Source organism: Carassius carassius, chromosome 49, assembly GCF_963082965.1.
Source record: "Carassius carassius chromosome 49, fCarCar2.1, whole genome shotgun sequence".
Lineage (NCBI taxonomy): Eukaryota > Metazoa > Chordata > Actinopteri > Cypriniformes > Cyprinidae > Carassius > Carassius carassius.
In genome coordinates this window covers 4032434-4165791 of record NC_081803.1, presented here as the reverse complement: position 1 = coordinate 4165791, position 133358 = coordinate 4032434, and the positions used below count along the sequence as shown (strand labels likewise).

Here is a 133358-nt window from a genome sequence, read left to right as displayed (position 1 = left end):
AGAGTTCGGTTTAACTTGAAACTGTGACATATATATTAGGATTGTACAGCAGAATGAATCCTACCTCTCAAAGTAGAAGAAGTAGTAGTAATCAAATTAACAAAACTTTATTTTTACAGAAATAATCTAACTATTTTTATTCCATGTTAACATTTTTACAGTAGTCTAAACCTTAAAAGGAACGGTTCCATTTTCATTTGATTACATTTTGATTGCATAAAAGATCAAATTGATAATGTTTTATGTTTGTAATAAATTATAGATACAGAAAAATATAAAACGGCCAACATACGAAGCATTCCAATGCAAAAGCCTCTTAAATTGCATCGAAAATTTTCATCTAAAACTAGCATTTTTTGTCAGGCTTCTATATTTTTATTCAGTTATTTCACTATAATGGCATTGAAAGTTCAGTGTTATTTTCATTTTTTTTTTTTTTTTTGTAGGCTTGATTGTGTTTATGGGGTGCAGTCTAATGTGTTAAGGCTTCATTTACAAAAAAAACTCATTATTTTTCACATAATTGAACCTTTATTGCACACCACTCTGTCTCTTCTCTGAGTAAAGCGCTGATCAGTTTCCTGCTTTTAGGAAGCCCCTCCCTCACAAATAGGTGATGGGCTCTGATTGGTTAGCTAGCCCAGTGTCTTGTGATTGGCTAAACTGCTTCTAGTACGCGCCTAAACGTCCCACCCCTAACCTCAGCAACATGTGCTCCGGTTGTATTGTAAACAATGGCGTTGTTATTATCGCTTATCAGTTTGAGCCAGGGAGAGCGAGAGAGAGAGAGAGAGAGATGCAGAGCAGAGCGATGCGAGCAACAGTATTAAGAACCGCTGCTTTAGAATATTGATTTGGAAACTTGTGAAACCATTAGAATCATTAGAAGACAGAATTGCGATTCATATATGAATAGATTTTTACGTGCACCTCTAGTTTTCTCTTCCTCTGCTCTAAAGCAGTGCAGCATGGCCTCGCCCGCTTTGCTGCCTTTTCCCGAGGGCAGGGTTTATCTGGGTTTGTGATGTCGCGAACCCGGGAAGTAACTCTTTGTAGTCCCTACCAGACGTTTTTGTAGGCATTAAACTGCCAGAATTTTAAAAAACAATATCTCCGTTTGCATTGAACTTTCAGCTTCCGAACTTTGCAGATAATGTTTATGCTCAAACAGCAACATTACACACTAACTAACATTAAAAAAAAAGAAAGAAAGACAATTAAATAAACAATAAAACCGAATTAGAGAAAAAATAAAACAGATTTTTTTAGGGCCCTAAAAATATATTTTTGTTAAACTTGTAATAAGCTTTATGATTTCAAATAATTATGCTTTTTGATTACAATTTAATTTAACAATTAAACAGAGTAAAATTTTTAAACCGGAAGTTCTTGTCATGATCTCTAGCTGGAGTTCCCATGAACTTCGCTAGAAGGCTCTCCATTACAGACTCTTGGGTCTTTTAATGACCACGTTTTTAATAATTCAGTTCAATTCAAGTTGATTTGTATAGAACTTTTGACGATACAAATTGTTGAAAAGCAGCTTTACAGAAAACTAAGTTTCTACAATATATTTAGTAGTAGCTTAAAAAGCAGTTAATTTACATATGGCAGAAATGTAAAAAATAAATTAAAGATGTAATCAAACAGACAATGAACAGTATTAACAGCAATTATTATATGTTGCAATCAAACTTATAGCAAAATTTTGTTTCATCTGAGATCCTCTGATGGGTTGTTATCATCTCTTCTCAGGTGTTCTGGATTAAGACTGAAGCTTGTGTAAGTCCTAGTTAAGCAAAAACAGAGAATTAAATAGAGAAATAATTAGCATAGCTGCTATTCCAAACAAGAAAAATTGATTTGTTTAACCCAAGCTAAAGAATAATAATGTGCATTTGATCAGATATATCTGCAGGACAAGATTATTAGATGCATTATTTGAATGCTTGGCCAAAGATATGTCTTTAATCTAGATTTTAAAGAGAGAGTGTGTCTGAACCCCCGAATGTTATCAGGAAGGCTATTTCAGAGTTTGGGATCCACATGCGAAAAAGCTCTACCTCCTTTAGTGGACTTTGCTATCCTAGGAACTACCAAAAGTCCAGAGTTTTGCGACCTAAGGTAGCATGATTAGACTAGTTAGATACGCAGGAGCTAAACCATTAAGTGCCTTGCAGGTAATAAGTAATATTTTGTAACTGATACGAAACCTATTAGGTAGCCAGTACAGAGACTGTAAAATTGGGATAATATGATCATACTTTCTTAACCTGTTAAGGACTTTAGCCGCTGCATTTCAGACTACCTGTAGCTTGTTTATTGAGGATGTAGGACAACCACCTAGTAGTGCATTACAATAGTCCAGTCTAGAGGTCATGAATGCATGAACTAGCTTTTCTGCATCAGAAACAGGTAACGTTTCGTTGCTTGGCAATGTTTCTAAGATGGAAGAATGCTGTTTGTAACACGGGTATTATGATTTTCAAAAGACAAGTTGCTGTCTAATATAATACCCAGATATTTTACTGTAGAGGAAGTAAAAGTACATCTGTCTAGTGTACACTTTTTCTTTTGGCCCAATAAGTAATATTTCGGTCTTATCTGAATTTAATAGGAGAATATTATTGGTCATCCAATCTTTTACATTAGATAATTTAGAAGTTTCATCTGGTCTTATTGAGATATATAGAGAGATATATATAGTTGAGTATTATCAGCATAACAGTGGAAACTAATCCTGTATTTTCTAATAATAATACCAAGGGGCAACATGTATATTGAAAATAGCAGAGGATATAGGGCAGATCCTTGTGGCACTCCATACTTTACTTGTGATAATTGAGATGACTCCCCATTTAAATAAACAAAGTGGTAGAATTTGGACAGGTAGGATTTAAACCATCTTAAAGCCTGCCCTTTAATACCTGTATAGTTTTGTAATCGATCTATGAGTATTTCATGATCTATAGTCTCCAATTAAAATCAAGATCAAGCCTGCACTTGGATCTACTACTCTGGTGTCACTATTCCATGTTACAGAATACTGAGCCATACCCGGATCCAGCAGCTTTATTTAGTTATCCAGGCCAGCCATGAATCCAACAGTATAAGTTATGTGACTCCATCAAGGTGAGTGGCCCATTGAGGAGTATGTGTCAGACTTTATTGAACTGGCTCACTTAACCTCAATTCTGGAGTCTCAAGGTCAGTCCCAAGGCATCCGAGACTGGCATCCAGTATGGAGGATCCACCACTGATGTCGGTGCGAGCAGTGGGTATCCCAAGGGCCTCAGTATTGGCCTTCACAGAAACTGTTACCTTGGACTCAGTGCTCCCTGTAATGCCGGTGACCATTCTATGTGTTTAGGCCACACACCACCGCAATTTGACCAGAGGTGGGGGCTTGTGCTGCCAGTAGTGCCGTTCCCTGTTCCAATGACTCCAGTTCTCTCGTCAGGGCCAGGAGTGCAGTTCCTATTTCTAATGACTCCAGTTCCCTCATCACGGCCAGGAGTGCCGTTTCCTGTTCCAATGACTCTAGTGAGTCCAGCTTCTCCCGAGGTGGCAGTTTGCACTGCAGAACCTCCTGAAGTGGCGGCGTCCACTCCGGTTCCTCCAGAGGTGACGGCTTCTGCTGCAGAACCTCCAGAGGAAGTGGTGTCCACCTTTGAATTCTCTTCCAGTCCAGCTGTGGCCAAAGAGACCGTCTGTGAACTCTCTGCCTGTCCAACCACGGCCAAGGAGGCCATTGATGAACTCTCTTCCTGTCCTGTCATGGCTATGGATGCCATCTGTGAACTTTCTGCCTGTCCTTTCACAGCTATGGAGGCCACCTGTGAACTCTCTGTCCTGTCATGGTTTTGGAGGCCATCTGTAAACTTTCTGCCTGTCCTGTCATGGCTATGGAGGCTGTCTGTAAACTCTCTACCTGTCCTGTCATGGCTATGGAGGCCATCTGTGAACTCTCTACCTGTCCTGTCACGGCTATGGAGGCCATCTGTGAACTCTCTACATGTCCTGTCACAGCTTTGGAGCCCATCTGTGAATTCTTTGCCTGTCTTGTTATGGCTAAGAAGGCAGTTTCTAAACTTTAGTCTGTCCTGTTCTGGCCAAGGAGGCCGGTTCTAAACTCTATGTTTGTCCTGTAATTACCAAGGAGGTTGTTTCCGAACTCTCTGACAGTCCAGGGTTGATCTCATTCTTTCCTTTGGTCCCATCTCTTCTCTGCTGTGGGGGTCATCTGCTCCATCTTGGCTTCCTGCTCTGCCAGCTCCGCCCTGGCTCCCTGCTCTGCTGGCTTCGCCGGCTCTGCCTCAGTCACCAGGTCTTCAACCATTGCATAGACCTGGCCCTCCATCCCTCCCACTGTTCAGCCTCCAAGTCTGTGGTTGTTTTTCATGTCCGCAGGTCGAAGCGACCCCAGTCCCAATAATGTGATATTTAGGCCCTTAAATGCGAATTTTACCAAGGGAACTCCGCCAAAAAAAACCATGTATTTTATTGCCCGAAACGCGATTGGGCTAGTTTTGAGAAGCAATTGGGCAGGTTTTGTTTTGAAAACCTGGCAACCCTGATCTGAACTTACGTGCTGTATATATACTACTAATCACAGGAGCGCCTTTACTGATGAGATGCGCATAAAATCGCATTCGATTTTTTGCACATCCCTATTACAGACGCTTGCCTCTTTTCCCTGGACTTCATTCCCCATAATCCTTTGCCTGGACTCATTATCACTGATTGCATTCACCTTTGTCTTGTTACCTCATCTGTCTCACCCTATTTAAAGCCTGGTTTCTCTCTTTCACATGGCTCAGTATTGAATGTTTAGCCCGTGTCTAACCCAGAGTTACCTAACAGAGTTTCCGTGTTCCTTGGCTTGTTTTTGACCCTGGACTCTTCCTTTTTTTTCTGATAATTCACGTGTCACATGTTACAGATCCAATGGCATTTAAGAGTACAAACTGTAGTAAGAATATACTGAATCAGTGTTGAATTTGTAAAGGAATTTGTAAAATTTGTAAATTTTAAATGAGAACCCCTGCTAAAATATCTTTGTTGAATATCCAACAAGCATAACAGGTTTTGTGCTAACGTAAGAAGAACATTATTAAAGACCGGAGAATTTTGAATGAATATTCTATTAACATTAATGGAAGAATGTTTGTTCATAACTTTGTAAGAACTTTGCCAGAATGTTAGTAATTGCCCAAGGCTCTGAGAATGGTCCCTGTTAGCTGGGATAGTTCACCTAAAAATTCTAATTCTGTTATGAAAATAACCATTATGAAAATCTTCGACAGCAGTTCGTATATAGAGATCACCAGCTCCAAAAACCAAAATAATTTAAAATGTCCATAAAAAGCAGGCCATGTTTAGAGTGTTCTGGAGTATTTTAACATTTTATAGTGCTTTCTAGTCCTATTTGGAGTGTGACAGGCAGTCTCGATGAACTGTTGTTATAAAGCAAAGTATTCTTCAAAAGTATTAACTTTTGTGTTTCACAGTAATAAAAAAGCATTTCCAAAGTTCCAGATGTTTTTTTTTTTCAAACTGGAGCTGCTGAATTTAAGCAAAAGGAATCATATATTACCTAAGTGTTTCTATCCTGATTTGATTGTGAATACCAAAAGATTGTTTAATGCAAAATAATTGCAAGAAGATGCCTTCATACGGAGTTGTCTTCACAAGCTGCTTGTAAAAGAAAATGCTCAACATGAAGCCAGAATCACACTTGAGTGACTCTTAATGAATCATAGATTCACAAACTTCCAAGCAGGCTAAACCAGTTCAAATGAGTTTGATGAATAATTCACAAACTCACTAAATCGGTTACAGCGACTAATGAATTAACATTTGACTCATTAATAGTTACGGTGATGTACGACTCAAAATGAAGCAATTTATATGTACTTAAGGATTTTGAAAATTACTGATTAGTTATCATTACTGATTTCCATATCACAATGTAGTTAAAATAGGCTATAGTTGTTTTTAAAACATTGAGGATGATCCCCTTTATGAGCAACGCTTTCTAAAATATAAAGACAGCTGTATGTGTTCATTTACGCAGACCCATTTACAATACACTGTGTTACAAAAATACAAAATATTGTAAATAAGACAGTAAGTAAAAAAGTGTGTGTGTGTGTGTGTGTTATATATGAATTTTCTGTGTATTTGCTATAATCGGCAATTGAAAAATATTTAAAAATAAAAATGATAATGTTATGCTGTATATACAGTATATATATATATATATATATATATATATATATATATATATAAGAAAATATATAGAGTATATATAATTAAGAAATTAATTTTTGCAGTTCAATACAAAGTCACCATTTATTTGTAAGGTCTACAGTTTTCTGACACCCTTTTTCTCTCCAGGTATAAACGAAAAAAAGAAAGCGTTCAAAAAAGCATTAAGCGTTCTGTGGCGCAAGCAAAATGTTTGAAGAGAACCGTCTGGAGAGAACTGAGCTGTGTGGGTCATTTCCTGACAGTTCATTGAGTCTCTCTAGTAACCAGTCTGCCGGATCCCCGCTGGGTCTCTCATAGAAGTTCAATACAATCGTGCGAGTCAGTCGATGTCTGCGAGACAGCCACTGGTCAGCTGAGGTTTAGCACACTCTGTGTGCGTCTGATGCCTGGAAATAGAATGAAAAATGTACTCGGGGTGTAATCGAACAACACTGCCACTCTGGACAGCAGTCAAAACAGTCTCTTCTGCCTGTCTCTGTCCACTTTTGATGAAGGCAAACCAGATTGTTTCTGTTGCAGCTCATGCATGCAATATAAAGACCTTTATCTTGGTTTATACACTCAGTCTGTTGTCTTAAGTGTTTATAGAGCATTATTATAAGCAGAGATCCCTGTTGAACAAGTGATTGATGGGCGTGTATGGAAAATCCACGCTTATTAATGTGCTGTTGAATGTTTTTGCCATTGCAGAAATGTTCTCTATTAGCGGTCGTATAAATTTTATTTGAATTTTAACAAACAAATGGAATGCGCAGATCCATGAAAAGATGCGTAAGTTTCCTCAAACTGCTATGTGCTGACAGCAAATCGTAGTCGAATCAGAGAGGGCACCGAATCTGCCGTTAAAAACAATCAGCAATTAAACCCTGGCTTGAGGCTTTGAAACCAGATCACAGAGAGCCGCTATTAGAGACTATCTTTGTTAGTCCCAACATTACTAAGAAGAGGTTTTCTCACTCGCTGATGGAGAAAGTGTCCCAAATGAGCATGCATGCCTCGTAACCCCAGACAGGCCTGTTTTGATGTCCTCGTATTGTAAAGCGGAGAATGTACATTTTGTCCTTACATTTGACCTTTGTGTTGCAATACAATGCAAAATGGCATTCACTAATGGAGGCAATGCAAGCTGCAGCCCTAACTCATTATAATCAGTCATGGGAACATGTTTGTGGAGGTACAGCGGCGATAGGAATTGTACATTTCTCATGTGCATGAAGGAAAAAGCAAGGCAAAAGGGTCATTGCTTTTTAGATGTAAGTGCTTTTGCTTTGAGTAACTATGGCCTAGTAAAGTATGGCCTTCGTAACGTGTTGTGTCAGAGCAGTAGAAATATATTGTCCAAAATACACTTAACTGTTTATTTTAATGTGCTTTATTTGCATGTAGACTTTACTAACAATGTCTTTAAAGATTGTTCTCTCAAAATGAGTTTTTTCACCTGCACTGAGCCAGAAATCTACACTTCAGTAGCACTTGCACATACCGAACTTTACAGTTGGATTCTTATCTATACTTGGAAGGTTTTCAGAGGGGTCTGTTCATGAGAATTGTCTTCTCACAATTCTCAAAAAAAGTCAGAATTGTTTGATATAAACAACGAGTTTATAAATTGAGTTAACATCTCAAAATTCTTTTTTTCTCTCAAATAAAAATATAATTGGTACTTTTTTATGCAATTCTTAGTTTAAACGCTGTCACGTCTTCCATTGAGGAAGCAGAGGCTGAGGGCTCAGATGTGGACTCATCCATCACCCAAGCTGAAGTCACCGAGGTAGTCAAGAAACTCCTCGGTGGCAAGGCACCGGGGGTGGATGAGATCTGCCCTGAGTACCTCAAGTCTCTGGATGTTGTGGGGCTGTCTTGGCTGACACGCCTCTGCAGCATCGCGTGGCAGTCGGGGACGGTGCCTCTGGGATGGCAGACCGGGGTGGTGGTCCCTCTTTTTAAGAAGGGGGACCGGAGGGTGTGTTCCAACTACAGGGGGATCACACTTCTCAGCCTCCCTGGGAAAGTCTATGCCAGGGTACTGGAGAGGAGAATCCGGCCGATAGTAGAACCTCGGATTCAGGAGGAACAGTGTGGTTTTCGTCCAGGCCGTGGAACACTGGACCAGCTCTATACCCTCTACAGGGTGCTGGAGGGTTCATGGGAGTTTGCCCAACCAGTCCACATGTGCTTTGTGGATTTGGAGAAGGCATTCGACTGTGTCCCTCGCGGCGGCCTGTGGAGGGTGCTCCGGGAGTATGGGGTCCGGGGCCCTTTGCTAAGGGCTATCCGGTCCCTGTACGACCGGAGCAGAAGCTTGGTACGTATTGCCAGCAGTAAGTCAGACTTGTTCCCGGTGCGTGTTGAACTCCGGCAGGGCTGCCCTTTGTCGCCGGTTCTGTTCATGATTTTTATGGACAGAATTTCTAGGCGCAGCCAGGGGCCGGAGGGGGTCAGGTTTGGTGACAACACGATTTCGTCTCTGCTCTTTGCGGATGATGTTGTCGTGTTGGCCTCATCAAGCCAGGACCTTCAGCATGCACTGGGACTGTTTGCAGCCGAGTGTGAAGCGGCTGGGATGAGAATCAGCACCTCCAAATCCGAGGCCATGGTCCTCAGTCGGAAAAGGGTGGCTTGCCCACTTCAGGTTGGTGGAGAGTTCCTGCCTCAAGTGGAGGAGTTTAAGTATCTTGGGGTCTTGTTCACGAGTGAGGGAAGGATGGAACAGGAGATTGACAGACGGATCGGTGCAGCTTCTGCAGTAATGTGGTCGATGTACCGGTCTGTCGTGGTGAAGAAAGAGCTGAGCCGCAAGGCGAAGCTCTCGATTTACCGGTCAATCTACGTTCCTACTCTCACCTATGGTCATGAGCTTTGGGTCATGACCGAAAGGACAAGATCCCGGATACAGGCGGCCGAAATGAGCTTTCTCCGCAGGGTGGCGGGGCGATCCCTTAGAGATAGGGTGAGAAGCTCAGTCACCCGGGAGGAGCTCAGAGTAGAGCCGCTGCTCCTCCACATCGAGAGGGGTCAGCTGAGGTGGCTCGGGCATCTGTTCCGGATGCCTCCTGGACGCCTTCCCGGGAAGGTGTTCCGGGCGCGTCCCACTGGGAGGAGACCCCGGGGAAGACCTAGGACACGCTGGAGAGACTATGCCTCCCGGCTGGCCTGGGAACGCCTCGGTGTCCCCCCAGAAGAGCTGGAGGAAGTGTCTAGGGAGAGGGAAGTCTGGGGTTCTCTGCTTAGACTGCTGCCCCCGCGACCCGGCCCCGGATAAGCGGAAGAAGATGGATGGATGGATGGAACTTTGAAATTCTCACTTTTTTCCCTTTGAATTATAAGGGAAATACATCTCGAAATTGTTTTTTTATTCCTTCACAGAATATAGAATTAAAAGGTACAGTAATTATAACTCTGACTTTTTCTGAGTCTATATATTGCAGTTATGGCTATTTTAATCCTTATTGCGAGAAAAAAAAGCCTAAATTGTTCCATAATGCTTCCATAATTCTCAGTGATAAAAAGAGGTCTTTGACTCTTTTATGTCAAGAAAATGAAACAAGAATTACGAACTTGGCTTTATCGGTTTAAATTTCTGTTCAGGAAATATATAAAAAAATAAGTGCTTATTTAAATAAATAGCTTCTCATTTGCATATACAAAACATAACATTTTAGAAAAATTGTTATACAAAATATTTCTGCAATCGTGAATATAATCAACCGACTTGGGAAGATATGGTGATATCTGTTAGTTATACGTTTTTACCCTATTCACCTGGAGTATCTTGTCTTTATCTTGACAACATTTTGGGTGAACTATCCCTTTAAGAGCTGCTAAAGAAACTAATAATACCTAAGTTTAAGAAACTTTTTGAAACTCTCCCATTGCACAGGTGTGATAGAGAGCAGCGACGTTTTAAGAAGATTAACGTAAGGCTGTCAGACAGACTGACACTGGGGAAAAAGAAGAAAATATTGAAAGTTTGTCTGGCAGACAGCTTCGTGAAGTTCTTCAGACATGGTTAAAGTTTAAAGATTAATCCCAAGTGTTCATCTGTCTGCATAATAATATTCGTCTGGGATAGCGTGAGTGAGTCATTTCAAATGGTCTCAGGTTATTTTAAATAATGTCTCTTCGCTAGACACAATACCCATTACCAAAAGATGGATTTTTCATTCAAGTTCATTCTTTGAACAGCTTCATTTGCATTTCATTCTGTCAGAACAGGTTTTGTCAGTCAGATCTGAAAATTAGAGGAATAATTTTCTGTCTGCCCCCAGAAAGCAAAGTCATGGACAATTTTCATGCTGTATTCAGAGATTATTAACTGATCATCAGTGTCTGTGCTGGTTTTTACTTTAGTCGTCCTATGGTCAAGGAGAAATGAGAGCAAGGTTAAACTAAGGTGCCTAATTATATTTCTGGATGTCTGCTGTCACCTGAAACTAGAAGAAAGTTTCTGTAAAGTCATAGTATAAGAATGGCCTATAGTGACTGTGGTCCAGGTTGCCTGAAGCTAGGAACTTTTTCATTTAATTCTGTTTTTGTCCCCACTCGGTTTTGTTTTTAAATCCCCAGCATCTATAAATGTGTCATTTGACATTTAGCTAGATATGTTTTTTTTAAGCCCCTGTATGGGCATGGATACATTACGTTTATTGGATACATGGATATATTAACTTAAGAGTTTGATTTATGGGAATCCCTACAAGCCAATGAAAATAAACTGCCTCCATCTTATAGTTTTGTGGGTTATGAGGACAACTGGAAATGACTGTAGATGACTAATCCAGACAGAGAAACACTCTTGTGCAGATGACCCACAGAGATGCTGACGTTCCTTACGCTTTATTCAGTAGCGAGCTCAAAGTCATCCAGATGACCAAACCAAAGAGAAATATCAAAGAAGGCAACTAGATTCATTGGTAAATGGGTCAGTGAAATTACGCTAATTTATCTGGACCTGAATTTCAGAACTTATTTTTATAATTTTGGGAACATGAAGTCAGAAATAAAAGGATGGCAGCTTGATGAAAAAGAAAATAAGTGAGTGAAAAGAAATAGTTCATCGAAACATTTAAAGTTTGCTTAAAATGTTCTCACCCTCCGGCCATCCAATGTGTAGTTGAGTGTTTCTTCATTCAGAACAAATTTTGCTAAATGTAGCATTACGTCTCTTGCTCACCAAAATTTTCATTTTTGGTTGAACTATTCATTTAACTATTTTCCCATAATCTTTTATTCATATTTCTTTTTTTTTCTTTTTTTTTAAAGGCAAAAGATGTTAATATATTAAAGATGTTTGCAAAAAAACAAAAAAAAAACAACAACAACAAAATAACACAGGAAGTGATGGTGTCAAGGTGTAGATAATTTGTTCTCATCCATTATTCATGAATCAAAAAATTTGAACTTATGGAAGCCCGTTTGTTGCGAGTTTATTTCCCGTAATTCGGACTTTATAACTTGCAATTCTGACTTTATGGGCCCTATTTTCAAGATCTAAACTCAAAGTGTAAAACGCATGGCACAGGTGCACTTAAGGCGTGTGCAAATCCACTTTTGCTATTTTAACGACGGAAAAATGGTTGGCGCGCCCGGGCGCATGGTCTAAACGGGTTTTCCCTATTTTATTAATGAGTAATGGGTGTTTTTTGGGCGTAACGTGGAATAAACCAATAAGAGTCTCATCTTCCATTCTCTTTAAGAGCCAGTTGCGCTTGTGCCATGACGGATTTGCTATTTACACGCTGGAATTTGGCAAGCGCAAAGACAGAACGAGTCTCCAAGATGACGCAAATAGCCTAATTCTGATACATGTGATGACTATCTATTATGACATTTAGGCATAATAGATAGTCACACACACATATATATATAAGTGTGTGTGTGTGTGTGTTTGTGTGTATTTAGCCTACAAAAAAAATCTTATGCATCACAATCCTTTAATTTTTAATATTTAGGCATGTTTGTGTGCTGCTGAGCATCCCTGTGTTTAATAAGCAGCGTGTACGGTCTTTAAATAACAAAGAAAAAAAGTCTGAATTGCGAGTTTATATCACACAATCCTGAGAAAAAGTCAGAATTGTGAGATAAAGTCACAATTACCTAGTTTTATTTTTTATTCAGGGGCGGAAACAGGCTTCCATAGAGACATGATATCATCCTATGAGTAAATGATGAAAGACAACACATTTGTCCTTCTTCAGCCTTTATTTTCCATGTTGCTCAGTGGAAATTATGCATAAATACACATAAACACTGTCAAACATGTGAATGACTTGATGCCACCTTGGTTAACGGCTAAAGGTCCACCTAGACATTTATCTTCCAGTACAAAGACTGGCACATGTCTTTCCAGAGACTCTTCTGTAACAAATGTACAAATATTTGAATTACAAAAAGGCAGCTGAACAGGTTTTGAGGGTATAAAATTGTAGTAGATTTAAATAAGACCCAAGATGTTGTCCGAGTCTGATGACGATTATGCAGTCAATGTGTTTGTCAAATGATTCTTGTTTTTGGAAGTGTGGCTGATGTGGCACATGAATGATTTGGTTAACACCAGACTGGGCTCATGCATTAATTTCCTACTCCATTCGTGCATCTAGAAACTCATCTAAATGGGAAAAACAAGTAGACTAGAGGAGGTGTGGTTATGCAAAGAGAATGTGTTACATTCATGGCCAACAGAAATAAAAAAACAATTCAAAAACAAATACCATGACATCCAAACGAGCACATAGCAAATACATCATGCATAAAAAAATCAAAGGCTGTGTCATGGTTCACCTAGAGGGCTGATTGTGGTTTTAATGCCTTTCAGTGTTATATTTTTCAGAAGGGCTTTGTCAGCCATTACCATCCAAGATAAAGAGACAGAGGAGCAAAATCCTGGATATGATCAGCTGAGAAATAATACTAGACCAAGTTATGAAAACATTGGTGTCCTCAATGATCCCAAATTTAAAAAATGTGCCTTTATAGGTCACTCTAAAGCTCCAATAGTACATCAAGTGCGGCTCCATGCAGTGTAGAGATATTACATTTTATTTAATTTTTTTTACGACTGAGGAATCACACATTATTCCACTTCTTTTCACTTCACAGCCACAAATATTTAAGACGGCCTATTTGAATTACATCTAAAGACTTTCGTTTGTGAAAACACAATGATACATTTGTTTTAAAAATACATTAGTACTCACTTTAAGGCTTTTAAGTACAAACTGGCATCTCTCGCTCTCTCTCGCTAACAATCATTCACGCAATCACTCACAAGCTGTGCTAAGAAAACACACTATAGACTACCCTACGTGACCAAGCATATGATTACATCATCTGTTTAGTAGCAATGTGCGACTGGGACTGTATTAAAAAGGACATATACAACCATTTTACTGAGAATGGTAATCGTGTGGCTAACGCTTGTTCTGGGTTTATACATATGGTTTAAGAGAAGATATCAAACTTAAGAGCTGAGCTACCTTCTTTTTCTGCAGATATGCATCCTTACATGAGGATTCACCATAGTCCATTTTTTCCCCCATGGCTCACATTGTTTCACCACAGTAACAAGGTAGTCTACACAACGGCCAGGCTGAACTGGAATGTGTTGGCCTGTGGTGAGTTGGTTGATCGGTAGTGTCTGAGGGATGCTGGGATGTCGTTCCCTGGTCATATCCTGCCTATCTCCTGGTCCTTCTCTTCGAGCAGATGAATGAGCTGACTGAAGCTCTCCTTCACCATGTCCATGCTGTCCACCGTGCTGCCCTCCAGAATCCAGCTCTTACCTCGTGCCAGAGGTTCCAGCTCAAAGTATTTCTTTATCTGTGATAAAGAAATAAAGCTTAGTTTGGCAGAGACAGCTTACACTATGTAGAAATTAAAATTGTCAATATTGCTGGTTCAAGAAGGTTTATAGTATTTGAAAACTAAAAAGAAAATGTTTCCTATAATTTATGGTTTTGGATCACCACGTGATGTCCAATGTAAAATCTTTTATCCTTAACTGCTGCTGTAATTGAACTCATACACAAATGAGATGTGAATCAAATCTGCAAAGCATTAGCTTGCATGCCGACTAACCCTGGAGTTTAACAACACTGCTAGCATGTGCTGACTTAAAATCTTTATCTGGGTAACAATCTAACTAAAATAACAGCTTTGTACTGAAATCCATCCTGAGATCAGACTGTGGATTTAAAAAAGCGTTTTCAACAAACATTTGGCTGGGGTGGTCATTTTGGACCAAGTTTCCCCTATTGACCAATAACAGCACAGGATAAAATGTATCTGTAAATATTCAGCCTGTAAACGATTTCCAAAATGAAACATCTAGATCATTACTCTACTGAAGTTAGAACATATGAGGTATCAGCCAAGAAATTCCAATGTATTAGCCAGGGGAATATGAGGACAAACTTGTAGTACTAGCGCCAGTCCTTTTCAACGGGGCAGAAATGGGAGAGGAGAAAGGAATGCACGGACTCCACTGATCAGTGTTTGCTACGGTAGATGATGTGGAGGAAAACTTCAAAAAATATTTTTTATTCAGCCCTATGATTAGCAAACATGACTAACATGACTTGAAGGACATTAATATCACAGGATCGATCGCAGCATTACATGAGATAAAGGAAGATGCTCTGTGATTTCAGAATTTCCAAGGCAACAAAAGAAAGCAACAAACACAAACATTTCAATAAGAGCTATTCACATGCTTGACGCACTTCAGGAAAGATCTACAACCATCTTATTAATTAAAACAGCCAGATGTGCCAATGGAAAGTGATCCTAAAAGAAAAATTAGGAAATTTTGGATACAAGAACACTTGATATGTCAGAATGTCATTGCATTCGATTCTCAACACTTTTTGAGCTATTTTTGTATAACCACGTAAGGTTTAGTTCTCCACTTTTAACTATTTACATGTCCTATCAATTATCCAAATACTCAAAATATTGAAAATCAATTTAGTTTAGCTAATTTTTCTGCAAAATAAAAATAAATAGGTTCTGATATATATAGCAAAGAAATCTATTACTCTGGCTTAAATTTGGGATCATTGTATGTAGGGGAAAACAAGATCTGGGCCCGATTTTTTTACCTTAACATTTATCAAATGTTTTGTGTGCACAGAGGAAAGAAAGCCATGCAAGTTTAAAATGTCTTGAGTAAACGATGACAGAATTATCATTTAAGGTTGAACTACAGTAGCATGATGCCAGAAAAACCTTGACCTTCGCATGAACAACTACAGCACAAACAACACATCCAAAAATGTCCCTGTCAAAGTGATTTTTCCCCTCCAGCTCCTAAGTTATTCTTCTACCCAAATCGTTGATCTCTGACCTCGGGGGACTTAAAGAAGCCCAGAATAAATACAGAGTAAGCCACTAGCACAGGTGTGAAAAGTGAAGGCTGAGAGGCTAAATCATTTCTAATGCTGCACTCACATTATTCCTGACACAAAAGAAACACACTATTTTCCTCTTGTGTTGGCAATGTTTCTGGAAGCCGGCCTGTCTCGTCATCTGACTGCGGAGAGAGACCCCTCCACCAGGAGCACTTTGTCAAGTCTGGCCTCTGATTCCACGTTTAAACTCACTCACAATGCTGAAATATATGGCATCAGTGTCACATCTAGGAAAACTGAGCTTAACTGACAGCCAGCGGGAAGGGGCCAAAAAAAGCTGGTGGAATTTTTTAATCCCTTTGAGGGTGCAATGAGTGGAATTTTTTTTATTTTAAATAATCAAATAAAACTTCCTTTGAGCCAAAGCTGTCCTATAATGCCAAGAATGTTGATTAAGATTTCCCTGTCTCGAACTTCACTGCTACAAAATTACACAATCCTGCTGCTACGAAGAGCAAGAACAAACTTGGAATGCAAAGCCATATTTGTCCATTGTTTCACAGTGAAACCTATCCAGACTTAAAAAAGCAAATGTAACATTTGCAGAAGACAGGAGGTTTAGGACGGTCTGCCAGTGACGTTCATGAGAAGTACTTAAAAAAGATGATACAGATTGATACAGAGTGCTGGTATGTCTGACGACAGCTGATGCGGCAGAATGTGTATCATCTCTAGATTGCACAATGGCTAAAAAGACAAGGCAGGAGAGATGGGTCAGAATGAACAAGTCTGGCCAGTGCTGATACCTTGTTCACACGTACATGAAATTTTCTGAAAAAGCATATTTCGTCTAACGTTTCATGAAAAAAACTGTCCACACCAACAGCATCCATGCAACAACACAAAACCACCATCACTCTAGCATGCAAGGCCAGTAGTTGGCGATATTGTGCTATAAAGATTTTATGTAAAAAAAAAAGAAAAAGAAAAAAAGAACACACTTAACGGTGGGGGAACACCTAAAGGTTCACATCCTAATAGCAATCACTAAGTTAAGTGATCGAGTTAACTTAATCACTTAACTTAGCTTCTGGTCTGCCTGTGAGCGTTCATGTGTTTGGGAGGGGGCGTGGCTTTGGACAGTGATTATGCAGGGAGGGTGGGATCTTGCTTTCAAAGCATGCTTGCTATTCATGGTTTTCATGTGACATAACACCCTTAAAGGAGCACCGCATGGAGGGAAAAACAAGGCTTTACTCCACTGACCGCCAGTTATTTTTAGATGTTTTTTTTTTTTTTTTTTTTAAGTCACCAGGCATTCCAGCATCTTTGATCATTTTCAGAAAAATTGCATATAAATATCTGAACAAGCAATATGTCAAAAGAAAGAAGAGCTTCTGCTTTTAAACAAACAAACAAACAAAAAGTACTTTAATTCTAGTTTCATACATTCGTGCTCATTCGTGGGTGGGTTTCATATAAAAAAAGCAACATTTTAAACAAAAAGCTGAGAAAATCAGGTTCAGAATGATTATCAAAACAAAGTAGGAGTAGATCACTTTCATAAACACCCCCAAAGCTTGCACAGTCCTTTACCACTTCCTGGACCAACATTTCATTTGGTAATGTTAGGCAGTTTTGATTTATATGCGGTTTAATGTTTTTATTATAAATGCATTGGCTTACATACATGATAGTTTGTTTCTGCTTCTTCACCATGTTCTGATTGAAGGATTTAAAGGGGTCATATGCTGCTTTTTTAAAGATCATTATTTTGTGTATTTGGTATAACAGAATATGTTGACATGCTTTAAAGTCCACATGAAATCAAAATTGACTATATTTACTTTGTGTGCCTAAATTGATCGTTTTGTGCTGAACAATTCATCCATGCGAGTCAATCCACACAAAAAAATGTTTTGGCTTCATAATCTTTCATCAAAATCTGAAAATGCCCCTCCCCTCTGCATTGGAGGACCTTTACTGATGACGTAGGCTTGAGGATTTTGGTGTCTGCTTAATCCGTAACCACGCCCCTCCAACTGACAGTAGACAGGCTGCCTGTGTGTTTGCGAGCATTGACAGCGCGTGAAAGGAGAGATGGCAAGGAGGTGCATTTTTGTTGTGGAACTCACGGAACACTTTTCCCTTTCCCTAAAATTCCCTCGTTACGGTCCAGATGGCTCGATTTTTTACATTTCGAGGAAGGAGGGATAACAGAGTGGTCACGGATGTGCTTGAAGCACTTCACGTGCGAATGCTTCAAAAACATGAACTCTCCGCATGTAACGGCTCAAACATGTAAGGTCTGATTCCCGTGACGAAATGATCCTCCGTGTGTTCCTGTTCTTCATCTTCCTCCTCCTCCTGCTGCAAACTAAATTGCAGTGATTCAGGTGGCAAGTAATCCTCAACAACCGATTGTAAACTTGCGTTTAGATCTGTCTCCATTTTTTGAATTAAACACCTACTTATCTAGATCCAATCAGGTGCTAGTTGGAAAATAAGCCACGCCCACTATTTTCCTCGTTTATTATTCCGTTTCTCTCGGAAATACGTCACAACACTGGAGAAAACTCGTTTGCAACTTCCGTTTCACGGGGACTTTAATGTTAAAAAAAACACATTATTTTTCAAATACTGTACATTATTGTAGGTCCTCTTTGCCCCCCCTCTCTCAAACATGTCATTTTCTACAAAGCCCCTCATTCGGACAAGCGCAGTCTTCTCTGATTGGCCAACTGACCCAGTGCATTGTGATTGGCCGAAAACCATAAGCACTCATCAGAAATGTAACACCCCTTTCCATAATCACGAGCTTCATATTTCAAAATAAATATAAAGACAGTTAATAATGTCCTTAGATTTGCCATCAGTTCAAGCCATTCGCGACGGGAATTCACATTTGAAAATGCAATAGCAAATACTTAAACTAAAAACACGGTCTATATTTTTATTTTCAAGTTTCAATGAAAAAAAAAAAACTATTTTGGTGATGGTGATGACGTAGGTATGAATTTAAACAAATTAGCATATCGTGACGTCACTGACTGGGTCTTCAACCCGTGCCTTCAGGCGCATCACTGCAAACTTCATTTTGATGCAGGCTATATAGACCACAAACAAATTAAAATCTTTGTCAAAAACATGTTTATTGCATGAATTTCAGGTGAGAAGAAAAAAAATGAGGTACTGTTATACTGTTTTACTTGCATCCACCACTAGGTGTCAATGCAACCTACAAATGAGAGACCGTTTACTTTGCTTTCTTGGGTTGTCACTTTTGTGAAAAAAATCCTGTTTGATTGGAGTGACGAGTGTTCATTGAATCGATTGTAAAATCGATTATGCATGTCTAAAGTTTTATACGGCAAATAACACCAAATATAGGTAAATCCACGGACAACAGGCAGGACGAATGTAAAGACCCATATTTCTGATGATTTATTGGCGTGAAGTTACGTGCACAATGACAAACAGGAGTGCAACATTTTCGAAAAACAATAAGCAGAGTGGACTGCCATAATGCAAAACATTTACTGCAGGCTTCAACATGGCCATTAAAGGAAGCTGCCTTATGAGCCCCAGTACTAGTCTGTGTTCCATTCCATCTTGCCGAGCGCACAGCCGTGTCTACACAACTTTCAAAGGCGGACGAGCTCGACACGCAGTAGCTGCTGTCTCATCTTTCACCTCGTGTACACTCACCATCCGCACGGCCTCAAAAAATGCGGATGATGAAAAGGACATAATGCAGACAGTGTGCGGACGGCCGAAGTATACTTGATCTTTATCAGTGGCGCACGAGATGCGAGGACGATGTATGTGGCATTGCATTATAAGGTTATGTTAGCATATCCAGTTGAAGCCACTACAAAAAAAAAAAAAAAGAGAACATCAATGTGGAGAAGATCTTGTTTACATCAAAACTGAAACCAAGCCGTTCACACAGAATGAATATTTCACACATTTTCTAGAAGGACACCGTTGGACTCGCGTCTCGCACAAGAGAGCAGCATGTTTAGAAAGACATGTAAAATTAATGTATTTAATTTAATTTTCTAAAAATATCTCGAGACTTTATGTTGGGTTTTTTTCCCCATCCCACTGCATCTCATGTTTTTAAATGAAAAAAAAGTATTCTGTGTGACTGGTTTTCGGCCCTTTTTATTTAACAATGCATGCATACATGACGCTGTTTTGTTTATAGTTCTTTAAGCAACTTAATTAATAATAATTGGTTCATAAAAATTATTTTAAATATTATGTTGTTTTTTTACAGTCATGTATTATAATGCTTTGAATAAACGTGCATTAATATTTTGCTCGATGCGCTATCTTGAGGCATCAGAAGAGAAGCAAAAAAGCTTTTCTTCACCCTAACTGAAATTATGCATTTTGAATTCGAATACAATTCGAATTTTGATCATATTTAAGTAAAAAAATTGAATTTAGGTTTTCAGCTATTTTGACAGCCCTAGGCGATTCTAGCCTGAATCTGTATCTGTATGCATGAGACTGTCTGAATACCATCCGAATTCACATTTCAGTTGTAAAAAGAGAAACATTGTACAGAAGTATTTATTTGCTGTTATGCGTGTGTGTCCGAAGCTGCAGTTGCTGTGTGACGCGTGTTCCAAAAAAAAAAAAAAAAACTGGATACGCTCCAAAAAAAAAAAAAAAAAAACCTGGACGCGCTCCGAGAGAAGGTCGTTAAAATCAATTTCCTATTTTCATTTTCTAAACTTGCAGGTTTTTTTTTTAAATAAGGAAGATAGCCTTCGTTTGTATGTAGGCCTAGGAAATTTATATATCTACAATACTTAAACATAATTAATATTATTTTATTGCTTTTATATTAGTTGTTTGAATAGCCGTTGAATAGTTGGTCGGTCTTAACGCAAATTTACAATCGGACTAAAAGCAAAAAAATAAAAAATTGTGTCGGTCCTAAATTGACAGGGTCGGTCGGGTTACGGCAAACAAGAATATTTTTTTAAGATTGTTGTAGCAAAGTCAGAATTACCTCCTCTCCTAGGTTCATGAAACGGTCGTCCATAAAATGCGTTGCTGTTCTGTTATGTGTAATCTTATAGATTCATAAATGCATCTACTTTCAGAAGGCTAAATAAAGTGCTTTTGCTTTCGTGTTTGAATGAGCCGTTTTAGGGGGGCGTGGCAGAGTCTTAACTTTGATAAAGAACACCTCTTTCGATTTGAGACTTTAGTCTTTGCAACTTTACAGATCTTCTTCATGCACCAATAGCTTGTAACACTCCAAAGAGAAAGGAAAAATTTAAAATCGCATCATATGACCCCTTTAATACTCTTTCAGAAGATGTGTAATAGCACCTCCTACCGTATAACAGTGGAAACAGAGAAAGCTGGAAAATTCCATCAGTGGTGGAGAAAGAGTTAAGAATGTTTGGGAAACTGATGTATAAACTGATGTATCATATGCATGGCTCCTCCATATAGCAGTATGATCATTAAACAATTGTAGGCTGGCTTGTAAATATCATCGCTGACAGCGGACCACAAAAAACTAATCAGCACTCTGCTATTGTGGTCAGAATCCTCCCTGTCCAATTCCAACACATTTTTCTAAACCACTGTTGCCATGCACAAATAGTGCTCATGGTATATTCCAAAATCTGTTTCACCTGTTCATGCATCTCAAGGAAACGTAATTTTGAATAGTGTTTTCAAAAACCTGATTTCAGTGAAATAAAAGGTTGTTTACATGTGGATTGGAGGCCACAACTCAACGCTGCTAGAAAAATCAATGTGTTTTGAATGTGCTGTTAGCTCAGCCATTTAAAAAGCCGTTTAAAAGCAAAGGCAATTATGTCCTGCCAATCAAAGGCTGGTGAAAAAAACACAAATGATAAGGTAAGGAAATGGTAAGGATCCCTAATGTAGCTCAGGTGAAAACAAAATTTTTATTTGCATAATGAAAAACAACAGTAAAATTCTGAATGATATAAATAAAACAATTGACGCAAAGTTGACATTAAAAGTAAAAGGCAGATCTGTGGTATCTGTGGATGTTCTAAGAAACCAGATATCATATCAGCACACAAATATTAGCATAGGTCCCTACTGAGAAACCTTGGGAAAGCCCAAGATGAAGTTAACCTCAGGACATGTGCAAGGCTCTCATGGCGCCAACTAAATCTGCACACTTTTCAAGCCAGATTGGCTTTTACACCTGGTTTACTGCAGATCTTTCTCTTTATGACAAGTTTGGATGAAGCCTTTCCGGAGTCAGGGGGATAAACCCTTACTGGAGACAAGACGTGACTAAATCACTTTGCCAGAGACCTGACTACCGATGCCCCTGCACAAAGTCAGAAGCTCATAGATTCCAGGTCAGGGGCCGTGAACAAGTCTCTTGTCCTATGCGCTTTCATAGTGTGTTTGCCTGGTCATAGGGCAGATTTACAGTAACTCAATTTGTGTCAAGCTTGACGGTTCACATCTGGATTTGCAACATGATAAAAAGGAACTGGGATTGAGCTAATTAACTGCAGCATTGCAAGACCACAAGGTCTCTTATTGGTCAAACTATCCAACCACCAATCAGTTGCCTCTTGCTCCGTGCGTTTTTGTGGACTGACCTTCACTTGAGGAACTCATCCACAAAGAAAGAACATACGCACACAGGCGCACTGCCTAAGGCACTGACAGGTGACCTGCTGGCAAGCCCGCATCAACAAACCCACTCAAACTATGATTAACAAATCCATCTGATATCCATCAGACTCTGAACTTCATAGACTTAACCACACACACAGAACCACCTGCAGCCCTGCTGCCTAAAAAGGGAGAAATTTGCCAATGGAAGTACTAAATTCTTCAGCATACTGCAAATGTTACCATTGGGAGAGTTGTTTCAAGGATCATGCCACAATGAGTTTCCAAAGATAGAAATGCATAAGCATTGTGATATTCATCATTTTCAAACATGAAGAGGTTTTTGGTCCAAAGATGGAGTTGAAGCAGACTGCTATAGAGAAACAGTGGCGTGAACACCTCCTCCCCCAAATACTGAGACTCTGTCCAGTTGTTTTGCAAAGCTCTAGTTTCTGTTATTCATGTGTTAAATCAGGCTCATTCCACAGCAAACCACAGCAGTTTCATGGGCCCCCTCTATTCACATACTGGAGGCTGCACTGCCTTTCTGAAGAGATTTCCTCATATTAATAAATGGAACAGTATTTCATGCAGGGCAATGAAGGCCCTGTCGCTGGGGATTCCTCCGTGAAGAAACATTCCTGACAAAGTAGCTCAGAACAAGGGCTTCAGCCAAAATCGTGTTCAAGTTTCAAAACAAAAAGTGCTGGCCAAGCAACATGGGTATACATGTGCATGTATTAGAGGTGTATACATGTGCTTTATGTATTGCTCAATCTCGCCTGACAGCAACGTCTTTGCAAATCTAGAACATGAATAAAGAGACAAAGCTGCAACAGACAGACAGTTTATGCTGTCAGATGTGGAACAGAACAAAATGTATTGCAATCACTGGATTTCTGCACCTGAGACGAAAATGAACCATCGCTCCGATGCCATGACCGCCCCCAACCCCCTGCCCCCCAAATAATAACTTCCTGTCATCATGATTAGTGTTGGTCGGCTCTTATGTAAGCATGTGTTTGAGTTACGGTGATGACTGAAGTGAAGTTCAGAGTTCTCAAAACTCACTGAGTCTGGCTCCAGAACATTAGGAACATATTAAAAGGAGCTGAACCTGCCCCCCTGGATATCTTCAACAACACTTTACCTAAACATAATCCCAGCTGGGAGCCCCAGGCCATATCAGTGGTGATTCATGGACAAACATTCAATCCTTGATACTACCCCTGCAGACAGTCATCAATATGTTATTTCACTTTCCTTTACACACATTCACACCCTTCTAGCGTGACCTGCTCAAACTCACATATTATGCAAGGCTTTCCATTCAGACTTCCAAGATTGCAAATCAAATTGGTTAAAAATACCTAATTGTAACTGTTGCTCATGATAGAAGTGATTCAGTGAGAGTGGTTGTTGCTGGCCAAATGGGGTCTTCAGAAGCAAAAATAGTCCATTACAAGATGAGCAATCTGGTGCAGCCTTTCCACATATTGGACCGATGCCCATTCCTGAATCCTAAAATCTACCCAGCCTAGAACCAAAGGCCTACTATGTCAAGGAACAGGGTACGTAAAAATGTGTAGTCACCAGGTTGATCACCAAGTTTTCTGAACATCAACATTAAAATCTGCAGTAAGGAGTAGTTCTGAACTCTACAACAACAAAAACTCTACAAGAACTTCAGCTCATGGAACTCTCTAGCAAGCTGATAATCTGAATCATGCGTGTTAAATAAGAGAGACATACAAAATCTGCAGTGCTGTGTTCCCAGGACCAGGATTGAAAACCAACGTTGTACGAGGGCTATCCAGAAAGTATCCAACCATGTAATATGAAAAATTGAGATTTTATCGTAAAAGATACAAGAAACATTATACATAGGACAATGACGCCTCAGTCCCTTTCAAAGGTGATTTTAATTTTGGGAAAAGCTAGAAGGGTGCCAAATATGGGCTGTAGGAGGGCTGAGTCACCTGGGTGATTTGATGTTTCAACAAAATACTCTGCACGAGATGTTATGCATAGGCAGGTGCATTGTCGTTATGAAGCTGCCAATCACCAGTTGCAGTTATTGTTTTTTTTTCATTCATAGACAACAAGACGGCGGTGCGTCCACACGTAGCGGCTTCTCTCTCTCCCGTCAGAACAGTGTTTTTGTGTTTTTTGTCCTGTGGAGGGGAGGTGTCACAAGCGGCATGAGAGGAAGCTGAAGAAGGGTAAGCATGGAGGTATCTGGGCTAGGCTAACAGCTAACCCACATAAGCCAGCTATCCCCACCATCATACTGGCTAATGTACGCTCTTTGGACAATAAACTGGACTATATCCGTTTACTACGTTCAACTCAGAGGACTGTAAGAGACTGTTGTGTTTTTGTGTTCACAGAAACATGGCTCAGCAACAGCGTTCCAGACTGCGCTATTCAGCTCGATCAGCTGAAATGCTATCGAGTAGACAGAATCTTCTGGGTTTGTGTTTACATCGGTAGCCGTGTTACCACCGTCGGGCCAGTGCGAGTCAGTGCTTTAAACGTCACAACGTCATACAACCCCATCATTTCACCAACAAAGAGAAGTTATCAGAAAACTAATAAGAAATAAGTCACTGGAAATAGCGTGATCACAAAACGAACACAATAGAAGCGGCCATTTGTTTGCATAATTTGTAAAATATTTAAATCCAAAAGCATTGATGTTTTACTATAATAAGTGATACTTTGATCATGATGAATTAATTTATCATAATTGAAAATGTCACACAGAAAAGGTTTATCCTGTTTATTCAGTTGAGTCTGTTTCTGTTTATTTGAAGTCACAATAGCCTATATGCATCACATTTAAAAATAATTATAATTTCCATATTTTTAGAAATGCTCCCGAACAAAAAAAAAAAAAACATTATTACAATTTTATGATAGGCTATGAGGAGCTAAGCTCTTGAGACAAGACTTATGAGAGATAAAATGTGTTACTAAATAAATACATGATTGTGATAGAGAATAAGAACCTGACGTCTGATTTCTTCAAGCAGTCGTATTTACCATGTTTACTATGGTAATGTTGACACCTAGCGTGCAGTCTTTTGCACTGCTTATAAATATTTCTGCCTTGTAATTCACATCAGATCAAGTTATTTCAAACATTTGCTGATGACTGAAAGCTGAGTTTTGAGCTCAACTTATTTTAAAAGTCTTTAATTCTGGTGTTATAGCTGTTAGCTTTCTGAAATGATTCGCAGCGCAGATGCTCTCCAGACTTGGAGAAACTCCGCCTTTGTTCATAACCACTCCTTTAACCCCAACTGGCTCGCTTTGGACCAAGGTTTTTGTCGGGCCAAAAAACCCGGGCCTTTGGCCCGAGGAAGCACCGACGAGGCACGATCAAGCACCGGAAGTGACAGTGTAAACGCAACTGGCCCTGGCACGCACTAGCACACCCGCTTTTGGCCCAACAGTGGAAACGCGGCTAACGATGCGTGGTGCCGCGATCCTGTTGTGATCTGCAAACACTGCTCACCCCCTGGGGAAGTTTATGATTATTAAGTGCCGGCCATTCTTTCTACTGTGGGAATATTAAGCCATACTGCTCGTTGCTGTATACATCCCTCCCAGCTCCAACAACAACAACAACAGGAGTGAGGCACTAAATGAACTGTACCAGCACATCAGTGAGCAGCAGACAGCCCACCCTGATGCTTTTCTCATTATAGCTGGGGATTTCAACCATGCAGACTTAAAGAGTGTGTCCTCAAAAACACACCAACACATTAGCTTTCCAACACGAGGTAAAAAAAAAATTTAAACTTTAAAAAAAATGTTTTAACATTGTTTACACCACACAGAGAGGAGCTTACAAAGCCCTCACTCTCTCCCACCTTGGTGCCTCAGACCACATCACTGTCATGCTAATGCCTGCATCATTCAGGGAAGTCTTGGCCTAATGGTTAGAGAGTCGGACTCCCAATCGAAAGGTTGTGAGTTTGAGTCCCGGGCCGGCAGGAATTGTGGGTGGGGGGAGTGCATGTACAGTTCTCTCTCCACCTTCAATACCACGACTTAGGTGCCCTTGAGCAAGGCATTGAACCCCCAACTGCTCCCCGGGCGCCGCAGCATAAATGGCTGCCCACTGCTCCGGGTGTGTGCTCACAGTGTGTGTGTGTGTGTGTGTTCACTGCTCTGTGTGTGTGCACTTCGGATGGGTTAAATGCAGAGCACAAATTCTGAGTATGGGTCACCATACTTGGCTGAATGTCACGTCACTTTCACTTTCACAGACCACTCGTTAAAGCTGCCAAACCAGTTCACAAACAAATACAAGTGTTGCCGGAAGGATCGTCAGAGGCTCTTCAAGACTGTTTTGACACCACTGACTGGAATATGTTTAAGCAGGCTGCCACATACAATAATACCACAGACCTCCAATAATAATAGAAGACTGTCACTGCCTACATCAACAAGTGTATTGATGATATAACAGTCACAAAGGCCATCAATGTCCGGGCCAACCTGAAGCTGTGGATGACTCAACATCTCGCTTAGGCTGTTGTTATCACATGCTTCATAGCTACCACCTTTCATTCCAGTCCCGAAGAAGCCATCTCCATCCTGTTTCAATGACTACCGTCCAGTTGCACTTAATAACCCCTATTCTCATGAAGTGCTTTGAATGGCTAGTCATGCACCACATCAAGTCTGCCCTCCCCCACTCCCTGGACCCCTTCGAGTTTGCATATCAGCCCAACTGCTCGACCGATGATGCCATCGCTACTACCCTCCAAAAAAGTCTCATACAACAGAATGCTGTTCATAGACTTGAGTTCAGCACTCAACACAATCATTCCTCAACAGCTCATTTACAAACTGGTCCAGCTGTGGCTCAACACTTCACTCTGCAACTGGTTGTTGGACTTTCTGACTGGTAGACCTCAGGCAGTATGGGTTGGCAGCAACACATCCAGCACCATCACACTGAACACTGGAGCCCCCCAAGGATGTGTGCTGAGCCCCCTCCTCTTCACCCTGCTGATCCACGACTGCACACTGTCACACAACTCTAAACTCTTTATTAAGTTTGTGGATGACACGACTGTGGTGGGTCTCATTAGTAACAGAGATGAGACAAACTATGGGAGCGAGATGAACTGCCTGGCCGGGTGGTGCAGGGACAACAATCTCTCTCTGAACGTGGAGAAAATGAAGGAGATTTTTGTTCACTTTAGGAGAATGCACACTCAACATGTTGCTTTGACCATCAACAGTGTGACTGTAGAGAGAGTGAGCAGCACCAAGTTCCTGGGTGTGCACATCACAGAGGACCTCTCCTGGATCGACAACATGGCAAAGAATGCACAGCAGCGTCTCAACTTCCTCCACAAACTGAGAAGAGCCAGAGCCCCGGCCCCCATCATGTGCACCTTCTACAGAGGCACCACCGAGAGCATCCTGACTAACTGCATCACTGTGTGGTATGGCACCTGCAACGCGTCCTGCCAGAAGAGCATTCAATGCATAGTGAGAGCAGCTGAGAAGATCGTTGGTGTCTCCCTCCCCTCCCTCCAGGACATTTACAGAACCCATCTCACCCGTAAAGCCCACTGCATCGCAGGTGATCCCAGCCATCCATCACACAGCTTCTTCAGTCTGTTGCCATCAGGGAGGAGACTGCGGAGTCTCCAGGCCAGGACCAGCAGACTGAAGGACAGCTTCATTCATCAGGCTGTCAGGAAGCTGAACCCCACCCCACCCCCCCTTCCCTCTTTTTCCCCATGCACCACTGAACTCTGAACCTCAGTCATTTAAAAGGGACTAATGAGATGTTCATGAGGAGATCCAGCTGAAAGCTAAACCTTCAATCAGACATCAGAATACAGTGCTCACAGTCTCTGAGGTAAAGCAATGTGGGTTTATTATGGGGCACTGTGTTCTGCTAAAAAGATAGCTTGTGATGCTCACACACATGGTGGGGTCTACACGTCCCCTGAATCTCATCTGTCTTGCTTGTACAGTCTGTTCTATACAGAAGGTGGGCATTATCTCTGCCGGACTGTAAATTACATCTCTGTTCAAAGAACAGAGGAAAGGACAATAATTGCCATCATGAAACTATAATATTTTCCAGCACATGATGTTTCCTTGTGAAATGCTTTTTACACAATAAATGATTTACTGTGATCTCGATGACAACTTGTTCTCTGGTTTGAGTGCTGTAATCTCGATACAGCACATTGTCCAAAAACACAATTGGACTGCAAGAATTTGGATACTTCAACTGCATAGTCTATCCAGGATTCATGACCATATGGTCTTCAAGCAGACGCTGCTGGTTGTTCAGACACTGGGCACTGACCACCAGACAAAGTACTCCATGTGGCAGCACTAGTGGCCTCTCTCAGCAGAATGACCTGAATCAGGCACACAAGATGGCCTTTGTCTTCACGTCTCAAACACATCTTTCAGGACGTGGAAAAATTCCTCCCCCCAGAAAAACATTCAATTGATGGCGCCTGATGGCAATGAGGATTTCTCTAAGATTTCTATCCTCACCAATGTATTTCAGAGACAACAAACCACTCAGCACCACTTTACGTATGTTGTGCCTTAAGGTATGTTATACATCTTATTGCTGAATGTTGGTCAACACATTGAAATTCAATTCCATTGTAAAGCAAAATGAATTTGGCGAGAAAGCAATCTCCAGGAATGAGAGTATCATTGAGCAAGCAGGTTGTGTGAGTATCGAAAATGAGAAAAGCAAATCAAGAGGGTCAGTGAGGACATGAGAGGAGCAGATAAACCAAACACCAAATATGTTTGCTTTCCAGCTCTCTCTCTGTACGGAAAGCAATGTCAAATGGTATCTGCATGCATTAGTGGATAGGACCCAAAGACATCTGTCATCTGAAACAGGTCCAGTTCTGGAGATTGGGGTCTGTGTAGAGTCTGTGTAGGTCTCCCACTCATGTTGGTTCTGTGTGCATCCATCTCTATCAGTCATAACTTTATTAGAGCCAGATGTTATGGGTGCCCTGTCTACTTCCAGAGCCGTGGTAATTTTATTATTACTCTAAATCACAACCCAGTGAGATCAGCCACAGGAGAAGGGGACGGGGACTGGGTCATGCAGGGGAAAACCGGGCAGTTCTTTTAAAGGTAAGACATTGACCCCTTCCATTACCACATGGGGGGAGCTGCTTCCAAAGTGCAGAGGGGGAGACAGGGGCAGTAAATTACACCAGTGACTGTGACTCTGCTGGGTAGAGTTTCAACTGCCAAGCCCTTACATTTAAGGACCATAGAGCTCCAGGGTTACTATATATCAAAGATACAAGAGTCTCTTTTAAGCATGGGGAAAGGATTTAAAAAGTACACACACCTGTAATGGTCAAAACTAGAGAGCTGGTTTGAAAGAAAGTCAGCATTTCCTTAGAATTGTCATACTGGCTTAGAAAAGCATTTTAGCTTTATCTAAATCAATTTTTCAGGTGACGGAAGCAAAATTAAGTCAAATTAGACATATGCCAATATGGACAAGGTATGCAATATCCAAATGAGCAAAACTATGCAAAGAAACCAGAAAATATCAAACATACACTTGCCTTGCCATTTGCTCAGTCTACTGTTGACACAAAAAGCTGAGGCTTTAAGTCATCGATATGAATGGTTGGCTACTTTTTTTCTTCACAATGTTGCCAAACAAAACAGAACTTAAAATATAATTATTATTTTTTTTTTTTAACGAGTGGAGGGAGTCTGTTCCTGCTCAAATTATACAGACAAGTTAGTTGAGTTGTATTTGGTAATATAAAAAATTATCATTAATAAATATATGAATACATTTCAATGTTTTACATTTTTGTTTACTTTTGCACAAACTATTTCAGTACTGTGCTAGATTGCCATTTCATGACCAATGTCAGTGTCTAAATCATGGGGTTCATTAGGCTCCAGTATCTTCACATAATCAAAATTAGAACGAAGATAGAGAGAGGGAAGGAGCAAAAATGAACAGCACAAATCTTTCCCACAGCAAGTAACATGAGAGACTGAGGAAGGGGTGTAAAGCCAGACAGACACCCAGACAGAGGAATGAGTGAGTGAGTAAGTGAGTGTGTGTGTGTGTGTGTGTATGTATGCATGTCGTATGAGGGAGAATTGTGTTTCTCCTGCTGATCAGACACCAGCCTTGGCACCCAGGGCTGAAAACTATGCCAAAGTCGGCTGAGCAAATTCCGAGCAAAAAAATTAACGGGTCTGTTGTTCGGACCCAGATTGCTGTGTAACCACAAAAGACACAGATTCCATGTCTGTACTGACTGAACGGAGCCGGTCTCTCGCATCACTTCTTGGATCTAGTCTTGTGTTAACGTGCTAACTAAATAGTACTAACTTGTTTTCTCTTCTAAATCTTCATAAATGTTGTGTTGTCACAGCTTTTCTCTGTCCATTTGGCTCTGGACTTTCAACAGTCGAATGATATGATAACAGATTTCCAGATCTGCAAGAAAATAAACTCCCCATTTCCCTTTCAAATCTCAATCATCAAAATATGATTTGAATAGCTACATTTGTCCCCTTAAGCAACTTTAATTGCAGCCTCTGGTCAACTTGGCACAATTTCGCACACAAGGAGGAGATAATTATACAATATTTTTCATGTGGTTGTTGAAACAGTTGTGCATTGGTTTATTCAATTTCACTACAATAGGTCCCCACTAGCACATTTTTAATCACTTGTATTATTCTCACGCTCAAACATCTCAACAGGTCCTAAATTTCTTCACAGAAATCTTCACAAAGTACAGAGGAAAACAAATGGGTTCTCTTGAAATTCAGACATACAAATCACAACCTTCTCCTGCTTCATATATCGTAGGCAAAACAGAACTGACCAATTTCAATCCAAACACATTTGGGCAAAAAGACAGATCTGAGTGCTCTTAACCATGCATGTCGTTGAAAAATATTTTCAAATTTCACTAGTAATTGGGTTGTCTGAATCAATTAGTCAACTAGTTCCATCTAGTGCAACATGGCTAAGAATGATTAAAGATAAACATTTAAATCCTGATAAACTGGACAACTTCAATAATCAACTATATGGTTTTAAGACGACTAGTTAGTCATCCTGCTCAACCCTGATCCAACAAAAAACTATGCTCAGTCATCTGGCTGAATGTGCACCCTTCATTTGGACTTAATCTCATAACAGTAACCTACAGTAAATCAAAGTATTTATGTGCAGATGTCCACAGACAAACTGCAGTAAAAATCAAGCAAGGCTCAAAATCCCAATAAAGAACAAGACAAAGCTGTCTTATGTCCTGTCATCAGTCTGTAGCCTCCTTATATAGAGCCAGAGGACTCTGAAAAAAGGTTGTGCATACTACATGGGATCCAGAAGCAGAAAATCAATTGATTCAACCAGTCATAGGGAAACCTGCAGAAATCAGTCACACTAGATCTCTTGAGCTGGGCTTCAGGGACTTACAGGGGCTTGCAAGGGGCGGTTAGGTGGTCTGTGGAATATCTGAGATAAAATAAATTAAATGTTTCTTACCAGCAAGAAAAATAAAACAAACTGGATGTACTAGGATTTAGTACAAATAGAAATTAAACATTTATGCAAACAACAGGCCATCATTATAATAACACATTTACAATTTTTTAGAGTATAATGAGTCAGCAAATATGAAAATACACAGCTGCCTGCAGCTGAGAAGGGGGATCATCATATTTGGAGTTCCCTGGTAATAAAATAATTGAAAACTCTTAACATAGGTAGATTACTTTGTAACCTTAGTAGTACATAAATGTTTACTGGAATCAAACACATAATGAAATGCTCATCCAGAGCAAGAGATAGATGATCCATCACAGTTCACACCCTGCAATAGAAAACAAAACAGGCTGATTTTGGCGTACAGGCCTCTTCCATATAAAACAGAATGCAACACAGACCTTCATTTGTTACGTAATTTATATTTGGCAAAAATTATATATAAAAATGTATATATACAAATTTATATATATATAAAATATTATATAAATATTATATTATATGGAATTAAACATTTAATACAAAACACACAGCCCTCAGACCTGTACATCATTATATATTTTATACAGTTGACTGTTGACAAACATGATGCAGGGCAACAACTCACTCCGTGATCTAGCCTACAAAATGCAATTATATGCCCTTAAAATTTACGATACTGGGGCAAAAAATGCCTCTGTATGAGTTTTTGTCTCATATTTTCTCAGCAGTTTGAACAAATTGAATGAATGAATGAATAAATGAATGAATGACTCTTACTCAAAGACATTTACCACCACCTACTGGCAGTTTTGGTTTCTTATTTAGAATATCACTGCATTAAAAAAAAATCAATCGATCAATCAAATCAAGTGATAGTTAACCCAAAGAGTAAAATTCTGTCATAATTTACTCACCCTCGTGTTGTTTAAAACCTGTATGACTTAAAATAATGAAGAATGTTGGCAACCAAGCAGATTTGGTTACCAATGACTTTCATTGTACAAACAAAAACTACTGAAATGTTTCTCATGAAATATCGATCTTCTTTTATGCTTCTTAGTTTATGTTTATGTTAGGCTGTTGTTGACTAAATGTTTATGTGTAATACATTTTTTGTTAAACCAAATGAAACATTTCCTTCTAAAGCTACTTTTTTTTTTAACACAACAATGGCTTTAAATTATATTTTCAGGGTATTTTCTCAGCCAAATTTAATTTGTGATTCATTTGCTTAATCACCACATCATGTAATTAATTAGATAAAAAAACGTATTGCCTATCATCCCTGATTTATTTATTTATTCAAAGCCTCCTCAAAACATATTTAAATAATGAAGCTGAAAATCAGATTGACGTTTTTCATAACGTAATTTAATTTTACAGATGGGTTTTTTTATTTCTTTTTTTATAAATGCTGGCAGTAACTTTATCCCTTATAATGGCCAAAAAATATTGGACCAGTTCCCTTTCTGTTTTCTGCACAGTGGATCTTTTCTTCTTTCAAAAAATACCCATAGGAGGACCAGGAGATCTGATCCAGTTTGAAATCGATTGAGAGCAATTTGATGGAAAACAAGCTGGTCAGGTCTGATCTTGTGTAACACAAGTTGCATCTCCAGCATGGACAGCGAGTGTCACTGCCAACTGAAAAGCCGCATTTTGACACACATCAGTGAACTGGGATGTATTATTCTCTAAAGGCAGATATTTACTGCTCATTTAGGACTACTTCTCAGCCAGTTAAATAGCACTCTGTGCATTGGGTGATATCCTGCAGCCCGTGGACCGATTTCTCCACTCGGAGCAGATGTGCATGCATGCACGCTCACACAGACACACATTTTCAACATGCATGGTATTAGGCAAAAAACACACACAGACACCAAATCATTCAGAAAAAAAGACGCACAGGCTGAGTAATTCAATCCTCCAAACATAAAAGTGACAAGGGGACCATTAAAATAGAAATGTGACGGCAGAGACATGCCACACATTCCAACTGTTTGCTATTACTAACAGCAGTTAGCAATTTATCTTAATTTTGATGCCACTTGCTTTTGAAATGATGTTTGAAAGAATCTAAAATAGAGTAAATGGTAAAATGAATACGCTCTTATGAGATGGGACAACAGCTGTAGAGATTCCCCACACCACCAGTATTTTGGGCTCCCAACAATACAAAGACTTATTGTCAGGAAAGCCTGAGAAAGTGGGTAAGCTGGGTGCTGCAGAACTGTGGGAGAGTGTCTTGTGGCCTGTGAGTGTTTGCAAATAACAATCAAATCCTCTGAAACAGACACTGTGTTGCCTAATGTTGTTATTATTTAAAGGGTTAGTTCATCCCAAAATGAAAATTCTGGCATTATTTACTCAACCTCATGTTGTTCCAAACCCATCAGATGTTTTTTCATCCTCTGAACACAAATGGAGATATTTTTAATTGTCACATCTGAGAGATTTCTGCCCCTCCACTGAAAGTCTTCTGCAAGAACCAATGAGTTTTGTTCTTGTGTACAGGGGTTAAAGCAAAAAAAGATCCTGAGCCTGAACTTTTTTTCCGGGGGGCGGAAAAAACAATGACTGTGGAAACTTTAACATTTGAAAGTATACTATGGCAAAGTTATTGCTTTAATTATTCAAACTGATTTTCTTTTTCATGAATATATGATTGACCTGAAAAATGAAAGCTGTATCATACTTGGAAAATTATGAGCTATACCATCACTTATCGACACTAGGGGTGTGACAATACACTTAGCTAATGAGATGAGACAAAGTACAGATACTTGGTTCACTAGAATGTGACAATATTTTAATACTGTTTTCAAGAAGTTTTCAATAAAATGTTTGTCTTTTTATTACAAAAAGTAAAACAATGCAGTAGTATTTAGAAATATTTTAACTAATCTAGGGCTGTAACTAATGATTATTTTGGGTAACACAAACAGACTTAAGTGAAAACCAGGCTTTAGTATGACTCTTTATATATAAACTAACAATGAAGCAATAATAATTGGCTCAAATAAAACATCAAAACCAAGAAATTACAAGATTGTACTGAACAACACTGTTAAATACATAATGTAATATGCCTATATATATATAACATGAACATAACTTAAGTACAATATGTATTAAAACAATTACCTGCAGAGGGCGCCAACGGCCTGGTGACGTTTCACTTTACTGCTTGATTAAACAATGTTTTAATCCATTAAATTTTAATATTTGGCCACGTGCAGAAACATTTATTTTGAAATCGCGATGTACAATACAATGGCATATTTAGACATAGGTTGATATATCTGCTGTGTTGGCAATTCAAATTCAGAGCGTATACAGAGGAAGAGTTTAGCCCTTTCACACATTCTTTAATGGTTAATTACTGGTAAAGTTACCATTAATAGATCATGTGTGAACAGGACCTTTTCAGAAATCCCGGTAAATATGTTTTGACAATCATATCATTCTTATAGAGATGACATGATTACTCTGAGCTGTTTACAAAGCTCCAATGCTTTATAATGAGCTTTTCTATGTAAATACGCGCTAGATGGATATATTTGATCATTTTGCCTCACAGCTTTTTGTCACGCTTCTCCATTAATCAGGGCTGTGACTCTGCAGTTGAATACTATTATGCGCATCTCGTGTTTATAAAAGCAAAACATTCTGACTGGCTACTAATGTTAGTTACTGTTAGTTAATGTCATACCATTGGTGGGCAAACGCATGGGCTCAAAAGTGATATCAATCAACAAGATTTTTTTTATTTTTTATGCAGAATTAAACGCTGCACGCCTGAAATCCGGCATGGTGCCGGAGAACTTTAAGCCCTGTGTGTATCAAGCAAGTGTGGCTGAGCTTTTGTTTATGTTCATGAATGTGTGAATAAAAAATACATTAAATCTGTTCATCATATAACCCGGCCGTGTCTCTTCAGAAGACTTGGATTAAACTGCTCAATGAAAAAGTTTATTTTTATTTTTTTTACCTCTTTACAAAGTGTGCTGAAATTTAGATAAAGAGCCTACAACATATAAATGATAAAAACAATAATGGGGAAAATCATTACACTCAACTATGGTGGCTAAGGTCCCACCTTGCAGTTTTCATAGAGACATATGAATTTTCATTAGAATATGCATTTACACGACTAGCCTTGACTTGACAGTTTATGTGTGATTTGAGCTAAAGATCAAAGAAACAATCTGTTGTTTTAATGTAACACTGACAAACTCAGGAAATTCTGCTCTATCACAATTTCAAGTAAACAGAGCGTTTGTACCTATGCCACATTTTGGTCAGTTACCCGGATGCACGGCCATATTGGAGATACTCAGATGTAAACAACAACATATTAAAAAAAAAAAAAAAAAAGTGGAAGCTGCTAAATTCTTGTCAAGATTCTTGCCCTGGAAATCCTGGTTCAGTTTGGCGAACGCCTTCTTTCCTCAGACAGTTTTTGCACTCTTCTCTGTGATTTGTTTTAACTTTTGGCAGTCTATAGTACTCCAAATGCTTTTCCTGGCCCCACTGATTAGTACAGCCCAAAACATGACAATAACTGACCATTTTCGGTTTCACTGGTATTGATATAATGCTATATAAATGCCTAATTTCTTCATTCATTGTTTACATTCAGTGGCACCAATATGGCAGACTTGCGGATTGATGACATGTCGTGAAAACACTCTATAGGAGCTGTACTTGCATGACTGGAAATATCTGGCCAAAGTGCCGAGCGACATCTTGCCTTAAGGGTAGGGACACACAAAACCTATGCCAAAGATCTAGCGCTGAGGGAAGGGGACTGTGACGTTGCTTCATGTTGCCTACGTCGGGGCAAAAAATGTTGCACTACAATACACCAGACAGACTACTGCTAATGGCCAACTAGCATGTAGTTGGGTTCTTGCGTCAGAGAACATAACTCTCCCAAACCAGCAGGTGGCAGTAGCCTGTATTTGGCATTGAAACAGGGAAACTGGAAGACCTAGGGGCTGTGGATATACAAAGCCAGCAGAACTTGCTTTTACCATTGTTTACACCAGCCACGCTCATTACTGACTGTTTGTGTAGCTTTCTTTCAATCGTGTGTGCTAAGTTGCAAATGGCACTGGCATCGTCAGCCCTTGGTCTTCTTCTAGTGGATAAAGAAAGAAACAAACAAATATTATGACAACAAGTGTCTGTGCATTCCCTCTTTACTCCTCAAATCTCATCAGTTCCTTTTTTTCTTGTGTGCTCATTCTCTAAGCTGAACTGCAATTGGAGCTCTGTTTCTCGCCAACTAGCTCTGCCGCTGATTCAACATGCAGAACCGGCTGAAAAACCACTGATGGCATCCAACTAAAGCCAATGGTTCAGAACACACCAAAAAAACTAAAGCTGACTGCTGAAAAACCACCTGACATTGCCCAACTCAATGTCAATGTAAGCCATTCAGGTTTGGAATGACATGAGGGTGTGTAAATATAACAGAATTCTTATTTCTGGGAGAACGATCACTTGAAGTGACCTCTTGAATGGAGTGTATGATCAGTATATGATGATGATGGGAGGTATAAAGCATTAGGGTCATTTTTGTATGAAGGGGGCGGCAGGCTTGTCCCATTGGTTGGCCGGTATAATGATGGGAAGTATTAGGCGAGTATTAAGCGAGTGTAAAGTTACGGCTTGTACAGAGCGGGTGGCAGGTTTGTTCTGGCTGTTAGCCAGGGTGAGGAAGGGAAGTGTTAAGCGAGTATTAGATTACCTCTTGTACAGAGCGGGCAGCAGGTTTGTCCTGGTGGTTGGCCAGAATGAGGAAGGGAAGTGTGCAGAGCTGCGGATGCTGCAGGGCAGAGTGGAGCTCTGTACGCGCCATCTCCAGGTCCTCCTCCGACGAAGCACTGTCCAAAACAAACACCACCCCTTGAGAGCCCTGGTAGTACCGGCTCCAGTACTTTTTAATTGAGTCCGCTCCTGCACCACAAAACACATAAATTCACACCGTCACGATCGCAGCAAGGAAGTCATAGCATTTAATACACACATTAACCCCTTTGCAGAAAAAAAGGTGTTTTTCCCGACAGATGTAAATCAGATCCTGAAACCAAGGCAAAGCTCAAAACAAAAAGCACAATGAGAAACTTTTTGGTAACCGAGTGGGAAATGGACTACAGCATTTGGACACAGCAGCAGTTCAAACATAGCTGGAACACATTTTGTGAGGACCCTTTCAAAAATCACTGCGGATATTGCATTATGTATTTTTATGACTTCAAGAACGCATGCCAACTCGCACTCTCGCTCGGGGAGGCCTGTGGGAAAAGCCGTGTCCAAATGAAGAGCGCTCAACGCAACAGTGTTTCTTTAAAGTCGACCCTGAGAGCATATTAAAATGGTTTCTTCTGATGGCCAGTCTACAGCACAGTTCAAATGGGCCCACTTTTACAGTGAACATATGGTTTCTCTTGTGCTGAGCAATTTGGGGGTACAAAAATGTGGCCACCAAGACACACAAGCGCAGCATGGCTTTGGTTAAAGTGAGTCACTGCGGGGCCTGTACCCTAACCGTGAAAAAACAGAGCAGTTTGTCAATACCTCTTGTCCTCATGATTTTCCTGAATGGAATGCGCAGTATTAATTACTAGCATGCCTCACGCGCATCATATCCTATGGCCATGAGTCCTAAAAAGTAGCTTTATTTCTCTGTTTTCATCTCTAGGCATGAAATAATAAACAATGCTATTTGAAAAGGTGGCGTCTTAAATCAATGGCAGACAGTAATCGACAGCTTTATTAAAAGCTCTTGAAGTTCACCAAAACAAATAAGCTGTTTGCTTGACACTAGGCAGCTGTGCAATACTTTTTTCCCCTCGCTAAACACACTGGACATGAGTTTAATGGTTCACACCACAAATTGAGCTCTTAGTCATGCCTTGCCAAATTATAAGCACTAAAACTATTCTAGACGTTTCGGTTCACGTTTGGAACAGACTCCACCAAGCAGATTGAGTTTCAGAGCTCGACTCCCCAATATCATCACTGTGTATGATGCACAATGTAATACTTCCAGTTCTCATTAGGTATTATTATTCGGCAACAGCTTTTCCAACCGCTGACATGCAAGCCTGAAAGGACTTTTACGACAGCTGGCCAAAGAAATAATAATGCTTTTTTGAAGATGTTTAGACAATTTGTGACTCACAATAAATATTTGGAGTCCTCACAGACAGAGAATGTCGGAAGCTGACTCATCTAATTAACAGGCGTTTGATCTGCTTTTGCCATTTTACCAAGCGCTATTAAATATTAACGCATAATCGCTCAGCCTGATATTTATTTCCTATATGGCCTGGCTTTCCAAAACACAACATCTCATCAGTCTTAAATGTGCATCAACACTTTGTGGCCTGACTTTTGTGTAATTTTGCTCAAAGTCTCCATCTACTGGCTGTGAAAAGAAAATCAAAACACCGGGAGGTCTTAGGCTTTGAAAAGCAGCGGTTTACTTTCATTTCAAACGCATAAACATGTGCATTAGGACGAAAACAATGTGACGAAACAAAACAGCATTTATCAGCAACGGGCCGGTGCATTACAATCTCATGTGATAATGCAACTAAAGCACATTTTCGCAGAAATCATTATATCATGGCTGTGGTAAAAGAGGAACTAAGAGAGAGTCTGCTAAGTGCTTTCAGATGGTCGCTGCGAGATGGTGAAAGTGAGCATGTAGGGTTCCCTTCTTTGGTGCGCCTGTCTGCCTCGCAGATTGCACAGGGTGTCATCGTGACATTGATTGGAAATGCACACAGACAGCGCAGAGCTTTGAACGTCTCCCGGCTTCCTGAAATCACTAATGCAGACCCAAAACACGGGCCAGACGGGCAGACCAAGCAATAACACAGCAGAACGGTAAACCGTCTCAATGGCCGCAGCGGAAACGCTGGGAGAGCCAGCGTGTCAAGCCAGCACACAACCTCTATCAATAAAGTGTGACATGAGCCTTCCGCGTCAGGTTCAAGGTTAATGTCCCAGCCGTAACCCTACACTATTGTTTTTGGGGGAAAAGAGGTCGCGCTCCCCAGGCCCCTGACACTGAGCTGAACTTGTTGGAGGTCCGGAGGAAAAGTCTCCAAAGTGCTTAAGAGAAAAACAGGATATAATTATACCAGTTTTCAAGGAGAATTCAGAGGTTCATCAATTTCAAGATGATCTCCCATTGTGGGCTTTTTTCTCACAAAAACCTGTCCTATAATAATTCACTTTTTAAAGATTAGTTCACCAAGAAATGAACATTTGTCATTATTTACTTTCTTCTGAGGAACACAAAAGGAGAAGTTTGATCCTCAATACTAGTTTCACAATATGATACTCTGACAATACTGTAAACAAAGCCAAAATTTTGTTAAATTTCTATTTGTATAATAATAAATAGTTAACAGAATGCATTGTTCAGTAATCAGAAAGGTATTTTCATAATTCCCACCTAGCTAAAAATAAGAATTATATGAGAGACATTCTGTCCCTGACAACATATATTTAAAAAGTGTTAAGTATTGTATTTTATGAACAATTGTATTTTATTTTTAAATTATTAATAATAAATCAAAAATGAAAGCTCAAATGTGCTTCCATATTTGATGTGTGTTTTGCACTGATTATTGTTTAAACGTGAATAAAAAAAACTATATTAAATCGGTCTAAACTTAATTTTTTGAGTAAATTATACATGATACATACACTCTAAAAAATGCTGGGTCAAATATGGACTAACCCAATTTTTGGGTTAAAAATGTACATTTTAAAATTTAAACCAATGGTTGGGTTAGTCCATATTTAAGTGTAAAATCAGTCATGTAAAAGTCTGTGTAAAAATGTTGGATTTTTGTATCATGGTATATTGTGACAATACATTGTTACACCATTAATGGGGTCTGAAGCCTTTAAAAAAGACAATTTGAAGAAAAGAATTATAAATGTGCTCCAAGCTTTGTGTCAGGAACAGGTCGAAATTTAAAGTGATAGCATACTGATGCGGACGTTGCTCTTAAATATGAATGCACACCTGCTGTCAATTATAAGCAAGGGGCAGGGTTTAAGCAAACTAAATGATTAAAGATATCTGGCATAAGTCATGAGGGAGATGTCTGTTGTCTTGACATTTTGATTAAAAAAATTAAACATGCATGAATCATTCACAATAAAATCTATAACATGCATTTGCAAAATAGATTGGATGAATGTCATTTCATCTCTACTTTAATCTTGACATACAACCTGGCTTTCTAACTGCATTAAAAACACACAACCAGCACATTTCTCAAAAATCCTATAGTGTTCAACTGTAGTAGTATGTAGACGTATGTACAGATGTACAGGAGGTTCTCTTCGCCTATCTAGCCCTCCCTTCCCCTCGGGTTCCCTGCATCCTCAACACCCTTTTATTCTTGTCATCACTCACTAATTTTAAAAACAGATTCAAAGCCAAGATAGCTCTGGGTTCATTGAGTGAGGGACATCTGAAACATTTCCTTTGCGTGCCGCATCCAAGCACTGGTGCTTTCTGGGGTTCAATTTACCTTGAAGAGAAAACTATTAGTCATCAAAGAAATGAGTTTATATCCTTTCTGGTCAGGTCCTCATGCAACATCTGTGTCAAATAACATTCATATTCCCTGTGCTGTGTCAGACGATGTGTTGCTGAAATTTAGTTTTCAAAAGATCAGATGTGAAATAATGGTGAAATAATGGCTTGAAATGTTGTTACAGGTGTGTCTGCAGATTTTTGCTAATGGGTCTGTGACATCAATCAATTAATTTTAATTAATTGGATCAATTAATTTATCCATACATTCAATGACTTGACTGCACTTCTTACATTACTATTCAAAAGTGTGGGTTAGGTAAGATTTTTATTCAGCTAGGAGACATTAAAATGGTCAAAAGTGAGAGTTAAGACATTCATAATCTCACAAAATATTTATTTTTCACATGAATGTTGTTCTTTTAAATTTTCTATTAATCAAATAATCCTTAAAAATGCATCAGGTTACCATAAAAATGTAAAAAAAAAAAAACTGTTTCCAATATTTATAATAACAAGAAATGTTTCTTGAGCATCAAATCAGCATATTAGAATGATTTCTGTAGGATGGTGTGATACTGAAGACTGGAGTAATGATGCTGAAAATTCAGCTTTAAAATCAGATTTAAAAATACATTCAAATAGAAGTCAGTTACGCTGAATTGTAACAGTATTTCAAAACATTTTTGTTTTTACTGTATTCTTGATCAAATAAATACAGCCTTGGTGAGCATAAAACCACATGTGTTTTTGATAGAAATGTTTATGACCAAATATTTTAGGAAAAAAACTTTTTAGTGCAAATCAAGGTTTGTACATGTTGTACAATGTCACGTAGAGTGACAAAAACAAAAGGTTTACGAAATAATAATTCATGAAACATGCTCGATTAAAAAAAAAATTACTATTAAATTGTGCACACTCACATTATTCTTCAAAGGAAAATATGTTATTACCTCTAATTTGACGGTCATAACACATGACATTACAATTAATTATAAGATACATTTTCTAAAAACGTGACATCTGCGTTTTAAGCATTTTGAAAATAATTTCCTTCTCTTTATTGTGGACAATCTTATTTGTCATTGACCAATCAATCGATCAATCAATCATTGAATAAAAGTAATATTCTCTTTAACAACAGAGAGTATTTACCTCCGAGTTCCTTGACATTTAAAATGGCATTCTGGAACGGGACAGCCTTAATGCTAAAACCTGCAAATAAAAGTTAAACAACATTAGCAACTGCAGCTATGAGGAATTCATAAAAGGAAGTCATAAAACACCTTCATTGCTACACTGACCGAGATGTAATCAAGTACTCTGTTAAAGATAATCACAAGGCAAAATCTGAAGGAAAGGTGTATTCAAAAGCAAAGAGGATATGCAAAGATCTGTGTTTGTGTTTGCAGGACAGGCCTGGTTTTGGGCTGACCTGTGGTAGGGACGATGTTGTCTGTTGCCTCACTGCAAAGTCTGGAGAGCAGGCTGGTCTTCCCAGAACCCGTCAGACCGATACAAACCACGTCATATTCTGGTCTGGGAGGAGGAGGTCCTTTACAGCACAATGTCCTGAAACACTGAAGACAGGTTAGGAAGAAAGTTAGAAAAAGATCACAACAATTACGACAAAAACTTCCCACTCATGTTTGTGTGATTTTTTTCGACTTGCGATTCTCTGCGAGAAAGGCTGTGGGTGTATGCGTGTGTCACTCTAGAAACCGAAACACTTCTCAAACACATCTGACATCTGTTGACACCATCTGGTTGAGGAAAAGTTACTGCAAAAGAAAAAACAAGTCTGCCGCACAGTGCCTCCATTGAAATCATATGGGCCCAAAGTCACCGCAGTGTTCTGGGATAAGTAAGCACCACTATATATTTCCGCCAAAAACAGCCCTGCGTTCTGTAAGCCACTGTCAGAACCCTTGGTTTGACGTCATGACATTGAGTGATAATGCAAATAAAACAATTGCCCAATAAATTTCAACAGAGCAGAGTAGAACTAACCACCAAAACACACACACAAATAAAGAAACCCCATAATACTGTTTAAACCCATCACATCACATCAGATCAAATGCTTCCTGCTATAAGGACTATGCCATGGAAATCAACACATGCTTGACGTGCACATTGTGAAATGAGGAAGCATTGTACGGTTGTACGGGCAATATGGTCAGAAAAACAAACCGATATTTTGTATTATATTTTCTAGTTTTTTGTTAGTTTTTTTTTTTTAGTTACAAAGTTCATTTCACATCTGAAGGTCTTTATCTGGTTGCCTGCGTATAGCCTATAGCTGTATCTCTGAAAAGAGACTCATAATAACTTTCTCCTGCCTACGTAGCATACTGACCCAGACAGGCCGTCAAAAGTGACTAATATTGGAATGCTCTACATGGACAGCTAAAAAAAAATAGAGTCTAATGAGCATAGAAATTATCACAGCACAAATATTAGAAAAAAAGTAATCCTTTTAATGTTATGGGGGGGGGGTTCAAACATTTCTTTAACATGTTTTACTGCACTGCATTCTGAGATGAAGTGAAGGAAAAATTTCTACCTTTTGAAACAGCTTCTTTTTTTTATTTGTGCACCTAAAATGTCTTAAATTGCTGTGCAGTTATGCAATTAGGTTTTTAAAATGAGTCCCTTTTAACAGCTGGTTTTCAGAAAATAAATTTCAAGCAATTGGAAAGGTGGCAATACATACTTTCAAATGTCTGCATCAATATTCAAAAGGGTGGTTATAAAGTTCAACTGTCAGACTCTGTTCCATGTTATGTGTGTGATCCTGTCCCCATTGTGTTCTTTCCAGATGTTCCCCCGTTTGCATTCATTTGAAGACGTGTGTCTCGTCTTCCCATTGTCTTGTCTGGGATTTGGGATGAATGGGATTTTAACTTCCGGAGCTTGACAGTTGCATTCTAAGTAGGGCTGGACGATTAATCGAAAAATAATCAAAACCGAAATTCATAACCTCTAACCGACGTAATTTTCCCATGTCGGTTATTTCGGTTTTTTAATCCTGTTAACACTTCCCCCTTAAAAGCATACTAGCGCGTGTGTAGCCACATGACTCTGCTCTCCAGTCAGTGGCATAAAAGCAAAGCGGTCTGAGCGGTGAGCTTTGCGTCTTCACTAAACTTTGTCAGTTGTATTTGTTTTATGGTTTGGACATTCAAGCGATTAGATGAACGGATGTGTATTCTTATTTCGAGCTACCATGTTCGCGCAGCTGCACTGTGGCACGAACACTCATATAAACAGTAACGTTAGCTATGAAGATCGCGCGCACAGAGGAACACAGAAACTAGTTGTCAGCGCTGTCCTGTGATTTATCACTAAAGTAGCTTAGAATCTCAAAACTTATTATAGCATGTTTGTGTGCAGCGCACATGAAGCACAAGCGAGTGCACAGAGAGCAGCGGTCGGCGGTCGCGCTGCGGGTTCCCGGTTTGTGTCCATTCTTGGACTGTTCTGTGTATTTTAACTGTAGAAAAGGTTGTTCCGAGTCGAAACTACGATACAGAAAACTACATCAGTATATCATCATAAACGCAGCCGTTTTTGTCTTACGTGAACGTAAACAGATGAGAAAGAAAACACACATGTACAGTATTTTTGCTTAAAGAGACAACAGCCTAATAAACGCGCTGCCTGTCATTAATGTTAATCAAAGAACAAAAGAAAATCATTTACTGATCTTGACTGAATATATTTAATAACTTTACTTGATTCATCTTTTTTTATTTATAAAAAGAAAACAATGCAGTGTTTTTAAAGTTTTAATTACAGTTTCTGTATACCTGAAATTTAGTTTAGTTGTATTTAATTATGATATTGCTAACTGATTTGTTTGTTCCTTTCTTATTACTGACCTATCTTTTTACTTGTCTTTAACATTTTAATATTTGAAATTTATATAAATCTAGTTTATGTAAATCTAGTTATTTTTGCTCATGTTATTCAGCTGCAACAGAATGCTTTGTAAAAATAATTAATTTTTTTTATATTGGATTTTTTTATCTCATTGGAATCGAAACTAGGAATCGATAAGAATCGGAATCGATAAAATTCAAACGATACCCAACCCTAGTAAGAAATGTTACGGACATAGATAAAATAACTGCTGATAGTCAATCATATTTACAGTACAAACCTTGTCAGTGAACTATGAGGGCAAAGACAACAAAACCAAAAACCAAATAATCGTTCAATAATCGTAATCGAGGCAAAATGTTCAATTAATCGAGGTTTTGATTTTAGGCCATAATCGTCCAGCCCTAATTCTAAGATACTGACAGTTCATCTTACTTCAACTAACTTGCCTTGTGATAAAGCGGACAATGAAATCTATAAATCTATACTACCCTGTTATAAGTTGTGCATTCGATCATCACAGAGAATATGTGTGCATTATAGTGTCATGTGACATTCAGTCAGCTGAGCCAAGCAAACGCTGGCACTGATGCAGAAGAGGGTAAACCGTGACCAGTACAGCACGAAATCAAGACACTTGTGCATTAGTTCCTTCATTTATCCATCATTACATTTAAACATGTGACTGCAAGGAATATGTTAGGGAGTGTTGTGGGTTTTCACTCTAAATTGAATACAGAATGAGTTTAGATGCATGGTTAGTAACTGCTGCCCTCTAGTGGACACACTGAGCTTTACACTGAGTGGTTTTTAAATGTTTCTAAATGCAGAAACTACAAATTCCTGTGGTCAACAGGCACCTGCCTCCCCTGATGAACACTCAAAAGTAGCCGTTTATACTGATAAAAATGTTTTTGCAAGCATTCCAAATATGTTACGATATTTATAGATGCACCAGTGGCCGTTGTTTTCGGAAGGCTCTGAAAGATGTGAAATGAGATGCATGTGGACTTTGTGCCCATAAGCCACATTTTTACTCAAGATTCCTATAATTTTGTTTATGAAAAGCAACATGAAATCTCAAGTGATCCTATTTACTTTCTTAATAAATATTCTTGTACATATTTTTTGTTCTTGTTTTCTATGCCTATTGAGCTTCATCGTTTAACATTATTGCAAAGAACAAAAAAACATTTTGAACATTTGTTTTGTTTTCACAACCAGCTGATGTATAGAGACCACTATTCCCAATCCAATCAATTCCCAATGGATAAAATCAAGTCTCGCCCTGCATTGTTTTTTTCCCAGTGAATATCCTGCTATTCTCGGAAACACTTCTCTGCCACACATACATAAACCAACTCCAGGCAAACAGGGAAAATACTATCTGATTTGTACATGTTTTGAAGGAAAAGTGAGCCTTAGTTCTCTATTAAAAATAAACCAACATGATCCTGGTGTGTTTTGGGCACTGCTTTCTAGACTAATGTCATGGTCTAAGAAATGTCAATTTAAGAAAACTTAAGACATTTTAATTTAAAGTAAACAAAGATGATTGGTGTACGTTTTACAACAAAAAAAATATTATTATAAATACTGAATTTAACATTCAATGTTTTTTGCTGTTCTTGTTCATGAAATTTACTAGTATTTTCTACACATTTTTTTCCATCTTTTTCATTTAAAAATGTAATAAAAAAAAAAAGTTTCCAGGCACATGATCTAGGACAGGGGTTTTCAAACTGTGGGTCGCGACCCACTTGTGGGTCACAGAATGGAACAAGGTGGGTCGCACAAAGTCACTTGGCTGCAGCTAAATTTGCGTTTCAATGACACACACACACACAGTTCAGTCTAGGGCTGCACGAAAGTGACGAGTGGGAACGGTGCGAGGCCGGTGGAGTGATTGGAATTGAGCGACACCTGCTCGACTCACCAGTCTCGAGAACCACGGAGGAGATCGGAAGGATACAAAAGAGGAGCGTCCGTCTCCCCGGCAACTCACTCCAGCCCACCGCCTCGAGCATCCTCCTTCGCCCTACTCGATGGCACTGCGGATTCACCTCAGTGCCGAGGGATCTTCGGCAGCGCGTCCCTCCTTCCTCCCAGGCTTCGGCACCAGTCTAACACATTAAAAACTTCTCAATCACGGGAAGGAGGAGGCGGGAACCGGGAACCCACTCGTCACAATGATATAGCCCACCAACATTAATAAGGACTGCAATATCCTTAGTGTGATTTTCGAATTGCAATTAAGTCCGCGTGCTTTGCGTGTTTTGAAGCGCGGGCGCGCACGAGTTGTAATAACAGTGAAGGTCTCAGAGCAATGTCATTAAAAGGTTCAATCGGTCCGCATTATTAAAAGAGAAAAACTTGCTCACTTCAATACACTATATTCCGCATGAGATTGCATACACCAGAAAACAAATGTTACGAAAACGGTTTCAGGTAGGCCATGTTCATTCATTTCTATCGTCCGTTTGAGCTCTGTGCACTTTTTTCGTTCGGGAAACGGTTTGTAAAAAGCATTTCACATGTACAGGGTGAGCAGTGCACAAACGCAGGGTTAATTGTAACACTACAAGATTTAAACATTTCCACATAACAAAATGCACAAAAAAATAATGCAATACTCCTTGACGTATCATCTCTTTTTAGAGAAAAATTTGCCAAAGTTCAGAAATCTTTTGAAGATATTGCTGAACATTAATTTAACCATTGCTAAAATAAATTTCTGCCTGAACTTAATGTCATCCAGTTTTTTTTTTTTTGTTTATTTAAAACGAGACACATGTTTATTATTATTTTTTACCTATTTCACAATTATTTTAATCTCCAAACAGTTTTAGATAGTTCTGCTTTGCTTCTTATGCTTTTTCTAAAAAAAGTGTTGGATTGTGCTCCGTTCTCACCGACACACACGGAAGGATCGTGAATGCATTTTCTGCAACAAAACACAGCAGCGCAGATTACAGTTCACTGGAGTGAGCCTGTTTAACGTTTTTATGGACACTACATATTCTAAAGTCTGTAAACAAAAATTAAAACTTAAATATTAATAGTGATTTTTTTCAGGTGTAGGCCTACTCTAAAATAAAAAGTTTTTTTTTCTTAAATACTTCATTTCTGTCATCAAACTTTTAAGTAAGATTAGGCTTAAAGTAATATCAACCTTTTTTTTCCTCAAATATTGTGGTGGGTCATGAAATAGATTACACTTGTCTAGGTGGGTCGTGGAATGGAAAAGTTTGGGAACCACTGATCTAGGATCCATAGTTTTAGGTGTACTATTGCTTTAATACTACCCATTATTTATCACCCAAGTCCAACAAATGCTGGCACACTTTCTCTCAAAAGGAGACAAAAACAAAAGAGCCTGCAGCAGTCCAAGAAAACAACCTCAAAACTGATATGCTTTTGGAACAGGAAACTCCTGATGGAGTAAATGCTTGAAGCATTTCAACAGACACAAGATGGCAGCACAAACAATGTTCCCGTCTAGTTCAAATTGATGATCTTCAGTCTGCTGATAGTGTATCAATAGATAACAATATTCAAAGACAATTCAGTCAAGACTACAGATGAAATAACCTTCGTAGGACTGCAGAAGGGCTCTATCATAACAAACCATCCTCTTAGGAAGGAAAAAGAATCAGAATTTTGATGTAAAACAGGTTGGACCTGTAAATGGTGATCTAGGACAGTGGTTCCCAAACTTTTCCATTCCACGACCCACCTAGACAAGTGTAATCTATTTCATGACCCACCACAATATTTGAGGAAAAAAAAGGTTGATATTACTTTAAGCCTAATCTTACTTAAAAGTTTGATGACAGAAATGAAGTATTTAAGAAAAAAAAACTTTTTATTTTAGAGTAGGCCTACACCTGAAAAAAATCACTATTAATATTTAAGTTTTAATTTTTGTTTACAGACTTTAGAATATGTAGTGTCCATAAAAACGTTAAACAGGCTCACTCCAGTGAACTGTAATCTGCGCTGCTGTGTTTTGTTGCAGAAAATGCATTCACGATCCTTCCGTGTGTGTCGGTGAGAACGGAGCACAATCCAACACTTTTTTTAGAAAAAGCATAAGAAGCAAAGCAGAACTATCTAAAACTGTTTGGAGATTAAAATAATTGTGAAATAGGTAAAAAATAATAATAAACATGTGTCTCGTTTTAAATAAACAAAAAAAAAAAAAACTGGATGACATTAAGTTCAGGCAGAAATTTATTTTAGCAATGGTTAAATTAATGTTCAGCAATATCTTCAAAAGATTTCTGAACTTTGGCAAATTTTTCTCTAAAAAGAGATGATACGTCAAGGAGTATTGCATTATTTTTTTGTGCATTTTGTTATGTGGAAATGTTTAAATCTTGTAGTGTTACAATTAACCCTGCGTTTGTGCACTGCTCACCCTGTACATGTGAAATGCTTTTTACAAACCGTTTCCCGAACGAAAAAAGTGCACAGAGCTCAAACGGACGATAGAAATGAATGAACATGGCCTACCTGAAACCGTTTTCGTAACATTTGTTTTCTGGTGTATGCAATCTCATGCGGAATATAGTGTATTGAAGTGAGCAAGTTTTTCTCTTTTAATAATGCGGACCGATTGAACCTTTTAATGACATTGCTCTGAGACCTTCACTGTTATTACAACTCGTGCGCGCCCGCGCTTCAAAACACGCAAAGCACGCGGACTTAATTGCAATTCGAAAATCACACTAAGGATATTGCAGTCCTTATTAATGTTGGTGGGCTATATCATTGTGACGAGTGGGTTCCCGGTTCCCGCCTCCTCCTTCCCGTGATTGAGAAGTTTTTAATGTGTTAGACTGGTGCCGAAGCCTGGGAGGAAGGAGGGACGCGCTGCCGAAGATCCCTCGGCACTGAGGTGAATCCGCAGTGCCATCGAGTAGGGCGAAGGAGGATGCTCGAGGCGGTGGGCTGGAGTGAGTTGCCGGGGAGACGGACGCTCCTCTTTTGTATCCTTCCGATCTCCTCCGTGGTTCTCGAGACTGGTGAGTCGAGCAGGTGTCGCTCAATTCCAATCACTCCACCGGCCTCGCACCGTTCCCACTCGTCACTTTCGTGCAGCCCTAGACTGAACTGTGTGTGTGTGTGTCATTGAAACGCAAATTTAGCTGCAGCCAAGTGACTTTGTGCGACCCACCTTGTTCCATTCTGTGACCCACAAGTGGGTCGCGACCCACAGTTTGAAAACCCCTGATCTAGGACAGAGGCAGGAGGTCATACAGTGGTGTGTTGTGAAGATTTTTTTCTAAGAAGGGAAAGCTGATTCATGTACAAGCTTTTCAGCATGGATAAGGATAAGCACAGCACAGGTCCTTTAATTATAGTTTGGAAATAAATGATTAAACTGGTGAAGTCTAAACTTACAAGGGTCAACGGCAAATGAGTGTTCCAGATCAAGAAAAGGAAAAACCTTAAAAAAAAATCAGATTTAAAACATTCATCTGGTTCTGAAAACATTTTACATCATTTTTGACAAGTTTACCTATAAACTATTACTATTAATATTGTATATTACTTTATTATACAATGGAATGTTATTATTAGTATATACATATATATAAAAACACAACCAAAATAATTTTTAAATAAATAATACATAATTACAATATTATGCCAGACTACTAATAGGCATCATTTACATGATTTTTTTCCATCGACGAAGAAGTTCAGTTGTACCATCCTGACTTGAAGCTATTTAATTAAGAAATTTACATTTGAAAGAGTGACAGATCTTTTCTTCCATATTGTGACTTAAACCCGAGTAAAAGAGTTTATCGAAAAGGAAAAACTGTAAGACTTGGTTTTATCAGTTGATTGTTAATGATGGAGTCGGAGCTGAATGCGAGCTTGCAGTGGATTGTAAGCAAGGGCCGGAGTTTAAGTAGATAAAATGATTGGAGAAATCTGGTATACATCACCAAAGAGAACTCGGGTGTTTCACAGGAAGATCCAGTTATGAAATTACTATTCAAAATAATGAAGTAAAAAGTTGGAATATTGTTCAGTGGCATGTGAGTATCAAGTATAAACGCATCCCCTTTACCCTGTTAATCATGCACAGAGTAAATGACACCATTATTACAACATCAACATCAATGGGCTAATCTTTACAGCAGTAGTGCAGGACATCATTGATAATCAACATCATATAGCCTCCAACAACAGTACAAAGGGCTAAATCTGGAAGCCTAATTTTGGAGCTAAAGTCACAATGGACTGGTGGTGGTTTCATAAGCAAGGACCCAGAGGCATTGTCATAGAATGGGAAATGGCCCCAATGGCACTAACGCCCATCTTACTCTACATTACTTCCAGGTTAATACAGGCTAGGCCCACTGCCAGCTGGAAAGGCCAACAACAGGAAACAGGAAGGGTCCGAACTATGATTGATGCCACAATCAGAGTATTGGGAGGAAGAGGTAGTCCCATGCCTGTAATGGACCAGAGCAATGCTGGCGCACAATAAAAGCAAACAGCGTCTGTTTGTTCTACAGTAAAGGTAGGGGGAAATGGGAAAATCCTATCACAGATGCAAGGTCTTAAAGAAACAAGCATCTTTAAGTTCCAAACCTGCTTGGCAACTGTTTAATTGTTTAATATCTGGAACTCAAAAGAGATTAAAGGGGGATAAATGTTGGCAGGAATCACTGTGGAAATGCACTGTGGAGGTTAGGATCAATTGTGCAAAGATAAACTACTGTTTAACAGTCTGGGGTTGAGAGATTTTTTTTAATGTTTTCGAAAAAAGTATCTTAGGCTCACCAAGGCTGCATTTATTTGATAAAAGAAATACAGTAAAAACTAGAGCCCGACCGATATATCGGCCGGCCGATATTATCGGCCGATATAAGCTAATTGCATTTAAATCGGCATCGGCATTTATAACGGCCGATGAAACATGAGAAACAGAGTCTCATGCTTCACTCATGTTATGAGTGTTGCACAGTGTGCCCACCAGAGGGAGCTCTGCAGCTCCAGAGTTAACAACAGCGCCAGAAGTCCACTACAGAAGAAAGCGATCAACTGTTTTGACGGTGAGTCTGTCGTTCGTCATGTGAAATGATTGTAGATTTAGTTCATACCCTGTATATAAAAACTGTGTGGTAGTTCTAGCTAACGGTCCTATCATTATCACTTCTAAATATTCTGTAACATCACTTACAGCCGCTAATGCATTGCTATATTAGATTAGCCACAAAGCTAATACCATGTTTATCAGTGGAAGAGCGCGAACGTTAATAGGAGGTCAAACTATAACGTTAGCGTTTAACTTATTCTTATTCTATTGCGGTGTGTTTCCCACATAATGACCGCGTAATTGGGCCTTTCACACAGTACGCGGTATGCACGGCGCTTGCCGCTGGGCTCAGCGTTGCCCTTCAGATACAACGCGATTTGCGCTGCGCTATGGCATAGGCGGAGTTTTAAAAACGTTTAGCGGGAGCTCTTTCATAGTCTGTTCCTCCTCCTTTCGGTCAGCAGCAAACATGTATCTGTCCCGTTGTAAGAAGCGAGCGATAGCGCTAGTCCTGCTGATGAGAATTAAGAGAGAAGCAAGGAAGAAGAGTCTACCCTCAGGTCCAGAGAACAATTTGGTGAATTCAGGCTGGTTACGTTACTCTAACGCTAATAGCTTCCTTTTTAGCAGGCCCCTTAAATGCTTGCTATTAACTTGTTTGAAGGTGGTTCTTCTCAAAATTGACAGCGGTGTGTTCATGACACTAACGTTAACCATTCAACTTCGAATTGATTCCGTAATCTTCCGGTAATAGTAGGCAAGACGATGTTTTGATTCAGACTGCACAAAGAGAAGAGGAGAAGATATACGGGTCTGTTGTGAATGTGTCTGTGAGAGCAAATATAGTGTAGTTACAGTAACTACAGTAGGTGCGTCAGAAATGATTAAACCAGAGGGGACATGTAAATAAATGTGAGCTGAACAAGCGCTTTTTTTTTTTTTTTTACATATTGTTTCAAAGCAGCTTTACAGACATAACAGGAAAATGTTGAAATAATATTGTTAAATATAAGTAGGTAATACCTATTGCTTGACAACTAAAAAAAATATATTTATATTTCTCATTTTTGCCTATGTAGGAGATCCCAGTTTATTATTATTATAATTCTAATGATGACATGAGTATGGTGATATTATTAATACACATGCTTATTCTTTCTCCGTCTCTCTTTCTGCCTACAGATGGCTGAAAAAGGTGAATGCTGTAGCAGCAAAGTGTGGGACTACTTCTGCAAATACTTTAACTTTAGTATTATAATTTATTTACAGTAAACACACAGACTGTTAAAACCAGCTTCAACTGGAAGAAAGTAAAAGTGTTAAATGTTTAAAACCAGACTGTTTTTTGATCATTAAAAAATATATACTTTTGATGTGCAATTGTTTAGTCATTGAGACTGTAATCTAAGGCTTTTTTTTAACATAGTCCATTCTGGAAAATGGTCTATACAGCCCACATACATATAACAGGCAGATATTTTGCTATTGAATGTTGTGTAAATGCAGTTTATAGGAAATGGGTCTAATATCCAGATTATTTTTAAAATCAAAATATCGGCTTATAAATCGGCTCTTTTCAAGTTAATATCGGCATCGGCCCCCAAAAATCCATATCGGTCGGGCTCTAGTAAAAACATCAATATTGTGAAATAATATTACAATTTCAAATAAGCATGTTCTATTTGAATATAAAATATCATTTATTCCTGTGATGATAAACCTGATTACTCCAGTCTTAAGTGTCACATGAAATCGAAATCTTATAATATGCTCAGTTTCTCAAAATATATAAAAATCAAGAAGGGTAGCTTAAAATTTTATAAAAGCATTAACATACATTTTTTTCTGTTGATTTGAGTATAATTCGATCTGTAAAGCTCTATAAAGTCATTTTACTGCATTTCAGTAAGTGAAATAGGGCCGTGCAATTAATCACATTCAACTGTAATGCGCATCTTGTCAATAAAGCCGTCCTCATGATTAGTGGTAAATCATCATCACCTGCTTTCAGATTGAGCAGTATTCACTACACAGAGCCGTAGTGACAGTGAATCTTGGACAAGAACCTCCTTCCCTCAGCCAGAACACTGAAGATGGGTCATGGATGGGTCTTGCAGCATGACAATGACCCAAAACATACTGACAAGGCAACAAGTGGCTCAAGAAGCAGCACATTAAGGTCATGTGGCCTAGCCAGTCTCCAGACCTCAATCCTATAGACTAGGGGTGTGCACGGATAGTCGATTATTCTAATATTCGTTCTGCTCTAATTATTCGATAAATAAAAATGATATTCGAATTTCGCAAAAAAAAAAAAAAAACTAATTTGGTCACTTTCTGTGATTCTCCACGGCATATTTGAAGATGTATGCAAGCAAAAAATAATGAATGAATGAATAAGGGGCCGTTCACATGTCGCGCCTAAAAACGCATGGAAAATGCTAGGCGCGCCGCTTTCTCCTTCTTTCAAAAGCGCTCGGGCAGAAGCGCTCCTGATGCGTCTGCCATTGCTAAGCAACAATGACGAGCTCTCTCCATGAAGACGCGAAAATTTCAGCAAAGGATAAATGGATTTGCAGCACTAAAAAGCGCTTTCAGTAGCTCTGCTTTTCCTTCATCTTGGCTGAGCTTTCAACATTGTTACGGGAAAGGATGAAACTTTTTTGAACATTATCAGAACATTTTCCTTGATGCGAGTGGAGCGGATGCAGCCGCCGCCAACAACGATGAAGAGGATGCAATGCCCATTCGTCGGAAAAGGCTGAGCCAGTTCTCCAGCGATGATTACAGAGAGTCCAGCCGAGACGAGTGGGAACAGTTCTTGCTGGAGCCATGTATTCCACCAGATGAGGATCCCATTCAGTGGTGAAACGAAAACACGAAGCGCTTCATAAAACTTATTCGCTTAGCACACCGTTATTTGTGAGTCCCGCCAACGTCTGTGCCGTCAGAGCGTGTTTTCTCCGCGGCCGGCCTTATTGTTAACAGACTAAGGAGCCGACTTTCCCCCAATCATGTTTACATGCCCGTGTTTCTTAACAACAACATGTAAAACATTAGAAAAAAAGAAAAAAAGATTTGCTGACAGTTTAAAAGTTTCAAAGTTAAGTGTAGGCTACGTTCTACAATAGCCTAATTGCTGCAGGCTGCTTTACGTTTTTTCTTTGTTCACTTTTTTTTTTTTTTTTGCTTTTAATCTGTACTTTTATTTGTTTGCACGCATTGTTAAAGGTTTTCAGCTACAAAACACAACGTGTAATGTTCAAGCTTATTGTGTGTAAGCTTGTTCAAAATGACGGAAACAATAAATGTTGCTGAAAAATAATGTCTGTCTCATTAAACTTAATTTAAATAAACAAATATTTGAATATTCGTTTTTTGTGAGCTCAAATATTCGAATGTGATATTTGCGGAAAATGCCCATCCCTACTATAGACTAGTGGTCACCAACGTGGTGCCCGTGGACACCTGGTGGCCCGTATGGAGTCTCATTGAGTCACCTACCAAGCACGTTCTATAAATAGCCTAAATTAGCGCCAAGCGATAAATTATATCATATTGAGATTATGATCAAATTGATAACAATTAAGAGCGTATTATACGCTCTGGACATTTGTACTCAAAAAATGGAACGCAGCTGGAGGAAAACAAAACTAGAGGTATTTCGTATTGCTTGGCGGTAAAGTAACCTATCCTACAGAAAAGCATTAAAAAAGCATTTCATTACTGAAACATAGAACATAGAATTCATAAGAAATCAAATGGAAAACATAGAATTTAGGGGAAAATAAAATGCATTTCACAGGGCCCTAAATTAAAACATAGCTCCTCTGTTGAATTTAATTATGAACAAAGTTATGTTTACCTTCATTCTCAAGGTCTAACAAATGTGGAAAGCACTTCCTTGCCCATTAATGGAAAAATTTATATCATGATAAATATCAATATTGTATGATAGCCTATTTTTATAAATTTATCATTAATAGTTTCCTATATTGGTAAAAAAAAAAAAAAAAAAAAATCAGAAGAGCCGAGGGCAAAAGAGAGAATGATGAGTTGTTTTTCCTTATTAGAATTGTGAGATATAATCTCAGAACTGCAAGAATAAAGTCAGAATTTTTAAATATAAAATCAAATTCACCTTCTTTTTTTTATTCCATTGCTCCATAGACTTCCACTTGAAAACAGTCATTTTCTGCCACCAGATAGGTTCCGTCCACAAAAAAACCTCATACTGTTTGGGATCTGTAAGACTATCCCACTATCTAACATCAATTTCATTGAATAACAGTGCTTATCGCTGGGTGACAAGCTCTTGTAATAGGCAGAGAATATTTTAAAAATGACATCTAATCAATATAATCAGTAATCTTTTTAAACCTAACTATTTTGTACCATATCCGTTTAACTCTCTCTCCGTAAAGGCCATCTCTCCTGGGTTTTCAGCAACCATGATGCGCGAGCATCCTGATTGTTTACAAACCTATAATTGGTCTATAGAAAATCTGTGGAGGGAGCTGAAGCTTTGAGCTGCCAAATGACAGCCAAGAAACCTTCAGGATTTAGAAAGGATCTGTAAAAAGGAGTGAACCAAAATCCCTCCTGCAATGTGTGCAAACCTGGTGACCCCTGTACTTGCCAACAAGGGTTTCTGCACCAAGTCATGTTTTGCTTGAGGATGAAATACTTATTGACTCACTGAAATGCAAATCAATTCTAACCTTTATATAATGTGTTTTTTCTGGATTTTTTTGATTGGCATTCTGTCTCTATCCACTTAAATAAAATTAAATTACAAAATTAAATAAAAATTACAGAACATTATTGTTTTTGTAAGTGGGCAAACATAAAAATTCAGCAGGGGATCAAATAAATATGTTCCCCACTGTGTGTGTGTGTGTGTGTGTGTGTGTGTATATATATATATATATATATATATATAAAGTTGAACATTTCTGCGTTTAAACCCTCTATCAAAGCTGTGGCTCAACAGTAAACTTAGAATATTCTCTCCTCTCATGCTGATTCGTCGAGGTGACTGGATACACTGTGAATATCTCATATATCACTGTATTGGAGTTTTGAGTCAATAGAGTGCATGGGGATTTGCACAGTATTAAAACTTCAGCAGAATAGGAAGGGTCTCAACAATGTTCAACAAAGCTCCCCCTGCTGCTCCTGCACTGTTGGCATTAGGCTATAAATCTCCATCACTAGCCCTCCTTCAGCATTTAAACACGGAATAACAAGCTCTAATTTCCAAACATCAAATAGAACACTTCAGATAACAATGCTATTCTCAACCATTAGAAACCATCACACAATTACATCATCCATTAGGATAAGCCGTTAATGGCCAGGGTAGCCTTCAAACCCAGTGGACTGGGAGCTCATACAGGAAGTTTCTTTTTGTTTTCCTATTCCATGATGATTTACACCCAGTTCCCACCTTTGATGGGCTGTATTTGGAGTGGTATCCTGTTTGGTCTGACGAAGTTTCTAATTCCCAGCAGCTCCTGGGTCCCACTACCCATAGTGTACAGTGGGATATTCTCCGCTAGAGAGGAACTCTGCGACCTGACTGCCACATCCTGGCTTATCAAAGCACGGAAGTGCGGAGAATACATGGATGGAGTCTCTGTTTCAACACCAGCCAGTCTCCAATGCGGGCCGCTGTCTGCCAGAGATGTGGTCCACCCTCGTACTGTACTGCAATGAGATAGGCTTTAAAATCACGACTAGTCTAGTACTGAATAAAACAGAGAACATAGTGCTGGATGATTTCTTACAGTATTCTCGGTAGGAACATGTCAGGATGGTTAAATAGTCATCCAACAACTGATTAGTTGGCTGACTAGTTGATGTTTTAGCATATTTTTTAATTAGCATGATGTTAAGACCTTCTGTTTTTGAGCACAACAATGCATGTTATATAAATACTCTACAGTGTCTCACAAAAGTGAGTAAACCCCTCACATTTCAGCAACCATATTAGTATATCTTCTCAAGGGACAATACTATAGAAATGAAACTTGGATATATTTTAGAATAGTCAATGTGCTGTTTGTATAGCAGTATAGATTTACTATCCTCTGAAAATAACTTAACATACAGCCATTATTGTCAATATATCTGGCAACAAATGTGGGTACACCCTAAGTGAACAAGTCAAAAGTGTGTCCAAAGTGACAATATTTTGTGTGAGCACCATTGTTATCCATTGTCATTGCACTTAAAGTGGAAGTGATGCAGTCAGTTAATTAAAATTATTTAGTCAAGTGATTTCCACTTTGATTAAAAAAATATATAAAAAACATAATAATAAAAAAAAAAAAAAAGATGTTTTGTTATAGCTTTTGGAGCAAGGGGCACCGCCATCTTGCCGTACAACCGCATTACAATCTGAACAATCGGATCAGTGCTGCTTCCCCATTCTCACGTGTTTTAAGTTGTGTCATTTAAATATTAAAGTGTTTTAAGCCATTCAAGTGTGAAACAGCACGGAATAGAATTCAGTGCGGTACACACACACTGTAGACTTTTCTGAAAGAGATTTAAATGCGGTACTCTCGCGTTGTGAATGTGATAGATCATTTCTGTTTTCACCGGCGGCGGCACTGCACACACAGACACAAAACAAAGTTTTAGCTCAGACAGCACGCGAGTAGGCTGCCAAATTGAGCTTTCTTTCCTGCCTTCATCAGCAAATGCACACAAAGCGCTTCGGAATGACAGTTTAAGTATTTTTTTCGACCCGCACTTTACCACAAACCAGCAGTTTCACGACTTCTTTAACCCCTAATAGTTCCTACTGCTCGGTCCCAACGCCGTATAAACTCTACTGCATAGACAATTGCACTTATTATGGAATTAACAGTGCTTTCAAGGTCATCTTCATTCATTTCAAAACAAGAATGTGTTCAAAGTGTACAAATTACTGCACTTGCCATCAGATCGAATCAACCCTGTGACGTCACATGTGGTGGTACTGAAAAAATGGCGGTACCCTTGCTCTAAAAGCTATAACAAAACAACCTTTTTTCTTTAAAATGGTTACATTAATCATGTTTGTTATCTATCTATCTATCTATATATATATATATATATATATATATATTATTATGTTATTTTCCTAAATAGTGCAAACTTGACTGACTGCTTCATTTCCACTTTAAAGAGTAACTAAACCCTAAACCAACTTTTTTTAGTTAATGATCTATAAGAATGGGGCTTTATTAGTGCTGTTCATTGATTCGAGTAACTTTTTTGACATTTGAGTATAAAGTGTTTTAATTCTACAATATATGGTGTAAAAACGTCTGAGTGCTGCCCTCTTCAGGTTGAACGGTGGCTACTGCAGTTGATTTTTCCTATTGGATGTTGCGGTGGCAAGTGACGTAAGCGGTGGCAGGTGACGTAAGCAGTTTCCAGCTCACCACACCCCTTGGTACGAGCTACCACGCCCTTGGCAGTATAAAACCATCTTGTTCCATCAAAATCACTGTAGTGAGTCAGGAGTTGGAATTGCGAGTATTGAAAACGATCAGGATAGACTATTATAGCATCTATTTAGCACATCAATTATAGAGTTATTTAGATCTTCAAGTTAGCATAGATTTATCTGTATTTAGTACAGTGGTCAGGATGGTACGTAGGTGTGTTGCATGCAGTGACAGCACTGCTGGACTGCATAGTTTTCCCAGCAGACTTTAAAATTAGGCGCCAGTGGTTGCATGCACTTGGCCTGGAAGACCGCGAGTTCCCGCCTAGAGCTGAAGTGTGCAAACTGCATTCTACACGCGCTTGCTTCTCCAACGCAATGGAGGTGGAAATGGGCTTCTCCACAGAGCTCGCACTGAAAAGTGGCGCGATGCGGGAGTTAAGACCGCAGTTTGAGCCAGTTGCTCAAATTGATATGAACAGACACCTCGACATCCTCCACATCAGGTGAAGGTGGGGGAGAAACTCTACTTCAAATGATCGCTCTGTTGCAAAGCTACTTGCGTCATTACAGTCACTCTCCATTTTAGCGTCTCTGACAGCAGCTGTCAATCAATCCGTCACTGCGGGTCTCAGGTTCACGCCGCACTCGCTCAGCCCCGCCCTAGGTTCGTCCCCTCTATCTCTGCTGTGATCTGCCCACTTTTCAGCATTTTTCAAATATTGTCAGTGGGTGGAGTCAGGCTCTGACCAGTGGTTTAGTTACCCTTTAATATCCTCCTGGGCATGGAGTTCACCAGAGCTGCACAGGTTGTTGCTGGGATCCTCTTCCACTCGTCAATAATGACATCACAGAGCCGCTGGATGTTTGACACATGGTGCTTCTCCAACTTTCTGCTTAATAGGGTTCAGGTCTGGAGACATACTTGGCCATGCCAACACTTTCAGCTTCAGCTTTTGGGGGGTTTTCTACTGGGTACAGTATCTGGTACCTGGTACTTTTTTCAGTACTACTTCGGTTGAAGTGAACTGATTGTCTGGAGAGAATCGTCACTACCTGTATCACTAAACTTGTGACAGAAACACAACAGAACCGCTAGATTTAAATCAGCACAGTCAGTGAAGGATCGAACGTAACTGTTTTGAATGAGCACACCTTTTTTTAACAGCCAAAGAATGGCTGTTTCATTGTCTGTTGAGAAAGTACAGATGTACCATACTGAGCCATGCCGAGGCAAGTCATACCACGCAGTGGAAAAGTGCAATAAGCTTCAGTTGAACAAGTAACCTGCTTAACCATGTTTGCATGTTTTGGGTTGCATGTATGCTTTTGGATACAAACCACTTTAACCTAGCCAATGAACTAGGTCATTTAGTGTTCAAAAGTGACACTAAAAACACCACCAACTGGTTTTACACAGTAAACCACAGGTAAACAAAGATAACTCTAGCCTAAGGGTGGGTTCTTTACAAGGCTGCTTATATTTGCATGCTTACATTCACTATCTTAGCAACATCAACTCAAAAAAACTAATTACCAGCAATTTATAAATTATTTGAACATTTTTCACCTTGGAGCAACCTGGGCTTAGTGTCTTGTTCAAGGGCCCGGTGATGATGGTGTGTGGGGTTTGAAGCTAAGCTCTTTTCTTTTCTAGCCCAAATCATGAAGAACTTGACAATACAAAACTTCTCATGAATGAGTATCTTTCAAGTAGGGGTGCACCGAAATTTTGGCCGCCGAAAATTTTCGGCCGAAATAAAAAAAACAGCCGAAAACGTAAACCGAAAATGAATGTCAGCCACCGCTCCCATCCGTGCGCAAGCGCTTAGGTTTCACTCACGGTCGAGCTGTTATCACGCGTCTGCCTATCAAATATTAAGCATGTCAAAGGGCTGTCACAATCAAAAAAAGCTTGTCACAAAAGCTGCACAATTGATCGGACCAACCAACACAAGTTTCGAAAACGAAAACAGGGAATCGATTTTAACGGCCTTCTCTCGGAGCGCGTCCAGCTCGTCACTATACGCTCGCAGCGAACGCGCGTCACACAGCAACTGCAGGTTCTGACACACACACACACACACACACAGAGCCTATTAGTGCATAATATCAATGTAGCCTTCAGTAATGTTTTTCATTGATGTTATGGCAGTCCACATTGCTGACTTGTGCGCGTCTGAAGCACCCTCTTTACGTTCGCCCTAATGCCTGTTTAGTTGTCGGTGGATTTGCCTATATTTGGCGTTGAAAAACGGATCAACGCCAAATATAGGCAATTTACTAACGATTCATTGAACACTTTGCCTATGTCTCAAAAATCGAACAGGATTTTTTTTTTCACAAAAGTGACAGCCCTATACGAGAGGACAACAAAGTTGCAATATGTAACATTTGTTCTGCAAAAATCTCCAAAATTGTGATAAAAATATTTTATTTGATGGAACATAAAACTTGAAGAATAATTATTATTTATATTTATTGTAAAAAATATTTTATGTTTTATGTAACTGTTAATAAAAGTTTGATTATTATATTCAGATTTTTCAATTCAGATCCATTAAATCCAAGCAATATATACGTTTTTAAAAGAAGCCATTTTCGGCTTCAGTTTCGGTTTTCGGCAAAGTGCATCCTAAATTTTCGGTTTCGGCGCAGAATTTTCATTTCGGTGCATCACTACTTTCAAGGATTTGATGCCACTGTATTTACCCAGTACCTTGTAAGCAAGACTTTGATTCAAAACTGACTGATTGCCCTTTCACCTGGATGCTGCATAAAGCAAGTCGGACAGACTTGAACTATCGCTGGCAACTTGTATGTGCAATATGCATCAGAGGATCAGTGAATGAGGTGTGGGTGATCTGTGGTTGTGCCTTCAGCGGCTGAGACAGAAGAACAGGTGCATAGCCTGTGGGCTTCTGTGGTTCAACTAAATGCTCAGCTTTTTTCACTCAAGCAGTGAAGCTTGTCTTGGCCTTCAAATCAAATCGGGCTTGAGCCTGATGAATAAACATGAGAGTCACCGTGACTAGTGACCTCAGAGCATCCATTTGGAGATCAGCCTGATAAACCAACTATTTAACACACCATTAGCACTGAAAGTAGACCACAGAGACATTATATGAGCCTAAAGACCTTGTTTAGGTCCATGTCTTTGTGTTTTGAGGCCATGTAAAAGATGACAAAATTCACTTTTAGCAGATATTCACATTTAAGATCATTACCATAACTAACCATATAAAAGCCACATAAACACTTTAAAATATTAATATAAAATAATTAAAATATGAAAATTTAAAGATAGAAAATAAATAATTATACAAGTCCTGACTAAACAAAGAGACGTTCTTCATGTTGACTTTATCAGTGGGAGATATGAGGTCAAATCTTTGCAGGTCACCTCCTGACAAAACATAAAAGACAAAATTCATTAGCACTTTTTTTTCTAAGACACAATCCACTAATGCTTTCTCCAGACTTAAGGTTTTCTCCAAACTACAGGTTTGACTTAAGGATGTGGAGCCGAGATGGAGTTACGGAATCCTGACACCAAGGAGTACCTCCTACTGCAGGAAGACCCAAGAGGAACTCAAACTTAAGGGTAGGACCCTAGATATGTAACATGATGTAGCATGTCATGAAGTTTCCAAACCCAGCTAGGAAATCCAAAGACGCCTGGAGAAAATGACACTTGTGTTCCACTGCCCCAATGACATACTGTGAGCAAAAGCCACCAGGCAAATAATCGATCAGGACGAATCCCGGTCTTCACCACCCAGGGGCTTCTGTGTCAAACCTCTCAATTTTATCCAAGCTGTGATACTTTGAAAATACACCCGGGAGAGGGCTACTCTAATTTTAGAGTGCCTGAGAGTTTTGGAAATCTAATATGCTTGAGCTAATTATAAAGTGTTTAGGAAGAGCAGAAATTGGTCTCTGGTGTTACAGATTTGGAGTTAAATCGTAAACACTGGCGCTGCAGATGAGTGCAATGCTAAGATGGTCTCCAATGGTTTTAAGCAATCGAGACAGATGCAGAGATGATTGTTTAATCGCATCAGTGCAAAACCACAGGGAAACAAGTTCAGGTGTACGTTTGAGATTAAAATACAGAGAAGATACTTCAAATCTTTAAATCTTCAAATCAGCCCTGCTAAAAAGACAAGTTAAGAACCATCTTGAGGACATTAGCACAGCATACGCTGGCCTGTTTTATCGCTATTAAAGGATTCAATCACAGCAAATCAAATACATTTTAGTGCTTGCAGCAGCCAATAAAGTGTCTTTATAATAGTAAATCACTTGATCTTTACCTCTAGTCATTGACTTCCTCGTTGCATTACCTGACTTGCTCTCTCACTCAAACAGACAGCCGAGCTCAACTACTGCTGTTGCTTTTGCCAGTTAAACTCAAACCAAGGATTAAATGCTCACCAGGGTGAAAGTTAAACAAACAATTCAAACACAGTTTTCATGTTCCAGGACACATATTTTCCATGACCCAATATGATTTTTCAAAAAAAAAAATACAACCATCAGCAATGAAACATAAAAACATAATAATTCTGACTTTTGTAGCTTAATGGCTTTAACACGCTAAAATAGTCCATGAGAACAGTGAACAGTCATTGCTTTCTGTCATTAAATGCAATAGTGCAGCACTAACCATTAACATGAAATCCATTTGCCGTAGATCCAGTTTCAATCACAACATCTATGTCCACAAGCTATGCTAATAAAAGTCTATTAAGGAAAACCAGAAGCTGCATTACTCTTCAGGATAAAGAGATTTCACATGCCTGGTAGAGATTAGAGCTGCAACTAATGAGATCAAATATACACGACTGCTCAAAATTTAAAAGGAGACTCTTCTGCACCCCAAAGCTGCATTTATCAGTAAAAAAGTAGTATTGTGAAATATATTTTTACAATTTAAAAAAAACTGTTTTCTATTTTAATATATTGTCCTGACCTGTCTCCAGTGTCACATGATCCTCCAGAAATTATTTTAATATACTGATTTGCAGTTCAAGAAAAATGTATTATTCTTATCAGTGTTGAAAACATTTGTGCTGCTTAATATTTTTTAACACTGTAATACACTTTTTCAGTATTCTTTGATTGAACCAAAAGTTCAATAAAACAGCATTTACTTGCAATTTAAAAATCTTTTGAAACAATGTAATTGTGATAAGTGATAATATTGTCATTTTAAAGACCATTTTATGACACTTAATATATTATCATAATGTAACAGCATAAGAATGCAAGAAGGCCTACACACTTCCAAATGACAACAAACCAACAAAAAGTGCAAAATAGAAAAAAGAAAAATTCACAAATAACTTTAATGGAGATTTTTCCATCTACAGATTTTACCCTGACCTTCTTTTCTCTGTAAACTACAGCGGTCAGATGTCCATATGCACAAAGACACAGATCCCTAAACAAGACCATATCTGCAGATAAGACTGTGTGTGAAAAGTGCTTATAACTGCACAAAATCTAACCTGGCATACTCTCTGTTGATGTCTGACCTCAGTTCCTCAGTCAACCATTACATAAAGTTTCCGGTTTGGCTGTAAATGATCTCAGGTGCCTCAATAACATTTGAAAGGATTAAAATATAGCAGCTGTATGTGATCCAGCTTGATTTAATAAGAAGGCCACCAAATGCACAAAATACATTGAGATTCCTCTCACAAATTAACCATATACAGAGTCAGGGAACAAAAAAAAAATTACGATAGGATCAGTTGCACCCATTCACCCAAGAATCCACTGTGTCCTTTAATAACGGAAAACCATGGGGACACCCAGAAGAATGAACTCAAACCTGAAGAGTTAGAACTCAGAACAAACATTACAGCATTGGCCACAGACACCTAGCACATAAAAAGCACTGCTCTGGAAAAACATACTAGAAGCGTAGCTACAATGATGTGGTTTCCATGACAACTACAAAGGCCCAGATTTAAGCCCCACCCCTTTCGATGAGAGGGGAGGCAACTATGCATGGCATGAATCCCAAGAGCGACAATGATAAAGCTTTTACTGAGCACGGTAAAACCTTTTTTTTCTAAGCCCACTGTTGATGAAAAGGACATAAAGTCTGTTTAGAGTTGTGTACAGTACAACCTGTACAAACATACACTCGTACTGGTGTGCACACGTGGTTTGGAACAGTCCAACCAAGTTTTGAACATTCTAGTGAAAAAAAAAGTAGGTCTGACACACAAGAAGTACAAACACCCTTCGATTTTATGATCCATCAACTGAAGGAAAACCTCAACCTAGTGAGAAAAGGGGTCTGACTTCCTCTTGTCCTTACTGGCCCAAAGTCAAAAGTGAGATTTGTCCGGACAAAAATACTTACATAATCGAGCATGCTCCTAATCCACACACTGCCAGCACTTCCAGTCTCTTTTCAGTTCTGCTTCTTGAGGAAATGGTTCTATTCTGAGAATCCTGACCGGAACGTCCCAAAGGAAACAGCCCTGCGACCTCGCTGCATACAGTATGTCCAAGTCAAGTATCAAAGCGGCAAATGTGCGAGAAGTTTACTGGCACCTGATTTCAATGCTGTCACATTGTGGAACGGCACCAACATGACAGTACAGCATTCCCGAAAAACTGTTATTATCACTGAGTATTGTTAGCAAGTTATATAACACCAATGGGGCAAAAAAGGACTTTGAAAGAGTTCACGCTGAGGACTATTAAGCTGATAATAAACAATGATCAGATGTGATCTGTGACCACATACATCATCATCCCAGATGAATTCATTAATGTTCTGATAACCACAAGACAAGTGGCTGTTCATGTCGCTGTGATATCTAGATGAAAATACATTTTATAAAATGTAATAAACTGAAGCGAGAGTAAATATTGTAATACATGTTTTTAAAAAGTTGTAGCAAGGTCACTTTAAAGGGTGTCAGTTTTGTTAAAAACAAATTACAAGATCCAAATGATAAGCTCCAAAAAAAGATATTTAAGTCATTTACTCGCCCTCATGTCTTCTGAAACCTGTATGACTTTATTGCTTTAGTGGAACAAAGAAGGAGACGTCCAGCAGAGTGTCCAAGCTGCTCTTTTCCATGAAATTATAGTGAAAGGGGACTGGTGTTGTCATGATATAAACTCGTAATTCTAAAGGGGGAAAAGTCTGAATTTACACTGTGAGATGATATAAACTCACAATATGCACAAAAAGAGAAAGGGCAGGGGGGGGCAATAAAATTTTGCAATTGCCTTTTTTTGTTTTATTCTGTGGCGGAAACAAAGAGACTTTTGAAAAAAAGTTACTTAGAATTGAGATGTAAAAAAAAACCTGAGTTCTGTGTTTATATCTCATAATTCTAAGAGCTGCGAGAAACAATGTCTGAATTGTAATATCTTTTTATTATTTTTTTTCCCATAAACAAGCTTCCATGGCAAGCCATTCACTTTCACTGTATAAAGAAGAGCAACTTAGACGTTGTGTTAAAAAATAGCTGTTTTTGTGTTCAGAAGAATAAAGGAAGTCATATGGGATTTGAAGGACATGAGTAAACAATAACAGAATTCTCACTCTTACCTGATTTTTGATAAGTGCAGCTAACGAAATTAGATTTGAAGACTAAATAAATTATCTTATCTTACAGCAAACTGCATCTAATATGAAAAATGTATACTGATCTAACTGCAAACATGTTTACATTTTTTCATAAAGGCAGAAGAAAAATAAAAAGCATAAAAGATAAAAAGATAAAAGATGCCTAAAAATTGTTGACCCTTCCTTTAGTAGAGTTCAGAGTTGCTATGTTTTCTGGACACCCATCTCTATTGGCTTATGTTTGTTTGCAAGCAAAACAAACAAGAAACTGTAAGTGACTTCACCCAAACAGTGAGTACATTTGTAATTAGCTGCAAACAAAACATAAGAACTGCTCAAAAACAATCCCCAGCAAGGCTGATAAATTGTGGGGGCAGCAATGAAAATAATCCTACAGGCTCTGGCCATCTGCAAACAATAAATAAATGAGAAGAAGACTCTACCAGATAATCCATGTAATTCCTCGATAGCTTCTGGCTGTTGTCTGCGGAAACCTGAAGTCCTGAGAAAAGGCGACTATGAAATGAAACGCTGGTGTTAATTGAATGCATCCAAAAGTCTCGATTTTTTTGACTGCTTTGGCTTTGGATCCCCCGCCTCTCAGATGTGGAAAATAATTTATGAATAAAGCGGCTAGCAGCGTTAGCTGTGCACTCCTCTTTCTCCGTACATCCCGCGCACAATTATGTGAATAATACAAGTCGTGGTAAAAAAAAGATCCAGGTTTGTTGATACATTCAAAAACATTACTATACGTGTATTTTAAGTTGTAATAATTCAGACTCAGGTGTATATATGGCGAATGCACTACAGTTTAATGGTGAGGGCAGAGAGAGGCGCTGTTTGTTGTGTGTTCGCGAGCCACAGAGGCTCGAGCATCACGACTTCAACGTGACGTCACTGCCACGCTGAACTTGACGTTCATTCATCCAACGCGGAATTAAATTCTTCATTGTTCTTTTTTTAAACCGATAGCTTGTATAAGTGGTTACTCTTTCGACGCGTTGAACATTATGATTGTCTTTGTGCAATACTGATAACGCGGTGTACTTGCTAGATATGCGAACTACGTCTAAGGGATCACGTGATCGTAGATCTTCCTGGGGGTTCTTTAACATCAGGTGACAAGGAACTAAAGGTGCCAGATATTTGTTTGACGGTGGCCTCTACTGGTTAAAGTAATGTATTATTCTTCAAGAAGATTGACAGGATGCCTACAGTAGTGTGTTGTGTAATCTGAGAGCATACGTCCATAGAAACGTGTCCTGCTCGTATTCTTAGTTTCTTTCATAATGCATAACTTTTTTCCGTTTACCTTTCTTAGACAGCACACGTACGCCTGTCTGTTGAAGACTGCTTCATCTGGAAAGCATATGCTGTGTACAAACTTCTGATAGACAGTTTTACATACATTCTAAATCATAAACATCCTAAAGACATTTTATAAACGTCTATTTGATATCTGATACGTCCAATAGATGTATTGTAGATTAGCAAAAATTAAAAAAAAAAAAGATGTAAATACAGATGTAAATGTAGACTTCAAAAAGACGTGATGCACATGTGCTATCATCAGGGTTAAGTATAAGATACACATATTTAAGTACAGAATAGGCTACATTAAAGTAGATTGGACGATGTGCTCAAAATAAAAAGAAAGTAAAAATACAAATACAAATTTTGTTCATGCTAAACACTTAATTTTAAAACAAAATGTTTGTCAGTTTAAAATATCTAAAGATGAGGGGTTCTTATAATGTTTTAACATAATGCATCATGTTTATTTATACATGAAACGTTTTGAAACAACTTTTGACCAGTGGCCTAATACTCATTTGTGCGAACAGGCCATAATTGACATGCAATAAAATTACAGTTTAGGCACAAATAAAGTTCAAAGGTTAATTTGCTACCTAGTATAAACACTGACTCTGACTGCACAGTTCTGTGAAAGGGAATAAAATGCTCTGTATGAATTGCACACTTTTAGATGACATGCATGTTAGACAACCCAGCGGGCACCTTGATATCATTTTGACTTTAAATAATAGTCAAGCCTTGACCAAGATACTGTACCAACATTTTAAATTCAATTTGGACAGCAATTTCTTCCAGTGGTAATTGGGTTAAAACAGTAAGGAAATCCCAGTCTAAAATTGTTTTAATGTGTATTCCAATATGTTTGACATTCAATTTACATCAAATCAACATCATGTCAAGTTTTGTCAGCTTGATTTGCATATTTGACGTTCATTCTGATGTCAGTTTGATGCCTTTTCAACCCAGCCCACTAGAAATTTTACATTTTATGTGTCTATTTAAGATTAGATTATTTTCGGCACAGTGATTTGTATGACAGTTTAGGTCTTTAGCAACTTATACATTTTCAGGCAATCATGTTAGTAATCTTTTTAATCAACACATGCTAAATCATTTAATCTTCTTAACACCCAATCCAGGCTAAGTAAACTATGAAATACTTTTTTTTTAACAGAGCATAAAAGAAAAATAGACTACACTTTAGTTAAGAGTCATTTTTACATTATATGTTTAAAATTGTTTAAGAAATATTAATGAGCATGATACTGAACACTATAGTAGCTATGATTAATAACAAAGTTATTATAAAATGCGTTATTAATAACAACATATAATGACTTAAAAGATAACAGTAGATGAGACTGTGCTGGTTACAGTCAGTGATGTTGCTCTGTGCAGGGGCAGAAGGGTTTATTCGTGACCCCGGGGTGATTATTCTGATTGGCTCCACCCTCGATTATTCTGCCCCGGCCCGCAGCGCATTCAGCGAGGAGAGGCAGGCGCACACAAACCCCACCTTTTCAATACTCTTCTGAGAGGATTTCCCAACTGTTTTTACAGGGCAATGTCTTCAGACGTGTTTTGGTAGAAAACAAAGAGCCTAAATTCCTGAAGAGGTTGATTTAACGGGACGGCGCGGAGGAGAGTTTGTTGAAACTTTGCAAACTGAGTTTACAAAGCGTTTCCACACAACTATGGCGCTCAGAGCGAGAGCATTATACGACTTTATCTCTGAAAACCCCGGCGAGATCTCTGTGACAGAGAGTGAGCTTCTAACGTTGAGTAGTGAAGAGGTCGTCGATGGTTGGTTGGAGGGCACGAACAGCAGAGGTGAGACGGGGCTCTTCCCCGCATCATACGTGGAGATTATAAAGACTGACACATCACTACACGGTAACGGGACATCCGCCAGTCAGCACTATAACCGACAAACTAGTCCTCAGAGGAGGGACACCTCAAATGAATCGACTCCCACTCATTCTGCTGTTTACCAGGGACATCTTCAGCAACAGCGACACAGTTTTCAGACGAGCCAGGGAAGTGATGAGGATTGGGACGATGACTGGGATGACAGCGGAACGGCGGATGAACACGGAGGAACACCTGAAAATCGCGGGAGTGCTCAAACGGGATATCCCATGACAAGCACCCCAGCTTCTCGACGTGGTAGTGCGCAGCAGTCCAAAAGCACAGGAACAGTTGGGAAAAATCTCAATAGGTTTTCCACCTTTGTAAAGTCGGGCGGTGAGGCATTCGTTTTGGGGGAAGCTTCAGGTTTGGTTAGAGATGGAGACAAAATATTTGTGGCTATGGGCCAGTACGGTCCTGAATGGCAAGAGAACCCGTATCCATTCACTTGCTCTATCGATGATCCTACAAAACAGACCAAATTTAAAGGCATGAAGAGCTATATGTCCTACGGACTCACGCCTAGTCATACTCAAATCCAGGTGAATAGAAGATACAAGCACTTTGACTGGCTTTATGCACGGCTTGTAGAAAAATTCCCTGTCATCTCGGTTCCTCACTTGCCTGAGAAACAAGCCACGGGTCGATTCGAAGAGGATTTCATTTCAAAGAGGAGAAAAGGTTTAATATGGTGGATGAATCACATGACAAGTCATCCTATTTTATCCACGTGCGACGTTTTCCAGCATTTTCTCACCTGCAGCACCAATAACGAAAAAGCTTGGAAGCAAGGCAAGCGAAAAGCTGAGAAGGACTACCTAGTCGGTGCTAACTTCTTCCTCACTATCTGTCCTCCAGCTTTACCGCTTGACCTACAAGAGGTGGAATCCAACATAGATGGTTTCAAGGCGTTCACCAAAAAAATAGACGAAAACATCATACAGCTCAATGTCACTCTTAATGAATTTGCCAGAAAGCAGATGACTGGTTTTAAAAAGGAATATCAGAGGGTTGGACAGGCTTTCAGACTTCTAAGTCAGGCTTTTGAATTCGACCAGCAAGCATATTCAGCTCCATTAAACAAGGCCATGGTACACACTGGAGAAGTCTACGAGACCATTGGGGATTACTTTGCAGAGCAGCCCCGTAAGGATTTGGAGCCAATTTGCGATCTTTTAGCGATTTACCAGGGCCACCTTGCAAACTTTCCAGACATTATCCATGTTCAGAAAGGTTTGGGATTTTTCTCTCGTGTTTGCTCGAATACTGCTTGTCAGAATGGCATGCCATAAAATATGGATTTAGGTCAGTAAGTCAGTAGTTTATGTACATGCCATCAGCTTAAAGAAGTGATGCCACCATATGTCAAGTTAATATTTAAGTGTAAACCTAAATCAGAATCATAAACTGCTATTTCTTGAAACAAAAGAAGCATCTTATTCATACTGAAATAGATGGGTGGCTTTCTAGAAAATGCAAGCTGCTGATGTAAAATGGATTTGCTTTTTCTTAACTTTTTGTACCGTATAGCAATAGGTTCTCGGCAGTATGTCAAATGACATGTCCTGATTTCTTCCTGGTGTGAGAGAGAGGGAGCATATGAGGCCTGCTGGCTCTCGCAGCTTGAAATGTTAGTATGGTGGATTGATGCCAGCCCTGTTGTAATTCCCACATTCCTTTGGTCTAATCTATTTTTACTTTACTGTGACATAAAATAGACTTATGTCATCCTTTTCTGTAGAATCATATCTCTGGGTTTATATGACGCAAATAGCTAATGCAATTTTGAAAGAGAAATCGCCAGTCTGCATAAAACATCTGATGCTGGGAAAGCTTTTGTTTTGAAGGCTCTAATCCTAAGGTTAGGGCCCCAGCAAAGGGAAGCTGTGAATGCTTACACCACATTTTAACACAGAGACATAGTTATCCTGATGCCTTGAATGTAGAAACAAATTTTTTAGCTGAACATTTGATTTACTGTATGTGACTGTCTTCTTAAAGTCACTGTGAAACTACATTCAGAACTTATTCTATTTCCGTAATCAGAAATATCGCAGAGTGAAATGTGATATTTGGAGAGAGAAAAATGTAGACCAGGATTTTTTTCCATCGGGAATTGATTGGTAGGTGTTACATATCAGAATGGAGCCCGGTTGGAGGGGAGGGGTTGAAAAACAAAAGTTATTTGTCATATGAAGACAGGAAAATATTTTCGGTGGCAGAGCAAGTTATTACATTTTGATACAAGAATCCAATGCCATACTTTTTGGAATACTAATGAACTGAGTCATGTGCATTAAGACCAGGAACATGCAATTAGAAAGTAAGTATGTAAGTGCACAGGGAATATTGATTTCTCCTTGAGAAATTCCAAAGAGAGCTGTAAGCCATAAATCAGAAGCCTGACTGGTTGGAGCTTGCTTTTTAAAGGTATAGTTCACCCAAAAATGAAAGTTCTATCATTAATTACTCACGCTCAAGTCGTTCCAAACCCATAAGACCTTCATTCATCTTCAGAACACAAATTAAGATATTTTTGATGCATTCTGAGAGCTCTTTGGCCCTCCCATAGACAGTAAGGGTCAAAGAGCTCTCGGAATGCATAAAAAATATCTTAATTTGTGTTATGAAGATAAACGAAGGTCTTATGGCTTTTGGAACGACTTGAGGGTGAGTAGTTAATGACAGAATTTAAATTTTTGGGTGAACTATCCCTTAAATGTGTTAAAAATGAAAATGCTCTCAAAGAGTGTATATGTGTGTGTGTGTGTGTGTGTGTGTGTGTGTGTTTGCACATGTGATTCCATGTAATAGACTTTAATACTTTAGCTTAACCACTGTTTTTCTTGTTTTTCCCCTTTGTGTTCACTTCTGTCTTTCACCAGGAGCCCTCACTAAGGCCAAGGAGAGCCAGAAACACGGCGAGGAAAAAGATGTCAATGCCAGCGGAGGCATTCACGACCGCTGCAACATCATCTCCTGCGCTACGCTAGCTGAGATCCAGCACTTTCATCACATTCGTGTGCGTGACTTCAGAGCACAGATGCAGCATTTCTTACGGGAGCAGATCAGCTTCTTTCAGAAGATCACAGGCAAGTTGGAGGAGGCCTTTGACATGTATGATCAGGCTTAGGAGCTAACGTTCCCGCACTTTTGTCAGATAACTGAAATAAAATAAATAAGCAGCCCTTTTTATTATAGATACATGAAAATACACTTATTGTCTTGTAGGAGTGATTGGGGTGACTTTGCGAACAAAAACGTGCCAGAAATTGATAATTGTCCTGAAAATGTAGACTTCATTATTATTTAGTAAAATACTATATAATATGAATACACATAAGTCATAACTGATTTGAGTTTAAACCCTTGAAACATAACCACAATTTTAAGTTTACATTTTAATCGGCTTAGAAGTAGTCGATATAAACTACATAGATTACCGTACTCACTTATAATTGTGTGCCTGTACTGATATGCTCTTTATCAGTGGACTCATTGCATGGACTTGGACCTGGGGTGATGTTAAATAAGAAAAGATTCGAAGGCATTTGTGTCTTTTGAACTTTCCTCTGATTCCAGTGAATTTTAATACAGATATAAAAATACATTATGCATTTGAATGTCTTATTGTGTCGGTCTGTTAAGTATGGTTCTTTATGATCCTTATCTGCTCTGTGGGAGAGGCCTGTGTCTGTTTTACATTAAGAGTTTGCAAGAGAAAGACGAGACACATTTTCTCATCCCTGGAGGAGAAGTGCAAAGGAACAATGACCTAGAAAACATAGGCTGAATCCTCTTTATCTAGAGGACATTCCAGACGAGGCAGAGGGGATCACTCACGGTACTACTTTACTAGCATTTTTCTTCCATGTTACAGCATAAGTATTTTTGTTAGTTTTACTACAGCAAATGAGAGCTCAGTGGATTTATTTTAAGAGCTCAAGAAGACCAATACCAGCTGTTTGAGGAAGAAAAATTGAAGTGAAACCTTAAAAATGGAACTGTGGTTCTCAAACTCTGGACCACTGGTGGTTCGTGAAAGATTCCCAGTGATCTGCAGTTGTTATTGGCTGGTTTAACAAAACAGACCTAAATTTAAATATGTATTTAACAAAAAGAAGAAACATTTAAATAATCAACGCTTAACAATTAATTATGAGTAATACAACAATCAACTGTTTGTGTTAAGATAGATTTTGACAAACTGTCTCACTTCTATAATGTAACTCAATGTAACACGTCAATGTAAGCTAAAGTTCATTCCAGATTTTTTCGCTTGCAAATAATTTGGCTTGTGTAAATTCAGCAAAAGCAGTCATCTAGTTAATTTCAAAGAAGAAAAAAAGCAAATGGTGACCAATGAGAGCCGCACCTCAGATTTGGGTTGTTAGGGGTTCTGCAATTTTTGTTTTACTCGTTAAGAGGTCCATCACCTAAAAACCATTTGAAAAAGAATAAAAGTGGAAAAATAATCAACTATCAATGAAGAGTAGCATGCTCAGCCCTCAGAGCTCCAATCAAATGACCTCTTGAAGGAGACTGTGCTTTTTATTAGTTTTATTAGTTTCTGTGCTTACTAGGACAAAAAAAACAGAGCTGTCTGGAGCAGTCAATCTCTCACTGCGTTTGAATTATTCATCAGAGCTAAAGTTAGGCTTCTCTTTCCACACATTCAGGTCCTTAATCATGAAGAATTTATTTGCACACCCTGATCACTAACAAGCCCACGCTTATTGCGCAAAAAAACAAAGCTAAGAAAAGAAGGACTTTACTGTTCATTTGTGTTTTTATGAACCAGTCAATAGTTGGTGCTATATTAATTGTCAGTAATGTAATGCAATGCATAACTACACTAATATGTTGTATACTGTGTGAATCATAAATAATCATTTTTGTTATATTTCAAAAGGATTATCGAAAAAGCAATAATTTTCAGATTTATACATGTAGTGACAATAATTTTGACATTAACATATCTAAACTCAGAGATAACAGTTATCTGTCACACAGACATAAATACACACATACATGTAAACATTCATAAATCTGTAGCCCATGGTAAATTACAAGATAACAAATACAGATTGTCATATTTCACTTTCACATTATAAAATTATTAAAAAGAGATGGGTCTGAAGCATATTCATCATTTAAGATTTTACAGAGTGTTTGAATTATTCATCTTCTTTAAATAGCAACACATATCTGTTGCATATACTGCTGATGCAACCTTGCAAGGAATGTAAAAATTGTGGTGCAATATTTTTGAGGTAAGATTTGTTTTTGTGGTCAGCATAATATTTTTACATTTAGACACTTCTTTAAAAAGCACCTTTGAGTAGTTTCAGTTTAATTTCATTACATTCTGACAGACTTCAGAATGTCTACAGCAAATGTTAATAAACATAAGGCATTAGGTTAAAGCATAAATCTATAGTGTTTTTTTATCATTTAAAGAGGAAATTTGGAAGAAAAATTCCTTTTTGTTATTTTTAGAAGTACCTTTATACAATTACAAATAAACTGAATAATAAAACTTTACCTTCTCTAATTCTACTTACCTGTAGGCTTAAATGTAATAACAATGCTTTATTATTTAAGCAATCCTATAGTCATTAAAAAAATTATGTATTGTTACTACATGAAGGCTTAAGTAGAATAATGAATAATGATCAGAATTTTATAAAACCAAGAACATTTGATGTAAACACTTGAAGATATATATTATATATATACATGCGCGTAATTTGCAGGGGGGTTACGGGGGTCATGACCCCCCCAAAAATCAGATCCAACTAACATAACCCCCTCAATATCATCACATCATTCAGATTAAAATAATATGAAATATTCAGAATGAATACTTTTGTTCGTTTTCTTTATTAATTTCATTTGGCAGCAAGAAAAATAGTATCATATTTTAAATAATCTGTAATGTACCCCCCGCCCACCGCACCGACTACTTGGTATTACCCAACCGGCTTTCTCTACCAAGTTTGTTCACTATTTTGCGCAGTCGCTGGGATGAATAGTTGGAGAAAGCTGACGGCAAGATGAGAAGGACACTGAAAGGCAGCCAGACAACGATTTTTTTTTTCATCTACTTTTGAGTCCTATTTCATGCAAAGTGATAATATAATTGCACTTACAATTTCTCTGTATGAAAGTTTTTAATGCTGTTATTTGATGTTAAGTTTTTAAAATGTGATGTTAATAAGATACATTTTAACAGTTAATCTTAAAGCCTAGTTTATTAACATTTTGTTGGGGTGATTGGGGACAGGTTGGGCTCGGAACCCTTTCCTACCTCCGAAGTGGGGAATGGCAGAAAAAGTTTGAAAAAGTGAGAAACACTGAGTTAGCTGATGATTTGTTTTAGTTGACTGGAGTTGGCTGGCTAGATGTTTGTTTGCCAGTGTCCTATGAGGTAAAGCCAGAGGGTGCCAGGGACTGTGTAGAACCAATGTCACTGAATTGTAACTTAAGTTGCTGTTTGCTCCAATACAGTCACCCGTTTTGGGGGGGATTGCATAATTAAATTATGCAAATTAGCATGTTACCTTTTACACAAGAAAATTATTCAATAAATAAATAAATTAATAAATATGCAGCGAGTTTAACCCCCCCAATGGTAGACCCAAAGTTACGCCCTTGTATATATATATATATATATATATGGTGTTTGCTCTCTATTTGTAGCCCATTATGAGAGAAATATGCAAAAACCCATTGTTTGTCACTGGGGTAGTCCCCTCATCTTCCCATAAATGGAGTATATTATTGCTAATGTATAATGGAAAATGTCACTGCAAAATATTCTGACCTTTTAATAAGATTTTGTGGCTATCTGTGTTTTGTAAGAAACAAAACAAAACTAAAACTATCAAAACCACAAAAACATCTGAGCTGTGGCAGGACAAAACTAAAACAATAGGAACAACATAAAAAATGAATGTTAAAATTATAGTTACTTGGCGATCTTTACCTTGATACTAAGCCAAGAGACTTTTAAAAACCAAATTCCAGCAATAGTATGATTAGATATTTAAGTTTTCAGTGTATCGTATGAAACTTACTTTCTTCTGCCATTAATGCTTAGATTTGGCTCAGATGATGGTCATGCACAGTGATAGTTCACAAAATTGGTTCAAGCAACATCTGGATGTGATAAAAAGAGTTGAGTCAACCCCAGTGTAGGTTTCGTTAAAGGGATGGTATTGCTGGTAAAATTGTTCTGTTCAAAGGTGGCAACTTGGTCGGCTCTGAAAGTAAATGCTTACCTTTAATGGGGTCATAAGGTAATACTAGGTAAACAAATTCGCTCCTGGCAGGCTGGACATTGGTTTGTCAAATTGAGATTGGGAAAACAAATGAGTCATTAAGTGGATGGACTGCTGTGACATTGCAGCTGTTGTATTGTCATAAATGTCATGGAAGTTGATGTTTTCCTCAATAGCCACTCTGCCTTGTTCCACATCCCTGAACGAGAAGGACTCCACTGAGTGAGAGGCTCCACCAAGGCAAAATGTGACTTTGACTAGCTTGCCATGTTTTGGCGGCTCGGGGATTTCAAAGATGGGATCGCTAGCACTAAGGAAGGCCAATTCTGTTGCATCCAAGACGTCCTTTCTTAGCTTCACTGGGATGCCATCTGGGATCCTGACGTGCTCTCCTAGGTGGATCTGTGGCTTGACTGTGATGTTGACCACCTGAGTGGATGACAGGTCAGTCATGTTAAAAAATATTCTGCCAGAGTACAGGTCCTCTCGGTCAAAGTGTGTGACTGGTTCTTTCATAACCATGACACTCCCATGATGACTTGGTGGGCTTGTAACTGAATATGTTCTCAAATGTCAGAGTCACTGTGGTCTGGCCTTGTTGTTGACCACACTGATGGTGATATTCTCTACCTCTACACTGAAGAGCTTGTAGAGTGGTTTGTGGAATCCATCAGTGATGCTGAAGTAGATGACCCCGATTAGAGTTCCCTTTTTTGTACAAAGTGCAACCTTTCATGATTTACATCAGCCTGGGTGAAGGTGCTGACAGACTTATTGAGCTGACCATCCAAAGTCAAGGAAGCCATTTCTGGGCTGGCTGATTACAGTATAAAAAAGCTCCTCAGGTGGAGTGTCTTGGTCCTCCACATAAAGATTCTCAGGATCCTAGGACACGTGCAAAGAACTAAATATATAAAATTTGTGCAGGGTTTAGCTGTGCTGTTGTTGTCTGCCACAGTAACAGCATTGATCTTAAGGAATTCCTAAGGAAGAAATCTTAAGGAAGTACTTGTTTTGCACAAAAGCAATTCTGTCCGTGTCTGCCTTGCATTTTATGATATATGCTGGCATAAAAAAACATTAGCATGTCTTGTAGTGCCCACGTTAAAATACTGTGTGTAAAATAATAAAATAATGTGTGCTCTTATCATTTTTTGTACAAAATCCCATGAACTTCACCCCGATCGGGAGCTGAATGTAGGATATGTGCGCTCATGTGTTTTCAGTGCAGCTAACCTCAGACCATTTCATGTCATCTACCCACTTATTTAACTATGACAGTTGAGTTATTGCAAAAAGATTGCCATTGTGACACTGTAAAGTCATGAAACTATGGCACCATGTGCCTTTTAAAACCATTTCCATAGGTTTAACGTTATATTATCAGCTCGGAAAATATATTAATTTGACTAGAAACTTCCACGTTCAGGAAAAAGGTGGATAACTGCTATTTAATATCACATTTTAAAAATAAACCAGCTTAAAGAACAAGTCAGAAGGAGATGGGGAAGTGTAAGCACTATGTTCTAACATTTCCTTTGTATAGTTGGCTAAGATAACATGCAAGAGGGTGAAGTTTACATCAAAATTTCTTACTGCCAAACAAAAATTGTGATGCCAAAAAATACATAAATTTGGGCTACAGATATGGGCTGGTGATGACGTCATGACAATGACATGCAGAAGGTATGTGCAAACTTGTTGCTGTTGGCCCTACAGATATACCACAGTACATATTGTGAACAACTTTAGGTTATGCTCAAATAATGTTTCATGAAACTGAATTGTTTTGACAAGGAAAAAGCAACCTTGAAATAATATATATCTTCAAAACGTCTATGCTGGATGACATCTGTGGGAGAACATTTTTGTTTGTTTTAGCAATGCACCTATCCCGCACCAATTCTTCTCTGGAATTAAATAACATATCCAAGTGAACATACTTTTGAAAAGAAGAACACATTTTAACATCGGCCAACTAAACGCAGATGCAGATTTCATAAATACCATGTTTTGGGTGAAGGATGAGATTTCTTCTGTGGAATCTTCATCTTGTTTCCACATCAGGCTGCCAAATCTTGGAGGTGAGGTCACATTATACGTGATAGTGTGATTCCCATAAATATCATCAAAGTCATTTGTGGTTATCAGCAGCTCATCCTCTGTAATTAACTTTGAAGAACCTGTAGAAGGATACAGGAAATACATCACAGAAATGTGTACCATTACTGTTTTAATATTTAGGCTAGTCTGATCTTTACTTCTTACAATTCAGTCCAGCTGCTTCAGTCTGCTACAATATCTTGTTCTTTTGCTACCCTATCGCTTCATGTATAAGTCACCCTTACTAACGCCTTTTAACTAAAAAGTGTATAATTTTTAATATAAACAGCACTACATTTGTACTAGTACAAAATAGCACTTGAGTTTTACTTGAAGAAAGCAACAACAAAAAGTCCTGGGAAAACTTTGAGCTCTTGATTTTTGATGAACACCAGAGATTTGGCTGCATCATTGTGTTGAATCGTCACCCCATCGTTGACTGGAAAGTGATATCGTCCTGACAGGGCACCTGTTAAAAAATAAACACCACAAACCTACTGAAAGTATCACGAAAAGTCGATTATCAAATCTTATTGGCACTTTATAATATAAACTAACCTTTATGTACAAACACCAGCTGGCCATGATGGATATGCTCTTGGGTGAAGTTCATAACAGGCCTGGAGGGGGCGCTCTTCAGGGCTAGATGCCCATTACCTGGTTTAGTGATGATGAATTCTAGGCTCTCAGGAGGAGAATCTGGATCCTCAGAACTGAGGTCTACAGTGGTTATCTCTGTCACAGAACCTTCCCACACCTAATGAAAGAACCGTGATGATGTCAGTTTTGTATATATATATATATATATATATATATTACAGCAGCATCCATTTCAATATGTGTTTACTGAGCCTCTTGCTGGTGAAAGGGGGTATTGAAAGTCTAGGCCTACACAGTTTAAGCTGGTTTAACCAGTGTTTTGTTTGTTTTTCCCCATGATGTAAATAGAAAAAGAATATGCACCAAATTTCCTTAACTTGTATTAGTTGAATGTACCACTATTTTAGTAATAGTGCACAAATTTGTTGGCTCTGTGGGAAGAAGATAAAATCTGTCATTTGATAAACACGGGTTGCAGTCGTGTTTTATGTTTGTTTTATATAACTTAAAATTGAATTTCACATATGATATATGATAGGATATATTTCAATACTATACATATGAGTAGAATACATATTAATTTAAAGGAAAAACCTCACCTTGAGAATCCTGTTGACAGTTACAATTGGAGGGTCATCAATTATGGCTGTTATTTTGACATAAACCACAAACGGCAAGCTTTGCTTCCGGATATCTGTAATATTGGTCACGACCGTAAAATGATCAGCCACGGTCTCACTTCCATCATGGACATAGAATATGTACCCCTGTTCAGCCTGTGGCAAAAGAAAGTATACAATTCTTTTTTATTATAAAAACTACTAGTGAACACATTACTAGTGAATATTATCCTTTCATAACGATGATATATACGTATTTAATTTACTTAAATAAAGAGTGATAAATGTATTGCCTTGTTTTAACCTTTGTTGTGTGGGAGTAAAGAGAAACAAAGTAAACAAGTGAAGAACAGAAACTCACTTTAGCCCTTGTGAAAGATGGAATTGGGACACCAGGGATCCTTGAGTGTTCAATTCGTCCATGATGAGACCCCTCGGTTACACCTTCAGATATGAAGAGAACAAATCGTCCATAACTTACCCCTCTGTGAATGAACAGCACTCTCTTCTAAGTCTTTCTGATGGAATTGATAAAGCTTGTGTGTGCTGTTATTTACCAAGACCAGCTCACCCATAGTGATCTTTTGTCTGGTATAAAGCAGATCTTTGTCATCAAAGTCTTAGTCAGCATCATGGTAGCACAAATCTTACAGAGTAAGCAACCTCTGGCTGTCATGCACCACATGGAAAAATGTATCCACAAGACGGATGGGTTTCTGATCATTAACCAACTGGATGGAAATATTAAATATGCCCTCCGTACCTCGGGTCTTATTTTTCAGAGAGCCGATAGAGGCCAGGAATGTAAATGCATCATGGGTGGTTCCTATATCATCATGGACATACAAGATGTGTTCCTCTAAAAATAAACATGGCAAATTTCGAGAATACTTGAAAGTGAAACATGTGCCTTGTATCATCGTGTGGCCTTTCTAAGAGCTCATATTGCAACTTGTGATAAGTAATGTCATCTTGACTGAAAGTAGAGTTCTTTTTTAAAATCATATCATTGAGAAGGTGTCTATGTGGCTTTCTGTTCACCATCTAGCTCCACCTTATCTCGGGTGATTTAATGAATCCAGTGTACTCTAATCATAAACAACAACTCGTCCATAATGACTGAGCCTTGACTGCTTACCTTGTCCCCATCACTCAAACTAATAGCCATTCTGGAGTTCATGAAACCTTTGTGGACATAACTCACTTTACTCTGCTCTAGATCATTTAGGGAAGATGAGATAACTGTTTTTCCCGGGTGTTCCTCTATCTCTGGAAAGCCTGAACCAGCATTCAGGTTTCCAAGGACTGAGAACATCAGGTTTGTGTAGTTACTGTCAGGGTTGATGACCCTGAGGACATCTGTGCTCATACAATGCCTAGAACACTCTAGAAGAATGAAGAGACTGCCCTCAGGAAGGCTATGTTCAGGAGCATCATTGACAGATGTGATACTGATGTTAAATCTGTGCAGACAGTTCCCTTTGAGATAGCTAGGCACTTTGTTTTTGACATTGGTGAACACAAAAAAGTTAAGTAGGTCCTCAGATCCTCCATGGACATACATAATCCTTCCAAGCCAGAGATCCAGCATACTCAAAAGTGTTCTCACCCAGATCAGGGTCAACATCCAGTCAGAGTTGCCCATGGACCGGCTTATCTTCAACCTGAAACTGAAACTAATCTGCGACTGACGGATTCCAAGCTTCCAGAACTCTAGGTTAATCTTAATGTGTTTAGACTTAAGTGCTGCCAGTCTGCCTTCAAGAACCTCCAAATCCTTGAATAAAAGGACATTTCTCTTGTCCATCCCAGGTAGGACCTCTATGATATTTTCAGTATCTATGGTAATAACTTATTGACTTGTGGTACTGGGTCCAAGCTGTTTTTCTGGTTCACAACCAACAGAAATATCCTTGATGACCAATGCTTTCAGAAGGCCCATCCTTTGGTAATTGACTCTGATATTCCTAAAACAGCTTTTAAATGACCTTCTTCCCATACGCTTCCCTACCATAGAGAGCAATCCATACTTGCGGACTTCTCGACCCCACCTAGGAACAAAGATCAAGTAAACTGTAACACACTGGCATTTATCCCAAAGCTAGAATTGTGCATCTCCAAACCCAAAGTAAAGTGAAGATTCAAATGAGATAAATAGAGCCACAAAATGTGCCATGCCCCATTATTGACGACCATCAAGGAACGCAATGCTGTCTTCATTACACCTATTTTAAAGATAGCAACAAGCATGCAAAGCTATGTAAAAGGATCCCCTCTGGATGTACTGTATGCACACTCAAATATACCCTCTTGGGGTACGTCCCATGTTGATAGGGACATGTATGTTTTGGAACTGAAAAAACTTATTGAATCATTGACCGTGGCTAAAAACTGTGGGCTGCAAGTGACACTTCATGAATCATTTTGTATCCAGAGTAAGGCCTAAGAGAGGAAAGGAGGCTATGCTCATTGAACAGAACCTCATCCAAACATCCTCGAAAGCCAAAAGGAATTTCATTTGCTGAGAGGTAGGATTTTTACAGATCCCCAACACCACCAACAAAAAGTCCATCCTGGACATCCAGTTTAAAGTCAGGTCCTGGCATCTTAACAGAAGTTATAGAGTTTTTGTCCACAGTCAGCGTGATGTTGTCATGTGTGTGTTGAAGTTCTACTGTATGCCAGGTCAGATCATTTAAGGGGATACCCTTCTCAGACCAAACAGTCCGTTCCCTAGATCCAAGCTGAATCTGCACCTGTATCACTAAGAAAATCATACTACATAAACTGCAGGCAGAGTTACACCATGTCAGTATTCCTCAGCATGAAAAGACTTGTCAGTACAGTGATGCATGTGGAGGTTTAGACTATGAACAGAACTTTCCTGTCTGGAAGCAACATGAAATCACTTGCCTTTTGTTTTTGCCTTTGGGGAAAAGTGCGTAACTTATAAGTCAGATAAATGTAACTGCCATAAATGGGTATAAGTTTAGGCTCAGTAAGAAGAACACTCATTTTAAAAAAAATCCAACATACTGTAGTTTAGCAAATTCATCTAAACTGATCAACATATGCAACATTTCAAATCTCAGCCTCTTACAGCAGTTGCAAAACTGCAATGATCTCAGACAATGATTGTACTATATTCGTACGCTAAAACATTGTTTATGTTTTTGACTCATCACTGAAATATACATTCTAGAAAACGCATAAGAGAAACTAATGAATAATATGCAATTAAGTTACAAAACATCTAATTACACATTACAAGTGTAAGTCTATACCTACATATATTGGTGTTTATGAAGACCTCTTTTTAATACAATAATTTAAATGCAATGTATTTAATTAATCACCTGTACTCTACCAGAATGCAGCCCAACCCAGAGGAAGTCGTTTCCCCAGCTGCCAACAACAGCAGGCCGCTGGGTCTGGAGCTTCGAAACCGTACATGGAAGACGTCTGACTTGACAACTCAACTGCTTTCAAATGCACAAACCCATCTTCGTAGAAATAAGCTGCAAAGTAATTTGTATTAGGATTTGTTCGTTTTTTTTCTTTCATAAAACCCTAAAACCCTTTCATCCCCAAGCTTTTGTCTCTCCTCATAAGTGCATGAACTATTCTTACATACTGTATGTATCGGTTAAGTTAGATGCTGCTATTGTCCCCCATTAATTAAGAGTTTTATTGGCCTGAACAGCTCTGTGACAGCTGCTCTGTGCCTAGTTCAGTCTAGACTAAGTGCTGTTATGCCTGCAGCCCTCTAATGCTGTATCAGAATTCAATGAATGCATTATAATGTACTGAACGCCTTTTAAGAGAACAATAGTAGAGCTTAATTTCTAGTGCACTGTGTCAGAGGAGTCAATAGGGGTAAGCACAGTGAATGGGGATGAACATGCTTTTCAAAATGCAAACCATACTGAGTTAGTAGAGTGGGGAATATTTAGTAATTCAATTGCTCAAATGTGATTATTCAAACTGAGACAAACTGTAAACTAGCCATGCACTACAATCTATCACATCCATCCTAATGCATTTTTTACACTGGGATAAAGAAACATCTCATGAAAGTTTCATAATTAAAATAATTTTTAGCCAACTAAAATATTTATAGCTTAAATACAGAAGAATTACACTCATTAAAGTATTTAAGTCATGAACACTGGGCATCATATTTGTAAATGCTTAAATCAACATTATCTAATTTTTCTAGAAATTTTTACTCAAATTTCACTGCTGGTTATATATTCGCTAGCCTAATCGTGTATGTGACGAACAAAAATCTTGAAGTTGTTTATAAAAAATGCATTTAATTGCTAATTACAGTCTCTATCTTATTTAGGACTGGGGAAGGTCGCTTCAATTAATGCTGCAAGTAAACCAAATGAACCTGGACAGATCGGATTATATCTTATGTCAGTCATGTGCAGAAGAAACTTTTTTACAGCGAGGCATAATTACGTCATACATGTCACTATATCCAGTTATATCCTGTTTAGAAATGATTGTTTATATTTTATGTGGTTTGCATAAATAATCGTTACATTTAAGCAAAATACTTTAAACCAAACTGAAATTCTACCGAGACGAAACTAGAGATATACTGTATGAACTAATGAAAATAAAACTATCTGTAGTTTTAGTGTCAAATTAAAAATATAAACTGATCATTATATTATATTATATTATATTATATTATATTATATTATATTATATTATATTATTACTAATTTCGTTGGTCTACTCACCTCCGAAAGCTTTTCCACCGGTCAAAGAGAGCAGCACAAACACGCACCACAAAAACTTTTGCTCAAAGAAATGTGAATCCATGTTTCACAGCATTTCAGATCAATTCAAATGTAATGCCTTATTGATTTAATTTTCCCCAAAGTATGTCCATTGTGTGACCTTAAATCATTGTTAACTTTAAATCACTGTATCTGAATCTAAACCCATCATCTAGACAACTTCACGGGAGTGTGACAGGTTTCCCCGCCCCTTCATGAATATTCATAGCGCTCCACAGTCTCGAAAATGTCCCAGCCTCTTCATTCATATTATTCAGTATGCTTATACTTCATACAGTAACAGTAATGAAAGGTGGTGAAATCTTAAAGCTGCAGACTAATATATATTTTCATTTTTAGCCTATTTTTTATATGTTGTCTATTTTAGTAAACATTTTAGTAAACGCAGATGTTGAATTGATAAAGTCGTCATTGTAAAAATAAATGGACTGTTTTGATTTCTGCAAACAAGATTACCAAGTGCTGTTTGGTCATCTTTTGCAGAAATCAAAACAGTCCATTTATTCTTACAAGGACCACTAGAGGGAGCAAACATACTATATAAACGTCAATTAACCTTAAAACTGTATTCATATATGTTAACATGTTTCATAATGAGTGTTAAAACTAATAAGATCGCTTCCTTTGTCTTTTTCGAAATAACAATTAAGTATTAAGTTACTTAATCCCCTTGAAATTACACCTTTGCACACAGATCACAACAAAGGTCACAGGTTAGAATCTCTGCCTCACAGGATTATATCATGTATATTATATATTTTATTCTCAGGCCAGTGTGAGTAAATAACTTCTTTATTTAAGGCAAATGTATTTGCCCAACAATAAGTAATTGACAATGTTAATTTAGTATTTTCGTTTTTCTTTTTAATCATATAAAAACACAATGTTATTAAGTTTCTGTGACTAAAATGTTTTTAAAAAGTGCTTGTATGATGTAGCTGTACAAGCAGGAATGGTATTCCTTCAAGTAGGCTATTTCAGAGTAATTCCACAGTAAATAAATATTGTATCCCTCAGTAGTACCATGGTATATCAAGTACCATGGTATTACCTGATACCATCACAGTTTTGTTTTGGTAAGGGAACTCAAACAGTGAATGCAGACTGTCTATCTGACAGATACAGTTCACTTTGGTGTCTGCAGAAGCAATAAGTCCAAAATGAACCCAATCATAAGTAGATATGCCAAGAATAGCAAATGTTAGGTAACACACACGCACACACACAAAATACTTTTCAATGAGAATTTTCTCCCACTTTTGAACTATCTGGGGCAAAATTCTCCACTTCTGACTCACATCCAACTGCTGCAAATAATGACTCCCTATTGTATGGTTAAACTCTGTACCCCACTGTCTTTTAATATGAGGGGGTCCCATCTGCCTTGTTCTTTAACATGTAAAAACATAAAAGTTCAGTTATTTCAGCTGCACTACTGAATCATCTTAACACTCTTATAAATAGCGTTCAGGGAAAACATGTTTGTTATTGCCAAAGCTTTAAAAACCTGTTGTTTTTGAGCGCCAGTCAAGTGGCCGGGATCCAAATGAAGGGGAAGAGAACACAGTCAGCACTGGGGCAGTTTGGAGAAACTGTTGACTGATTCACTTAATTCTGAATGTCCGTAATTGTTCCAAACGAACACAAGCCAGTCCTGTATCCTGTGATATAGAGAGCAGCGTGTTCTGGGCCATGTGTTTACTGCCATTAATTTGGCTGTGGTGGGTGGAGATCAACTGCTACATCAGGAAAGACTTATGGATCATTTTGACAAATGTAAATATGTCTTCAATGAAACATGTTCTTAAAGGAATAGTTCACCCAAATTTTTTAATTAGCTGACAATTTACTCATCCTTCAGCCATCAAATGCAGATGAGTTTGTTTCTTCATGGGAACAGATTTGGTGAAATTTAACATTATTTGGATCCTCTGCAGTGAATGGGTGCCATCAGAATGAGAGTCTAAACAGCTGATAAAAACATCACAATAAAACACACCACTCCAGTCCATCAAGAAACATTGTGAAGTGAAAAGCTGCATGTTTTTAATTAAACAAATTCATAATTAAGACCTTTTTAACTTTAAACTCTTGCTTCCAGCTAAAATACAGTCTATAATACATAATGTTGCTTCCTCCAGTGAGAAAGTTGTCTCATCTGAAACAGGAAAGAAATATGCACAGATCAAATATAAGCAACAAGTCCAAAGCATTTCTAAACAAATATGTTGGTGGATTTTTATCTGAGAGGACAACAGGGTATTTTTCCTGGAGGAAGTGTTATTATGAATTATGGACTCATATTTTGGCCATAAGTGACTGTTTAAAGGTAACAAATCATAATGATGGATTTGTTTCTTACAGAAATGCAGTTTTTCACTTCATGAGACATTAACTGATGGACAGGATTCATGTTCATTGTGATTTTTTTTCAACTGTTTGGACTCTCATTCTGACGGCACCCATTCACTGCAGAGGATCCACTTTAGTAAGTGATGTACATTTCTTCAATTCTGTTCAGATGAAGAAACAAACTCATCTACATCTTGGAGGGCCTGAGGGTGTCAATTTTATTTTCATTTTTTGGTGAACTATTCCTTTAAATGAACAAGTTTTACATTTAACAAACCATATGATCAGTTAATGTAAAGGGACCTAAATATTATAACTAAGAAATGCTAAGAAAAGTTTTAAGAGCAAATATGGTTGTTTCAAACACATTGCTGACCCTGAAATGGTTGCATAATGAAAAGGAAAGGTGATTTCTTTCACCCCAAATGGCCTAATTTTTCGGAGATTACCAAATAAGCAATGTCCCTGAGACTGCTCCAAAATCCACAAGTTTGACAGATCAGTGTCGGCTTCCATATACTCTTAATTATTTCAATATGCAGTGGATGGAAAAAGCCTGCTCTGGACCGAGTAACTGCATGAGTAATGCTACATGCATTCTTTATTCGTGGATCATGGTGTAGGCTGACACCAGATTGCATAACAATCCACTTTTTTGGATCTCTGACTGCCATAAGACAGGCCGTATCCGGAGTGTAGGCCTCTGGAATAAATCTGGGATGTGCAAGAGCAAAACAATTGAAACCAGACAGCAAATGCTCCTGCTAATTCTGATATGTTCTCTTCGATGCACATTTACAGAGGAATTTAAACCATTAATAAACACAAAGTTATCGATTAGCATTTGGTTGGCCTAAAGCTGTGGTGTCCTTAAAATTAAACAATAAATTCCTTGATATCACCAAAAATTGCATATACCTAGCAATATGCAAAATTATTAGTATGACATAGCCTACTTTTATATTACAAATGTGATTTTAGGGACAGAAAGGTTTTTTTTTACTTTTATTCAGCATCAATGCGTTAAATTGATTAAAATTTACAGTAAATACTTACTTAAGACTTAAAGAAAAATGTAATAAATTAACTTTCTATTTAAATTCAGAAAGAATGTATCATGGTTTTCACAACTGTTTTCAACATTGATTAAAAAAAAATTATTGAGCAGCAAATCAGAATGTTAGAATGATTTCTGAAGGATCACTGAAGATTGGAGAAATGATGCTGAAAATACAGCTTTGCATAATATTATATATTAAAATTCAAATAAAAAACAATTATTTAAAGGGGTCATATGATGTGATTTAAATTTTTCCTTTCTCTTTGGAGTGTTACAAGCTCTTGGTGCATGAAGAAGAGCTGTAAAGTTATGCTATTGAATATTGACTGTTCAAATGCGTTTTGTGTCATGTATGTGTATGCGTGTGTGTGTGTGTGTGAGAGAGAGAGAGAGAGAGAGAGAGAGAGACAGGGTCACACGGTGGAGTCAGCTGTCTTAACCGTCCGTGGCTTGTGTACTGAAACACATACGAGCTTCATCACTGTGTCAGTCACACGACTCTGTTCCTCTTTTAGACTTGAACTGATGGTAAAACTAAGGACATTATTAACTGTCTTTACATTTATTTTGATAGATGAAGCTCTGGATTATGGAAAGGGGCGTTACATTTCCGATGAGTGCTTGCGGTGTTCGGCCAATCACAATGCACTGGTTCAGTTGGCCAATCAGAGCAGACTGCGCTTGTCAGAAGGAGGGACTTTGTAGAAAACAATGCGTTTGAGAGAGACGGTGCATAGAGGACCTACAATAATGTACAGTTTTTGAAAAATAATGTGTTTTTTGAACATTAAAGCATGTCAACATATTCTGTTAAACCAAATACACAAAATAATGATCTATTAAAAAAGCATCATATGACCCCTTTAAAATTCTAATATTATTTCGCAATATTGTATTTTTTTTTTAATCAAATGCAGCCTTGGCCAGCATTAAGACCTTGCTGACCCCAGACTTTGGAACAGTAATGTTTATATATCTGGTAAATAAAATTAACATTACAATTTAGGTATTTGACATAAGTGTTCAGAATGCTGTTTATATGCTTAGAAATGGCCTCAAAATGCCCCTGAAACTTGCTGTCTGCAACCCTATCGAAACAGAGCTGCAATCCATTTTTGAGAACCACTGCCCTCAAACATTTAGCAATGGCATGTGTACGTATAAACACAAACAAACATGTAAATACAATCTGACTTATATTCTATTGCATTCAAATTCAATCTATGTTGATCTGCATGCCTGCACGACACTGTAGATGAAGGCTCTACACTATTAGGCAGAGGCCTCAGTGCTCAGGGGAATTCCTCGGACATCTGATCTGCTCAATCTAGATGCCTGATGGAGGGAAGGGCCAGCTGGTGGCCCTCACACACTACTGGGGATGAACAACTACATTGTGCATCCATTATACTTATATAATGAAGAAAGAGAGAAGCACCATTAAAAACATTAAAGATCGTAATTTACTATATATATATACCCACACATGTCAATTCCTATTAAACCAGGATAACAACATTAGCTGAGAGATTATATATTTAGTGATGTGGAATATCAAACAAATCCCTGTTTTGGGGTTTTCATTAGCAGTCATGTGAGAGAATGGATATGTCTGTAATTGAGAAGGGAAAAGCTGATCTCTGTGCTGATACTAAAGGGATCTGATGTGAAGGAGATTAATGAAAGCCCCCATTTGTCTGTTTCCATACACGCCCATTAGGTGAGTCTCCCCCCAACAGAAGCTAGGGGAGGATTACAAGTTTAAATCCCAGAGGCAGAGACAATTACACTGTTTAGACTGAAAGAAACACACAAGATGGAGGCCATAACAGGTTTTAAAGGCTGAGGCATGTTTATGCTGCAGAGGCATCATTACTATTGCTATTACATCATGTGTCCCAGCTTGCAACAAGACAAGTGGGCTACTATTTAAATATATTAGATCTTAAATTTTTATGTTAAAAAAAAACATGTACTGTACACTTGCATTAGGGTAGATCCATATCTATTGACCAGAATGTTATGGAGACTTGGGATGTAGGGTGTGTTGTCCTATAAGCAACCAAGCTACCAATTACCCTGAACTCCCTAGCAACACCCTAGCAATGCCCTAGCAACCACCTACAACACCTTAGCAACACAGGTGAAATTGCAACAAATCAGAACACATTAGCAACACCCTAGCAACTACCAAGAACACATTATTAAAAGCCTACAGTACAAACTAACTGAGAACATTCTAACTGTTAAGGAATGCTCTAGCAACCACTAAGAACATCCTAGCAATACAAGTGCTTTTGCAATGAAACAAAAAAAACCTACCAATCACACAGCAACACCGTATCAACCACCCAGGACACCACAGCAAAAGTCTAGCAAGCACAAGTAACATTTTCTTCAAAAGTTAAAAAAAAGTGAATGTTTGAGGTTATTTAAAGAACCATCTATGTACTGATAAGCTTCACCTTTATAGAACAAACTGCTGAACCTAAGTAGCAGAACTGTGTAGAAAGGGAAACATGTTCATCCCAAACACCACATGTTATAGAATACTAACAATTATAAATGATTTACTGATATTATAAGCAGTTTATCCCAGCTGAGAGGATGTGGATGGATACTTAGTGAGCATAATCTCTGCTGTGCTGATTTTGGACTTGGACAAAGACATACAGCATAACAGTCTGTCTGGAACATTGAGCAAGAGATGATCCAAGCTCTTTATCTCTCTAAATGTGTGTGTGTGTGTGTGTGTGTGTGTGTGTGTGTGTGTGTGTGTGTGTGTGTGTGTGTGTGTGTGTGTGTGTGTGCGTGTGTGCGTGCTTGCGTGCGTGCGTGTGTGTGTGTGTGTGTGCGTGTGTGTGTGTATGTGTGTGTGTGTGTGTGTCTTTTGTGATCCAAAATCAGGTCATTCACTGATTGATGCCCGAGGTCTTCCTAGATCGAGAACCAGGCAGACATTAGTGCAGCAGAAAACAGAAAGGGAAGACAGGAAGGGAGTGTTTGACTAACTATATGGGAACAAATGCCATATTATGATAACCACCACCTGGAAACCACAATTCCTGAAATATGCTCAACATCCTTTTTTCTAGAAAGTTTGCAATAAAACCTCTCTAACGGTAACTAGTATTATTATCTTGCATCAAATCCTCCAGTTGATATTTATGAATGTCCAGTGTTTGTGTTTTCCGTGTTTCTCCTGAAGCCTTGTATGAACGGCTAAGACAATAGAGGTCCGCCACAGCTGTGTTTACCACTTTGGCCCCATTTCCACCTCTCAAGGCGGGCTGATTTTAGCAAACCTTTTCGAAAAACATACAGAGGCCCTAACGTATGCAGAGACACTCACTAGGGTAAGCCAAGACCTTTATCAGCACAAACGTCTATTAATGAAGTAGTGCATTGTCATAACAAAGCCATTAGCATTTCTTTCTGTTACATTATGGCACAGGACACCAAGTGCTGTGGCTGAATAAGCAGAAAGGAAATTTAGCCATTCTCTGACATGTGAGGTCATCTGCTGTTTTTCTTCAGTGTAAGGTTGAGGCCATCTCAGGAGATTGTTTGTTATTCTGGTGACTTGGCTAGCAGGAGCTCTGCGGTAGATGCTCTCACAGCTTCTGTGATTGTACTGCTGAGGCCCACATGAGGTTACCAGACTGTTTGTCTTGATGAGAGGACGAGATTTCAAAGTCTGCTTGAAAAGCAAAAGGTTCACTGTAGAGTAAGTAGTTTTTTTTTTTTTTTTCTCAATTGAGATTCTCATTGCTGGAGTACATTACTTTTTACTGTATAGTAAATTTACACTTAATTAAAATATAGCGAAACTACCAGCAATTTATCATTTCATTATAATTTAATGCTGAAGTGTTTAATTTCATAACACTGCCTCCGTTTGCCATAGGTCAACAAACACAGTCCTGCCCCAAACTCATGCTATTGGTCAAGCAACAATGTATCACAAACAGAATAATGTTTTGATTGTGCCACAGATGCTGTGTTACGTTTTCTTGCATAATTATCTCTTAATTTAACAAAATGATTTCTGCACTTTAAATAATAACATGAAACTTTAATTTTCCATAATTAAATTTTTTTTTTTTACAGTACAGTAATAAGTTTTTTTTTCATACACATATATATATATATATATATATATATATATACCAAATGGATTAAGTAAGCTCAGAGGAAACCACAATCCACAAGGGAATGATTTTATCTATGATAATGTACAAAAATAACACTACTGTAAACAAACATCCCAACTCCCAACAGCAACAGTGTCTCCACTGACAGTTGATTATGCCACATTTCTTACATGCTGTGACACAGGAGCTGTTGCTCTCTGCCCTGCTTTCTTACTTTTATCACCTTGGGTTGGAAAGAGAATGAGACATGGAGAGAGAGAGAGCAAACTTTGAGAATGAGATCCTGTCTGGTTGAGGTTGTTCTCCTTCAGTTTCCCTCTCTTCCTGAAAGTCCCTCCCTCTCCCCTGTTGTTTTTCCTGGCCAGCTGTACTTACTGTTCCCGCTTTGAGTGCATGTGCATGTATGTAAGCTTGAAGAGTTGCACTCCTTTCCACTCCCTTTCCCTTGAGCTTGAACTCACACACACACATGCTCATAATGAACAGATCTGTCTGCATGGCTGCACAATGAGGCTCTGTCAGAATGTTACTACACTCTAACTGTGCTCTTTTAAGTAGGTGGTAAACAAATTTGGATCACGTAGGAGACGGAGGAGGGCTACAACAGCACTGAAATATAATGACTCAGCCATGTTGCAGCCCATCCTGTTTGTAACATTTTTACTTTTCCTCCAAGGACTCTTCCAGCCACCTGCAGCTCTAAATATAAATATTCCACATTATTTAGCTAGCAAAGGCATCATATTACTAATATTTTGCTAAATTTTAATCTATTCATAAAATGTATTTATTTTTGATAATTTTAGAACATTAAATAAAATTATGAAAACAAAAATTCTCATGATTATTTCTAATATTTCACTAGCAGGTTTAAAAAAATATCACCAAAAAAAGTGACTTCTTTTTTTTGTAACACTAGTGAAAATGTTAGGGACTGGAATAATCGAACAACCTTGCACAAAAGTTACAGCAGAAGAAAATATTTTCAATCAATAATGACTTCAGTCTGTTCATCACACAAAATGGCTTCAAAATACTATTTTCTTATGTTTTTTGTTCTTTTTGTTTATCTTGACACCTCATGGTCACTTTTTGGTTTCATTAAGGAAAAGAGCAGTGTGAACATTCTTCACAACATCTGTTGTTCGATGGGAAAAAAGTGGTTTTAAGTGTTTTACAGGAAGTTCTGTTATTTGTTCATTATAAGCCTTTAGTTTTGGGAATTCAAATCAGACAGAAACTAAGTTGCAAAGTGGAAGGGGTACCGAGAAATGTTAAAATCATAAACAATTATCACTTAGAAGAGAAAGCAACCAAAAACAAAGCAGGTATAAAATGGGTTGTGGCACTTGTTGCAAACTGGTCTGGACTGACCACACAAATTGCGATAAGTCATCATCACATTTACCACAGAACTCAAATCACGTCTATTTTAGCTGACGAAAACATTAATTATTTATTATTTTTCTCAATTATTCACACACATGTACATTTACAGGAAACTCCTACTGAAAAAAGGGAGGGGGAAGGTGATTTTAGAACTGTGCTACTCAGAAAACTATTTCAGTGGCCGACCTAGACATGAATAATTCATCTTCATGAATGTGTGCATGTGAGATGCACTTGCTGGCACCACCATGAACATGGGGACAGCTGAGGGAGGTACTGAACTATTCAGTCGCTCACAGAGGGCACCATGTTTGAAGGTCAATGAGCCGGGGGGCTGAATCACTTTCTTACTGGAAAGCAGTGAGTCACACTCCCACCCCCATTATTCAAGCGTATCCACTGTCGACCCAACAGATGTTTCTGCACTCATCCTTAATGGTTTGCAGGTTTCATTTCCATTGTCACATGGAATTTCCCTTAAGTGAATGTTTAGCATTTTTGCTAGTTTCGATTGTCTTGGTATAGTACAAACAGATAACAACTAGATACTATATTCCTATTTTTCTTAACCCTCCGGAGCTCTTCAGTCATCAGAGGGCAGGCTACAAGTATAACTCGTTTGAAGTAATGGTACTTCATATAACATTATCCAAAGAAACAAATGTTAATGATAAATCCCCTGTTATGTTTGTACTGGCTACTGTATACAGGCCACCAGGGCACCATACAGACTTTATTAAAGAGTTTGGTGATTTTGCATCCGAGTTAGTTCTGGCTGCGGATAAAGTTTTAATAGTTGGTGATTTTAATATCCATGTTGATAATGAAAACGATGCATTGGGATCAGCATTTATAGACATTCTGAACTCTATTGGTGTTAGACAACACGTTTCAGGACCTACCTACATTGTCGAAATCATACTCTAGATTTAATACTGTCACATGGAATTGATGTTGATGGTGTTGAAATTATTCAGCCAAGTGATGATATCTCAGATCATTATTTAGTTCTTTGCAAAATTCATATAGCCAAAATTGTAAATTCTACTTCTTGTTACAAGTATGGAAGAACCATCACTTCTAACACAAAAGACTGCTTTTTAAGTTATCTTCCTGATGTATCCAAATTCCTTAGCATATCCAAAACCTCAGAACAACTTGATGATGTAACAGAAACTATGGACTCTCTCTTTTCTAGCACTTTAAATAAAGTTGCTCCTTTACGCTTAAGGAAGGTTAAGGAAAACAGTTTGACACCATGGTATAATGAGCATACTCGCACCCTAAAGAGAGCAGCCCGAAAAATGGAGCGCAGCTGGAGGAAAACAAAACTAGAAGTATTTCGTATTGCTTGGCGGGAAAGTAACATATCCTACAGAAAAGCATTAAAAACTGCTAGATCCGATTACTTTTCTTCTCTTTTAGAAGAAAACAAACATAACCCCAGGTATTTATTCAATACAGTGGCTAAATTAACGAAAAATAAAGCCTCAACAAGTGTTGACATTTCCCAACACCACAGCAGTAATGACTTTATGAACTACTTTACTTCTAAAATCGATACTATTAGAGATAAAATTGCAACCATTCAGCCGTCAGCTACAGTATCACATCAGACAGTGCACTATAGACCCCCTGAGGAACAGTTCCACTCATTCTCTACCATAGGAGAGGAAGAATTGTATAAACTTGTTAAATCATCTAAACCAACAACATGTATGTTAGACCCTATACCATCTAAGCTCCTGAAAGAGGTGCTTCCAGAAGTCATAGATCCTCTTCTGACTATTATTAATTCCTTATTGTCATTAGGACATGTCCCCAAAACCTTCAAACTGGCTGTTATTAAGCCTCTCATCAAAAAACCACAACTTGACCCCAAAGAACTAGTTAATTATAGACCAATCTCGAATCTTCCTTTTCTGTCCAAGATACTAGAAAAGGTGGTATCCACACAATTATATTCCTTCTTAGAGAAAAATGGTATATGTGAGGATTTCCAGTCAGGATTTAGACCGTATCATAGTACTGAGACTGCTCTTCTTAGAGTTACAAATGATCTGCTCTTATCATCTGATCGTGGGTGTATCTCTCTATTAGTTTTATTGGATCTTAGTGCTGCGTTTGACACAATTGACCACAACATTCTTTTGCATAGACTTGAATACTTTGTTGGCATCAGTGGAAGTGCATTAGCATGGTTTAAATCGTACTTATATGACCGCCATCAGTTCGTAGCAGTGAATGAAGATGTATCCTATCGATCACAAGTGCAGTATGGAGTACCTCAAGGCTCAGTACTAGGGCCGCTACTCTTCACGCTTTATATGTTACCCTTGGGAGATATCATCAGGAAACATGGTGTTACCTTTCACTGTTATGCTGATGATACTCAGCTCTATATTTCTTCGCAGCCCGGTGAAACACACCAATTTGAAAAACTAATGGATTGCATAGTCGATATAAAAAACTGGATGACGAGTAATTTCTTACTGCTAAATTCTGAAAAAACAGAGGTGTTAATTATAGGACCTAAAAACTCTGCTTGTAATAACCTAGAACACTGTCTAAGACTTGATGGTTGCTCTGTCAATTCTTCATCATCAGTTAGGAACCTAGGTGTGCTACTTGATCGCAATCTTTCCTTAGAAAGCCACGTTTCTAGCATTTGTAAAACTGCATTTTTCCATCTCAAAAATATATCTAAATCACGGCCTATGCTCTCAATGTCAAATGCAGAAATGTTAATCCATGCATTTATGACCTCAAGGTTAGATTATTGTAATGCTTTATTGGGTGGTTGTTCTGCACGCTTAGTAAACAAACTACAGCTAGTCCAAAATGCAGCAGCAAGAGTTCTTACTAGAACCAGGAAGTATGACCATATTAGCCCGGTCCTGTCAACACTGCACTGGCTCCCTATCAAGCATCGCATAGATTTTAAAATATTGCTTGTTAATTATAAAGCCCTGAATGGTTTAGCACCTCAGTATTTGAATGAGCTCCTTTTACATTATAATCCTCTACGTCCGCTACGTTCTCAAAACTCAGGCAATTTGATAATACCTAGAATATCAAAATCAACTGCAGGCGGCAGATCCTTTTCCTATTTGGCGCCCAAACTCTGGAATAACCTACCTAACATTGTTCGGGAGGCAGACACACTCTTGCAGTTTAAATCTAGATTAAAGACCCATCTCTTTAACCTGGCATACACATAACATACTAATATGCTTTTATTATCCAAATCCGTTAAAGGATTTTTAGGCTGCATTAATTAGGTAAACCGGAACCGGAAACACTTCCCATAACACCCTATGTACTTGCTACATCATTAGAAGAATGGCATCTACGCTAATATTTGTCTGTTTCTCTCTTGTTCCGAGGTCACCGTGGCCACCAGATCCAGTCTCCAGTGTCCAGATCAGAGGGTCACTGCAGTCACTCGGATCCAGTACGTATCCAGACCAGATGGTGGATCAGCACCTAGAAAGGACCTCTACATCCCTGAAAGACAGCGGAGACCAGGACAACTAGAGCCCTAGATACAGATCCCCTGTAAAGACCTTGTCTCAGAGGAGCACCAGGACAAGACCACAGGAAACAGATGATTCTTCTGCACAATCTGACTTTGCTGCAGTCTGGAATTGAACTACTGGTTTCGTCTGGTCAGAGGAGAACTGGCCCCCCAACTGAGCCTGGTTTCTCCCAAGGTTTTTTTCTCCATTCTGTCACCGATGGAGTTTCGGTTCCTTGCCGCTGTCGCCTCTGGCTTGCTTAGTTGGGGACACTTCATCTACAGCGATATCGTTGACTTGATTGCAAATAAATGCACAGACACTATTTAACTGAACAGAGATGACATAACTGAATCCAATGATGAACTGCCTTTAACTATCATTTTTGCATTATTGACACTGTTTTCCTAATGAATGTTGTTCAGTTGCTTTGACGCAATGTATTTTGTTTAAAGCGCTATATAAATAAAGGTGACATTGACATTGACATTGACATTGACATCAGCGAAAATATTTTAGGTTTTGCTTTTTTATTACTTTTTTTAGTTCATATAATGGTAATGGTAATGGTAATGGTACGAAACTTGGTAAAGGTTTTGGCACTTGTTATGTAAAAACAAAAATATGGAAGCCTGTTTCCATCACTGAATAAAAAAAAAATCTAAACGTTAACTGCAACTTTTCATCTCAGAATTGTTACTTTTTTTCAGAGAGTTATGATTTTACATTTCGATATTCTGAGTCACAATTACCTTTATATAAAAAAAATTATAATTATTATTCAGTGGCGGAAATGGGATTCCATACAAAAAAACAAAACAAAAAATCATGGTTTGCATAAAATGATTATAATGTAGTGGTAATGTTTGGTACTGCAGCCTAAGATTTTTTTTACATATCAACCGTAAATTTGGAACACAGTTTGAGAGGATTAAAATAATAAAGCTTTATTTATTTAGAGTTGACTTTATTCTAATCTATAAATTACTTGCTTTGACTATACTGCTGTGAAAGTCATAGTAATGTCACCAGAGATAGTCCAGCCAAAATGCTTGTTTATGCAGGAAACTTAATATGCAACTTAAAGGTCATAACACTGCTATTGCATTTTTGGCAGGAAAAAATAGCAAAGGAAACTTTCTTGTGAAGTGTGTGCTGACGTAGATTCCGGTTATGTAACACCAGTCTATAAAAAAAAAATCACTGCTAGTTTGGAGATATAAAAGACTGGAGTTCCCAAAGGGTTCTGCTCTGTTGGTTGAGTCTTTGTGGGTGTAAGCTGAAGTTGATGTGTGTTCATAATATGTGATAACACCATCCTTCTATAGCTTAAGCCCTGCAGGGGCCAGAAGGTTTCAGGGCTTCAGCGCCGTGGGTGGAATCCAACTGAAGCTTCAGCTTGAAGCACTATTACTGAGCTCAAGTCAAACTCTCACCATTAGGTGCCTCTTAACGGTGTGGGCGAAGCACATCATTCAGAAAAAGCCTTGCAGGGGTGAATTATTCTTACAGACACTTTGTTGAGTGGAGCTGTAGAGGAATGGGCTTGAAATGAAACCCACCTACTTATATAATAAGACTTGCCTACCTCTGCATTGATGTAATTCAACTTTTACATAACCCAAAACTCCCACTATAGAGTCAACCACACCCACAGAAATAAAAAATAAGCAGTTCTGGAAAGAGTGGGAATGCAGTGTTTACCATGGGAATACTGCACACAGCAACATTTGCCCTACCAACGATGTGAATTTTGGGGCGGGACTATCTTTTTGACCAACCAATGGCAGACTGGCGAAGTTTTCTGGAAACCTGTTTGAAATTAATAGTTGTGTTTGCATAGAATGCTGCAGGGATGGCAAAATGTTGTAGGCCAAAACCCACGAACAACTTAACATTTTAAAACATTGTGTCAATGTTTTTTTTTTTGTTTTTTTTTTACGAGTTTTGGGTTAATGCCTGAAATAAGGTCTGTGGTGAACAAAAGCTCAATATTACATTTAGAATCCATTAGTAATACCCCCTTGTGGTTTCTTTTAAAGCTTTTGCTTGTCTTGAAAAAGGCGGTTGCTAAAAGTAGCTAAATGGGACTACAGAGGTCGTCAGAGACATTAAACACCATCACGCTGCTTTCATAGCCTCGTTGTGGTTATTATTATGCTCTAGCAAACTATTCTAATTTGAATTTTCGGGGGAAATGTTTCTTAAATGAAGACTGGAAGAACTGGCAAAAGCTTAGTCAGGGTGATGTTGAAGTCATGCGACCGTGTGTAGCTCATTTATAGATTATCATGAAGAACAAAACGTAAGAATGTTGGTCACAGAGCCTATTTTCTGTATTATTTCAGAAATCAGAAAGAGCTTTATTACCAAGTATGTTTACACACACAAGGAATTTGACTTGGTAACCAACAACTTGGTAAACAAATTTCTTGTGTGTGTAAACATACTTGGTAATAAAGCTCTTACCTCTGCACTGTAATTCAACTTTTACATAAAAGCCAATGGAAAAATCTTATTGGGTTTTAGTCAAAATAATCTAAGGTGATGCACATCATTCTATTCTCATAATTTAATAATATTCTTGAGCTAATTTTTTGAGCGCTGATTATGTATGTTGTGTATGTAGGAAGATGTATAATATAAATACATTGTCAGCATATTACATGCACTATGTTGGCTAATTTCCTCGGGTGGTAATTTAAGTGCCTGTAGCTCTTACCTTGAGCTATTTTTGGACTTCTGGTGACCCTTCAGGCCTTATGAGATAGCAAAGCTTGCTTTTTGCACACTTCGAAATCTCAGGCCAGTAGGCCTTCCTGGTATTCTTTGCATATTGTTTCATGAAGAATGTGTACTTGTACATCCTCATTTAATGAAACAAGTGGCGCTTTCTTCACCTTTACTTTTGAATATGACTTGCCTTAGTTTATATTGCTTTTTTTCAGTTTACATGATCTAAATTATATAATATTATACCCTGTATATAGATTACGACTCACAGAGACAAAATTAATGAATGCTGATGTATTCTGGAACTAAAAACAAGTGAAGTATGTGAACAACCGACAGCCTCAGTAAACTTGAACCTTCTAAACAACCGACTGTTGTAGTTTTCCCCGACTGTTGTAGACTGTTGTAGTTTGTCCGTGGTTTGCGCGCTTCTTGGGAGTTGATGGACATCGCGCTGGCCAATAAGATCACTGTGAAATTTCAATGTGTTGCTTCTTGCATCTGATTGGTCGGTCCTTCCTTGTGGGCGAAACCGCATTTTCCGGTTTTCCTTCTTAATGCTTTCTGTGTTATAGGAATTCGGTATTAGTTTCTCATGTTCATGATCTGGATTATTGGTGAAACAATGGGGACCGTCGATCGTCATCTCAGAGTATCCGTGTGCGCCACGCTAACAGTGAACTGATCATTAGTATCGCGATCAAGAGAAAGAGAAGAAAACAATCAGCGAGCTTTCATTGTAAGAAAGCAACTTGATCTGGGGTGCGCACGCGTTTTGGAGTCTTTCTGTTGGACTTCCTTGGATATCCATATAGTTAACTTTCTCGGAAATTTACCTTTTTCATTTTGTGGTAAGTTTTTAAATCACCGTCTTTCAAAAAGCTGCCATTAGTACTTAATCACTGCTGTTTCCCATACCTAGGCTAGTGAATGTGTAATTGTGCAATCAAAAGATATACGTAAAATTAAGTTTCTAAGTTTACTTTAAAAATACATTTAGTTTACTGCATTTTTAGTTATTCATATTTGGTTCAACTGTTTCACTATTTAGATGTAGAAAGTTTATTTATTTATTTATTTATTTATTTTTTAATCCATCTGTTATTGTTTCGTTGTTGCTCATACATGTTGCACATCGTCCATCTGTGATTTTCAGTCTGGTCTGATGAGTCAGTGCCTGTTAAGTTTCGTGTAATTACACGCACTGCACCGTCTGTTTACAATCTCTTCCTTTTCATTCTGTGTATATTTGTTGTAAACTGTCACGAGCTGTTACAGAAAAGTTTGCATTTAAGTTGTTTACTATGCTTCTCCAGGGACACATTCATCCACAAAAATAATATTCAGTGCTTCATCCACTCGCTCCAAACATCTATGATTTTCTTGCTACAAAAAGGAATCCCGAATGTTAGCTGCTGACATCCTCAGTCAGCATTCACTTTCATTTAGTCTTTTTCCATACAGTGAAAGACTGTCATTCTGCTCAACACCTCCTTTACTGTTCCACGCGAGAAAGAAAAGTCATACAGGTTTGGAACAACACGAGGATGAGTAAATGATGACAGGGTTATTTTAAATCGCTTTAATGGTCGATGAATAAGGACAATCACGAGACTCGTTCGAAAGGGAAGATTCGAATGGAACGTGGTTGGTCGGTGAGTCACTGTTGTCATAGAAACATCGTTGCCAGTCAAATGAGTTGTTTTTCAGAATTTGGAACGTTTGCTTCTAAGCACGAGCACATCGGATTATTTCACGTACACTTTTATCACACAAATGAGCTATTCTTCCCTCTGTACTGTTTTTTTACATGGAGTGGGGCAAAGCAGTAGGTCTGTTTCGTAATGGAGATCAGTGGTTCAAGAAAAGACTCGTGCCATTAAACCTGCTTGACAACAAGACCCATCCTTAATCCAAATTAATGCGTTTAGTGTGAACAGTACACCTAGTATACAGGAGCTTCAGAGATTCCAGAGCAGGAGAAAAAAAAATCTTTTCTGACCTGGTAAAGGCCCTTTTGCATTTTGTTAGTTTGTTTGTGTCCTCCCAATTTGAATTGCCTTTCAAATAGCTTGAAATATCAGAAATGAACTTCTGCATTGTGCAAATAATTATAGAGTGCGCATTGGCGGATTATTGTTCCTGATTGTAAATAATGGTGTGTTCAGTTCCTTCTGGGAAGTTCATATTTGCGAGTTGGGAAGTTGTAATTACGAAGTCAAATCATGAATAAAGAATGCTTTTACATTTTCACATTGTAAATATCTAGTGCACTTTTAGTGACACTATTGCTGTTAATATCCCTGTCCAGGGTTCAACCTGAGAGAGGTTTGGGCCAGTTGTCTAAAGTGTCACTTGCTCTATTGGTGTTGTGTTGTTACTAACTGGCTTATGTCGACCGAATATGTGTGCCTTTACAACTAACAACTAAACTGAACCTGTTAACTGTCCCACTGTTTCAGCCTAGACCTGATAATAACATTTCCAACTGAAATCTGTACATCTTGGATGGTTTGAAGTTTGGACTCTTTATAAAGAAAGCACTTTGCACATTATTGAAGTCAAGTCAAGTTATAAATAGAAAATAGAGGGGGGAAATCGCTAAATATGAAAAAAGATAATATACAGTTTGTCTTGATTGGGAAAATAAATTGGGCCCACCGCTTACCCAGTGACAGTTAAAAGTTTAAACATTGTTTCCTCTGATGAGATTTTGCTTATATTGATCTTGAAAGTTCATAAGCATTAGTTAGAACGGATCGAAAAAGAAAATAAAAAAATAATTAATATTCCAAGAAATGTGTTTTTATAAACTTATCCCTCTTGTGGCTTATTAACTTATTTTAAACTGACAGCTAAATGTCAATTCAGGACAGTTAACCGCCACGTTGGGTAGTAGATAAGCAAAATATAGACTACATGCATGTATCGGTGTTCATCTGGTGGTGGGTGTTAATTTCGCACCTTGTTTCAGAGGGATGCTGCTATGCAACTTTCTTACTGGTTGACTAATGTTTTCGTCCACAGGTCCAAAATGCCACAGACAACTCCATATTCAAGCAAATTCAACCCTAGCACTTACAGCAGCAGTCATAGTCACCGCCAACCTGTGGAGGAGAACTATGGAGGTCTGCACTACCGTGATAATAAGCTTGTGTCTGGCTCTCTGGAAGCCCTGATACAGCTTTTAGTCCCTACTGTGGACTATTACCCTGATGTAAGTATACAGCATTCGCTGCCTGTGATGATTAGTAGTTGCAGGGTAAAAAAAAAGAGTTTGACTGACGCTTGAGATTTGCCTGTCATTTTTCAGAGATCATACATTTTCACCTTCCTGCTAACCTCCCGTCTCTTCCTGCATCCGTTTGAGCTCATGTCTCGTGTCTGTTACCTCTGTGTGGACCATCACAGGGTTGGAGACCCACAGACACATAAGGTAATCTTATATCACCAAATTAGTATTATGTCATAATATTATTATCTGTGCTGGAAATAAACTTGGATGTGTTGCATAACCATGTGGTAATGTCTGTTTTTGGATAATCCAGTGAATTAATTCCAGTTAACCACTGAAAGGTATTGGATGGACGCAGACCAAAAGATAAAATTATTCATAACAAATGACTGAATAAGTCATTAATCTGTGTAAAAGCACATTCACATTCTGAACACTTGAACAAAAGATTCAAAGTCATACATAATAAATGATAACCACGTTTGAATATTTTTTTAAATAGCCGATACACACACACACACACCTGTGTGACAACTCATGAATCAATTCTATTTTAATATGCCAAAATATCAGCAATGCCATGTGACACAACACATTAAAACTAAATCACTTCCATTAGGGGTTTAAATCTTTGGGTTCGTAGCAAATGCATTAAAGGGATAATTCTGTCATCATTTACCCACCCTCATCTAGTTTCTGTCTTCTGTTGAACACATAAGAAGATGTTTTGAAGAATGTTGGCAACCAAAGCATACCATGGAAGTCAATGGGGACCTGAAAATGTTTGGTTACCAACGTTCTTCACAATATCTTCCTCTGTGTTTAACAGAAGAAAGAAACTCATATAGGTTTGGAACAACATGAGGGTGAGTATATGATTATAACATTTAAATTTTTTAGGTAAAGGTCAGGTTTAGGATCTCTGGTTTTTAATTGAATCTAACCATTTTCCATATTGATTCACTATTTACCCATTACTATTTTAAATGCATTCATTGAATCATTTGAATACTTTCCCTTTTTATATATAAAAAAAATGCCCTGGCTCTTCCAAGCTTTATAATGACAGTGAATGGGTGTTGAGTTAAAAAAAAAAAAAACTGCATCCATCCATAATAAAAAGTGCTCCACATGGCTCCACGGGTTTAATAAATGCCTTCTGAAGTTAATAGATGCATTAATTTAAATATTGATATTTAAAACTTTATAAAGCCCGTAATCACTAGCTTCTGCTAACTGTCTTACGCACATTCATGAGAGAGTGGTGTTTGTGAGTGACGAATGTGAAAGCACAGAGAAGAGAGCAAAACACTGGTCGGGAGTTGGAAGTAAAAAAAAAAAAAAAAAAATGTTGAAGGATTTCAATATAAACCAAGAGGACACTGGTTTTCCTTTGCTGTAAACAAAATTTGGTACTCGTGAGAGTCGTGTCACTTCAGAAGGCCTTTATTAACCCCACGGAGCTGTGTGGAGCACTTTTTTATGATGGATGGATGCCCTTTATTTTGCTTCAAAATCTCAACACCCATTCACTGCCATTATACAGCTTGGAAAAGTCAGGACAACTCCAAAACAGCTCCAATTGCATTCGTCTGAAAAAAGAAAGTCATATACACCTAGGATGGCTTGACTGAGTAAATTTTCGGATGAACTATCCTTTTAAAAATATTTATTTAATATACAATCACTATCATAATAGAAAAGTGATTTTTTTTCAATGTGGGTTTTTTGTGCATTTAAATTGACGTTACTAAAATAAACTTGATAATGATACTTGATACTTGATGTTAGATTTTAGTAAACCGATTATTTAGTAGATATTACCTAATAGCTACTGTCTTGTAGCAAACCATAGGTGATTCAGTGCTAAATTGTCTTGCTTTAATCCACAGAAGAGAATACGGGAAATAGCACCGAAAATCGTGCAGCTGCTCACAGAATGGACCGAGACCTTTCCGTATGACTTCAGGGATGAGCCCATGATGCGCAGCCTCAAAGAGATGACCCATCGTCTTGCCTTCGGAGATGAGGTCAGCAGAGATGATCCTCATGATCTAGCAGAAACATCATGATTGCATCATGTTATTGTTTGTTTTTAAACTTCTTGTTTTTTAGCTGAATCTTGAATAAATGAACCGTGACATATTGACTAAATTCTAAATGCTTTTGTATTGGGGTATCCCTATATTGGACAACAACATTGCATGGTTATGGGGCCAAATGCAAATGCGTTGGATTTGCATATACGCTGTTTGGCTTCAAACCCTCTGACCTATTTCCTTTTTGCTCAAGCTGTGATATCAGCAACACTGCTTACAGTTACCAAATATTATTTTTGGCTCCAGTCATGAATGGATAATATAATGCTGACGTAGGAAATGGTTGTGTTGTTTTTAACTAGCTCTCACGGAGGGCCATGCAGAGACTCATTCAGCGCCTCTTACGCAAACTGACCACCCTCGGACAGTACGAAGAGTCTCTGGCGACATCCAGCGCCACTGCCGCCGCCATGGACAGACCGCTCGCCCTCAAGTCCAAACAGCAGTTAGTACGCAGAGACGAGTGCGTTTTGAACCTATGCGATGACCCTTTTGTCTTCGCCCAACAGCTGACACACATTGAGATGGTGAGTGACATCAAGGTTCACTCTGATTGGCTGTCAGTATTGTTGTTCTGTAGTTCATGGTTCAGTATTAAATGGTTTGCACAAAAATTATAATTTGCTGCAAATGAACTCACCATCAGGCCATTCAAGATCTAGATTAGTTTGTTTCTTCATCAGAACAGATTTGGAGAAATACAGCATTACTTCACTTGTTTACCAGTGGATGCTCTGCAGTGAATGGGTGCCGTCAGAATGAGAGTCCAAACAGCTGATAAAAACATCATAATAATCCACATGAATCTTGTCCCATCAGTTAATGTCAATTAATGTGAAATGAAAAGCTGTGTGTTTGCAAGAAACAAATCCATTAAGAAGTTTACAAAAACTTCAAAACTTTGCTTTCCGCCAAAATATGAGTCCATAATCCATAATTTAGTCTTAACGATGGATTTGTTTCTTACAAACACTCAGCTTTTCTCTTCACAAGACTTGAACTGATGTACTTGAGTGGTGTGGATTATTGTGATGTTTTTATCAGCTGTTAGGACTCTCATTCTGACGGCACCCATTCACTGCAGAGGATCCACTGGTGAGCAAGTGATGCAATGCTACATTTGTCCAAATATATACTGGAGAAGAAATAAACTCATCTACATCTTGGTTTCAAGTTTTCAGCAATTTGTTATTACCAGATAAACTACTCCTTTAAACCTGCTCTCATGTTTTCTGCATGCAGGAGAGACTCAGTTATATTGGCCCTGAAGAATTTGTTCGAGCGTTTGCTAAGAAAAGACCCTCGGACAACCATAAGGTAAGCCTGGTCACACAGCTGTAGTCAAAGATTACGTAAGACACTGTAAAAATAGAAACCGAATGGGCACAGATAAAGAAGCAGCTTGACAGTTGAAATGTTGTCCTTCAGAGTTTCTTCAGCAAAAGAAAAGCAAGTAACCTTGAGGCTTACGTTGAATGGTTCAACAGACTGAGCTACCTGATAGCCACAGAAATTTGCATGGTGAGTACACCTGTAATCTATTTTTGGGGGAAAAAAGCAAAGCAGTGCTATCAGGCAAAAATCTTTTTTATTTTGTTGTTGTTGTTGATGTCAAAGGTTGTGTAACCACTCTGTCCCTTGTATAATTCTGAGCCTGTGTGGTTCAATTTGTCACTTTTGAATGTTCCAAATGTGTTGGTTTGCTACTTCATTTCCAATGCAAAATCTGCATCTTAAAGCAAAACCAATTGAAAGCAATGCTCTGTGTAACCGCGCATGATTGCAATCACTGACAATCACATGCTTCCCTCTGCTGGTTTGTCTTCAGCCAGTGAAGAAGAAACACAGAGCAAGAGTGCTGGAGTTCTTTATAGACGTGGCACAGGAATGCTTCAACATTGGCAACTTCAACTCATTAATGGCTATTATTAGTGAGTACATATTGAATTGTATTGTCACTAACTATTAATTTTAAATGCAGCTTTGGAAATACAGTTTCTTAGCCACAGTCTTGATTTGCATTGTTAACAATGTTTTACTCTGTAGCTGGAATGAACATGAACCCTGTATCCAGACTGAAGAAAACCTGGAATAAAGTCAACACAGACAAGTTTGACATCCTGGTGGTAAGGAAAGCTGTTATGAGTCAGAGAGAAAGAAACGGTAGTCCGAGACCATCGTCTAATTTAAACCTGGAAATACACAACATTTCAAGATTTTATAAAAAGAAAAAAACATTAAGATAAAATTAAGGTATATTTAAAAAGTCTGCACCATTTCTCTTGTCACCACACAATTTGTGACAATGTATTGTGCACAAATTAAGTTTATTTAAATTGCAATTGCGTTAGAAAATTAAAAAAATGCAATTTTGTTACAAATGATTTCAAACTTTTAGACCTCACTATATATGGATGCTTTAATTTATACATGGTTTTTCTATCAACACAGTTAATTTTGCTGGTTATTTTGATTTCTTAGCACCAAATGGACCCATCTAGCAACTTCTACAGCTACCGCACTGCATTGCGAGGAGCGACTCAGAGGTCTAGTACAGCACACACAAGCCAAGAAATGGTAATTTCGTGTGCTTTTTATACAACACTTTACATCAGTTCACATGAATTCCATGTGAATTTAATATGAATGCACTCTTCTTGTCTTTCAGATTGTCATCCCCTTCTTTAGCTTGTTCATAAAGGATATCTACTTCCTGAATGAAGGATGTGTCAATAGATTACCTAACGGCCACATCAATTTTGAGGTAAGTTGACATTTAATATTCTATAAAACTGAATCACTTGGTTATCTAGTTGCTTGGAAAATAAAGCTTTTCTTTACTCTTATGACAGAAATTTTGGGAGTTGGCCAAGCATGTGAGTGAGTTTCTATCCTGGAGGCAGGTGATCTGTCCTTTTGAGAGGGACAGGAAAACCCTGCAGTATCTCATCAGCGCACCAGTGTTCAGTGAAGATGGTGAGCCGGGGTTTTTTAAATTAATTTTTTTATTAATCTTGCTCTTAGAAAACTAGATGGTGAAGTTGCTGTAGTTGGTTTGCAAAAAGAAAGAAACGACCAATCACAATTAAGTATTTAGTAATAGTAATAATCTACATGTATTTACTGTAGGGTTATGATTACAGTTAGTTGCATGTATGCATTATTTATTGCTATAGCATGTAAATGTAACCGTTACATTACAGTAAAGTGGTACCAATATTTCTTTACATTTAAAATAGTTTTTGGTGAATTAATTGGGTTAATGGAATAAATGTGTTTTGTGTTGTGTTGCAGAGCTCCAGCTCGCTTCATATGAGAGTGAAGGTCCTGAAAACAATCTGGAGCGGGACACCCGCCGTTCACTCAGGTTTGACATTAAGTTATCATTTTTAAATAACATTGACTTGCCTCTACTATAAATGCAGACTCAATTTAATTTCTCGTTTGTCTCTCATTGCTGCAGGTCGTCCCTCAGTAGAATGTGAACGGTGAATTTGGGATCGTGTCCTAACACAAGAACACTGCACTGAAGACTTTGAAGGACTTTTCTAATCATTTCACTTTTCTGTGGTTTCATCGCTGAAATTGAGGCTGGATTCTCATTGTGACAGTAACACTATGCTAAAGGAAACATACTCATCTCATTTACCTCAAGTACCTTAATGAAATGTGTTATTAACATGCTATAGATCTCCTGAGTGAATTGAGAGCATGTCGCTGGCTGACCTGTTCTACGATTACATTCTCTCTTTTTTGCTTTTTGGTAAGTGGTATTAATAGTTTGTGTACTGAACATATTTGAACAATATTAAGAAAAGATATTTTTATGTGTATTATAGTTTCATGTGATCAGTGTGTATGTTTCCCTATAAATGATCGCTGAATTAAGCTGATTCTTCTGTGTCACTATTTATTTTCTCTTTTCATTCATATAGGAGGTTTATTATTGTTATTATCTATTCATAAGTGAGGATTAGTCAGTTGGTGGTGTAGAGATTGATGGCAAGTAAAAAAGTGCTTTTGCGCCACCTAGTGGTCAAACTATTGTTGCTGCTACTAGGACCTGTGGTGACCAGTTTAGATAAACGTGCATTTTTTTTTAACCATTTCAGTGAACGTATACAAAAAGAATGTTCTCTGGGATTATTTCACACACACACACCAAGGTGGAATTGAATGCTGTTTCTCCGTTAAAATGTTATTATTTAGTTATATGATACAAAAAAGTTGCTTAAAAAAACTTTTATTTAAAGAACAATAAAACTGTCAACATCAAATAGTGCTCTAACAGCACAAATTCATGGTACAGCTGTTTACAAATTGTATTTATCTCGTTTCTTTAAATAAATTACAGCATAACACAAGTCGCACCACAAGTAAAATGCAATGTGTTATTAAAAACGGTATTTTCATTTTAGATTTCTTAAACATTTATTTCATAATTGAAAAAGTATCTAATAAATCTAAATATTAAACATTCTGTTTTAAGTTTAATAAGCGATGCCCCTCTACATTTCCTGTTGATAGTATTGGCATTGTCTAATATAAAAAAATATAACAATACATAATACCACAAAATATATGAGAAGTTTTTTTTTGTTTGGTTTTTTTTTTTTTTAAACATGAGCTTATGTATGAGAAGACACGTGACGTGAGAGGTGATGACGCTCTCTAAATGTTTCGTTACATATGGGACACTTCAGCCTCTCATCTGACAGCGCCCTCTTGTGGTGGGACGTCATGTGTTGCACCAGGACTGATGTCATATGGAAAGAAAGGTTACATTTCGCACACAGGTTCTGGAGAGGTAGACCGAGAGAAGAGAGATGGGGGGTCAGTAGCGACTGCAGACGAGCAGCATGTGGACGCTGCAGCCGGGAGGTCCTGGACCAAAGGTTTGCGCTGTCAAGAAGAACCAAGTGTTTTGGAAGATCCATGTTAAGATAAGCAGAGCTGTGGAAGTTGAGTTGGAGAATGCTGGGGTGGACAGACGTCCGGTTAGGGATGAGGTCACTGGGAAAACTGGCTGACATCAGCGGGATATCAGGCATGGTGTGAGGAGGTTGCATGAATGCGCTCTTCTTGTTCTTGACAACTTGAACATCTTTTGACACTGGTGAATGCAGACTTTGTCGCTGTTGTTCTAGATTTCAAATCCTGTTTGTCTGGGTCTGTCCTGCAGTTGTCATGGCATTGTGGTTGGCTGCACGAAGAATTCTGGCCCTCACTGAAAGGCTTTTTGCTGGCAGATGACCAGGAACATCTATTCACCCCATTAACACAAAACCTTTTCACAAATACCTTTTCATCCCCATGGGTGTCCAAAGATGACGCTTCGCCATCACTCTCGTCTGTGTCTGATTCAAGAGAACGTCTTCTTTTAGCGCTCTTTGCATCTGCAGGACGATTGTTCTTGCAGTTCTCCTGCTCTCGTGCTAAATTGTGGACGTTTGTGGTAGGTTTGAGTTCCTTGGAGAAGCTTGTGTGCCAACAGAGGGAACTCAAAGAGAAAACTGTTTGCATTGAGAGCAACTGAAACCTATAAGAGAAAGACAATATACATTCAGTAATGAACATGTATGAAACAATTCGTTCAAAAACACTGATGCATTCATGAACGAAGCAAGTGACTTTATTAGTGAATCATTGAATTATTAATTTAACTGATATATATATAAACACTGATTCTGAAACACTGCATTTAAAATAATTTGGTCATATAAATAATATGTAATGCATTGAAACCTTTAGTATTGTTTTTCTCTGTGCTGAGGTCAAGCAGTTTGGTTAGATCTCTGCCATACCAAACTAAAAGCTCTGTGTTTTCAGGAATATCCTTAAAGGCTCTGAAAAATAGATGTCCGTTCTTCATATACAGGTATGCCTCTGGATTTTGTTCCTCTGCATTCCTGGCTGACTGAATCATCTGCAGACATTGGCTGGATGTTGATGGGTCCATCTGAACAGTGCAAAAGAACGTCCTTAATATCTAAAAGTTCATAGGGCCTACATTTACAATTTGTAATACAACGAATATGAATCACATACTTCAAAATAGCCTAAAGGGTAGATACCTTTTCTTCTAGATACAGTTTTAGATTTTAAATATTTAAAGGAAAATTTGTCAAATGTAAAATTGTAAACAGGAGGTTCCTGTGCCGATTTATGACAACATGCCCCGCTGTAAAGTGTCCAAATGTAACGTGTGTTGAATGTACTCTATCTCTACAGGCAATAATGGTAAAAATAGCTTCTTTATAGCAAAGGTATATGTCCTATATGCAGCATTCAGAAATACATTTTAATCCTAAGAAATATTCACGCGTAAAAGCGTGACAACCAGCCCCGGTCTATAAATCATTTATAATTATAGCGCGCGCATACCTGCAGCACAGGCGGTCTCTCGTGTGTCCGAGCACTTGCAGGCGTTGAAAGCGATCTGTCAGAGCGGGAGGTGTGTGTTAGAGCACATGGACCGAGCACAGCTCCTGCAGGCACGGCTCGAGAGCTGCTGATGCTGCTCAGCACATAACCTTACAGTCTATGCACATAACGCGCTCTTCCCTCTGGATCTGACACAACATTTTCAAATTCACTTTCTGTTCATAAACGCATCTTACCAGTTTTATCTTAAGCACAGGCTATAAAATCCTCTCCGTTGTCTTGGTGTGAGTTGGATGCTCTGAGCGATGATTTCTAAATTATGAATGCAATCATTTATCTGAGGGGGAAACAATGACGAGACTCCGCCCCCGAACCTCCGGACCTGTCCTGCTCCCTCTGTGCTCTTAGCCTTATCCCTAACATGAGTCGTTCTGGTTCAGTGTCGCTTGATTTCTGAGCACTGATCTTTGGCTCACACGTCTAACATGAGATCGCTGAGATGAGCTCGTTACGGTCATGTTAAGAGCAGTGCGCTCAGGCGAGAGTCTCTCTCTCTATACAGACTTGATTATGAATGAAAAGTGTTTTCTGAAATGCGCTATATATATATATATATATATATATATATATATATATATATATATATATATGTTATCATTGATTTATTTGATTTACTGCACTGCTCACTTTCCATGTTGCAAACAAGCACATTACACGTTTCATAACAGTGCTAAAATCATTGTTGGCATAACATGTCTGATTAAATCATCTAAAAAACATATTTACATTTTTAAAACCTATTTTCAAATGGTTAATTTTCAAATGTACCATTTATAGTTTCTGACCTCTGACCTTTGTGAAGGGTTTAAATACTGTTATATATATCATATATATAAATATATATATATTATAAAAAATGTATCGTGATTAATTGCATTATTGTCTGTGATTAATCGCATGTGATGAACAAAACTAATAATGCATTCAAAAGTAGTGTATTGTGCACTTTTTTCATTGAAAAGTAGCCCAACTACTAAATGAACAAAGCTGTAATAACATTTGGTTCGCAAATAATTTAAACAAATAAGGTGCTTTTTACAGCAATGTTCCTTTTACATAGTAGCAGTTAAAATATTTATTGTAGCCTAAATCTCAACTTATTTATTAGAATTAACATTAATGTAATTAAATTTAATATAACACAAGCTATTTGTCACTGCCAGGACATTAACGTTTTTATAGAAAATATTTTATAGTTTTTTTTTATAGAAAAACTAGTTATAGGCTACTCAAGAGTCCAGAGCCTTGATCAAAACATTATAACAGGCAGTGTTGGGAAGGTTACTTTGGAAATGTAATAGGTTACAGATTACAAGTTACCCTATTTAAAATGTAATAGTAGTGTAACTTTTTCAATTACTTTATTAAAGTAATGTAACTAATTACTTTTGAGTACTTTTTGATTACTTTTCTAAATATGTGAAAATTAAAGAATAATAAATAAAAGCATATACATCAACTTAAATACAGTTATCTAATAAGCATGTGACGTATTCTGTGTACTAAACTCCTGAAACATTGGTGTTTTTTTTAAACTTATGTCTCTGTATATGATGATAGTTTTCTCAAAATAAGTAAAATGTACATGAAGTGACACAGAGCAGTTCTAGAAATGATGTTTATGTGCTCGTGTACTCCTATATTGAGATGGCAGAGGTTGAAAACACTGCGAGCTTCAGTCCTATGTGTAGTAAATGAAACCATGTCTTTGCCATTAATTTACAGGAAGGGCGGACTGGGAAAAAAATTCAGACTGGAAAATTCTAACTCATACAAACAAATTCATGGACAAAACTATTTTTTGGACCTGACATAAAAAATGTTTAAATCTTTTATTTGGGGACATGCAAAATAATTAAAAGTTCTCTCCTGAACTGCACCTTCATTTCCATTTTTCTCTTCAGTTTCTTTATTTTGCCCTGTTATCCATCTCTCTCATGACTTTAATACTCAAGATTGAACAAAACTATACTTTACAATACAATACTCTACAATACTACAATATCTTTATAGAAAATCCTAATAGTGTACACGAGTCATGTTTTTCCCTTACAAAAAATTACCATGCTTTTATTAGCCTATATAAAAGTAAAATAACCTTGTTTTTTTTTTTTTTTTTTTGCAAATGGATTTGTATTTATTTTTAAATAAATACATTTGTAAAATAATTTTACATTTTTGGTTATCACAGTTAAACAATAGTAACCATTTTCTCTGGATTTATAGTTAAATATTAAAAATGTTAATTTTCGTAAGGGTTGTGTTGTTGTCTGTCGTAGCTCCCCCTAAACCTATAATAAAAAATCGGGATTTTTTTTCAGCTAAATTACTACTGTAACATTACAACAGATAATAATGATGTCCTATATATAGTATTTTGAGTGATGACTGATGAGCAACGTGCTGCTGCTTGATTAAATAAATAAAAAAACAAAGACAAAAAAGCATCTTTACAGATGAAACTGACCTGAAACCCTGAACAGGAGTTCTGCTTCTCTGCTCCAGCTGTGCGCTTCCACACTCCACTCTCTCTCTCTCTCTCTCTCTCTCTCTCTCTCTCTCTCTCTCTCTCTCTCTCTCTCTCTCTCTCTCTCTCTCTCTCTCGCATTGATTACTCTGAGTCTGATCCAAACCGTTTGGCGGAGGCGCGGAGAGCGCGCGAGTCATGACTAACAATTCATGACTTATTAGAGATTTAATTATCAAATGGCGGATTCGCAAATGATCGCTTTAGTACATTCGGCAGGCAATTATACAAGAATGATATTAAAAAGTGGGGCAAAATCGGCTGCCAGGCCACCGGGAATTGTCCCGGTTCTCCCGGTGTCCAGTCCTTGCCTGATTTCCACAGACACGCAGAATGTGATATATTGCATTTTTGGGGCTTTATATTCACAGACACTAGTCGATGTCATGTTTTGATTAAAGTGTACTGACCTACTTTTGATTTAGTCATCCAAAATGTGGCATATTCCGTCCCCGTTAGGCATTTCGTTTTTATGACTGGATTCTACGAACCAGACTGTATTTCCGCAACCCGGAAATTATTAGGGCGGTATGTCTCAGAATAGTCAGTGCAATTTGGGAAAGAAATCAGTTAAATCTGTATGTGGATGTGTGTAAATATTCAAATGTAATCCCCTTTGTAATCGTTAAAAATTTCATAAGTAACTGTAATTTAATTACTCATTTTTTCGTAGTTACTGTAACTAATTACAGTTACAATAATTTTGTAATTAAATTACGTAACGCCGTTACATGTAACTAGTTACTCCCCAACACTGATAACAGGCATCTTCTTATAAGAGACCTGCACGATCGCGGGACCCATCGCAGCAGAGTGCGGAGCGGGACAACACTTGATGTGCGCGGGTAGACTCATGTGCGGGATGCAGGAGAATAATTAGGGTGTGCTCACACTAGGACATCTTAACCCCCAAATCTGGTTCATTTGACTAGTGTGATCGCTCCGTTTAGCAGTCTCTGGCTCGGTTGGAAAAGGTGGGCCAGAGCAATTTTAACAGTATGACAGTATGTAATCCAAGATACAAACAAAAACAAACATGTATCAGTGGCTGCAGTGGCTTTAAGAAAACATGGCATATTCTCAGAAGAAGTGAAAAAGACTGGAAGCTGGAAGAGTCAGATGGCAAAAAGAGGTTCATTTGGGTGGAAACCTGACTACAGGCGTTAAACAAATAAACACTACATAAACAGTTCAAACAAATAAATTCCTACTGTAACATTACAACAGGTAATAATGGTGTCCTTTATATAGTATTTTGAGTGATGACTGATGAGCAACGTGCTGCTGCTTGATTAAATAAATAAAAAAATAAAGACAAAAAAGTGACCTGAAACCCTGAACAGTAGTTCTGCTTCTCTGCTCCAGCTGTGCGCTCCACTCCACTCCACACAAATGATCGCTTTAGTACATTCGGCAGGCAATTATACAATAATGATATTAAATAGTGGGGCAAAATCGGCTGCCAGGCCACCGGGAAATGTCCCGGTTCTCCCGGTGTCCAGCCCACACCTGATTTCGACAGACACGCATTTTTGGGGCTTTATACAACCCGAATTCCGGAAAAGCTGGGACGTTTTTTAAATGTTAATAAAATGAAAACTAAAGGAATTTCAAATCACATGAGCCAATATTTTATTCACAATAGAACATAGATAATGTAGCAAATGTTTAAACTGAGAAATTTTACACTTTTATCCACTTAATTAGCTCATTTAAAATTTAATGCCTGCTACAGGTCTCAAAAAAGTTGGCACGGGGGCAACAAATGGCTAAAAAAGCAAGCAGTTTTGAAAAGATTCAGCTGGGAGAACATCTAGTGATTAATTAAGTTAATTGATATCAGGTCTGTAACATGATTAGCTATAAAAGCTTTGTCTTAGAGAAGCAGAGTCTCTCAGAAGTAAAGATGGGCAGAGGCTCTCCAATCTGTGAAAGACTGCGTAAAACAATTGTGGAAAACTTTAAAAACAATGTTCCTCAACGTCAAATTGCAAAGGCTTTGCAAATCTCATCATCTACAGAGCATAACATCATCAAAAGATTCAGAGAAACTGGAGAAATCTCTGTGCGTAAGGGACAAGGCCGGAGACCTTTATTGGATGCCCGTGGTCTTCGGGCTCTCAGACGACACTGCATCACTCATCGGCATGATTGTGTCAATGACATTACTAAATGGGCCCAGGAATACTTTCAGAAACCACTGTCGGTAAACACAATCCGCCGTGCCATCAGCAGATGCCAACTAAAGCTCTATCATGCAAAAAGGAAGCCATATGCGAACATGGTCCAGAAGCGCCGTCATGTCCTGTGGGCCAAGGCTCATTTAAAATGGACTACTTCAAAGTGGAATAGTGTTTTATGGTCAGACGAGTCCAAATTTGACATTCTTGTTGGAAATCACGGACGCCGTGTCCTCCGGGCTAAAGAGGAGGGAGACCTTCCAGCATGTTATCAGCGTTCAGTTCAAAAGCCAGCATCTCTGATGGTATGGGGGTGCATAAGTGCATACGGTATGGGCAGCTTGCATGTTTTGGAAGGCTCTGTGAATGCTGAAAGGTATATAAAGGTTTTAGAGCAACATATGCTTCCCTCCAAACAACGTCTATTTCAGGGAAGGCCTTGTTTATTTCAGCAGGACAATGCAAAACCACATACTGCAGCTATAACAACAGCATGGCTTCGTCGTAGAAGAGTCCGGGTGCTAACCTGGCCTGCCTGCAGTCCAGATCTTTCACCTATAGAGAACATTTGGCGCATCATTAAACGAAAAATACATCAAAGACGACCACGAACTCTTCAGCAGCTGGAAATCTATATAAGGCAAGAATGGGACCAAATTCCAACAGCAAAACTCCAGCAACTCATAGCCTCAATGCCCAGACGTCTTCAAACTGTTTTGAAAAGAAAAGGAGATGCTACACCATGGTAAACATGCCCCGTCCCAACTATTTTGAGACCTGTAGCAGAAATCAAAATTGAAATGAGCTTATTTTGTGCATAAAATTGTAAACTTTCTCAGTTTAAACATTTGCAATGTTATCTATGTTCTATTGTGAATAAAATATTGGCTCATGTGATTTGAAAGTCTTTAAGTTTTCATTTTATTAAAATTTAAAAAACGTCCCAACTTTTCCGGAATTCGGGTTGTAAAAAGCAGTCACATTAGTTTTATTAAAGCTGGTGGAACAGGACATGCTGGTGGCTTGAGGTCGGTGAACAGACAATGTGTTGTTGCGTTCAAGGAGGAGGTGAGCCAATCTTTTCCCTCCATATTAATGGCATCCCATCCATCTGGATATTTGCAGCCATATCTGCTGGCCACTTCGTATGCAAATTTGACAGACAGAGTTGGGTCGAGAATCTAGCCGGAACTGGCTCAAGTGTATTTTGCTATCTGGGTATTCTTAGCCAGTGAGCAACGGACTTTCATAATAGTAAAAAATCAGAGTTTTCAGGACTTAAACAGCTCCAGAAATGTTTCAAATAACTTTGCACAAAGATTTGTTCAAACATTCTCAACCATGGTATGAAATAAAAGTAGTATTAAACAAGGACTGGGGGCATTGATTCATAAAAAAGTAGGCCTATATTGAAGTTCAGTAAAGTATATTACAGGGTGAACATTTTGTGACAGTCAGTAAAAGCCTTGTGCAGCGAAACCGGACACGTTTGAATAAAAAAGAAAGCTTTAATGAATTAAATGAATCTGGATATGGATTTTTGAAGCAGAAGAAAAAGAGAATAACAGTTCCCGAAGACCGCAACAGGAGTGGCTTTTAAAGGTTGTTTATTGCTCGGTGGTGTGCGTGCTGTGATGCATGAGTAAATAGTTGCGCGCTCCATCCACGTGCGTCAGCTGCGTTTCCATCACTGGATTTGACGGGTTCCCATACCAACAACGTGCATCACTTGACAGGAATGAAAGGAGACAGCGATCATGCCATTAAAGCAACTTGGGTCCTCCAACTTTTCTGCATCTCTCTCCTGACTTCCTTTGGGAAAGGAGAAGAGGCGTCCTGCCATGGAGCCTTTGATTTATATTTTGTGTTGGATCGGTGAGTTTTCGGAAATATTATCAATAACAATAATAACTTAAGTGATCTCATTATTAGTTCTGGTATTTTTAGGTAGCCTACTGTTTTTTTTACATAGCTCTCTGGGGCCCTTATATGGCCCTGTTTATCTTGTGAAGCACCAAATGTTCACCATCATTCTAGGTCAGGCAGTGTTTCTGACAACTGGATGGAGATCTATGGATTTGTGGAACAACTTACTAATCGTTTCGTAAGGTAAGAAACAAAAAGTTAAAAGTTGCTTTTTTATAACCACCTAACAAATAACAAAAGCTACTGAAGGGGTTACGAAGTTTCAGCACTTCCACACTCAAAGTCTTGTCTGGTACAAACCACATGTGTGAGTCTCAAGCTCTTGCACATGTGTGGAACTAAATATAAACTTAATTTCAGATTACTATGTTTAACTTCATTCTGTGTCAAATGTAAGTTTGGATTAGTATGTGATATTGTGACCTAGTTAATGCAATTTAGGGCACAATGGTCAACCTCAGATAGTGCCACGGTGGTCATTTACATCAATCACTGCACTACTATAAAGTTATATATCAGACTCTTTTAGAAAACATAATTTTTCTTACCCATCCAGAGAGTAAATTTTATTTTACAGTTCATAACTTATTGTATCTACTTCCTTTAGCCCGAAAATGAGAGTGTCCTTCATAGCCTTTTCCTCTAGTGCAGAAGTAGTCTTGCCTCTCACTGGAGACAGGTGAGATTTCATTCATTTTTCTATTCAGTCTATTTTGAGTTGTACTGTAGTATTTTTAGTATAAATCCTACTGTAACACAGATAAAAAAGTATAAAGCTGGTATGTTTGCCGGGGCGTTTAGGGCAGCTATTGATAGTGGTCTGCAAAGTTTGAGCAAGATCAGACCTGCTGGTGATACCTACATGCACGAGGGGTTAAGAAAGGTAAGTGCATGATATGTTATCACCAAAATCATGTATTGCATATTTCATCTCCTATGTATTTCAGAGATCATAACAAATAAAAACATTTTAGGTATTAAAACAAATGACTACCCAGGGCGCCAGAGCATCCAGCATCATTATTGCACTGACTGATGGGAAGCTGGAGGTTTATCCACATGACCTTGCTGTGAAAGAGGTAAAGCACCATACTACATACTGTATATGAAATATTAATACTGCATAACCAATAGAAGTATTTATTACATGGAAACTATTACATGTTTGAATTGAAGAAGAAAACCTGTACGCTGAGGTACATACATACATACATAATTTCCACCTTAATTCGCAATACAGTTTTGACATGTTCTGGGTTTATTACTGTTAATATTATGCATATTAATTTTTAATAATGAATTCCCCATTTGCTTTCTCAGGCTAACCAGGCAAGACAGTATGGTGCACGCATATATTGTGTTGGTGTGAAGGACTTTGATGCAAACCAGGTACGGATTTTCATCTATTGGATAATAAAACAGATGGAAAATCCCATAGACTTACATTGAATGTTATATCTAGAGACTACAATGTCATATAAAGTTGGAAGTGGATTATTTTGACTTGGATCATTAAGCAATCAGCTAGAAACCATACAAAAAATATCCTTATAAACACTTGGAATACCTTAGGAACCACATAACATCCTGGCAACCACCTTAAACACTGTAGCAACTGCATATCAACATGCTAAAGTTCACTTTGAACCCCAGAGCAACACACCATCCTCGCATCATTAGTGCATTTCACACTGGCGAGCATAACACATTTTCTTCAGAAAATGTGAAAGATATATTTTCTAACATTGATTTGTCTCAATCTATTATAGTTTATTAGTGTATCACTGTCACGGGAATGTTGTTGTCCTGGCAATATTGTTTTCTTCATGTGCATTAATAACAGCATTAGTGTAACAGAGGGATCCTTTATATTGATGTTGGTGGATGTGCTAAGTGCTTGTCTGGGCAGAAGGATGAGAGTAATTACATTCTGCAGCTAACATATCCGGCCCATTTTACATTAGCAAGAGATTCTGGCTTGGGAAAAGGTAGCAAGAAAGCTTCAGAAATTGTCAGCTTCAGCGAAGTGAGATTCTGACATGAATATGCCAGTGTTAATGTTTTCATAGCTTGCAGATATTGCAGACAGCAAAGATCAAGTGTTTCCTGTTGTGGATGGATTCCAGGCCCTCAAAACCATCGTAAATTCGGTGAGGCTTAGCACAAACAAAGATTGCTTTTCTTGCATGCGGTTTGTATGCTGCCTTGTAATTGACTTATATTTGTGTTTACAGATTTTAAAGAAATCCTGTGTGGAGATTTTCAACCTTGAGCCCTCCAGCATTTGCGTCAATGGTATGTCTAAGGCTGCATTTACATTATATGGTTTTCCTCTCATGTGGCAAAGATCGGTTATGACCCACAAACGTGTAAGAAGGAAAAAAGCACATGGATTCCGATTTTTATATGACTCAGATACGTGCAATTGCAACAAATCCCAATTGGTATTCACAACTATTCCAAAACTAGCCGAATTGTGTTTTTTCCACTGTTTTCCCATTTATCAGGGGACCCCTCCATCGGAATTGTAACACTGTAAAAGTAGCCCAATTGGCCCATTAAGGCCCTTCCCTTGAATGCCAATGGCATTCGAGTATCATTTGCACGAAAGAAACATTGGTAAATTCGAAGCTTGCATCGGTTTAATGGTGTTTATGCTACAAAAATTGAAATACGATGCACCTAGGGTACTTGTAACACTAATTTCAGGTATCCTGAGAGGATAGGCAATGTAATTTATTTTATTCCCTTTCCTAAATCCAACCAAAACAATGCAAAATGTCTCTAAGCATTCAACTCCAATCACAATGTAGACATAAACTTTCATTTCCTGGTTGTCATACTCTTATTACATTACACTTTTCATCTGCTCAAGCAGAACATTAATGTCATCTTGTGCTTCAGCAAGTTAGCAGTGGCTAAAACTAGCTAATGTTAATGTTATTCTAACGTACAAACCTAGATAGTGAACTGTTCTCACGTCATGTACCGTTCAGTGAAAGTCAAAAAGTGTATAGCATGAATGCAGTTATTGGATATGGGCCACTTTTAAAAGATTTAAGCTGGTTGTCCAAAAGATTGGCATCAAGACCTAGTAAATATGGTTAAAAAGATCCACGTAAACGCGATGTAATTGTTTTGAACTCATGACCATGACTAATTTCAGTGTAAACACTGTGTTTTAGAAACTTTCAACATTGTGTTGCGAGGAAGGGGATTCACGCAGGGAAGAACCTCAGATGGTGTGGTCTGCACATTATCTGTCAATCAACAGGATCCTTACAGTAAGCCATTCAATGCATTCCTTCTATTATAAAACATATCCACAAAACAAGCCATATAATTCACCTCCCCATTTAGCAAATGAATAAGTGCTACAGTAAGCCACAATGTTATTATTTTTGGTTAGCAAGAGAGATCCTAAATTCTGCGTGGCCTCGAGAGGCTCTTGCTCTTTTTTTGAGCCGATGGGGAAGTTTCATGCAGCCACATCCTTAAATAATGCCTCTGTGTTTGGCATTTTATGGCAGTCACATGCTGCTCTCTCTTTCTTCTAGATGAGAAGCCGAGTGCAGTGAAGGATAATTACGTGCTGTGTCCAGCTCCAGTGTTGACCGAGGTTGGACAGTAAGTGGCATTGGACCAGCTTCAGTTTTTACAAGCCGACATGCAAATGGAACGACTTCATCATCTTATCCTGTTTTTTTTTTTTTTAATCTCAGTTTCTGTTTATAGCTTAGCTAATAGACAACTGATAAGGAGCATGCTCAGTGCAGGGCTGAAACAAAGCAGCATGTGTGATGGCAGCACATTTTTGTTTGCCATAGAGACATTTTTGTTTGCCTTAAAGAGACTTGCAAAGTGACTCACCGCTTGCTTTTCGTCGTGGCCAAGTTTGTTTTGAACAGATGAAAGAAGCTTTTTAAGAGACATTCATCTTGTTGTTTTCAAAAGAAGACTTTAGCACAGCGCTGTTGGTCTTATGAACTATGCTCCGTCTTTGTCATTCAGTCATATAATAACGTACTCTTCCTCTCTCAACAGCTCCATCGATGTGCTCATTAGTCTGAATAATGGCCAGTCTTACATTTCAAGTCCAATCACAATATATGCCAACACATGTGTAAGTACACAATACATTTCTTAGCAAACCAACTTTAATAATACATAAGTTTACTAAGAAGGTCAGTAAATATCATAAACAGTCTGATTATAGGAACAGAATTAAACCAAATTAACTGGTTATTGCATGTTCTTTTGAAACATTGGATTGTAATACAGTGTCAGTGTTATTTTAGTGTTTATATATATATATATATATATATTTTGTAATATTTAAGTAAACATTTATTTTATTTTCATTAAGTTTTACTTATTTTATGAGCTTTTATTTTTATTAGATTTTGGTATTATTTTTATTTCAGTTGAGTAATTTTAATATTTAAAGTTGTTTTAATTCCTAATTTCTGATTTTCGTTTACATTTTTCCCATGTGGTATTTATTTTTAAATATATTTCAGACATATTTCAATAATATATATAATAATGGTTTGAGAATAAGGCTATACTGTTTACCAAGGCTGCATTTATTTGATCCAAAATATAGCAAATACTACTAGGCTTGGTATATTATTACAAACTAAAATAACTGTTTTCTATTCAAATATATTTTAAAATGTTATTTATTTATTCCTGTGATCAAAGCTGAATTTTCAGCAGCATTACTCCAGTCTTCAGTGTCACATGATCCTTCAGGTATCATTATTATTAATGATTATTATGTTGAAAACAGTTGTGTTCATTTTTTTCAGGATTCTTTGATGAATTTTACTGAAATAGAAAGCTTTTGCAAGATTTTAAATATCTTTACTGTCACTTTTGATCAACTCTATGCATCCTTACTGAATAAAGGTATTTGTACACAACTTTTATGTTTATAAATCAAACATATTTTTTACATTTCTTATAGTCTGATGGGATAGTGATAGTGATTGTCATCCTGTTGCTGCTGGTGTTGTTGTGTTTAATTGTGCTCTGGTGGTTCTGGCCGCTCTGCTGCATGGTGGTGAGTGCTACAGATACACATCTTATGTTATTTCCCACAAATGTGTATATTAATGAGATTAATGAATACTATTTATAAGTGCTGTTTTTCTCCTCCTATGTCAGGTAATCAGCGATCCACCCCCATCTCGCCCTCCGCCTCCATGCCCAATACCTGTAAGTACAGTACACTGGGGCTTGAAATAAATGTTAATTTGCAGAACTGCCCATTTCTTGAAATGCTTGGTTCGTATCTTACAGGAACCTGAGGAGGACCTTCTGCCGAAGAAGAAATGGCCTACAGTGGATGCGTCTTATTATGGAGCCAGAGGGCCTGGCGGCATCACACCCATGGAGGTAATGTAATAATCCAACGCCATCCAAAAGAACATAGCACAGATGTTTTATGGATATATGCTGAAGCTCACAGCATCCACAGGTTCGCTGGGGTGAAAGGGGCTCTACAGAGGAAGGGACGCGGTTAGCGAAAGCTAAAAATGCTGTGGTCAAAATGCCAGAGGAGGAGTTTGAAGAACCTGTAAAAACACCCCCACCCAGACCACCACCAATATATCAAGCCCCAGTCCCAGACAAATGGTACACACCCATTAAAGTAAGTTTCCTGTCAACAATGACTTTTTATAGCTCGACTCGGATAATGTATGTATGTTTGAAAATGCTGTTGTGCTTCTCAGTGTTTTTCTGTAATGTGAATGTTTTTAGGGACGTTTTGATGCTGTGTTAGCATTGCTGCGTAGACAATACGACAGAGTTGCTATCATGAGACCCACAGCAAATGACAAGGTACGGTAGCCTTGGTTTATGCTATCTCTGTTTTATTATAAAGAACAAGGAATGAGCTTTTGTTTGTATCAATACATTTATTATTTTTTTTCTTCATGTTTTTTAGATTCATTCAGTAGGAATAAGTAAAGAAAACAGGAAATAAATAGCACATAAATAGCACTCCGCCTACAAAGAGCTAATAGTGTAAGCTAATAGTGTAAGACTATTACAAGCATAAAAATACTTAACTCACATTTTAAGTGAAATTCTATATTTAAAATGTTTTTGTTGATATTTTGCATTCATACTTAGCATTTATAATTATATTCATATTTTTAATGGTAATTTCTTTCTTTCTTTTTTTAACTGAGCTTGTCACAGTGCATTATCGGATTACTCTTTCTTGCAATTTGTCAAAAGGAGGTACAACTTCTTAGACAGGTGTTTTCAGTTAAAAAACGCTGTCCGCATTTTAAACATTTTCCTAATGTTTCTCGTAACCACCCTTAAATGTTAGAAAATGCTTAAATCATCTTACTGTTCATGCATAAAATGCAATAAAAACGCACAGAGATGATACTGAGAGATCAGACGTAATAAAGATTTCATGGCATTCTTCTGGCACAATCATTTTATTAGCAAAATATCCAAAATCACCACTTACTAGTACGTCCAGGTTGCACTCAGTCACCATTATATGTTTGGTCTAAAATGCAACTGCCATGTTTTGCCACAGAACAGCAATTGAGAGTACATTTTCTGTCATATTTGAAGGAATGTAATATGAAGATTTTTCAAATGAACATTTATCTTTATCAACACTGTGTAAGTGTCCAAATGCCCATATAACCAAAGAAATCTTTAGGTACAGTATGCGTCACAATTAAAAGTGCGTCATGGTTTTCAAATACCTTTCATAGTACACACTACAATGCGAATAAATGTGTTTGGGAGCATCTTCAAAAGGCTCTGTTTCTGCAGGAAAAAACGGCATCTCGGATGGAAGGCCAAAACATCAAGAAATAGATGTGTTTTCAAATGTAAACATAGCCTTAGAAGGTAGTACTATGTTGCTGCTGATCTGGTCAGGAGCCTATAATGCTTTAAAATGCTGCTTATGTAGAAATCCTACTGAACAGAGCCATTGTGATGCTATATATATATATATATATATTAATACTGGTACCTGTTCTACATTCATGTTACCAGATCTGTCCAAACAGGGTTTGTCATGCGTTAGTGTTGCTTGATCAGCCTGCCTGACCTCCATCATTCCTGCTCCATCAAACCTCCGCTCAATTGAACTCAATTACTCCAAATTATTGCACACGTCAGCATGACAAAGTATTGTCAAAACAATTTTTTTAACCATATACATAGCCTTAAAAAAAATCCAGTGTGGATGATTTATCATGAGTTTTGAGGTAATGTGATTTGGACTAGTCAGTAAATAGTGGAAGAAAGATGTTTCACCAGTCTCAAAATGAGCGCATAAGTAACACGAGGAGAGACATTAGGGGATTTGATTGGTCATATTTCACAATTTATAAGAGATAATGGGGTAAAGAGATCATTGAGATGAGTGTGATTGTAAGAAGGGGTGATGAGATAGTCGGCCCTCCTTTATGGTTCTGTAATGTAGAGTAACATCCTGCTTTTTTGGGGGGTTTTGTCTTTCAGGGGCGCTGCATCAAATTCACCCGGGTTCAAAGTCATTAACAAACATAAAGTGTCCTTTACTTTAAAGTGAGTTTTCATCAATTTTAACATACTATTTGGAAACACTAGAAATGCTAATTCAGGATTCACAATATAAATGTCACTTTTCAGGTACGTTCAGACGAGGATTGGGGAATCCACAGCGGCATGAAAACAGTGTGAAACTGTACTTCTGAGTTAAATCCTTTGAGTTTTAATTCATAGATTTATAAATCTATCCTGCCTGATTTTTTTTCCTGCATATGTCTTTGAATATGGTTGAATCCACTACTTTTTAACCATTAATATTTTTTTTTAGTTTTTCTAGTTACAAATCAATACAGTGCCTTCTTGTGAGTGTATTATGAATGGGTTTTTCAAGGAAAGAAAATGTAAATATATATATTTTTTTTTTCATAATTATTTCTTTCATCATTATAAGTGAAGATGTTAATTATGCCATAAATTCATGGAGATTTGTATTTACCTATTTGTTTTTATATTTATTTATAACAATTTGATTCAGTCAATAGATTATATTTGTGACATTTTTGCTAATGAAGTAAATGGCAAATAAATCCATTAAAATAAATTATAGTAGGCCACTTGTTCACTTATAATTTTTTGTGGAAACTTTGTAGATACATTACAATTCAACAGTTAACAGTAATATATATATATTTATATAGTTAATATATATATAATTTTTTATTCTGAAAGGATGCGTAAAAATGATCAAAAGTGACTATTTTTAAAATGCTACTAAAGTTTATTGTTGTATTTCAAAGTATTTTGAATTTCCCTGCATCAAAGAATACTGAAGGAAATATGTAATAATTTCTGCAAAAGAATTAAGCATCAGAAACGTGATAACTCTATGAAAACTTTATATCAGTATTAAGAACAATTAAGTTAATAATTGAGCAGCAAATCAGCATATTATAATGATTTCTGAAGGATCATGTGTGATTTTTTTCAGGTAGACTACATAACATTAATCTGTGACATTGTTTGTTAATGAAGTAAATGGCATCTAAATCCATTAAGATAAATTATAGCAGTTCACTTGAGAGCGTATATGATTTATGATGTAATAAATGATTGTTAGTCTTTGAAATGTAACAGCCTGTATTACCTTAAAAATAAAATGTCAAATGGTTACTTTATGAGCAGATTTTATGAACAATAAATTCTTGACATGATTAGCCTACTCTTATGGTTTGATAGAATATGTGTGATTGTATGGACATTAACATCTGATAGTCAGAGATCATATTTTGGCAGGGATTAGTCTGAAACAATTAACAGACTGTATAATGTCTGATTATACCATGTTACAATGTCTGTATATTCAAAATTATAATCCTAACCTATTTTATTCTGAGAGATAGCCTGAATGCACTGTAAGTATCTTTGGATAAAAGCGTCTGCTTAATGCATGAATGTAAATGTATATATAAAATACTTTTATGTAACATATAACACACACACGCACACACACATATATATCACATTACGTTTTAAAACCATCATTCAGGAAGCGAGAGTGACGTGTCGACGCATTGCGTGTCTGACGCAGGGCTTTTATGTCACGAACTCGCGTCTTTAGCTTTTAGCTAACGGCTAGCGGCCGGTCATCAACATGACGCTCATATCCTGATATCAAGCAGAAATTAAGGAACCGACAGGGCTGAATGGGATAGACGGCAGGCCTTTACCTGGAGGTCAGAGGTTTGTCGTACTTACACTGAGATATAATAGATTTAAAAGACTAATCAAAATCACTTTAAAGCTAAGTTAACGTTAGCTGCTTCACATCACCGACACAAAACAAATCATTTCTGCATATTCGAATCTGTAGTGCAATAAACGGGGATGTGTTGCTTGTTTGATTGTGTTTATGAGGAGATATATTAGCTTTCAGGAAAATATAGAGACTTTTATATTTGAATGTATATCTTACTTGCCATAGATTTCAATACATGCAAAGTCATTTAAACTCGAACAGGAGCACAATTTGTCCTAGTTTAAATCTCGACAGTTATCTCTAAGGGCTTTTTGCTGGAGCTGGTTTTAGGCTTCAGTGATGGATGGGGAGGTCGCTGGTTTGAGAAAGCATTCGTTTTTTATTAAAACAACTGAGACATGCATCTTTGCTCCTCCAGCCACATGAACAAGATGCCTCAGAGCATCCTCAAGAGCACTCATTACATTGAGCTGGGCAGCTATCAGTACTGGCCCGTGCTTGTGCCCAGAGGGATCCGATTATACACCTTTGAACAGATCCCAGTGTTTCTGAAGGAGAATCCCTACATCACTGATGGATACAGAGCACATCTGCCTTCCAAACTGTGCCTCAAAAGGTGCGTTTCTTACTCTTTTGAGAGTGTAGATGTGATCCCGCTCGTTTACACATCATTTCTCAAATCCTACAGCATATTCATTCTGTCCAATGAGACGGTGAACATCTGGAGTCATCTGCTTGGGTTCCTGCTGTTCTTCTCGCTGGGAGTGAATGACATGGCCACAGTCCTGCCGTCTGCAGGGGCGTCACGAGAGGACTACGTCATTTATTCAATCGGACTGTTTTGTTTTCAGGTAATGCATTAAATGTGCGTTAGGGATTTTTACCTATACAAATAAGCATTGCATATTAATTAATGGGTTTTTGTTTTTTATTCTGTGGTCAGGTTTGCATGCTGTGCTCTGTGGGCTATCACTTGTTCTGTTGTCATCGCTCGGAGAAGACGTGTCGCCGCTGGCTTGCTCTGGACTATGCTGGAATATCTGTGGGCATTTTGGGATGTTATGTGCCTGGAGTCTTCTATGCCTTCTACTGCAACAGTGTACGACAGATGCGTTTACAGCTTTATTTGATTGTATTTGTACTTTTTATTTAAGTGTTTTATTGCATGTATTAAATAAAAAAGACACCAAGGCTGCATTTATTTGATAAACAAAGCAGTACACAAACAGTAATATTGTGAAATATTATTACAATTTAAAATAACAGTTTTCTATGAGAATATATTTTAAAACAGAATTTATTCCTGTGATTTAAAGCTGAATTTTGAGCATCATTACTCCAGTCTTCAGTGTCACATGATCCTTCAGAAATCATTCTAATATGATTTGATAATCAATAATTTTTTTTTTTTTTTTGTGGAAACTGATACACTGGTTAAGATTTTGTTTTAAACAACAAAGAAATTAAAACTTTATTCTGAAAGGATGCATTAATGTGACCATCAAGGAATACTTAAGTTTTTAATAATAATTGAGCAGCAAATCAGCATAGAATGATTTCTGAAGGATCCTGTGACGATCCTGTAATGATGCTCAAAATACAGCTTTGATCACAGGAATTACATTTTAAAATATTAAAAGAAAACTGATTTTGAATTATAACATTCAGAATATTACTGCTTTTACTGTATTTTCAGTAAAAGCAGTAATGCGGATGTAGTAACACATGACATTTGTTTCAGTTTTGGAGGCAGGTGTACCTGCTGACGGTGCTGGCTCTCATCTTGGCTGTGTTTGCGGCTCAGATCCATCCGCTCTACCTCACACAGCAGTGGAAAAAACTGCGCTCTGTCATGTTCTGCTCTGTGGCCGGATACGGCATCATCCCAGCCTGCCACTGGGTCTGGATCAATGGAGGATTCCACTCTGAAATCGTAAAGGTGATGTATATCGGCTTGTGGCATCAGCAATAATTGAAGACACTGTGAGGAGGGAAATATCAATATATCACTTCTACCAGTGAAGGTTGTGCTATTATTAATACCGAACATTTTATATCTTTGCAGGTGTTTTTTCCTCGAGTCATGATCATGTATTTGATTGCCGCCTCAGCATTCCTTTTCTACGTCAGTAAAATCCCAGAGCGATACTTTCCAGGTGAACGTCTATACTAAATCGCTGTATTTTATTAAAGGAAATGTTCACCCCCAAAAAAAATATTTGTTCAAATGTCAGGCTATCCAAGATGTAGATGAGCTTGTTTCTTCATCAGATTTGGAGAAATGTAGCATTACATCACCTGCCGAGCATCGGATCCTCTGCAGTGAATGGGTGCCGTCAGAATGAGTCCAAACAGCTGATAAAAAAAAAGAAAGATTTCAACCCTTCTTTTCAACTCACATATTTGAAAAATGCTGATGTTAGATTTTAAGTTAATTAAAAACGATCAAATCCAGATCACTAGTCTAATTCTGGTTACATGGTTTGCTTTTCTTTTTTTCTTTTTTTAAATGATTCATTTTGAATAATCGAATCAAATCAAATTGTGACCAAATTAGTCAAGAATCACATTGATACATGGCCAGAACAGGTATTTAACCATATTTTTATGTCTGTCCTCACAGGCCAGCTGAACTATCTTGGAGCCAGTCATCAGCTCTGGCACGTTCTGGTGGTGGTCATGTTCTACTGGTGGCACCAGACCGCTGTCTACGTCATGACATACAGACACAGTCAGCCCTGCACAGACTACAGCACTCATGGTTAAACATGGTTATAAAATCATATGAGCCATTTGTTCAACCGATTCATTTGGCATTATTTTAAGTTGTGCTAAATAGTCCAACAATGACACTTTACCTCATTTGCCTTTGATCACCCTACTGTAGGGTTACGTGCAATGAAAATCATGTTTCCTCATATGTTTCATACATATTCTTTGCTGGATATTAAGAGTCTTTGTCTGTTACTTTATGTATTATGTTTTCTACTGAGCCTTTTTCCCATTGTATCATTGGGGTTGTGAAACAATACATGCTGTTAATATGCCTCACTCTGGAATGTCCTTAATTGAAATGCGCTTGACTGTTACTGTTCTGTAACTGATGAATTATATGGTAGAGGATAATACTGTAATTTAGTGATTCTTTTTTATTTGTTTGTTTGGTAAAATGAGCTGGTTTGATGTATTAAACTAATTTGAGTTCATATATAAAGCAGCACTGGGAGCTGGGCATTTAAATGACCAAGGAACCTTACTTCAGTACTTTGTGCGAACAATGGGTCAAAATCACAATAGTTGCACTAAATTGCTAATGAACATATATCATGTTACTGTTTCTCATCATTTTTTGAACTAATGTTGATGGTTTGATTTTCTCTATTTGATTATTTGGAATGATTTAAACTGCCTGAATTAATATCTATCTGAATGGTGAAACTGAATAAAAACAAAATCTTGTTTGTTCCTGTTGTGTGTATAGTCGTCAAAAATATGTAAATTCGTCAAGGTCACTTCAGACACCACTTCCTCATCACAATCTGCATTGTGCATTGATTAGATATGAATAATTAGATTAGATATGAATAGCCTCCAAATGAGGATGAAAGTCTAATTTTTGCAGTAGAATTATGACCAAACGTCATCCTAATTCTGGTTTTATATACTTATGAGCGAGTGACAAAGCAAAATGAGCAGTCACATGCTTGTTCCACTCAAATCCCAAGAGGTTTTAATTATTGACCAATTTTCTACCAAATACACGTACTTTACTGCCACCTGCTGGATCAGGGACAAAATCTCAATGTAATAAATAATATTAATAAATGTAATAAAATATTATAATAAATGTAGTTCCTGATCCTAAAAATATTTTGTGTTATATTAGGGTTATTCTAAAATCAAGTATACAAGTTATCTTTGATTAAAAAAAAAAAAAATCAAGCTAGCTCAAGAATACATTTTATAAAGCTCTTCCGATTTATCATTAGTATTATAATTGTAATCAAAATGATATTTGGATATTGTTTTAGATTATAGCACTTCAGCCGTGATGAGTTCTTCATTTCCCATCTTCACCACAGATAAACTCCTGATGTTTCAGACTACGATAAAGATATAAAAAGTGTCTTGTTACAATCACATTAATAGGAGCAGGAAAGAATTTTGAACAAAGCCTTAGAATCTAGATTCTCAAGTTTGATGGAGTAGTATGTTTTACAGGATACTACTATTTGAGTCTTTCTGCTTCAAAATTTCACGTTTAATTCAATGTTTTACTTGCCATTTCTTTGTGGAGTTTACAAACACAAGCAATTTCCTGTTTTCATTTCATTTTTCCAAAGGTTTCTTATACAAAAATAGTCTGATAAGCGAGTCATTACAGATTCATGTTTCACAGTTTTAGACATTTCACTGTACATAATGTTTGTCATATGAATATAGAAACACAGTT

General features: G+C 38.0%; 6 protein-coding genes, 1 long non-coding RNA gene and 1 pseudogene across 13 annotated transcripts; 5 read left to right on the top strand and 3 right to left on the bottom strand.

Annotated features, from left to right (window-relative positions):
• Positions 1 to 12455: 12455 nt before the first annotated feature.
• LOC132132093 (ADP-ribosylation factor-like protein 15) lies at positions 12456 to 68359 on the bottom strand. 3 transcript variants are annotated; one of them, XR_009429003.1, is made up of 6 exons: positions 67810 to 68359; positions 42813 to 42957; positions 42533 to 42592; positions 37556 to 37764; positions 36837 to 36943; positions 13958 to 14091 (listed from the first exon to the last, which is right to left on the bottom strand). XR_009429003.1 is itself a non-coding variant. In XM_059544340.1 (5 exons), the coding sequence occupies exons 1-5, from the start codon at positions 67915 to 67917 to the stop codon at positions 13939 to 13941; spliced, it is 675 nt and encodes a 224-aa protein (XP_059400323.1). In that variant the 5' UTR covers positions 67918 to 68343; the 3' UTR covers positions 12456 to 13938. The 3 variants fall into 3 exon arrangements, 2 of the variants coding, with proteins under 2 accessions (XP_059400323.1, XP_059400325.1); XM_059544340.1 differs by lacking the exon at positions 36837 to 36943 and having other exon boundaries at positions 12456 to 14091; positions 67810 to 68343; XM_059544342.1 differs by lacking the exons at positions 36837 to 36943; positions 67810 to 68359 and adding an exon at positions 66143 to 66301 and having other exon boundaries at positions 12456 to 14091.
• A 1799-nt stretch (positions 68360 to 70158) lies between these two features.
• On the top strand, positions 70159 to 74202 carry LOC132132092 (sorting nexin-18-like). Its single transcript, XM_059544339.1, has 2 exons — positions 70159 to 71827; positions 73480 to 74202. The coding sequence occupies exons 1-2, from the start codon at positions 70381 to 70383 to the stop codon at positions 73725 to 73727; spliced, it is 1695 nt and encodes a 564-aa protein (XP_059400322.1). The 5' UTR covers positions 70159 to 70380; the 3' UTR covers positions 73728 to 74202.
• Positions 74203 to 79367: 5165 nt separating this feature from the next.
• Positions 79368 to 81775, bottom strand: LOC132132335 (chondroitin sulfate proteoglycan 4-like). Its single transcript, XM_059544714.1, has 6 exons — positions 81772 to 81775; positions 81562 to 81683; positions 81180 to 81356; positions 80539 to 80737; positions 80339 to 80449; positions 79368 to 80063 (listed from the first exon to the last, which is right to left on the bottom strand). The coding sequence occupies exons 1-6, from the start codon at positions 81773 to 81775 to the stop codon at positions 79714 to 79716; spliced, it is 963 nt and encodes a 320-aa protein (XP_059400697.1). The 3' UTR covers positions 79368 to 79713.
• A 494-nt stretch (positions 81776 to 82269) lies between these two features.
• On the bottom strand, positions 82270 to 83237 carry LOC132132334 (chondroitin sulfate proteoglycan 4-like; annotated as a pseudogene).
• A 9111-nt stretch (positions 83238 to 92348) lies between these two features.
• On the top strand, positions 92349 to 93390 carry LOC132132707 (uncharacterized). Its single transcript, XR_009429064.1, has 3 exons — positions 92349 to 92782; positions 92964 to 93153; positions 93334 to 93390. It is a non-coding gene; the product is annotated as an uncharacterized LOC132132707 (long non-coding RNA).
• A 7720-nt stretch (positions 93391 to 101110) lies between these two features.
• On the top strand, positions 101111 to 110447 carry LOC132132410 (ras-GEF domain-containing family member 1B-B-like). Of its 2 annotated transcripts, none has more exons than XM_059544776.1 (14): positions 101111 to 101309; positions 104248 to 104437; positions 104534 to 104656; positions 106348 to 106485; positions 106857 to 107081; positions 107797 to 107871; positions 107983 to 108075; positions 108383 to 108485; positions 108601 to 108680; positions 109036 to 109131; positions 109223 to 109318; positions 109407 to 109530; positions 109849 to 109921; positions 110018 to 110447. In XM_059544776.1, exons 2-14 carry the CDS (start codon positions 104255 to 104257, stop codon positions 110037 to 110039), a joined length of 1431 nt encoding a protein of 476 aa, XP_059400759.1. In that variant the 5' UTR covers positions 101111 to 101309; positions 104248 to 104254; the 3' UTR covers positions 110040 to 110447. The 2 variants fall into 2 exon arrangements, with proteins under 2 accessions (XP_059400759.1, XP_059400758.1); XM_059544775.1 differs by lacking the exon at positions 101111 to 101309 and adding an exon at positions 101645 to 102071.
• Positions 110448 to 119340: 8893 nt separating this feature from the next.
• On the top strand, positions 119341 to 128082 carry LOC132132725 (anthrax toxin receptor 2-like). 3 transcript variants are annotated; one of them, XR_009429071.1, is made up of 18 exons: positions 119341 to 119354; positions 119454 to 119580; positions 119743 to 119814; positions 120239 to 120310; positions 120433 to 120514; positions 120606 to 120710; positions 120952 to 121020; positions 121701 to 121781; positions 121866 to 121926; positions 122817 to 122915; positions 123189 to 123258; positions 123676 to 123754; positions 124601 to 124696; positions 124801 to 124851; positions 124936 to 125031; positions 125114 to 125478; positions 127141 to 127206; positions 127291 to 128082. XR_009429071.1 is itself a non-coding variant. In XM_059545223.1 (18 exons), exons 1-17 carry the CDS (start codon positions 119444 to 119446, stop codon positions 127177 to 127179), a joined length of 1464 nt encoding a protein of 487 aa, XP_059401206.1. In that variant the 5' UTR covers positions 119361 to 119443; the 3' UTR covers positions 127180 to 127206; positions 127291 to 128082. The 3 variants fall into 3 exon arrangements, 1 of the variants encoding a protein (XP_059401206.1); XM_059545223.1 differs by lacking the exon at positions 119341 to 119354 and having other exon boundaries at positions 119361 to 119580; positions 125114 to 125287; positions 125398 to 125478; XR_009429070.1 differs by lacking the exon at positions 119341 to 119354 and having other exon boundaries at positions 119361 to 119580.
• Positions 128083 to 128723: 641 nt separating this feature from the next.
• Positions 128724 to 132369, top strand: LOC132132551 (progestin and adipoQ receptor family member 3-like). 2 transcript variants are annotated; one of them, XM_059544970.1, is made up of 7 exons: positions 128724 to 128882; positions 129324 to 129521; positions 129594 to 129756; positions 129849 to 130004; positions 130647 to 130844; positions 130971 to 131061; positions 131529 to 132369. In XM_059544970.1, the coding sequence occupies exons 2-7, from the start codon at positions 129328 to 129330 to the stop codon at positions 131669 to 131671; spliced, it is 945 nt and encodes a 314-aa protein (XP_059400953.1). In that variant the 5' UTR covers positions 128724 to 128882; positions 129324 to 129327; the 3' UTR covers positions 131672 to 132369. The 2 variants fall into 2 exon arrangements, with proteins under 2 accessions (XP_059400953.1, XP_059400952.1); XM_059544969.1 differs by having other exon boundaries at positions 128730 to 128889.
• Positions 132370 to 133358: the final 989 nt, after the last annotated feature.

Coding starts and splice junctions, on each gene's coding strand:
- LOC132132725 (XM_059545223.1), top strand. CDS start 119,444: ATGAAAGGAGACAGCGATCATGCCATTAAAGCAACTTGGGTCCTCCAA. Junction 124,697..124,800: donor GGCCGCTCTGCTGCATGGTG/GTGAGTGCTACA, acceptor CTCCTATGTCAG/GTAATCAGCGATCCACCCCC. Junction 125,288..125,397: donor AATGGTACACACCCATTAAA/GTAAGTTTCCTG, acceptor GAATGTTTTTAG/GGACGTTTTGATGCTGTGTT.
- LOC132132551 (XM_059544970.1), top strand. CDS start 129,328: ATGAACAAGATGCCTCAGAGCATCCTCAAGAGCACTCATTACATTGAG. Junction 130,005..130,646: donor ATGCCTTCTACTGCAACAGT/GTACGACAGATG, acceptor CATTTGTTTCAG/TTTTGGAGGCAGGTGTACCT. Junction 131,062..131,528: donor CCCAGAGCGATACTTTCCAG/GTGAACGTCTAT, acceptor CTGTCCTCACAG/GCCAGCTGAACTATCTTGGA.
- LOC132132410 (XM_059544776.1), top strand. CDS start 104,255: ATGCCACAGACAACTCCATATTCAAGCAAATTCAACCCTAGCACTTAC. Junction 109,132..109,222: donor CACACACAAGCCAAGAAATG/GTAATTTCGTGT, acceptor CTTGTCTTTCAG/ATTGTCATCCCCTTCTTTAG. Junction 109,922..110,017: donor GACACCCGCCGTTCACTCAG/GTTTGACATTAA, acceptor TCATTGCTGCAG/GTCGTCCCTCAGTAGAATGT.
- LOC132132335 (XM_059544714.1), bottom strand. Junction 81,357..81,561: donor CATCTTTCACAAGGGCTAAA/GTGAGTTTCTGT, acceptor CTTTTGCCACAG/GCTGAACAGGGGTACATATT. Junction 80,450..80,538: donor GCTGGTGTTTGTACATAAAG/GTTAGTTTATAT, acceptor ATTTTTTAACAG/GTGCCCTGTCAGGACGATAT.
- LOC132132092 (XM_059544339.1), top strand. CDS start 70,381: ATGGCGCTCAGAGCGAGAGCATTATACGACTTTATCTCTGAAAACCCC. Junction 71,828..73,479: donor CATTATCCATGTTCAGAAAG/GTTTGGGATTTT, acceptor GTCTTTCACCAG/GAGCCCTCACTAAGGCCAAG.
- LOC132132093 (XM_059544340.1), bottom strand. CDS start 67,917: ATGCATTCAATTAACACCAGCGTTTCATTTCATAGTCGCCTTTTCTCA. Junction 42,593..42,812: donor CAACATCGTCCCTACCACAG/GTCAGCCCAAAA, acceptor TTTTATTTGCAG/GTTTTAGCATTAAGGCTGTC. Junction 14,092..37,555: donor CTGCCCGCTCTGTACAAGAG/GTAATCTAATAC, acceptor TCTTTATCACAG/ATAAAGAAATACTTTGAGCT.